This window comes from Trichogramma pretiosum, unplaced genomic scaffold (assembly GCF_000599845.2).
Source record: "Trichogramma pretiosum strain Unisexual culture from Peru unplaced genomic scaffold, Tpre_2.0 scaffold31, whole genome shotgun sequence".
NCBI lineage: Eukaryota > Metazoa > Arthropoda > Insecta > Hymenoptera > Trichogrammatidae > Trichogramma > Trichogramma pretiosum.
In genome coordinates, this window is record NW_019641631.1 from 293,693 (window position 1) to 436,359 (window position 142,667).

The 142,667-nt window shown below is 37.2% G+C and overlaps 13 protein-coding genes across 24 annotated transcripts; 7 read left to right on the forward strand and 6 right to left on the reverse strand.

Moving 5' to 3' along the window:
- The first annotated feature begins 3,056 nt into the window (after window positions 1–3,056).
- Window positions 3,057–4,868, forward strand: LOC106652161 (glutamic acid-rich protein-like). The gene is made up of 4 exons (XM_014370956.1): window positions 3,057–3,111; window positions 3,286–3,630; window positions 3,693–4,062; window positions 4,580–4,868. The coding sequence occupies exons 1-4, from the start codon at window positions 3,057–3,059 to the stop codon at window positions 4,866–4,868; spliced, it is 1,059 nt and encodes a 352-aa protein (XP_014226442.1).
- Window positions 4,869–7,676: 2,808 nt separating this feature from the next.
- On the forward strand, window positions 7,677–53,138 carry LOC106652162. 3 transcript variants are annotated; one of them, XM_023459274.1, is made up of 7 exons: window positions 7,677–7,844; window positions 44,370–44,626; window positions 45,053–45,226; window positions 45,302–45,665; window positions 46,474–46,802; window positions 46,941–47,196; window positions 47,954–53,138. In XM_023459274.1, exons 4-7 carry the CDS (start codon window positions 45,339–45,341, stop codon window positions 50,270–50,272), a joined length of 3,231 nt encoding a protein of 1,076 aa, XP_023315042.1. In that variant the 5' UTR covers window positions 7,677–7,844; window positions 44,370–44,626; window positions 45,053–45,226; window positions 45,302–45,338; the 3' UTR covers window positions 50,273–53,138. The 3 variants fall into 3 exon arrangements, with proteins under 3 accessions (XP_023315042.1, XP_014226443.1, XP_023315043.1); XM_014370957.2 differs by lacking the exons at window positions 7,677–7,844; window positions 44,370–44,626 and having other exon boundaries at window positions 45,050–45,226; XM_023459275.1 differs by lacking the exons at window positions 7,677–7,844; window positions 44,370–44,626; window positions 45,053–45,226 and having other exon boundaries at window positions 45,463–45,541.
- Window positions 53,139–55,156: 2,018 nt separating this feature from the next.
- LOC106652224 (tryptophan--tRNA ligase, cytoplasmic) lies at window positions 55,157–57,584 on the forward strand. The gene is made up of 3 exons (XM_014371049.2): window positions 55,157–55,530; window positions 55,609–56,546; window positions 56,636–57,584. The coding sequence occupies exons 1-3, from the start codon at window positions 55,335–55,337 to the stop codon at window positions 56,801–56,803; spliced, it is 1,302 nt and encodes a 433-aa protein (XP_014226535.1). The 5' UTR covers window positions 55,157–55,334; the 3' UTR covers window positions 56,804–57,584.
- Window positions 57,585–59,394: 1,810 nt separating this feature from the next.
- On the forward strand, window positions 59,395–68,064 carry LOC106652289 (protein phosphatase 1B-like). 6 transcript variants are annotated; one of them, XM_014371153.2, is made up of 6 exons: window positions 59,395–59,803; window positions 62,735–63,204; window positions 63,276–63,719; window positions 63,852–63,969; window positions 66,296–66,407; window positions 66,633–68,064. In XM_014371153.2, exons 2-6 carry the CDS (start codon window positions 62,839–62,841, stop codon window positions 66,721–66,723), a joined length of 1,131 nt encoding a protein of 376 aa, XP_014226639.1. In that variant the 5' UTR covers window positions 59,395–59,803; window positions 62,735–62,838; the 3' UTR covers window positions 66,724–68,064. The 6 variants fall into 6 exon arrangements, with proteins under 6 accessions (XP_014226639.1, XP_014226640.1, XP_014226641.1 ...); XM_014371154.2 differs by having other exon boundaries at window positions 59,395–59,799; XM_014371155.2 differs by having other exon boundaries at window positions 59,395–59,716.
- Window positions 68,065–70,520: 2,456 nt separating this feature from the next.
- LOC106652288 (beclin 1-associated autophagy-related key regulator) lies at window positions 70,521–73,622 on the reverse strand. Its single transcript, XM_014371151.2, has 9 exons — window positions 72,618–73,622; window positions 72,236–72,368; window positions 72,067–72,148; window positions 71,758–71,995; window positions 71,497–71,684; window positions 71,268–71,424; window positions 71,009–71,185; window positions 70,812–70,941; window positions 70,521–70,724 (listed from the first exon to the last, which is right to left on the reverse strand). Exons 1-9 carry the CDS (start codon window positions 72,830–72,832, stop codon window positions 70,560–70,562), a joined length of 1,485 nt encoding a protein of 494 aa, XP_014226637.1. The 5' UTR covers window positions 72,833–73,622; the 3' UTR covers window positions 70,521–70,559.
- Window positions 73,623–74,127: 505 nt separating this feature from the next.
- On the forward strand, window positions 74,128–78,137 carry LOC106652290 (phosphatidylglycerophosphatase and protein-tyrosine phosphatase 1). 3 transcript variants are annotated; one of them, XM_014371158.2, is made up of 6 exons: window positions 74,132–74,385; window positions 74,742–74,849; window positions 76,519–76,661; window positions 76,742–76,822; window positions 77,550–77,765; window positions 77,858–78,137. In XM_014371158.2, exons 2-6 carry the CDS (start codon window positions 74,831–74,833, stop codon window positions 77,987–77,989), a joined length of 591 nt encoding a protein of 196 aa, XP_014226644.1. In that variant the 5' UTR covers window positions 74,132–74,385; window positions 74,742–74,830; the 3' UTR covers window positions 77,990–78,137. The 3 variants fall into 3 exon arrangements, with proteins under 3 accessions (XP_014226646.1, XP_014226644.1, XP_014226645.1); XM_014371160.2 differs by lacking the exon at window positions 74,742–74,849 and having other exon boundaries at window positions 74,128–74,385; XM_014371159.2 differs by lacking the exons at window positions 74,132–74,385; window positions 74,742–74,849 and adding an exon at window positions 76,357–76,457.
- On the forward strand, window positions 74,855–76,023 carry LOC111693740 (mitochondrial GTPase 1; the record flags this gene model as incomplete). The annotated part of the gene is made up of 1 exon (XM_023459283.1): window positions 74,855–76,023. A coding segment is annotated over one exon (957 nt), but the record flags the coding sequence as incomplete, so codon positions are not given.
- A 1-nt stretch (window position 78,138) lies between the features above and the next one.
- LOC106652287 (alanine--tRNA ligase, mitochondrial) lies at window positions 78,139–82,522 on the reverse strand. The gene is made up of 12 exons (XM_014371150.2): window positions 82,048–82,522; window positions 81,800–81,973; window positions 81,400–81,740; window positions 81,049–81,330; window positions 80,822–80,966; window positions 80,577–80,749; window positions 80,164–80,495; window positions 79,599–79,887; window positions 79,144–79,539; window positions 78,709–79,065; window positions 78,446–78,644; window positions 78,139–78,372 (listed from the first exon to the last, which is right to left on the reverse strand). Exons 1-12 carry the CDS (start codon window positions 82,273–82,275, stop codon window positions 78,157–78,159), a joined length of 3,132 nt encoding a protein of 1,043 aa, XP_014226636.1. The 5' UTR covers window positions 82,276–82,522; the 3' UTR covers window positions 78,139–78,156.
- Window positions 82,523–82,736: 214 nt separating this feature from the next.
- Window positions 82,737–84,473, forward strand: LOC106652321 (protein-S-isoprenylcysteine O-methyltransferase). Its single transcript, XM_014371211.2, has 2 exons — window positions 82,737–83,244; window positions 83,324–84,473. Exon 2 carries the CDS (start codon window positions 83,521–83,523, stop codon window positions 84,376–84,378), a length of 858 nt encoding a protein of 285 aa, XP_014226697.1. The 5' UTR covers window positions 82,737–83,244; window positions 83,324–83,520; the 3' UTR covers window positions 84,379–84,473.
- Window positions 84,474–84,570: 97 nt separating this feature from the next.
- LOC106652320 (SAP30-binding protein) lies at window positions 84,571–87,192 on the reverse strand. Its single transcript, XM_023459249.1, has 3 exons — window positions 86,709–87,192; window positions 86,582–86,620; window positions 84,571–85,952 (listed from the first exon to the last, which is right to left on the reverse strand). Exon 3 carries the CDS (start codon window positions 85,939–85,941, stop codon window positions 84,997–84,999), a length of 945 nt encoding a protein of 314 aa, XP_023315017.1. The 5' UTR covers window positions 85,942–85,952; window positions 86,582–86,620; window positions 86,709–87,192; the 3' UTR covers window positions 84,571–84,996.
- Window positions 87,193–87,438: 246 nt separating this feature from the next.
- On the reverse strand, window positions 87,439–92,115 carry LOC106652319 (beta-arrestin-1). 2 transcript variants are annotated; one of them, XM_014371205.2, is made up of 2 exons: window positions 91,364–92,115; window positions 87,439–89,549 (listed from the first exon to the last, which is right to left on the reverse strand). In XM_014371205.2, exon 2 carries the CDS (start codon window positions 89,341–89,343, stop codon window positions 88,105–88,107), a length of 1,239 nt encoding a protein of 412 aa, XP_014226691.1. In that variant the 5' UTR covers window positions 89,344–89,549; window positions 91,364–92,115; the 3' UTR covers window positions 87,439–88,104. The 2 variants fall into 2 exon arrangements, with proteins under 2 accessions (XP_014226691.1, XP_014226692.1); XM_014371206.2 differs by lacking the exon at window positions 91,364–92,115 and adding an exon at window positions 90,732–91,329.
- A 2,160-nt stretch (window positions 92,116–94,275) lies between these two features.
- On the reverse strand, window positions 94,276–95,894 carry LOC106652163. Its single transcript, XM_014370958.2, has 6 exons — window positions 95,615–95,894; window positions 95,390–95,553; window positions 95,126–95,324; window positions 94,899–95,054; window positions 94,627–94,807; window positions 94,276–94,562 (listed from the first exon to the last, which is right to left on the reverse strand). The coding sequence occupies exons 1-6, from the start codon at window positions 95,699–95,701 to the stop codon at window positions 94,282–94,284; spliced, it is 1,068 nt and encodes a 355-aa protein (XP_014226444.1). The 5' UTR covers window positions 95,702–95,894; the 3' UTR covers window positions 94,276–94,281.
- A 979-nt stretch (window positions 95,895–96,873) lies between these two features.
- LOC106652262 (F-box protein SKIP2-like) lies at window positions 96,874–98,710 on the reverse strand. Of its 2 annotated transcripts, none has more exons than XM_014371108.2 (4): window positions 98,338–98,710; window positions 97,771–98,279; window positions 97,505–97,724; window positions 96,874–97,427 (listed from the first exon to the last, which is right to left on the reverse strand). In XM_014371108.2, exons 1-4 carry the CDS (start codon window positions 98,483–98,485, stop codon window positions 97,252–97,254), a joined length of 1,053 nt encoding a protein of 350 aa, XP_014226594.1. In that variant the 5' UTR covers window positions 98,486–98,710; the 3' UTR covers window positions 96,874–97,251. The 2 variants fall into 2 exon arrangements, with proteins under 2 accessions (XP_014226594.1, XP_014226595.1); XM_014371109.2 differs by having other exon boundaries at window positions 96,875–97,427; window positions 97,505–97,706.
- Window positions 98,711–142,667: the final 43,957 nt, after the last annotated feature.

Sequence of the window (142,667 nt, forward strand, 5' to 3'; positions counted from 1 at the left end):
ACGCCGTACTCGTGGGATCGCGTGGCCACGCCGCCGCGCTCGCCCATCTCGGTCTTTCAGAGTCCGACCTGCGACTCGATGGACGAGCTCGAGTACCAGGAGGAGCATCGACGCCACGCGCTCATGGACGAGGACAACAACAGCGCGTCGTCGCCGTCGGTCGTCCTGGGTGAGAAGTCCTACGAGGATCCGACGCTCTTGGCGAAAATCAATCGATACATTCGCGCTGGTATAGCCGAAGGTTCGCTACTAACATTTGCACGTCCGACCGCGCACCGACTCGTATCACTTGCGTGCAAAAATAAAAGAAGAGACACACTCGCGTTATACTCGTAATATGCTAAAAAGGATCGGTCGCTTAATTGCCTCTATCTCGTGGTTATCCTCGATTATCTTTGAAAATCGTTACGTCGGTTGGCTTTAGTGCACGAGTCGGCGAAAATTCGCGGCCGCAAAACTAAAGACTCGCAAGGGCATTATAAATCTTTGCCTCTTTCGAGCTCGCGCTCGTGCGCGCGCGTACAACCTTCCGCGATCATTCGTATATAAATCAAACTATTTTCAAGCGTTGGCAACCTTCGCGCACGAATATCGCCTGGCATTTTTCCCTTTCCTTCGAGTCTCTTTCTCCTTTAACAACTATACATATGCACTGTAGCTCTCTGCAGCCTGTCTCTCTCTCGCTCACGCATTTGCAGGTAAGCGTCGCGCGCAGCGCTACGTCCGCAAAGCCCTGTCCTTCGCCGTCGAGGCGGGCTACCTGCTGCCGGCCGACCGCGACGGCAAACTGCTTCGGGTCTCGGCGTCGCTGCTTCGCAACGAGCCCACCGACGCCCAGAGACGCCGACGCAGACGCAAAACCAGCAGATCGTCCAAGATGAAGACGAGGCGGACCTCGAGGAAACGCAAGACCACGTCCAAGCGCAAGCATCGGCTGCAGTCGTCGCCGAGGAGGCAGACCGTGCCCGACGCCATGAAGACCGACGTCGAGTCTCAGAACCAGCCGGCCCCGCAGGAGAGCTGCGCCGGAGCCGGAGGACTCGAGCCCGTGCCCTCGAGGCAGAGTCGAGAGAGGTCCGTTATACCATCTCGTCTCTCGCTGTAGCTAATTCGCACGGCGTCTGTACGCATATCATCGTGTGGCCTCGCGAGCTCTGCAATTTTAATGCGCGGAAAAGTCAAAATCACGCCGCGAGAAAAATGCACGGGCCAAAGTAGAGTCCATATATAATCCCGTGCACGTGCTGTGGTCTCGTTTTCTCTCTCCCTCACTCACTTTCTCTTAATCCGAGCCGAGGCAAGCCGAGCGTACGTACGGAGCAGCAGCGTATAACCCTGGCACGAAGAACCTAATAATTCACCGTCGGCAAAGGTCCTGGGCCAATTTGTCCGCAGACAGCACGGCGAGCACAGATAAAAGCTCCGCCACCCACCGACTATACACGCGCCGCAGCCTTTTCCCAAGCTCTCTCTCCCTCTCTCACATATCTTTTTCCTCTATAACATGATATGCTTTTCTGATTCTTTTCAACGTCTCTCTTTCCCAGATTATTTACTTTTTTCTCTTGCTTCGACAATTTTTTTCATCTTCCTATGAAAAAAATAGACTCGCGTGTCGTTTGAGGATGATTCTTAATAAAATAGGCAATAAATTAACGTCGCAGAATTTTTTACTCGCGAGAATTGCAGCTAAAAAGTCTCGTCGCGTCTATGAACGTGTATGCGAGTAATATATCTATAAAAAGAGAGAGAAAGAGAGCAAAGTGACGTGAAATATAGCTCATGAACTCGGATATCTCGTTTCTCCGAGAGACAGTTGTAATTATCGGAACTACTCGATCGTGCAAAACATTTTCCTTTGAGGTTCGATTCTACACCCTATATTCCAATTCCATCACTGCAAATAGTGGATAAAAATATAATTTGTAATAATTAATTATAATTTTTCTATCGATACGAATAAAACGAAATGAAAATGACGTTTATGTTTTTCCACGACTCGATATAGATCGACCGTTGGATCGATCAAGAGCTCGAGTGCACGAAGAAGCAGTCGCAGTCGCAGCGTCTCGCGCATGTCGAACAATCAGAAAGATTCGCTCATGAGTCCGAACGACGAGGATAACGACCAAATGTGCGGCAGTGGCGTCGGTGTCCCGGTGGAAATGGGCAACCAAGACCACAGCTCGCTTATATCGAAGCCATACGCGTACGATCAGTGTTAGCGAAATCGACTCGACTGGTTCTGTGCTCTGGACTATGTATACCGAATGATGTTTTTCATGTCTCGATCCTGTTTTTTCGATAAATTCACTAGCGTCATTTCAATTGCCTGAATACTCAATAAACACTATTCGTACAATAGAACATTTATTTATTTTGGAAAACAAAAAATTAATTTTTTTGCTAAAAAAAAACAAGAGAGAACTGTTAACTTTGAAAATTCTAGTTTTCAGGCTTTCAATAAATACTTTAAATTTAAAATTGCTCATAATTTCGATTTGTATGCATCCTCACGAATGGCGTGATATCAAACATCTTTCTCGTGCTATCAAACGTTTACTCTGGAATATTCGAAATGTTGATTCAAGTAATATTCGAATGTCTACAAATCACCATTATGTACTTTTCATGCTCCACATGACCACTATCCGATAAAATCTCCCATCGAATACGTGTTACGAACGAAAAAAAAAAACAAAAAAGCAAAATGAACAAGTATGAACGTGGCTGTGAGAGTCGGCTTTTGGGCGGGACGAATGAGCCTTGAAATAGGCGCGAGTCGGACACGATTGCAGTTGCGCGATTGTTTTTATCGTCATTATAAAAAAAAAAACGTCTAGCAAAATTGTCAGTCGACACGGTTAGAGTTCGTTTTAACGCGAATTATTTATCGTCGCGTGATTTTTACGAAAAAAAAAATTATCTTTGGAATAATGATTCTTTGAAAATCCATCGTCGTTGCAATCGTCACTTTCTCTTCGGGGGGATAAAAAATTCAAGTTGGGTCTTTGGTATCTCGTGAATGCAACGGCGCGAAGGCCCTAGGACGAAAAATGGCTCCAATTAAACGAGGTGGGCTGGACTCGAACAATCGCAGCGACAAATCAAGTAAGACACTCGTAAATTATTAGAAAACGAAGCGCATCTACGGATGACAGTGAATGTCGCGCAATGAAAATCAAAAAGGTTATCGGTCGTGCGAAAATGATCTTTCCATTGCGCGAGCGGCTAAAGCTAACTCTAAATTAATGCGCGAACCAACTGCGGCTTGATCGAAAACAGAGAGACACAGACGAGCCGACGACACGAGCATGCTGTACAAGTGCATCGGACAGCTCTGCGGCGAGGAGTGCGACCGAGAGATAGTGCACGTGAACGAGGGCAGCAGCGGGGGCTCGAATCGTCGCAACCACACGTCGGGCAAACATCAGCGCGGCAACGAGGCCATGGACATGGACGCGATCGACGACGCCATGCTCAGCGACGAGGAGTACGACGAGGACTATCGGGAGCCGGCCCCGAGGCCGTCCAATCAGTCCGCCCAGCAAACGACCAAGCCAGCCGGACGCGTGCAGAAGCCCAAGGCACGCAAGGCGCCCCCAATCGCCGATATGCCCCTGAAAATCGGTACGTGTCTCGAGAGCACGCCGTCCAGAAAACGCGATCGCTGAGCCGGGAAAATTTTACAGGCGTGCAAAAAGCCAAGCGGTACATCTGCGAGGCTCTGGACTTTGGCGTTCAATCGGGCTTCCTCGTGCCCAAGGACAAGGGCCGCATCCTGCAGGTCTCGTCGGACCTGCTGAACAGCTCGGCGGACCCGAACAAGCTGAGGGCCCTCAATAGAATCGGGGGCGAGGCGAGCGGCGCGCTCCAGCGCAAGCGGACCCAGGAGATGCGCGACGACGACGCCGAGGCCGACCGGGTCCAGAGGCGCAAGATGCGCAAGGGCGGCCGCTCGCATCGGAGCCGCTCGCGCAAGCACAGGAGCAAGCGAGGCATGAAGAGCAGCCGCAGCCGCAGCAAACGCCGTCACGGCCGCAAACGCGCCAGCCACAGGAGGTGAGATCGCGTATGTGGCATTTCATTCTCATTCTCTTTCTCGCTACTGCATTACGTATGATAATATACGCGCGCGAGCTTCCTAATTGTGTTTCCTTTTGCTTATCTTGACGCCTGACTCGCGACCGCTAATTTTTTTAGTTGCTTTTTTATCTCATAGCCGCGCGAGCCCGTGCGAATGTTTTCTGAGATTACGAGCTCTGTGCGAGTAATGATTAACCTGCTATTGATCGATGTTTTACTTAACCAATTAAGACAAACGAGTAAAGTAAAGATAATGCTATAAGCGATGATAGTAGTGATGAATAGCAACTGTAACACCAAGCGAAGGCCTATGGTAAACAAATTAAGCAGAGCCAAATGATGCTTGTTTCATGCTTGTGGAATACAGTCATTCTTATTCGGCATCTTATGACAAAAAACGATATTAGTTTGACTCTGCTTCATTTTTTACCCTACACCTCCTTGGTGTATTTATCGATCGATAACTCAATCTTTGTTGCTCGATGCTCAACAGTCGGTCGGCCAACGCCGAGGGAGTAGACCCGATCAGCAAGCGAGGCGAGAAGAGCGTGGAGCAACAGCAGGACGAGATCGACGCCGATAGCAAAGAGAGCAACGCGAACAAGAGCGCGACCAACGAGGACCAAGACAACAGCCAGAACACCAGCTCGACGACGCCGGGCCAGTCTCAGGTGACCAATTACGACAGTCAGACGACCAACGACGAGGATAAAACCAAACAGCCGGACGACGACGAGGACGACGACGACGAGGACGAGGACGAGGACGAGAAGAAAAAATGATGGCAGTTCTTCTTGACTATTGGCGCGGCTCCCCGTAGTCGTTGACCATAGTAACTCGATTACTCGCCTGCTACTCGACTCGAGCTCTCATTCCCCCGTCTTTTTTACATGTTTTCAAGTGACGATTGTGATGACGATGTAGTATTGCCGCGCAAACTCTGTGTAGTTTACCTTTTTATTAATTTTTTTTCGAATTACTGTCCGATGCTTTAATTTGACTTTTCTATTTTTCACTCGCTCGGCTAAAAGTAGCGAGTTGTATTAAGTTAAAATTGCCAGTCTCATTTTCCGTGCATTCAGTTGTGTTCTCATGAATTTATGTCCCAAGACAAAAGACGTATTTGGTTTACGAGTATTATTATTGTATTATTGTACACGAATTTCCGAAATATATACCATGCACAATGTTCAACGCTACGATCGATCCTCGAATGCATAAAATTCCGTATGCAATACATTATCGCACGATCAGCGGAGAAAAAAAAATAAAAATTCCGCTTTTCTCGTCTAAAAGGGGAGATCGGAGCCGGTGATGAATTTTCTCGACGCAAAGACAATGAGTATACAGCGATTTTATTTACTTAAATACGTGCACACTTAGCCGCACACTTCTCAAAGAAGCCATAACAGCAGCAGGCGGCAGTGCGCTAAAGGCTATAAAGTTGCGTTGCGTCAAAGTTGATATACGTAATTGAAAGGCTAGTTTTTACCGGACGAAAAGTTGCATTCTCTCCGCCGCTCGCACTCTCTCGTACGCGATAAACTCAATTTGCACAAAGTTTGCTCTTGTTCTCCTCCGTCTCTGCAGTTGCTCTCCACGCGTACACACGCGCATTGTGCGCAACGTAGCAACGAAATTTCTGTTGAAATGCAGAGGTCAATCGTTCGATGTACCAGTACTTTTGTCAAGAAAACATAAATATAGACGAGTCGAGTGGTATATAGATAAAATATTCTTCGAGAAATCATCTTTCATCCTCAAGAACATGTGTATACGAGCGACCGTGAATCTGCACTTTGCCTAGATAAATCAATTCTCTTCGCTCTCTCTCTCTCTCCCTCTCTCTTCGTCTTCGTGCTTGCTTGTGCTTGCTTGTGCGTCTAGACTAAACTTCTCCCGCGATATTCCATACATCTCTCTCTATGCACGAGACCTTGCAAAAAATGTGTAAGTAGCAGTATTAATAATTCTTCAGTTTTACGAGCTTGTATAGTGGTTGTGCATCGTTTCTAAAAGAAGAACGAGAGAAAGAGAAAGTAGGAAGCAAGACGATGAATATCAGGGTGAAAAAGAAAAATAGATCCTGTTTAAATAAATAGTCATTTTGAATTTATTTTTATAGAGAAAATGCTTGATAAGAAGTGCGCATTATAAGTTGAACGCGTTACTTTTATAACTTTATTTACCTTCGCGAAAAAATGACAGTTTAACTGTGATACTTTGTCATTTGTATCGACTCTCCTGCGAACTGCAATACTGTAAGTATCGCACACTTACTCACTGTTCTGCAATTGAGAGGGCATGATATTGACACACAGGCTCATATACAATAATATCTTCAAAAATTAAAGGTAACGGTGGTTGATACTTTTTTGTGAAGAAGTAAAGGAATCCAAGTTTCATAAACGTTAAGGAGTAATTTTTTTTCAACGATTCTTTGGTAAAAAAACATTAGACTATTTCGATCGTGGAGCGACACGCACGAGCACGAAATACGAGCGGCCAGGAGTTACAAAGTCACGCGGCCAACAATATTTGTACAGCCGCTGACCTCTGGCCACAGTTTCGGATAATGAATTGTCTCGTCCAGCAGGAAAATGAATTATTTCAACTTCGGGCTTACATCTCGTCGCGAGTAAATTAAATTTAATCTGCATGAAATTAATTCTCTCTGGGCGCTTCTTTCTAGTTTCCATAAATAAAATTACCTTTAGATCAAGGCTAGGATAAAATGTATATCAAGCACGGAGAATATCGAATCGATAAATGCCTCGAAAAAAAGTCTCATATTTCTCTTCCATATACAATAACTACAGTCGGCATTCTCATGGAGCGAAAGCAAAACGATGAAAACGAGCTTTTGGCTTTTGTGCGGTGTGCGTGTGTGTGTGTGTGTGTGTGTGGCAGGCATACGAGGTGCAACGCAACGTACGACAACGATGACAATGTCGCGGCATTAGCATGGGTATATAGCGACGCAAATACGTGTGCAGATATATATGTGTATACGAGAGAGTGCAACCACGTGTATCCACGTGCCACTTGTCCAGCAGAGCAGACAATGATATGTACACGCACGCTCTGTGCATAGCCCCATACTCATGCGAGATCCGATGCACACGTTAGAAGCGAAAAAAGCTCCGAGACGTGCAGTGCGGACGCGCACGCGCCTGCACCAGCACACGGATCGCTGTTGCTTTTCGCTGCTGCTGTGTTTTCGCCGGCGAATATCTACAGTGATATAGATAGACGCGCTGGAGTTGCTCGCAGACGCGAATACACGGCGATGGTTGTTCGCGCGCGATGGGTAAGGCAGTCAGTCAGTCTACTCGGGACGATGCGACGCTTACCACGTAGTCGTCGTCATCGTCGTCGTCGTCGGCGGCCACTGCTGTTGCTGCTTAGCAACACGTGAACACGCGACGGCTCGTTTCCTTTCTTTTTTTCGTTGTTGTATCGTACGCGAGCACGAGCTCTGTAGGAGCATAAATAAACTGAAATCGTGCTCCAACTGTCGACGTTCGGTCTGATAGAGCAAAAAAAAACAAATAATAACAAAGTTAAGGCTACTGAAACGAAGGCTTTTTTCGATTGTGTACAGTTGATGAAAATATACAGTTGGCTTTGATCGATTGATGCAATAGCTACACTCGATCATGCTTATAGTACATTCGACAGATTGTGTGCATGTATTTAATTGAAAAAAGAAAATGCAAGAGAAAGTAGTGGGTTAATAGCTAAGCTCTTTCTACGAGGTAAGTTGTGAGGTGATTCAAAGTATACTAATGACAATTTCCAAGTACGTTTTTGTCAGCTTGCTGATGAATGATGATCATTAAAAAAGCTTTTCAGAAACTCATGCTTTCCCAAAATTAATTTAAAATTTATCATACAAGCTTTTGTTTTTTCTCTATTAATAAAAGATGCAAGAAAAGCTATTACTTATTTCAATTTTAATCTAATTAATATACATTTTTTTGTGTTTATTTTTTTTGCGTTAAGAGGGAATTAAAAATTGATGTGCTCTTAATGGAGAATTGATTAATTTTAAAGTATCTGCATCATCTAAGGAAAAAGTTAAATTTTCATTGATAATGCACGATGATACATTATTCACATAATCAATGAAATTGAGCTTCTTTATAATCAATTTAACAGTCTTTCTGCCGAGCTGAATTGAAAAAGAAAGACATTTTTAAGAAAGGTATTTATGTAATTATTTTAAAAATTTGTTTTAACACTGGGCAAAAAATGTCCGAATGAAGTATTATTTATGCGTTCTTAAGTAAAATATTAAAACTTTAATTTTGTTTTGTCGAATAATAAGATAATCGGCCTCATATTCAACAGATGAAATAAATTTTTAGTTTCGTATGTACAGTGCTTTTGAGTGTGTGTATAACTTCGTTCCGCTATAAGATTCAGGCACTTAACAAGTATAGCCAATACGAAATAAAAACAAGAAGTTTTAATTACATTTTTTCTCAGCTTTATAAAAAGAAAATAATTATTATTCAGAATAACTTCCTACGGTCGTCAAACGAAGTGTACTTTACAGTGTCTATTTTCCTATATTTTGTTTTTTTGGCAAATTATTCTTTGTCTCGATTTGTCAAAGAAATGAATTTTTTACATAATAATCGATTGATTTCTCTTGTTTAGTATTTTTAACGCAAAAATTGTGTCTGAGTGCGAATAACTATTTCTTTAAACGTCATTGCCCTACGTATAATACTCTAATCCCTAGATTTTACGTAGGCACCCCATTTACAGACACTCGTAAACTTACTTTATACTTGATTCCAGCCACCGCAAACGCATAATCTATTATTTATACACCGCTCAATCTGACGATCGTAATCTTATTTACAGTTGGTAAGAAACAATCCGTCTGTACGAGGTATCGCGCGCACTTGGACTTAATACTTTGTACGAAACAAAGTGTAATACACATCTTCAAAATCCAATTCAATTAAACTTTATTCTTTAAGAGTAAATCTACTTGCTGCTTGGATGTGCAAGTGTTGATCTTCAGAAGATTTTCTTGATTTCGATGTCATGTGCGTGCTTGCTTAATTGAAAATTGACCTACCTGTAGCTGACACTGTACACTATCACAATACGGTATTTTGAACTGCATAGTGTATAATGTCAGATCCATTATACGAATCGACTAGATTACTATAGTTTTTTACAATCCATGAATTTTTGAAGTACCCATATATATAGGGAAGTAATACAGAAATTTATAAGCCGTTTATTAGAATGTCCCTTCTTTGATAGCTGCATAGAGAAGTTGCTTTCCTGAATCGATTATTTAATACTTCAAGTTGTTATGAATGAATAATATTATTAGTTCTCAGATAAATATTTATTTGATAAAATATTAATAAATTTTATAACGGCACTGCACAACCATAGCGCTACAAATTTATGTTTTATCGAATGGTCTGCAAAAACACTCGCGTTCATTTTTACGGCAAGTTCGAGCCGTTATATTTGAGGCCCAATTGTAACCTTCTACAAAATTCCTTTCTGAATTAATTAATAACTTTTAAAAATTAAAAACAAGATGAAACAAGTGCTAAAAATATCTACCATCATAACCATCTTATCATACTGCGTCTTACCAATTCCAAGATCTCAAAATGGGACTCAGAAACGCCTTTCCTCCTCTCACTTTGCGCCCCACTCTTGGGTTCCCACTCTCTCGCAAAATATAAATGACTTGGCCAACGAACAGAGCGATAACATGCAATGTTAGGCGGAGAATCTGAGCATCGTCTCCCACCAGTTTCTCTTGAAAGTACGGGCTGGATGTACAACATGGGGCCCATGGACAAGAGAATTAAAAAACAAGTCTATTTCTATCGTTTCACGAACAAAAGCAATGAACACCATAAACCAAACTGTATAATTTATTATCACATTTAAACCTCAATCAGATGTTCTTTTTTATATAAAATAAATTCTTCTATAACTATTATTATAAATTATAAGCCAATTCTTTTTTATGCGTTGTATATTTGTTTTATGCTCAAATTATTGACTAGTCTTAACTATAATTACATTAAAGATGAATGATTTTCCAAAACTATAAGTTAGTGCTAATGAAATGGTTCTTTACTGCTGAAATATTCAATTTAAGCATCAATATTGTTTTATAATTATAATGAAGGACAGAATAGATAATTTATCATAAACAGTTTATGCTAAGTATGAGTATACTCAAGGCGTAAATGCTTTGAGAGGTATTATTTTTTTTAAAAAGTTCAAATGGTTAAAAGATTTGATCGTCTGAATTCATGGTTTTATTTTGTTTTCAAAAACCATAAAAGATGAAATGCTTGAAGTAGAAAATCTTAAAACTTCATTGAAAACCTACCTGCACATTAATCACGATATCGCGAAGAATTGATTAAACAAATGATACATGTATAGAAAATTACGAAAGGGTGATTATTGACATTAAATCTCATTCGTTCAAGGGCACAAAAAAGGAGTGAAAATTTCCAATTCGAGTGCTATTTCAAGTTATAAATTCTCGCGTACAGTTAGTGCAAGTATAAAAGGACGTATAAATCGAATATGCCACTCTCGCTGCATTGGTTATTAGGCGGCGACAACTGAAATGAATTTTATACTTTTTTTTCCACGATCGTTCTCTTTCGCGTCCTCAGAATTAAGCGTGGAATTGCATTTAGCAATTGGGAAAGGAAAAGGAGAAAGACGAAAAATCGAATTATATTATTATGCGTTATTACAGTCAAGGTCGTTGATTTGGAAACAGACAGAGAGAGAAAATAAAACTTGACCTTATATGATTTGTCGACGTTTATTTTCGAGATGATTATTATTTCATGGAGCGTCAGTAGTTGCAACGATTGTTACAATTACGTCAGTCGAGTTGGGAATATTCTAGCGTTTCTCGGCACATGTATACAGATTCTAAGGCTGTATACTTCTCGTGTAACTGCCGAGCACTGGTCATTGTTGTTTCTTTTCTTAAGAATCGTCGAGGGTTTATTGTTGCTGGATCGCGGGCAAGTGTTGGCGTATAGCTAGCGGAGAGAGCATACAAATTTTAACTACCCTAAAACGATATTTATCGTCAGTGCTGCTATATGCATTCGCCATCATAAATCATAATTTTTTATCAACGCCATGGCTTGGACGTAGGATAAAATTTAAGAAAGTCTCTTATCAAAATCTTGGCTTTTTGCTCAAACAACAAACAAAAGATTTTTGCGATAAAAAGATCCGTAACGAAGCTGCTATTATAAAGTGCGTCTATAGCAGCAACAGCAGCGAAGCAGAAATAAGTCAATAATTATGTGGACGTAAAAATGCACGTGTATAAACTTTGTGCGTCGACGTCGTCGCTTCATTGTCGTGCATCCACGAGCGAGGCTCTAAAGCTCGCTCGGCTCGAGTTCGTTAATCGATACACGCGCTTACGCTCGCTATACATAAGTGTATCAACAATCGTTAAAATCTACAGAATCTCTCGTACATCAAAAGAACTCGTGCGGCGCGTGTCGTGTGTAAATAAACACGACGCATCTCTCCTCTGACACGTTTTTACGCATGCATAAATAGGAGAGAGTTAAGGCATGCGTAAGCGTCTTGTACAATTACGCACGATGAATGTAATGTTGTTTTAATAATGCCGAGCGCCCGAGAATACGAGCTTATATCGTATATACCGAAAAGCTGAGCTAAGTTTGCCTATATTATATACTTTGGAAACATATGCAAGTGATCATGTTGCTCGCCCGTCAGCTTTCTCTTATACCTACGTGGCCGCACACATCCATGCTTGAAGCGTATTATATATCGCGTACAGAGCAGCATATGGTCAGCTGCAGACTCACGTCAGTCGGTCCGTCCGTCCGTACGCGAGTGCGTGCGATGAAGCTATAGTTGCTACTTGACCAACAATGAATTATGTTTATGCCTCTAAAATAGGTCATTCGTGCTGGAATCGTGCTTTCTTTGAACTTCATATGTTTACTCGCATGTGTGTGTTTGCATTGCAAGTTTCGATGCATTTTTCAAAAAAACAATCACTGCGTAGTGCACGATCGTATGTATATTAGATTTGTACTCTAGGGTGTTTCGTATACCCAATGCTGAAGATTCGCTCGTTTCTCGAGATGAAAAATGGCAAAGATTAAAAATAACAATGAAAAATTTTAACTCATTGGGCAAACAAAATTCAATATTATGCGCATTTTAAAAATTGTGACACGTGTTTTCTATTTTAATTTAATTATATATATACTATTCTCAATAATCTTGCTTTAGTTATAATTGAATATGTTTCTCTTTCTTTTTGAAACCTTTCATAATTTCCTATTTTGGCGTAGTAGTCAGATTTTTAACTTACGAGCAATTCACGGCTTTAGTGGGTGTTGAAGTTAGAGCAAAAGAAGTACTATACACACGCACGTAAGCAGATTCTTGCTTTTTCATTGAGACTTTTTTATCTGCAAAACCGTAACGTAAGTTCTGTCGACAGTAATGGGCTTGGTCGGATGTGGAATTTCAAGATGCTATATGTACTTGTGCTTACATGGGCACACAAACACACACACACACACACGCACACACACGTATACGCACTCGCGCACAGTACGTTTGTATGTAGCAAATCTAAGAGAAAAGTTGCAGTGCACTGCGCAGCTTACTTTACCCATTAGTCTTGTATTGCCGCGAGCATTACAAGGAAATGTACGCGCTATAACGTCTGCGCATATTATGCGAGCTTTTAAAAAGGTATCTTTTTAAAGAGAACTACTCTCGCATGTTCGAGAATTTTTTTTATGAAAAACTCAACTGTGGCTGATGATTTCAAATTAAAACGTTGCATTTCTTTAGATTACAGTTCAGCCTTCTGGAATTAGGTTTACATTAAGAGGCTATTCTACTTTGTCGTGTATATAAAAAAAGGTATTTTTCACTAATTTTTTTTAGCAATCTATGACAGATAACGTTCTCAATCTTTTTGCGATTGATAAAGGTAGTATTGAAGTATACAAAAAAAATTTTTTGTTACTTTTATTGTACATGTATATGCGTATAATGCAGTCATATTTGCAGGCAGGAAGAAAGCAGGTACGCACTGTCCCTGTGATTCAGCAAAAATGAAGCACCTAAAACCCAAAATGAAAATAGCCTTTTATGCAATAGTATGACGAAAAATGTCTTTTTTCGCACATTTTTTAGTGCGCAAAAAGCGTTTTTGGGCACTTGTGTGCAGTAAAATGCCTCATTTTGGACAAGGGTGTGCGGTAAAACGCCTCATTTAAATGAAAGTATTTTTCGTCTCCTATTGCATAAAATTTTGTATGCAACACGTGCCCAGCTTTTTGCGCACAGTGTGCGGAAAAAACACCCACTCGTGCCGGCATAGCCGGCACTCGTGTCTTTTTCCGCACACTCGTGCCCAAAAACGCCTTTTGGGCACTTGTTACATAAATAACTATTATTCTGTGAATGGTTGGCTATGGTTGGGAACAATTTTCATTTTTGGGTCAAAAATAACAAAATGGCGGTCGTTTGAGCGAATGGAATAAAAAAAGGCCCTTTTTTCTCGGTTTTCCCTCATAAAAAAATAGAAAAAATTTGAATTTTGACATAATTTTGGTTCTAACCATATGTATATATATTAGGGTGGTCCACTTTTTCAAAAATTTTTTTAATCTTGGGGGATCCAACGGAATCTGAAAGTTTAAGGTTTAAAATGAATTTTCCCGTAAAGTAGAGCTAAAAAAAATGATTTTAGATGGTGTCGATGGATTTTTGAAGTTTTTTTTTTGACGTAAAAAAATCGCAGCCGACAGGAGGCACTTCGATAGTTTGCCAGATTTTCTATAAAGCCATAATGGGTTTTTTGAATACATTTTCTTTTGTATTTTTTGCCGTAGAATCGAATGCCATCATTAGTTTTGGGCTATAAAAACGATTTCAGTGAAAAAATTGCGATTTTTGAATTTTTTTCTGTTGAAAAATCGAAAAATTCGTCTTTTCACGTCTGGCAAATGAACAAAAAAAATCGTAGAAGCTTTTAATCTACGGATTTAGTTAGGAAATTTCATAACGAATCGAAGCCCGTCGTCGGTTTTTGCCTACAAAATTATTTTAAGTCATAAAATTGCGATTTTCCGTAGCTATGATTACGAAAAAAATCGAAAGATGCGCCTTTTAGCGTGTTAACATACACTGAATGTAGCTGTGAGCATTTTAACATGGTTTTTAATGGGATTTTTGGCGTAGAATCGAATGGCGTTGTTACTTTTACGCTACAAATCCATTTTCAACGAGAAATCGCTCCTTTTTGAATTTTTAAACATGAAAAATGACCATTAGGCGCCAGAAAATCAACTAAATAGTCTAGTAAGTATTCAAACATGTTATTTGTCGGGATTTTTTTCGTGGTATCGAATTTTGTTGTTACTTTTACTCTTTTAATTTATTTTCAGCAACAAATTGCCTTTTTTGTAGTTTTACTAACGCAAAATATCGAAAAATGCTACTTTTGGCAACGTAAAAATTTATAAAATTATCTGATCATATTTCTTTTATAAGTAAAAGAACGTGATCCAAATAAGGCAATTTGTTGCTGAAAATAAATTAAAAGAGTAAAAGTAACAACAAAATTCGATACCACGAAAAAAATCCCGACAAATAACATGTTTGAATACTTACTAGACTATTTAGTTGATTTTCTGGCGCCTAATGGTCATTTTTCATGTTTAAAAATTCAAAAAGGAGCGATTTCTCGTTGAAAATGGATTTGTAGCGTAAAAGTAACAACGCCATTCGATTCTACGCCAAAAATCCCATTAAAAACCATGTTAAAATGCTCACAGCTACATTCAGTGTATGTTAACACGCTAAAAGGCGCATCTTTCGATTTTTTTCGTAATCATAGCTACGGAAAATCGCAATTTTATGACTTAAAATAATTTTGTAGGCAAAAACCGACGACGGGCTTCGATTCGTTATGAAATTTCCTAACTAAATCCGTAGATTAAAAGCTTCTACGATTTTTTTTGTTCATTTGCCAGACGTGAAAAGACGAATTTTTCGATTTTTCAACAGAAAAAAATTCAAAAATCGCAATTTTTTCACTGAAATCGTTTTTATAGCCCAAAACTAATGATGGCATTCGATTCTACGGCAAAAAATACAAAAGAAAATGTATTCACAAAACCCATTATGGCTTTATAGAAAATCTGGCAAACTATCGAAGTGCCTCCTGTCGGCTGCGATTTTTTTACGTCAAAAAAAAAACTTCAAAAATCCATCGACACCATCTAAAATCATTTTTTTTAGCTCTACTTTACGGGAAAATTCATTTTAAACCTTAAACTTTCAGATTCCGTTGGATCCCCCAAGATTAAAAAAATTTTTGAAAAAGTGGACCACCCTAATATATATATACTATGGACATTGAGGTCGAACTAAATTGCAAACGCGCTTTCTCACATGTTATATGCAAACTTACATTAGTCGTACCTTTTCCAATATAAATTCGTTGCTATACAGATGTTTTTTTTACTGTCAACTATATGTATTGAGTGTGGTTTATATCGTCGCTCGGTGAGCAATGACGGATTCGGTTGTCGAACTAGTCGTAGAATGTCTCTCGAAGGACTTCTCTTTTTACTTTCAAGGCGCATACGTACAAGGAGCAGATCTTTGTATAGGTCATACAAAAATTACCATCTTGTTTTCATATAGGTCAATGCTGCAGTGTAGTGAATATGATGCATTTGGATTCAGAAACAGAATGTGTGTGTGTGTATTAGGGCGGAGCGAAAAAACCCTTTTGTCGCCGATCGCTTTCTAATAGCAATAGAACGTTAGTATAAGTCAAAAAAAGAGAAAAGCCGCGAGGCAGGCGCTTACAAATGATATTTTCAGTTAGCGCATGAAGCTCGAAGTTTGAATTTCGTAAAAACAATACAATCTCGCTTCAGAAATGAATCACAGCAAAATCTCTCGGCGTCGAATTGACCGATCGGGCTGAAAGTTTCAGGGCTCGTTTTACACACGAACACGAGTTTCTCTGTAAAATTTTAGCCCTCTTGGTGCCTTAGAAACAAAGATACAGTCATAGGAAGGTTGAAAAGCGACGTTAGATTAATTTTTTTTTGTGCTATTTCTATCTTTGTACACCTGTAGGTTGCGCTATTTTTTACCGTAATTTTTTATTATAGTCTCATATAACAAGATTTAGTTGGTATTTTACTCTTGAAAAAAACGAAAAAATAGTTGCTTAGCATGCATTTGTAATGTAAACAAATTCAGGACTAACTACAAAGTTTTCAAGTCCACCACTTTAAAGTACTTCTTAGAATATACTGAAACCCGCGTAGTCAAATTTTGAATAGCACTTACGACAGATAATCGAAAAATTTGAGCTCAAATGACTGGGCTGTTGCTCACACGTTAAAAAAGAAAGATGGTAACAGATGGCGATGAAAATCTTTGCTAATAGCATTACACGTTTCGCGCTATTTGCGTTGTTAGTTGACACAGCCATCATTCTCGTCATTGAAAAGTGGGACTATAAATATAAAAGTACGGGGAAGAGGAGAGAGGAATAAAATGGATAAATGAAAGAATAAAATCAATATGAAATCGATAATTCCATGAAAAAATAATTTTTATTGACATTATAAAAATTTTATGATATATAATGTGATGGTATCAAATACATAATTCCAATAATACTTGATTTACTGTACAATTATCACAACATTCATCGCAAAAGCTAATTTTTATTAATATTAAAATAAATTAAATAATTTGAAAGTCGTCAAAATCAAGATGGATATACTGATATTTCTGTATGTGCTTCTTGATTGTTTCTGAGTTCTGATGTGCTTTCCGAAATTTCCAATGAAGATATTTACATCGATTTTTAACAAAATATTCATTAAATTTCAGAAAAAGTGTTGTAAAACTGATCAATAAAACTTGTTTTTGGTAATTTTTTCAGAAGTTTATGTTTGCACTAGTTTTTTGTTGACTTATTCGATTGAACATTCATAACAATGACTAACTGCATTATTAAAGCAATGTTTTTACAAAGAAAAGATTTAATATTTACAATGAGCGTTGAGCCTCGATCTTCTGCGATTATGAAAAAAGAATAACAAACAGATTTAGTTCAAATAGTCTATTATCATATCGCGGACTAAAACTGGAAGCTGTGGTTTAATTTGGCTCATCTGATAAATAAAGTACTCTTTTCTGAAAGTCTTTTTTATAACTTTAGCTAAATGCCCTTTTATGTATCCACCGATGCATGGGAATTGTTCAGCAAACTTCGATGGATCTGAAGACTCCAACCAATTTTCTACATCAATCCTGAAAATATTGTACGTATCTATATCGTCCGAGCGACTTTTACAAAAATCGAGTAGAGAATCGTTTTTCGAGACCATTATTTTTTCAGCGAGTTGTAATTCATTATCAATTTTCTGAGTGATATGGTCCTCGATAGATTCGGCAATTCCATCTGTCATTCTCAATCTCACGAATATTTGATCGAGTATTGTTTTAATGTCTTCTAGTGGTTCTGCAAAATCAAAGAGTCCTTTTTTGGCGAGAACCATGTAGTGAAGCATCGTTTTGATCACATCGTCAAGCCAATCGTAGGATTCGATGAAAATTTTTGGTTTAACCGCAGCATCAAAATACATTACAAGGTTTTTTGAAGAACTATACTGCAAAACTTCTTTGGGATCGGCGCTTAGTAGGAATGGATGAGATTCATCAGTAAATTCGGTTACTTTATGAATAACTTCCAATGGTATTTTTTCTTCCGGAAATGATTTGTACAACTCATCCAGAATGTTTTCAAAGTTCTGTAGTATGTGTAAATGGATCAGACTTCTCGAAACACGTATGCCTTCTAAATTTTTCACAGACTCCGGGTTGGCGCCGCATGACAAAAGAGCCTTGACCAAGGGTACATTTAAAGCAGAAGCAGCGTTCTGCAAAACCGACCTTCCTCTTTTGTCGGTTTTCTCAATATCAGCGTTCCAAGCGCAGAGTAACTCCACAAGTTTTGTACTATCACTGTGTGACATCGGAACGTAATGCAACACTGAGCCCTTCGCAAGCGGAAAATTTACGTTCATTAGCGCCCCATTTTTAAGAAGTAATTCGACGGCTTCGTACTGTGCGTACTGAACCGCCGTAATAAGAGGAGTCACCAAATTATTATTCAAACGCACTTGTTCATTCACATCGACTTTATTGTCAATGAACTTCTGAATAAAGTCGAGGCGTCCCACTGCACAAGCAATTTGAAAAAGTGTTGTTTTTTCACGCAACCACTTCAAGTTAAGTCTATGCTCGCAATCATCAAAGAGAATTTGAAGCATATCGAAATTTTCTTTTTTAAATGCCACATGAATTGGAGTTGGATTATCTAGATCAACGTCATCTTCATTGGTGTAGGAAGATAATTGTAATCCACTTTGCCCGACGAATTTAGCGATTCGCTTATTATTTTTGTTCACTGCCTCCATTAATAAATTAGCGAGACTTTCACGATCACTCCAAAACTCGTCGCCGAAGTTGAGAGGTAAGCTTTCTCGTTCATTGACTTTATCACTCATGGACTCCAATATATCATATAAACATTTTGTTCTCTTGCTTCTTCTGGTATCAGGCAAAGTTTTGCGTTTTCTTTCACGTAGCTGAGGCATTTTGATTTTTTAACTGAACTTTTGATATGCTATGAAATGAAACAATTGCAGTACTTCACTGTTATTTAAACAGAAGCACTGAAATTGTCACTGAAGCACACTTGAACTTGACACAGCTAAATTCACAGTCACTGGTCGACTGATGGAAAGATACAGTTTTAATTACAAACACGTGTTAAGACAATTTACTTTGAGCAGCGAAACGTATCGATGTTCGCTAGACGAGGGCAAACAACCAACTAATTTTGATGCCTCCTATTCGGGCCTTACATTGCCTGACGAGAGGTATGGGAGATGAAAAGTTGGAGGGGGAACCAATTAAGAAAGGGTCTATTGAGGACTGAAAAAATTTTAAAATTACGCTAATTTAATATATTTAATGTTAAAAGTTAATTTTTTTCATTTTCGGAAGAAAAATAGATTTTTTTGAAAATCTGAGCACACCATCAGAAAGCTGAGGAAATTCCCTATCGAAATCATAGGTCACATATTTAAAAAACTCATGCTCTCAGCGAGCACGACTCACAGCTTGGCGCCAGTTTTTCCGTGTGTATGACTGGCCGTAGTGAAAGTCTATTGAGGACTGAACGATACCGTCACGCCGCGTAGTGGCGAAATTCTGTACTAGCGCACTGGGACAATTTTGGCTAAATAACATGGGAAATTCGATAAATGTACAAAATAATAAATGTTGCACAATGAATTTTGTACATTTATCATTTTTAATTGAAAGTACATACCTAAATATGAATTTAGAAATTTTAATCCTATTAAAAAGTTGATAAATAAGTGTTGATAAACAACATTTAATGTCAAATATCCGAGTGCCGCACAGCGCGGCATTATTTAGTCGAATCGTTAAATTTGTAACTCGCTGTAAAAGTATCTAAATGCACCTAGAAGAAAAATGTAACGCATCATTTCGATGGGAAATTGCCTCAGCTTTCCGATGATGAGCTCAGATTTTCCGAAATTTTCCGCTTTACCCGGGAAAATCGACGGAAAAACTTTAAACTCAATTTTCCCGGATAAAGCGGAAAATTTCGGAAAATCTGAGCTCATCATCGGAAAGCTGAGGCAATTTCCCATCGAAATGATGCGTTACATTTTTCTTCTAGGTGCATTTAGATACTTTTACAGCGAGTTACAAATTTAACGATTCGACTAAATAATGCCGCGCTGTGCGGCACTCGGATATTTGACATTAAATGTTGTTTATCAACACTTATTTATCAACTTTTTAATAGGATTAAAATTTCTAAATTCATATTTAGGTATGTACTTTCAATTAAAAATGATAAATGTACAAAATTCATTGTGCAACATTTATTATTTTGTACATTTATCGAATTTCCCATGTTATTTCGTCAAAATTGCCCTAGTGCGCTAGTACAGAATTTCGCCACTACGCGGCGTGACGGTATCGTTCAGTCCTCAATAGAAATTCACTACGGCCAGTCATACACACGGAAAAACTGGCGCCAAGCTGTGAGTCGTGCTCGCTGAGAGCATGAGTTTTTTAAATATGTGACCTATGATTTCGATAGGGAATTTCCTCAGCTTTCTGATGGTGTGCTCAGATTTTCAAAAAAATCTATTTTTCTTCCGAAAATGAAAAAAATTAACTTTTAACATTAAATATATTAAATTAGCGTAATTTTAAAATTTTTTCTAATAGCCTAGATCGAAAGCTGAGAAAATTTCCGTCTGAATACACGTTTTCCAGACGATTCATTTTATTTTTACTTGCTGAACTACATCGATAAATGTGTAAAAACGCGTTTTTACACGTTTATCGCTGTGGTTTAATAAGTAATAATTATTTTCACACTATGAAAACTTGCATATCAATGGGAAATTTCTTCAGCTTTCGATCTAGACTATTTTAAAAAATCTTAAAATTACGCTTTTTGATACATTTAATGTTAAAAGTTTATTTTTTTAATTTTCTGGAGAAAAATAGTTTTTTCGGAAAATCTGAGCACACCATCAAAAAGCTAAGAAAATTTTCCATCGATATAGTATGTCACATATTTCTTGTAAGTACGTTTAGGAGGTTTTCCAGCGAGTTAGAAAATAAGTAATTTCGACAATAAGTGCCGTGCTATGCGACCAACGCGCGATCGTCGCTGCGCTTACTCATGCCCGGCTTTTTCCTGTGCATGCACGGCTATTTCATAAGCACGCACGGCTACACGAGGTGCGTGAATATTTTGTACGGCTCACAGCCGTGCGCCAGTTTTTCCGTGAACGGAGAGAAAATATACGCGATTGAGGGAGGACATGTATCAAGCAAGAATCGCCGGAACGCTTGCCCGGCTCAATCGCTGACTGTCCAGCGATGATATCCGGAGACTCTAGCGTCGCTTGGTCGCTCGCACGCTGGAACTTGAGTCAACTTATTTTGTGAGATATTCGACTTTTAAGGTTTCCCGGCGATTTTTTCGGTAAAAAATAAAAATTTCGGAAAATTTGACCATACCATTGAAAAGCTGAGACAATTTCCTATCGGAATGGTGGATTCATTTATTTTTTTAAGTGCATTCAGGCACTTTTTCAGTGAGTTATAAATTTAGCGATTAGACTAAATAATGCCGCGCGGCCGTAGTTCGACTCAAGTCCCAGCGTGGAGTTTCCGGCTATCATCGCCGGACAGCCAGCGATTGAGCCAGGCAAGCGTTCCGGCGATTCTTGCTTGATACATGTCCTCCCTCAATCGCGTATATTTTCTCTCTGTGTAGAAATGGTTAAAACGCGAGTAATGCCCCAGCGCCACGCGCGAGGCAGCGAAAACGGCCGGATTGCCCAGTTTTCAACTCGCTCGTAAAGGGTAAAATAAAATTAAAAAAAATAAACCAACATAGGTTTTTGATAGGTTTTTACCTTAGCTTTCTACTGGTGAGGTCGAAAATGCAAAAATATACCGCCATAATCTCAAAAAATGGACTTGAAGATAAAACACGCTGTAACTTCCAGAGTTCAACTCCGATTGACTTTCTGACTAGCCAGATCGAAAGATCTTGCGATTTTACATAAGAAATTACTCTAAAAAAAAGAACTTTTTCTGATTTTCTCAAGCGGTGAAGAGGGAAAGAGCGCCACGGCCTGTTTTTTCGCTACACTTTACTTTTCTTTACCTTTCACGCGTTATACTTTTGCCATAAAAATAAACAAATAGGGTAAAACACCTATTACTCTGCCTGTCCATATTACTGGATTTTAACATGTAATCAAATGTTCAGTAATAGGGAATTGAAGGTTATGTCTTGGGCACAGTAATAGGTGTTTTACCCTACATGTTTTTTGTGTATTTTTTCCTCATCTTGAAATTTAATCCAAATATATCGAACGATCGCCATTCAATCGATGAAGATGATTTGAATAGCGTCATTCACTTGGCTTTTAATGACTTGGATCTCTCTCTCTCTCTCTCTCTCTCTCTCTCTCTCTCTCTCTCTCTCATACGAGCTAATGCGCTTTGAACAGTTTACGTTTGCGCGAATATTTCCTTCAGCACGCTTGTGCACGAGTATTGGCGAGTCTTGTAGCGTTTCTGGTGCACATTACGCGCGGGCTTATATCAATAGTGCAAAAGCGTGCAGGGTAGCGGCCGCCACGAATATGTGCCGAGGAGCATTCTCGGATGTCACTTAAGCTTCATTATTGCCACAGGATAGGTGTACGTTCTCACCGCCGAGATGATCCTCGGACTGGCATATTATACGCGCGCTCGATCATTCGCGCGTAATTCATCCGCACCCGCGTCACGTATAGTCGCCGTTGAATACCTATTGCCCGGCTAGGCGAGTACTATTCAGACCCCCTCCCCGAGCGCCGCAGCACGTATATATTATTATATACGTATCAATCCTGTCTTTAATTCATGAATATGCGTGTGTCTGTGTGTGCGCGTATTGCGTCACGCAAAATGTCTTTCATTACTCTCAGCTGTTGATGATCTTCATTGTGTAGCAGTGCATACAGAAACATTGCATTGGAAAGAAAAATCCCAACTGTTTGCTCTGGTGACAAATATATCTTGGTTCAGTGAATCGTGTGCGACTCTTTTTTATTTGCATCGAACTGCAACTTGCAATTTTTCCATATTATTGTTTTATCAATCATTCTACAGTATAGAAGCTTTTTATAGTAGCTCGTACTAAACATTTTATTAACTTATTAGTAAATGGTTTGTTTCAAACCGAAACCTTTCGATACACCTCTTTTTTTTTGTATATGATCTTCTTCGTACTTCTATCATGACTGAAGTAACAAATAATAAAAATGAGAATTGCGTCAATAAAAATAATATGTTATTATTTTATTTCAAATTATCTGCTTGTTCACATTCTCAAGAATTTGAAAACTTTTATGCTACCACTGACCCAATCAAGTCATCAATTTTTGAAGATTATAAAAGAGAAGTGATTGCATTAATCACCGGCTTGAATCCTATTAGTTACATATAATTCTCTCATTTTTGTAAGTATGAATCGTGTAAATTTTGATCGATGTACATTATAGAAACCAGAACATTAAATCTACATAACAGGCGAGTCTGTTTTATTACCCTGACATTAAGGGGCTATTCTACTTCATCCATTTCAAAAGTATGGATACTTCATGTCATCTAAAGTATTGTGTTAAAATTTCAGAGAGATCGAAGCCTTTTAAGTATACTTTCTCCGACTGCACGTCGGAGTGCGTGTGTACACTTGTATTATAACAGTATAATACGCCTGGCCGCTCCGGCGTAGGCTCATTATATACATAGATCAGATGTTATAACGTACCGTATAGGCTTACTATAAGTACTGAGAACGTGGATTTAGATTGATTTGATGAGACAACGGATGAGTTGAAGGCGTTCGAAATTTTTAATTATTCCAAAAAAAAACTTTGAATGCGTTTTTCTCGAAATGATGTTTTTAAATATGGTCCCAGTGATTTCTCAAAAACTACTCAATCGATTTGTCTAAAATTTTAACCATTTATTTGTTACAAAAAATTAGAAAGATGGCCATTAAATAATTTTTATTCAAATATTCCTGAACGCCTGAAGTTTTTCAAAATATTTAGAATACTTTTTCGATTTTCGAAATTGCATGTTCTAATCGTCGTTCTGATTTTACAGGATGGCGGTGAAAAATATTTGGATTTTTATTTTTATAATTGAAGCTGCAGAATGTGCTATACTTAATTATGTTGTAGCAGTTTCTCAGAGAAATCCGCAGAGAAATGTTAATCTTTTATGCGTATATTATCAACAGTATTTGTAAAAATAGGTAGCCTAGTTACAGCTTATCAAGTTCATGAACGATTTTTTTTTATATCATTGCATTAATTCAAACAATGATATAAATTTTCGTTATTATAAAGAATGAAAAAGAAGAAAACGTTTAACACAAATTATAAAGAATTGCTCTTATCAATAAATATTTAAAAAATCCAACAACATAAGATTTTGAAAAATAGCTTTAATTTCATTGCAATATTCATTATATTAATTTTAACAAGATAAGGTAAATTTTTACGTAAACAAGAAAATAACTTCGAGAAGATGAATATTTTGCTCGCACACAATTAACATGCTAAACAAAACTTCTTTTTATAAAAATCAATTTCTCGAATCTGTTCAAATCCACTGGTTAGAATCATTATCAAAAATTTTAGACGAATGATACATTATATATTTAATATCGTTCTAAGAATTGCTTCAATTGTCCTTGAATTACTTACATATTTTGCTACTCGCAAGGTCAATTCGTGAGAAAATGAGGAGTTAATTTTCTTGTTTATGAAAGGTGGACAAAATCATTAGCAAAGAAGATAATGAAATAATAATATAATAAGCATTCTAAAATACATTCGTCTTTACTGATTTAAGACAAAGTTTCTACTCTAATTAAGACTAAAATTTGTTTTACTTGAAATAGATTTTCTGAGGGCTCTCAAATACTAAGACACTGATTCATATGGGATACATTATAAAATGCAATTAGAATATTGATGTGAATTTTGATTGGACACTCTGAAAAATATTCAAATATTAGAAAAATGTATTCATTCTCTCAACCTTGATGATTTGGCTGATAACTGTTATGACATCTTAATTAATCAATTTCAACCAAAATTCTCATAAACGTTGTTAATTATATTCATAAAGGCTTTAGCCGTACCATCGAATAAGTAATGCTCGGTGACAAATTTAAATATAGTGTAATTGATCACTTTTTTAAAAATAATTACGAAATTCGTAAAGTGATCAAATTGAACGTATTTATGAATTTTAATATCACCTAATTGATAATAAATTATCAACATTCATCATTACTAATTTAGTTAAGTTGAGTAAGTTAAGATAAATAATAATGAATGCAAATCAAATGAGAAATCAATCAATGCTAAATGATTTGAAGCAAATATTACCATTTCAGAGAGACATATTTTGATAAAATAAAAAAGAAATGTCATACAATATCGCCACTGTGATCTGTACTTGAGTTTATAGTCTCCAGAGTCAGACTTTCCTTCACACATATACGTTAAACTCTGATGTTTTAATTGCAGGTTTGCATGGCTCCAAGCTCTCTGCCAAGCTTGCTTTGATAAATCTTTATGCGAATTAGGGCGGACACGGGGTGTAAATTTTATAAACACATTCATACACACACGCATACACGTACATACACGCTGAAAAAAATTTAGCTATGCAAGATCGCAGAAGCATCTTGTAGCGTGAGATTAATATATTCATTAATTTTACCTGCGAATAATTATCAAAAAGTAAATCCACAAAAATTGTAATTTAAATAACCATGACATTTATGGAACCTAATTTTAGTACGTGGCTTGGAATAAAACCCCGTGTAACTCGTGTGTAACTTGACCTGATGCTTAAATGCTTTTACAAATTTTGCATTTGTAAGACTTTATTTCATTTTAATAAAACTTTACGAATACTAATACGAAACTTGTGGTAACTGGTAAAGGGCACAAAAAAACATAGAGTACTGCTTTTTTTTAAATTACTCGTTGAAAAGAGTACTTGGCGATGGTTTGTGTGTGTGTAAGATTTTGATAAACAAATTATTGTAGTCCAGGTACAAGTTTAACGACCAAATTTTTTCAAAACGAGAATTGGCCGAAGCCTCGCAATCAGAGGTATTCACAAAACAAGTTATCCTTTGCAAAATACAATTAGATTTTTGGGAAGTATATCGAGAGCGATTGACGTGTCTCTCTGGAGGCTCGCTCGACAGTGTACTTATTCGTCGTTTACAACGAATCGTCGACACGTACTTACGAATTCGTCGTTTGAAATAATTTGAATGGTTGACCGATTTTTCTCCTTTTTCCCGACACTTTTCAGAGATTCTGAACCCGGCTTTCTTTTCTTAAAGACTTGAACTTTAAGAATCGCCATGGCGTAAACGCGATTTTAAACATTTTTACAAAAGCGAACCACCCTAGTGTATATGAGCAATTCTCTAAATGAAACGCATTTTTGGAGGTAGAATCGCGTCAATTTTTTTTTCAACCTACGCGGATACGGCCCCCCAGGAAATGTTTTTGGGGGTCCTAGGAACATGTAACCACGTAGGAACCATTGAAATTTCAATAGTGCTTACTTTTATAGCTACTTTTGTGATTTAGAGGACGAAAAATCATGTTTTCTCGTAAATACGGCTAATTACTCAATTTCTAAGTTGCTGAAAAAGTATCAAAACTCAGCTAAAAAAAATAACTGGCTACTCTGTCCGATAGGAAATTTTCTCAGCTTTCCAATGGTGGTATCAGATTTTCCGATAAGTCGCACATTCACCGAGAAAATCGCCATCAAACATGCCAAGCTAAATATCTCGAAAAACTCGGTACGGAAAAAGTGATATTTGAGGTTTAATTTCAATTTTTCCTTGTGAAAATGAAATTTATCAAAAAATCTGACTACACCATGAGAAAGCGGAGGAAATTTCCTATCGAAAGCATATCTTCATTTATTTTTTCAGTGGAATTACGAGCTAGTTTTGATTGTAGCGAGCCGAAAACCTCGCGACCGCGCTGAATCAGCTTGGAAACAGAAAACAGCGAACAACGTAAAAGAAATTCCCATGTATAACATTGTAATTCGACTCAAAAAATAAATGAAGCTTTGCTTTCGATAGGAAATTTCTTTGGCTTTCTCATGGTGTAGTCAGATTTTTCGATAAATTTCATTTTCGCGAGGAAAAATCGAAAATAAACAATAAAGTTTACTTTTCCCGTACGGTGTTTTTCGAGATATTTAGCTTAGCATGTTTGATGGCGATTTTCTCCGTGAATGTGCGACTTATCGGAAAATCTGATACCACCATTGGAAAGCTGAGAAAATTTCCTATCGAACAGAGTAGCCAGTTATTTTTTTTAGCTGAGTTTTGATACTTTTTCAGCAACTTAGAAATTGAGTAATTAGCCGTATTTACGAGAAAACATGATTTTTCGTCCTCTAAATCACAAAAGTAGCTATAAAAGTAAGCACTATTGAAATTTCAATGGTTCCTACGTGGTTACATGTTCCTAGGACCCCCAAAAACATTTCCCGGGGGTGCGTATCCGCGTAGGTTGAAAAAAAAAATTGACGCGATTCTACCTCCAAAAATGCGTTTCATTTAGAGAATTGCTCATATACGTATAGTAAATAGAGCGCACACGTAATAATGTAAGTAATTGCCAAGGTTCAAGAATATTGTTAACGATATTACCATTGCTCTCTCACAATCTTTCGATGATAAATGTTAATTCATCAAAAAATTTGTGTCTATCGATCAAATAGAAATTCCATTTTCAGTAGTGGAAATTCGTTTTCCTCCCACACTTCTAGTTCGAAATGAAAAAACTTTTTTATTATGATTAAAATTAATTCAGAATGGAAAATGATTCAGTCTCGATTTTTTTTGTAATGTAATTTTTATTGCTGGGATAAAAAGTAATGGTATTCTGCAAATCCTACGTTTTTTACCGCTGCATAATGTAAAGTTCTGAAAAATTCAACGTAATTCCCGATCCATTGCAAAAATGAAAACAACACAAGTCATAGAAAGACGTTGGATTTCGACGCTTTTAGTAATTAACGGAAAAAGCAGAAAGAATTGTGAAAAAAAATGTACAACGTAACCGAAAAAAAGTAGTCCATAATAAAATATGCACCTTACTTTCACACTTTCTCTGGAAATTCCGAAAATCATGATAATTCATTTTAAAAGCTATACTAGTAGCATAATATGACTGATTTCTTGCCGCTATACACCGCGTCATCGAACAGCTGGGTGCATCACGCGACACCATGGCATTTCGAGAATAGCCGGCGGCCAGCCTCTGCTGCGATGCCAGTATATAATTCTCCTGCTCCGACAGAGCGCTTCTGTGTACATCTTCGAGTAATTTCTAAAGATCGATGTACGCACTAACTCGAAATCGATATGCAATATTCAAACTCAAAGTATAGTGCCTCCATCAATATAGACGAGAGCGTAACGTTGCGTTACTCCTGCCTCTACACAGCTCGAGTTTCTCATAAGTTTGAGACGAATTTTTTCTCTCGGAAACTGAGAGATGGGAAGAGTTTATGCTCGTATTCTTACACGGTTGAAGTTGTGAACTGAAATATGATACACATCATTTAAATTGTACATAGAACAATCGTATAAATAATAGTATACAAATTGTTTTTTAAAAGCTGCTAAAAATAAAAAAACATCATCTTGGCAGGAATTTTTATCCAGTTTGACCGAGTTTTTTTCCTTCTTTGGCCGACGGATATTTTTGTGTTAATTAATCAAGTAAAAAAACAATATCTATGTTGGCGAGAGTGAGTTGGCTTTTAATTAAAATTCATACGTTTAACCCTTGGCCATTCTCACGCGTCAAGCTTAACAGTTTGATGCGCATGTATACGTGTGTGCGTCGAGTGTGTGTAGAAGTAATACACCTATCGTAAATCGTGCATATATTACGGATACGAGATGTAGCCGCACCCGGAAATACACAGTACTGGCTTTCACCGAAATGATGTGCGTAAGCGTCAATGCACTAATTTATCATAAAATGAAACTGACAGAGTTTATTGAAATGACAATCTGCGATTTTACGTATGCTACTATTAAAGTTAAATTTCATCGTTTAAAACTTAACTTAAGTCAATTCAATTATGAAGATTATAAAGTAAACATTTAGCCTGTATAGAAGGAAAAAATTTAACTTTGAGGGATTATAAAATGTTCAAATTGTTTTGAAAACAAACTGTGCTCAGAAGCTATCAATGTAGAATTCTTCGTACCGAGTTGTGCGGCCAACGTGTAGTTCGAATGTAGACTTGAAATACTACTGCTAAAATTCCCAATGGTCCAATATCGAGGCTATAAGCCCATATGTGAGAAATTTGAATATCTAAGCGTTCGTAATATATGGTGCGCTCAATTTTACGACAAAATATAAAAGTTTATTTATATTTATGATTGCCAAGTTGAATTTCGTAATTATACCTATTCAACAATAAAGTATACACTGAGAAAAAAAATTCATTGATTCAGTGAAATCTAATTTAATATTTTATTTACTATTAATTTAATCAAATGATTGATTGAAGCAAAGAAACTTTGGTAAAAACAATTAAATATTTTGTTGGATAAAATAAAAGAAGATTATTTCAATAAAATCATTTCATAGATTGTATTTAATTAAATATTTCAATGAATTTTTTTTCTCAGTGTACATGCCATTGATACTGACATCTGAAATTCTGAATGTCTGACAGGCATTAAGGAGGTTCGATAGTAAACTTCATGTCTTTAGAAACGCCTGAAACTTTTTTATTTCAATCTTTGATAAGAACTGAATGCACTGTTAAAATCTTAGATTGATCTACAATCTAGTTTTCGAGAAAAAAAAAATCAAAAACGACGTCTTATACATGGGTCTTATGGGGAAAGTTACAACAATGTCACAAAAAAAGCATTATGCAAACGAATTAGACTTAAGAAATGAAAAAAAAACTATCTTGTAGAAAGCCAAGAAGGTATTGATCATTTTGAAAAAAAAAACGACTCGTTTTACAACACCGAATGCTCAATAAACAAGTCTAAAAACGTGAGATTCTGAGCCACGCGAGCCGAAATGTCGCGTTTTTACACGTTCATCGCTGTATTTCAGCTAGTAAAAATAAAATGTACTCAATGAAAAATATGTATTTCGATGGGAAATTTCCTCAGCTTTCGATTGAGACTACTTTAAAAAATCTTAAAAATGCGCTTTTTGAGATATTTAATGTTAAAAGTTTATTTTTACAATTTTCCGTGGAAAATGGAAAATTTTTGAAAATCTGACTTCATCATCGGAAAGCTGAGGAAATTTCCAATCGAAATCATAAGTCACATATTTTTTTTAAGTGCGTTTAGGGGCTTTTTCAGCGAGATAGAAGTTAAGCAGTTTCGCCTATAAGTGCCGTGCGGCCGCTGCATGCTGTTTTGCTAATAATATTTTGTTCCCATGAGTTGGTATCACTACTTCGTGCCCGTGTATAAGCATAGGCGACCCCCTCGCCCCGCCTGCCCCTTGAAAGTGCTATCGAACCTCCTTAAACAATTGGAAAAACATAAGTATACTTATATTTTTACTATCACTTTTTCTTTCAAATCCTAAGCAAGAAAAAGTTGAACACGCCATGTACCAAACGTACATCGCATGGCTCAGCATTTATTCAAATGCACCAGAATTTTTATTTTCCCTTTTTTCTAAGAATTTAAGAAGCGGTTTTCTCCTATTGTACTCCAAGCTTATATTACATCATTATTTTTAATTGTTTCGGTAGGCGCAGCATTGGAATATTCATGTTTCATCTTGAAATCTCACCAGATGTAGTCTAATTGATTCAAGCTACCGTCCATATAACAAGAATGAAAGTCTGTTTCATGCTTCTGTGTTTATTACATATGCATACATGCATTCTATAGGATTTATCTGATCCATCTTTACAGAGAGAAAGAGGTGATTATTACGAGTCGTTGGGAAGTAATTCATCTTGAGTATTGTATAGTGCCACATCAATGCGAGCCAATGCTTCCAAGTTTATCGTATGGTCACGCACAGAACCCAAAAATTAAGGAGGCTCGGTCTCTACAGCGAGGCATCTGTCTGTCTCTTTCTCGCATTAGGCAGACAACCGCTCGCACTATTCGAAATCAATGATTTTGTTTAATTACTCATTAGTTAGTTCGTTAAGGGGTAGTTTTTAACATAACAGTTTACAACGCGTGAACGTAATTTTTAGGCTCTGTGCGCTATAATACGAACGGCCAACATGCATTCGAAACAGCAATTTTTGGAACCATTTTTGGATTTTTGGAAAAATGGTCGTATCTAAAAATCCAAAAATCGCTCCGAAAATTCTGAAAACAAATTCACACGTATTCTTTGATCAATTCTAAACACTTTTTGTTCTATAAAATTTTTTCCTCAAGTCCTTCATTTTCGAGTTAAAAATTCTAGAAGTTTTTTTTTCATTTTTTCGCGTTCCGACCGCCATTTTGTTTATTTAAACATTAATTTTTCGAATCGGAACCCCTCTAACTTTTAGTTTAGACATTGAGGACGCGATACTTGTACAAAAACCATGAGATTTTAAATGCTTTCCATTTGGAAAATCAAAAAATAAAAAAATTTTTTTTTTCAAAATCACGTTTTTTTAGGATAAAATCAATCATAACTTTTGACCTGATTATATTTTCGAAAATCTGAGCTCAGATTCTAGAAGGGCATTTAATTTTACATAAGAACAGGCTACTCGCATATTTTTTTTACCCCTTTTTCATCAAAAATACAGCGACCGAAATAAGTGTCAAATATACGTCCTCTTGAGTCTTAATGGGTTAATATCGAAATCGCAACTAATGTATAACCGTAATAAATTTTTAGATCGACTGAAGATGTGATAGTTTCAATAGATAAATTGTAATTTTTCATCCATTACATCTGTGTGTTTTTACCGGTGACTTAATTCATGTATTTTGATAATTTAAGACGCTTGGACGCTTTAATGCGCCAATTAAACCATGGTAAAAGACAATACGTTGAAATATATTTTGTCTGCGTACACTCCAAATGCAATGCCATCTAATTTGACAAATCAAAATTTATCTTTGAAGCGTAATTTTTTCCGTTGCGATTTAATTCGCTACACATTGTACGACGGGTTGGGGACAAGTTTAACTGATAGAAGCGTCGTTTTTCACATTAGATTAGAGCGCACAGGATATCGATGCCGGAAGTTGCCTCGGGCACTGCAATAGGTAGTAGCAGCAGTAGTACATCTCATTTTGTCTCTTATCGCACAGAACGAGCAAAAAAGTTCAATCATGATCTTTGCATCTATCGATTGATTCTTTCTTTCATAAACCAAGAACGATGTTGAACTTCACTCAAGCAACATATTTCAGAAACAAAGAGTGGCTTCGCTAGCAATACTTTTCTACATCAATCTTTTTAAATTTTCAAAGAAAAATTTTACCACTGAGCACAATTGTTTTTATAAATAGCGCGAAAACTTGCCCAAAATGGTTCAAAAAATTTTTCAGAAACGATTTCGTGAAATTCAAATATTTCTAATTCGATGTACCTTCAATAATACTTAATGATTATTGTTAATAAAAAAATGTAATTATTGAATCACCAAAATCTAACGATTTCCTTGCCAGCGTCAGCCATTATTGTGTTTTTTCGAACTTTAAATGTTATATATCTCTAAGAACATCAGTTTTAACGAAAAAAACTCACATAATCAATATTTAGAATTTTTCAATTGCCAAAAAAAGTGTTTCCTGAAGGAAAAATTTCAACTTCTCAAAATTGTTTGAAATTTTTTTTAAACAATTTTGAGCACAATTTGTCTGTCTGGCGAAATTTAGCTAGTGCGATCGCAACTCGTGTCAAGATTAACATACTTTGCTCGCTTTTTTCGCCGACAGCACGCGTCGGTTGTCGAATGAGAGAATTATTGACATTCATACGGGCTATCTCAGATTTGAAATTATGAAAAGAGAATCTATTCATTCGTTAAGTTATAACTGATCAATAATTGATTCTAAACACGATTCAAATGCGCTATTTGCTGCAAAAGGCTATCGACGAGCCGTTAAAAAGAGTCCAATCAATTTAGTCTAACTTTCGCGAACTATAACGTCGACATAATTGCTCAGTTTGTGCCCTACACTACAGAAGTGGTATGCATGAGTGGCTCAACTTGGAATAAAGGCTCCGTATCAGCTGCCGCCCACTATCAACGGGCCGTGCGACGGCGCGAAAGACAGAAGAGAGAGAGAGAGAGAGACTCGGGAAAATTTATCCGAGAGATTATTTTCCAACTATTTTGCGCACGCACGGACTCGAGCGAGCGAGATCGCGGGCGTACGTCACTAAGCGCTCGGCTTGTATAATACACATTTACTTAGGATGCATATAGCTCGAGACTGTACAAGCGAGCATCGAAGCATATAATGAGTCGAGATGACACTATCCGTCTGAATATTCATGCTTTTTCTTCAATCAATATGGGATTCTCGCTCGTAGCCCGCCCGCGGGGTTTAATCATTCAATCAGCAATTTTTATTCACGCGTGCATCGTATAAGTGCATCGCTAAACAATTTTTTTTATCGCTCATTCGGAGCTGAGTCAATTTGATTTCCATTGTGTATCGGTTCTAGAATTTCAAACTGAGAGGTAATCACCTAGCTTTTAAAACTTGAATATCAAATAGCCTCGTATGTGAATAATAAAGTATCTTTAAAAATGTTTTATCGTGATAGATTTGATTAAATATCGTAAAGAAGAACTTCAAACAAACTACGCTCGAGAATAGATACTAGTCATAAATCCAATGTGAGTTTATACATTTTTACTTTTAATATTACATGGCAGCTTTTTATTTTGAAATCTATAATCTTAACTTTCTCATTTGCCTGGAAAAAATGTTCGTCGCAATTGTACGCTCACTTTACTTTATAAAGCATATTTTATGAAAATTCATTTCAAAAATAAACTCGATAAATAAAGTAAATATTTTTTAGCATCTCGGAAGCAGCTTAAAAATCCGCGCATCCGAGAAATAGATATTAATCTTACACCTTTTGGATTGATTTTATATATCGAGCAATGAAAGCGAATCAATAACGATCAATTATTCATGGGTGTTACGGATTATCGGCTGTCTGCGAGCATACTGCGAAAAAAGATGCATAAAAAGCTGTTATACGTGCTTTAGGAGCACATATTCTCTTCTCTCAATAATGCATGCACGCCTCTCGAGCTTTTGGCGCGGAAGTCCGTCCGAAACGTACTTTTATAACCATACACGTATGTTAGATATACAGTATACACCCCAATGTATATCCTGCAAGAGGAAACAGCCTATATACCTGCGTTTAAGCGTACAGTCAAGCTATATGGATGGCTGAATTAAAAATGAAGATATCTCGTGAGCCTGAAACGTCTTGCAGACCTAATCCTCTTGTGTATAGAAAAATAATTTTCTTACAATTCAACTGCCATGACGAAACGACTATAAATTTTTCAGAGATGTTCAGAGATAAAATAATTGAAACACTTATTACTTTTTTGTTTATACGTAAATTAACAGTAGCAAACAGCATTTTTTGTTTGTGAATTTCGCATTTTATGTCAAAAATCTAGTAGAAAACGATGAAGCTGGTTTATTTCACAACGCGCTCAAATTCTTGATCCTTGACAAAAAAGATATTAGTAATTTATGTTAAATTTTCTGTTTCGTATAAGTGTAGCATTCGATTGAGTCAAGAAAAACTCCGATGAAATGGCTGATCGAATGTTTACATATGTAGCATTAACATTTACCAAGGCATTTGAAAAATAAATACGACAGTGAAAAAGGCTATTTCACGAATATCCGCTCTTGACGTAAGCGCGTTTGCACGCGAAAATTGGTGTTTGGACGCGCAGAGGTCAAGTCTGGAGTTACAAGGACTGCATGTATGTATTTATTAGGCAAAAGCGTGTATGGCAAGGCCAGTTGCAGCATGAGTAACAAATTATAGGCTCATGTCCGCTGTCACCTGGCTAATTGACGAATTAGCTCGAACATCAGCTGATTTATTCGTATATCTATGTAGATATGTGTGCACAGTATATGCGCCTTAACTTCCAACCCCGTGCACATAGAATGCAGATGCAGCTTGAGCATATATACGATGCGTACTCCTTTGCAAAGTATTCAAAACGCTTATAATAAACGCTTATAAAGATCGATTATTATTTAATTATTATTCCTTGTATCTTAAGGCTATCATTCAATTGACGTTTGAGCCATTGAGTTAAAAAAGTTAGGCTCGTTATTTTTTGTTTCAATTTTTAATCATATTTAAATAAAAAATGGACAAAAAACTTATTAACAGTTGATCATCAATTTTGAAATACTGTTCGTAAATGGAACGTAAAAATGGACGCATCCACAACAATTCGCCAAAAAACGAGAGAGAGAGAGAGAGAGAGAGAGAGTAAGTGAAAGAGAGAAAGACCGTGCATAATATAAAAAATTGAATTGTTTCATCAAATTCCTTTGTGATTATTCTCATTTATTTTACTTTTCACAAGAGATACGATTGCCATACTTTCCAAAGGTGGAAAATGAGTTCGAGCACGTTTGTTAAATTATCCGCATTATCACTAATGCATGAAACAGCTATTAAATGCGTTCAGATATATTTTTATTCGCTTCCGTTTGTGACGCGCACATTTTAGCCCCGAAAAATTCATATTCATTATCGACAGACGAAATAATAACAATTAAATTTAAACTGCACTCACAATCGATGATTGTTCAGTAAAATCTAAAAATTCATTTATTAACTCTCGTTATCGACGTGGCTATTATAGCTATTTTGTGCGTAGATTTCACAGACCCTATCAACACAACAATGCCTTTGATGAGTCTTTAATTCGCAATCAATTCAGCCGTGTTGGATTCCAAAGCAAAAATAGCTATTGCTGATGCGGCTTGAAACAACCAGTTATCGTTAGTGTACCTGAGTGTAGGTAGAGCATCGATTGTGCTAGTCGCATTCATGATGAAATCCAATAAACTTGGAATATTTAAAAAAGTTTTTCAATTTTTGTTTTTTGTAAAGAAATTATAGCCCAATGTATTTTCAGTATCTTGGTACTTCGAAAAAATATTTTTTATGGGCGTAATTTGTATGTGGAATATAGTACATACGTATATTCACACCCTGCATATAAGAAGTTGAAAAAAGGAGTAACCATACATCATACATCATACATCGTATCATTTCATAAAAACGTTTAGAAAATAACAGACACCCTAACATGTATATTATTTTATAATATTTAATGATCGCAGGCGTATTGTTAAATAAAAGTAAAGTATCTTGAGTAAATTTAACAATTACAGTTATTTTCAAATACTATAAAATAATTGTTATAATCATTAAAATAATTAATCATTCATTCGGCAACCCATCCATCTTTTGGCTTGATGATACTTTTTTAAATAAACAATAAATGGAGGAATGAATAGTTTATATAGTCTAAAAAAACTTGCACAAAAAATAGAGTAGTGGAAAAAATAGTGAACAAAAGTTTGCACAACAGTTTTGTATGAGTATATATATCACCGTCTACTGCATTTGCACTGCTATTCGTATTAAATATTGAAGCTTTCAGACGTTGCTAATAGTGTATACGCAACCTTCAATTTTCGCATCAAATTCTAGCCTCAACACTTTTACTTATTCTATTTTTGTAACTTCTATAGTACTTCATTGCACGAGTATATGGCCGGGGTATATTTTATTTAATTTTTGTATCCGTATAAAGCTTTGTGAACACAGAGCCAGGATTTTATTTGAGCAACTGCTACTTTTTATGCAACATCGTAGATCATCTTTGCTATCTCACTATTTTCTTCTTTGGATACATATAAAGAGCACAGGGTAACTTCATATCGAGTACGTATGTGTGCGCGGCAAGAAGTCGAAAAAAAGTAAAGTCAAAGAAGCAATGATGTAGCCGCATACGAAGAAAAAGGCCAATAGGGTGGTAATTTAACTGAGGCGCTGAAGCTTCAGGCTGTACGCAGTCGCAAATAACTGAACTTAAAAAAATACACTTTTGGCTACTGTTATTTTATTTTAGATACGTAAAAAATGTGTATAAGCACGAAAAAATTAGGAGCTGACTTTTCTCGGTAACTTTAGAAAATGTTTTTTGCCATTATGAAAGCCAACGAAAGCCAACGAGAGCATAGTCGTGAATGAACTATACGCTTTTGAGTCCTGGGCTTGCAAACTGCTAGAAAGGATCCTTTTTATAAAAAGCAACCAGTAGTCGAAATCCGTCGTCCATACAGCTGGTGACTGTAACATCCCATCGGTAAATTCTATATCGTACCTCGGCGTACACATCGACGCCAAGCTAAGATTCGATAAACACCTGAGAATCGCTTGCGATAAAGCCAATAAAGTTGCGGCCACCCAGCTGGTTTTTATGCCCAACATCGGAGATCCAAGAAGCAGTGGACGCCAACTGCGTTGTCGACATAATTATCTTTTACGGTAAGGTAAACTGCCCAGTTTCTGACCACTAGATGAATAATTACTTATAAATTGGATATACGAATTTTAATTTAATTAATGTTTATCCAACATTGAGCAATATTATACCTATAGTTTTATCCAACTTTCGACCCATATAAATTATATTAACTATAAATAAACAAGTATTGAAAAATTTTTTGCGGTCATTAACTGGATAAGGCGTCGATTGGCATACAGCTAATTAATGACCACTTCTTTGCACATACAATAGTGTATACAGATGAGTATTGCCATTAATTTATTTAGTCTGATTTTTTAATAAAATCAATTTAATGGTAGTGATTCGACTAGCACTGAAAAAGTAACAAGGGTCTATGATTAGATTTGATTATCTAAACAAAGGGTAGTGTTTAATTTTGATAAAAACTTATAAGAGAGTATATCGGTCATTTACTAGATGTCAGAGATGATGGAGCAGAGCTTCGAAGAAGAAGAATTATATTCTATATTGTGCAGTCTATTTCCTTCATTCTCCAACGCATAAAAACTTTCACCACTATTAGAAGGCGGACTCGTGGACTCGTCCATAGTGAAAGTCTATCGTCCCCGACTTAAATGGTTCCCCCTCCAACTTTTCATCTCCCATACCGCTCGTCAGGCAATGTAAGGCCCGAATAGGAGGCATCAAAATTAGTTGGTCGTTTGCCCTCGTCTAGCGAACATCGATACGTTCCGCTGCTCAAAGTAAATTGTCTTAACACGTGTTTGTACTTAAAACTGTATCTTTCCATCAGTCGACCAGTGACTGTGAATTTAGCTGTGTCAAGTTCAAGTGTGCTTCAGTGACGATTTCAGTGCTTCTGTTTAAATAACGGTGAAGTACTGCAATTGTTTAATTTCATAGCATATCAAAAGTTCAGTTAAAAAATCAAAATGCCTCAGCTACGTGAAAGAAAACGCAAAGCTTTGCCCGATACCAGAAGAAGCAAGAGAACAAAATGTTTATATGGTATATTGGAGTCCATGAGTGATAAAGTCAATGAGCGAGAAAGCTTACCGCTCAACTTCGGCGACGAGTTTTGGAGTGATCGCGAAAGTCTCGCTAATTTATTAATGGAGGCAGTGAACAAAAATAATAAGCGAATCGCTAAATTCATCGGGCAGAGTGGATTAAAATTATCTTCCAACACCATTGAAGATGACGTTGATTTAGTTAATCCAACTCCAATTCATGTGGCATTTAAAAAAGAAAATTTCGATATGCTTCAAATTCTCTTTGATGATTGCGAGCATAGACTTAACTTGAAGTGGTTGCGTGAAAAAACAACACTTTTTCAAATTGCTTGTGCAGTGGGACGCCTCGACTTTATTCAGAAGTTCATTGACAATAAAGTCGATGTGAATGAACAAGTGCGTTTGAAAAATAATTGGGTGACTCCTCTCATTACGGCGGTTCAGTACGCACAATACGAAGCCGTCGAATTAATTCTTAAAAATGGGGCGCTAATGAACGTCGATTTTCCGCTTGCGAAGGGCTCAGTGTTGCATTACGTTCCGATGTCACACAGTGATAGTCCAAAACTTGTGGAGTTACTCTGCGCTTGGAACGCTGATATTGAAAAAACCGACAAAAGAGGAAGGTCGATTTTGCAGAACGCTGCTTCTGCTTTAAATTTACCTTTGGTCAAGGCTCTTTTGTCATGCGGCGCCAAACCGGAGTCTGTGAAAAATTTAGAAGGCATACGTGGTTCGAGAAGTCTCATCCATTTACACATACTACAGAACTTTGAAAACATTCTGGATGAGTTGTACAAATCATTTCCGGAAGAAAAAATACCATTGGAAGTTATTCATAAAGTAACCGAATTTACTGATGAATCTCATCCAATCCTACGAAGCGCCGATCCCAAAGAAGTTTTGCAGTATAGTTCTCCAAAAAACCTTGTGAAGTATTTTAATGCTGCGGTTAAACCAAAAATTTTCATCGAATCCTACGATTGGCTTGTCGATATGATCAATACGATGCTTCACTACATGGTTCTTGCCGAAAAAAGACTATTTGATTTTGCAAACCCACTAGAAGACATTAAAACAATACTCGTTCAAATATTCGTGAGATTGGGAATGACAGATGAAATTGCCAAATCCATCCAGGACCATATCACTCAGAAAATTGATAATGAGTTACAACTCGCTGAAAAAATAATGGTCTCGAAAAACGATTCTCTACTCGATTTTTGTAAAAGTCGCTCGGACGATATAGATACGTACAATATTTTCAGGATTGATGTAGAAAATTGGTTGGAGTCTTCAGATCCATCGAAGTTTGCTGAACAATTCCCATGCATCGGTGGATACATAAAAGGGCATTTAGCTAAAGTTATAAAAAGGACTTTCAGAAAAGAGTACTTTATTTATCAGATGAGCCAAATGTCACCACAATTTTCACAGCTTCCAATTTTAGTCCGCGATATGATAATAGACTATTTGAACTAAATCTGTTTGTTATTCTTTTTTCATAATCGCAGAAGATCGAGGCTCAACGCTCATTGTAAATATTAAATTTTATCTTTGTAAAAACATTGCTTTAATAATGCAGTTAGTCATTGTTATAAAAGTTCAATCGAATATGTCAACGAAAAACTAGTGCAAACATAAACTTCTGAAAAAATTACCAAAAACAAGCTTTATTGATCAGTTGTACAACACTTTTTTTGAATTTTAATGAATTTTGTTATAAATCGAAGTAAATATCTTCATTGGAATTTTCGGAAAGCACATAGAAATATCAGTATATCCATCTTGATTTTGACGACTTTATTTTTGACGAATTTATTTTAATAAAAAGTAGCTTTTGCGATGGTTTTGTGATGAATGTTGTGATAATTGTATAAGTAAATTAAGTATTATAGGAATTATGTATTTTATACCATCACATTATGTATCATAAATTTTTTATAATATCCATCTTGATTTTGACGACTTACAAATTATTTAATTTATTTGAATAAAAAATAGCTTTTGCGATGGTTTTGTGATGAATGTTGTGATAATTGTATAAGTAAATTAAGTATTATAGGAATTATGTATTTTATACCATCACATTATGTATCATAAATTTTTTATAATGTCAATAAAAATTATTTTTTCATGGAATTATCGATTTCATATTGATCTTATTCTTTCTTTTATTCATATATTATCCAAAAATCTCACTGTGAAAAGCAATTGAAATTACTTACCTGATCAGGAAAAGTAGTAAGTTATACTAAGAAATAAACATTAAAGATGGAATTAAAGACAGTATTTTAAATCGGCAAAAAATTATTAAAAACTTTTACTCTATTAAACTTGCTGGCTTCTGCTCTTTTAGCAAATATTCAGTTTGATGTTGGGACCTATAGTAACACCTATCCATTTTATTCCTCTCTCCTCTTCCCCGTACTTTCATATTTATAGTCCCACTTTTCTATGACAAGAATGACGGCTATGTCAACTTACAACGCAAATAGCGCGAAACATGTAATGCTATAAGCAAAGATTTTCATCGCCATCTGCTACTATCTTTCTTTTTTAACGTGTGAGCAACAGCCCAGTCATTTGAGCTCAAATTTTTTTGATTATCTGTCGTAAGTGCTATTCAAAATCTTACTACGCAGGTTTTAGTATATTCTAAGAAGTACTTTAAAGTGGTGGACTTGTAAACTTTGTAGTTAGTCCTGAATTTGTTTACATTACAAATGCATGCTAAGCAACTATTTTTTCGTTTTTTTCAAGAGTAAAATACCAACTAAATCTTGTTATATGAGACTATAATAAAAAATTACGGTAAAAAATTTTCAAGTGCTGAATCTTTGAAATTATTTATCTGACAAAATTCAGTTTTTGCTTATGCTTTTTAAAGAAAATTGACAAACTTTCTCCAAAATTGGAAGGCTCAAGTCAAAAATGAAATAAATCACTACAACTTTCCCATTGAATTCAAAAATATTTAAGGGTATATATCTCTATTCAAAAGAGAAAAAACGAAAAAAACAGTTTTTTTGACATTAAGTTGTTGTTCAATCAAATTCTGGATTAACTACTAGTACAAAATTTGTGGAACTTTCTATGATCAAAATGTTGTAATTGTTTCAACGCTGTCAAGGAAGAGTAGCACGTTTCTATACATTTTTAAATGTAAACGTGCTAGTTTTCCTCAACAGCATCGATTTGTAGTTAAGATAATAGTTTACCAAAAAGTTTTTCTGTGTGACTGGCGTTGAAGAATGCCACGAATAAAATTTGTTTTTCTTTAAAAAAACAAATGTGGAAGAGATCAAGATCACGAATGCACCAAGTGGTAGGCTTTTTCTCAAAAATGCTCTCCAAGTATACAAAATACGCAACTACTGAGATGTGGGTAGTCGAAATAGTTTTAATTTCTGACAAATGATAGAGGTCTATACATTCGCTTACTACAGTTCAAAATTTAAATTAAAAGCGGTAAAATAGAGAGAGAGAGAGAGAAAGAGAGAAACAAAAGTATAGATCGACACCGGACAATCATCTTCCTTTTTTCTCCAGTGTAATTAACTTTGTCGCGCTGGATCGCGATAAGGACTTTTTGGCACTCAGTCGCTTTGGTGGACACTACTCGTTTTAATTTTCTTCAAATCAGTTGCAGGAGCGAGCAAAGTCCATACATATATCTATAGACGATTTCCAATTTGTTCGAATTCCGGTTATCTCTCTTTGCACTCGAGCTAGAAGCTCACCCGCTCGCTTTGTACGTTTTCAAATGCTGCCCTTCCACGTTAGGATGCTTGCGCTTGTTTATGTATAATACTAACACCTCTCACACCGACGAACGCATGTTACACTTTCGATCGTTTCCAATTGTCATGAAATTGATCGGCCATACATTGAATTGAGTGTATTGATTTCTTATTTTCTTCATTACCCCGTTACTGTGCAAAAGTGCAATTTTGTGCATGATTTTTCCATTATGAAAAATAATAGACAAAGTTAGAATCTTTTCTAGAATATCCATATCCGGGAGTTTTTGGGTATGCTCTTTCAGAATCGGGTGTTATTTTTACGATAGATAAACATTATCATTGTTTATTTCGCAATTAAAAAAAAACGTGATTTTTTACTTAAAATTTTTTTTCAAAGTCGATTTTCTACCGTGCCTAACATCGGAGGGTTCCCACAATACCAGCAATCGTGCACTTTTTCTCTGAACCTTCAAAAAACGCGCTGCCGCGATTTTTATCTAACCGCTATATTTCTAAAACGGCTATAATTTATACTGAGCCGTGACATAAAAATTCCCTCATTTTTTACTCGGAAACTATTTCACATGCGCTAAATATGAACTAAAAAGTACGATTTGGAGTGTAAAAATGTATTTGAAATCGTTCAGAGAATACGTGTGAATTTTTTCAAAATTTTTCAGACCACTTGGAAAATTTTGCAAAATACGACCAATTCCCCGCCCGTCGAAAAATCCAAAATGTTCCAAAAAAATTCTGAAAAAATTCACATGTATTCTTTGAACAAATTTGAACACTTTTTACTCTATGACTTTTTTTTAAAGTTAATAATATCCGAGTAAAAAATAAGGAAATTTGTATATCGCTGCTCGGTATGAATTCACCATTTTAGAAATATAGGAGCTAGATAGGTTATGGATTTTCAAGAAAATATTTTAACTTTATTTATAATTTTTTTACAATGGAAAATTCATGCACAAAATTGCACTTTGGAGCGTTAATGGGGGAATTAAAATTTGGAAACCAATAAGTTCCTTTTATTATAATTTTTTTTTTTTTTTCATATTCCCTACATTTTTGGATGATTTGTATTCCTTTGTTATTATTTTATTCAACATCTTAATGCTTTATTTGAAGCTAGTAAAATGAAATTTTTCAAATTTTTACGAAATTACGGAGAAGTTTTGTACCATTTGGAAGTATCCTTAATTTCTTCATATATCTTTTTATCGCAATTGAGCACGTTGAATGAACATACCACACAGGAGTGCATGGATACAGCTTTCAAAATTAGCCCCAGTGCAGCTGCAATTGTACACACATTCAGCTCAATTAGTTTATTCATGCAGACATACGCCTCATCCACTCGCAAGCGTTTAGGAATCTCAGCGATTACGGCTAGTGACGACGGTGCTCAAGTTGCTGCTCAACTGCGAAGTTGCCTGAACAGTACTTGCTATACAAGAGTACCCATATAAATGTCATCGCTTTAAAACTCTTTTTCATACCACCGGCCCGAAAGTGACTACTTCCCTGCCGCTGCGCAAAGCGGGAAGAGCGATTTTCGAGCCACTGTGTATGAAAAATAGTATACAGGCCTATGCCGCGAAAAAAGAAAGCCCCAGAGCACGTGTTTATCAGCCTCGGCTTCGCCTCGGCCACTAATTACACGTACTCTGGGACTTTTCTGTTTTTCGCGGCCTAGGGCAGTAATATACTATTCCAATATTAGCTCAAATTCCATGTTTCATTTTTAGCATAACCAAATTGGTTATAAACGTCCCTGAATTGGCCAATCGTATTTCTTTTAAAAACTTAAATGTTACTATAGTGTACCTCTTATATGAGATGCTGCATTTTTTATTTTAGATGTTAAGGGTGTAATCAATAATCGCTTTCATGCATAAGCGATATTATTTCCCTTCTCTAGAATGAGTCAGTTTGTCTACGATCTGATTACTCTTGATGCCGATATGGTCCGGAAAACAGAATATAAGGATTTTATTTTTCACCTAAGATAGGGTTTCTTTTCATTCTTAAACTTGATTTCCGATCATTATCGGGATATTACACATCTAGAATAAAAATTCTATTCTTTTAATTTTACAAATTTCTGAATTTTTCTGAAAATCAAAAACTCAAAGTGCGCAGAAATAACAGTTTTAATTTTTTTCAGGTGCCAATTTAATATTGCTATATCTTCTCACTGGGCGCAAACCATGGCTACATTATTTATTGCCTGGAGCATGACTCATATAATGATTGAAACAATTCAAGAATCATTCAAGACATTCGCAATGAAACTATACTTTTAAGAGTTGATTGGATTTATTTTGCGTGTTAACTTATTTTCACATATTGATAAAGAGTAAAGGTGTACAATTTGGATTGACTTTGAAGATGCACAGTAAGGCTCATGTGCACCTCAAACTTGTGAGTAAAGCATATTGTGTATACTAATTTACTTATAAATCACTGTAAATTTAAAAAACTTTTAAATCTCGTAAATAATTCTAATTATTTTAATATTTTTATTTTATTCGAGTATTTAATAATTATAATTTAAGTACCAAGAAAGAAATTTTTATTCTCAATACAAACATAAACAATAAATTTTTCTCACCTCAATTCGGTTATTTTCAAATTACTTATATTGGTGCGTTTTTGCAAATTATTAATTGCATAAAAAATTTACTCATACCAGCAGCCCGAGAGTGAACCCAAAAGAGTAATTTTCGAACCTCTTTTAAAAAGAGTAAATGACGCAGTTTACTCTTTTGAGGTTCGAAAATTACTCTTTTGGGTTTAGAGTGTATCATTCAACCATTGTACATAGTTTAATTTTTCTCTTTTTTATAGGCCAGAATAAACTCTCATTACATTATTGCCTCCCATTCAAGGCTACACGCTATGAATTGGCAAATTTTAATCTTTCAATGAGCAGTCAACTAACACCTAGTTGCAATAAATTAATTGATTCAATTCGGCTCAAACAACGGAATTCGATTAAATGTAAAAATTTCCAAAAACATAGTAAGTATAAAAAAAGTTCAAATAATTTTGGAGTTGGTCGTATTTGATCATTTCTCAAATCGTTAAACTTGACAGATCTATCAAAGTTGGCCATAATTACGGTGATGGAAGGATGTCGTCACTTTTGAATTTGGCTGGTCCAACTTTCAGCAGTATTAGTAATAGCGAAGGCAAGAATATTGGAAACGACACGAATTCCGACACTATCAGCAAAATAATATCGGATATCGGGGTGGGGACGCACCCTGACACATCAGCAGCAGAGGAGGTCATCCAACCAGGATTGGTTTCGATCATTATTGCCATTTTCTTGGTGTTCGTTCTGTCATTGAACACACTGGCCTGTAATTCTATAATTTTGGCGGCGTTTTATCGATACAAACGCCTGAGGACGGCTTCCAACTGCCTTTTAATGTCTCTCGCGGTTAGCGACTTTGGGGTACGAGCAATAACTAAATTTTGACAACAGTGTCTAAGTTTCACCTTCTGAGTTTAAATTTCAATTTTTTATTAATTTTCGGAGATAAACTCGTCGTTAGACCATTAAATTGTATTGCTATTTTTTGTAGTCAGCCTTGCGATAGGTATGCCACATTTCATCCTACGTACACACACGAATAATATGTAACCAAAACTTTTCACTCCCGCGGGACTTTTCCACTTATACACATTTACTCGACGCCTGCTTGCGTACATAGATACAGTTTGTACTTGGTAAAAAAATAATGAAGAGAGTACCACAAGCAACTAAAATTCTTCATACATATACTAAAGCCGCACTTAATCGCGGGTTAGAATAAAACTCTACTTTTATTAAGCTAGAAAAAGCAAAGTCTCTTACTTTTAAATTAGCTAATTTTTTCATTTACGATCTCACTTCTTGTGAGTAAATAATGATATGATCAATTTCAATAAAAATTCAACATTAAACTTCTATTTGCTAAACGCAAGTTTTCTAATTTAGTTGACCCTATTTCAATTGAATTTTACTGAATTTTAATAATTTCCATAATTTTAGTTAGATCTATTTAAAGAAATCTAAAAATGTTAGACTGCTGTAATACCGTCGATCGGCATCCGATTTTTTCACTCATACACATGTATTTGTCGTTTTACTCACAGACAGCATCATTGTAAATCTTGGACAAGTTTTTGATTTATTAAATCCGTCATAAGTTTAGCAATTACATCAAAACCATTAGACGGTGGGGAATGAACAATTAAATAATTATCAATTGGATCAACAGGTTGGCTTGTTCATGCCATTTGGAGCGTACCTCGAACTATCAAATTTGACTTCAACTGTAGAACCGACATCACCCTCACTGCCATCTCGTTCGAGCCTGTGCGTCATCTATTACTGCATTCCAGTTGCTCTGTGCAGTGTCAGTGTCCTGATGACAGTTGCAATTGCGATCGACCGATTGACATCATTGGCCCAACCTCTCCGCTATAAAAACATCATTACTCACAGCAGCATCGAGAGGTACATCGCAGTGTTCTGGATATACGCGATGGCTGTTGGTGGCTCACCGATCGTTTATGTGGAATTTTCTGAAAACAGCGCTGCCTACAGGTACGTATATATTATGCGCTCATTCAAAAATACCCTAAAAAATCAAAAATAAAATATTCACTTAGTGAATATTTAGATATTTAGATTCAGATATAGTGCCAAAAATAGTTCATATCGATTATTTATTTTGTTTTACAGTAGCAACTGTCGATTCAACGGCGTCATACTACCACCTGTACGAGTTTTCCTTTTTTTGGCCGTCTGGGCTCCGAGTGCACTTATACTTCTCGGCTGCTACATGTACGTGTACCTTGTGGCGCGTGCCCATGCCCGAGCCATATACACGGTCGAACTTTCCTTCAGGAATCAAACGCAGACCCTGGCATTTCCTCGTTACGGACAAACGCTAGCGGTCACTGTAGGCGCCTTCTTCGTCTTTTGGCTACCTTTTCAGGTAACGACCGATGCACAAAGTGCGCGTGTATCTGTAATTATTTAAAATGAACTCCGAACAAAATTATAATTCTAAATGTGACTCTGAAAAAGGGGGAGATATTGTAAACATTTTTTGGAGGCGTTTTTCTTTCAACGTTCAAAAATTTAAAATTACGCTTTGCAGCCATAATTAAAATTTAAAAAAATTAGACTTACTTCATCTTATCATATTGTTTTCCGTCACAGAAAAATGTATGATGTGTAATTTATCTATAGTTTGAGACTCTAGCTACAATCTGTAAAACCTCTGCAAAATTTGCGATCAAATATTCGTTCAGCAATACATTCACCCTGGTACAAAACACATTAGCTTCTGTCAACAAATATTTTCTCAATCTTTATTTTCAAAATATTAAAGAAATTTTGACAAATATTCATTCGCAGTTAGTAATAATAAAAATTTAAACAAGGATAAACTAAAAAAAAATTAATAAAATTAAAACATCAAAGTAAAAGCTTAGCTATCTAATTTTTGTGACAAAATACTAGGAAACTGTTGTTTTAGTAAATTTCAAATAATGAGATAACTTGAAATTTTTTTTGTTGATTCATTGATACCATACCAACTCACTTTATACCATTAATGAACATTAAAAAAAACCATTCGTACTTTTTACGATCAAGCTATAAGCAATGTGTAACTCAAGAAAATCTATAGTTAAGTGCAAAATTGTTACAGTTGTAGAATGTATTATCAAATAAACTTATTTTTACAGACTTGTATGTTACTGGACATTTTCTGCGGAACCAACATACTGTCGAGTAGCATCGTATGGCTAAGTTTGCCAATCCTCGCTCACAGCGGCACAAATCCGTGGCTCTACGCTTTTCATCACGGTGAAATGCGAATAGCCGCTGGAAAAATCGCCGAAGATCTCGTCTCGATGTTCGGCTTAATGCCGAGTCGCTACGGCTGTTCACCCGCTCGTCGCGGCTCCAACACGCATTTGGAGCTCGCCGAGGTAGCCAACAGTCAAGACGAGCGGCGGCCACCGATCGAGGATTGTTTCGCTGCGGCCAAACAACAACACCATCACAATCTTTTGTATGCGCTGACGCAGCCAGCAACGACCGATCGATATCCGAATGCCGTAATCGTCAACGATATATCTCCGGAAAGTCGACGCAACGGCGATTCAACGTCCTCGGACGAGAGCGGCCTCGAATGTTGCCACCAACAGCGAGACATCGTCGAAAAGGATATACACGATCTCGCGAAAATGCTCGAGCCAAAGTATGTGATCGATCGCAATCAACATATCATAGACTCCAATCACAATATAGACAAGATCAAGAGCCTCAAGTATCTGCTCGATCCGACTTTTAACAAGATTCGACATTTGCGCAAGCTCAATCACAAGCCTTTTAATGCCAAGAGTATAACCTGTTTTCGCGAGTCTGGTTTCGTGTCGTATCAAAATCTCAAATACGACAGAAACGAAGACAAAAGCTACGAGAGGAAAAAATCTTTGCGATCGAGCGCCGTTTCCGAGCCGATGCTCAGTTACGAGGATGCCGCCATCGAGGCTTGCTTCAATTTTCCGGCGAGCCGAGCCTCGAGTCGCACGAATAGAAGGAAAGCTTCGAATCTCTCGTCCGTTTCGGATTCGAACCTAAAAGATACCGAGCAGAGCAGCAGCTCGGACTTTGCATTGAGACAAACTCTCGAGCACGTTGTCTTGAAAAAGCCGAACAGTTGGTGGTCGAGTACCGCCGAGCAGCGCCAGTCGCGCAGGTCGTTCACATGGTCGCGAGCACGAAAACGATTCAGTCGTGCGCGAGGATCGCCTCAGCCCGTAAGCTCTCCCGATTCCAGTTTGGATTTGAAATTCAAGAATACGAGTTACGCTTCGTTGCCGATGAGCGACGCTTGCTCGCGGAGTAAAGCTCTCCCGCGAAACTTTGCTTACCGCACCAAAATCCAATCCAACGCAAAGAGCTTGGACTTTAGGACGCAAACTGCAGAGAACGTCGGACCGGCCAAATTACTCCAACCTTACAAGTTTGACTCTTTGAAAGTGCCAACGATTCACTCGGAACCACCCAGTCCTATCGAGCCAATTCCACTGGATTCTCTTAAAGAGGAGCAACTGCCTCAAACACTCGTTCACAGTCAGCAACCTCTTAAACCAGATTCGAATAACCAAATTAGACATTCGGATCCCGTCATAATGCCGTCGGTCTTGTTGAACGTCGAAGACTGCAGCAGCGACGAAGCAACGAGAAAATTAGACCCGGACGAGCTGTCGGAGCTTTTGCTCGAGCGATACGACGAGGAGCGGCGTTTCGACACGATATTTCCGGAGCACGACTGCAGTACCCGCTTCGGTTCTCGGCGACCTTCGGACTCCAGATGGTCGGAATCGTCGCGCAGTCAAGAGATACTGTCGAGCAGCAATGCTCAATCGAGCGAGCGTCAACATTTTCCGTCGTCCTATTCCGTGAATAATTTTCAAAGTTGCGCCAAAATGGCCAACGAGAGCGGCAGCGATCTCAACGACCTCACTAGCTGTTCTTGTCTGGTCGAGCCTTTCATATGCTCGGAGGCGTTGAGCTCGTCGCTGCGCGAGTCTTTCTTCAGTGCACCGTCGGTGCCCGACGATTCCGAGGACTTGTTCACGTCGTTCGAAACGGACGATCCAACGCCCACGCCGGAGGCTTTGCCTGCCCCTGCGAGAGGACAGTCGGCGATAGCCGGTGCAATCGGAACGATGCGCTGCTCTCTGTCGAATCTTCTTGCCATTAAGCAGCAGCAACTTCGCCAATACGATTTGATACAGCAGAGCAAATCTACGGAGACGATGTTCCACGAGAGCGATAAAAGCGAACGTTTGCGTGGCGCGTTTTTGCGCCTCGAGCCGAGTGTTGGTCATGGCAGGCCAATGGTACGGCCCGTCGTGTTGGCACAGCGCAAGGATTTGAGGCTCGCTCCATTGGCCAGTCCCACTCCGAGCGAAGTGTGTACGCCTACCTTCGACATGACCGTCGTCGCTGACATCAAAGCCGAAGCCACGGGCTTGGGAGTTCGAGTTTGAGCTGGGCTGCTTGAGAAAAAAAACAACCTCCATTGATCGATGACTTGTTCGCTCCGAAGCTTTATGATCAATTACGCGCGTTTCGTGCACTGGTTGAAAAATTGAGTATGTTACCAAGCAAATATAAACTTGATTTTGTTCTTACCTCCGATTTCATATTTAAAGAAAAATGAATGGTAACCAATGCGCAGATGTTTTCTGCTGTGCGCTGTCGTAACTCTAACTGTCAATACCTCAAATATCGAGTATCAATACGTAGTCTTTTTGATAATTACTATCAAGTAGCGTCAAGAAAGATCCAAATTTTTCGGTCAACTCAAGCAAATTCTTGGTAATTAGCTTCTTTTTCAATCAGTGCCCACAAATTTATGGCACTTGTACATCTGGTACGATATGTATTATAATGTGTAAATAGTATTCATTAGACTGTTCGCAATTGCCCAAGTTGCATGGAAACTTGCTCTCAAATGTTTAAAATTTTTTTTGAACTAAAAATAAAAAAACCCACATTTATGACTACAGTAACAGTGAAATAACTATATGAAAGAGTTGTATCACGAGTTTATTTGTTTTTAGTTTTAGACAAACTTTAAAACGGAAGCGAGTTTCCATTTACTTGAGAAGTTGCAGGTAGCCTACTAGTATTCATCTTCCATGTCAGGAATGCGATTTTATCAGATCTATGGTAATATATTATAAGAATACTTTTTTACAATGTAAATTTATGTATTTTCACTCGCTTCCATAACTGTGAAAATAATGTGATTGTATATCTTTCTAATTGTAATGACAGATGCACGTGATTTTATTAAAGGGCATAAAATCTCATACTGTAGGAGTATAATTAAATTTTTTTTGTACGACCGATTTATTACATTAAATTTATGAAATTTGAAAATTAAAATTCATGGTTAAAGATACTTATAATTTATGCACAATATAATAATGCATTATGAATATCATTCATATCAAACAAATGAACGAATCAAAGAAGATTGTAAAATTATAAAAATTCCAAAGAGTATATCTCAAAAATGTATTTCTTATATAATTAATTTAAAAAATTGGATAAGGTATTTCTAACGCAAGGTAGACGTCCCTCTAATTGACCAGCACACATTGAATGGCCGTCTTGGAAAATACGTTATTAAGGGATTGCATAGCTTTGTGAGACGAATATTATTTTTTAAAAAAAAATGTATTTCAAAAAACAAGAGTTCAATCAATTTGAAATTTGCGTACAATGAAGTTCAACTGTTAAAGATGTGAAAAAAATTCAAATAAAAATATTGAAAATTTTCGATTTTCTAACAATTTTCCTTGGTCTTTCTGTTATCTTGCGCAGGATATTTCTTGACACGGTCATCGGAGATCAAACATTCGATATATTTTTCAAAGTTTATACTCTTGACTAGTGTTTAAGGAGGTTCCCTCGGGTAACACGCTAGTCAATTGAGAGTTCGCGCAGCAACATGGGTTAAGTTAAAAAACGGCAGGCTACCTCTACTTTGAGACACGGTTTTTGAAAGATAAGAACTTTCTCTACAATTTGTATATAATCATTCCTCTGCGAACTTTGATTTGATTGATTTCTTTTCATAAATTGTAAATGTAGCTCAAATTTTCATAAATTCCTATGTTGCCCATGTTAATTTTTGATCGCGTTTTTCTCGAGATTTTGCCTGGCTTGGGCATATGAGAGTTATATCATTGGATTCGGGAGGTCAAAATCTATCAATATTGATGTATGTACTTCTTGCGAACTTTGCAAGGGAACCTCCTTAAACGAAGAAAAGAAATTGAAATTGGATAATTTGGCTCGAGTTTGAATGATTTGTTTTTGTCCATATTAAGCAAAGATACATATATATTGGGTTTTTAGACTTTTAGTTTTGAAGTATCATCTTTCAAAAAACAAAAAAAAATTAATTTCCATCTCACAAAACCATACGATTCCTTAAAAACAAATAAAAATAAATTTGCATGGGTTTTATTCAAGTTTTTAAATACCGGTGCATCTACCTCATTAACACACGGACATAGTATATTTATTGCATATCCAAAACTGGTCATTCACTGATTGAAAACGGTCAATCACTAAACAAAGTACCTTATTTTGAAATAATATTTTATGAAATAAAGACTAAAGGGTGGTTGGACTTGAGCATGTTTAAGGTTTTCAGAATAGTACCTAAAAAGTACTCTCCAAGATCCCATTAAAGTAAATTATTCTTCATTACCCTATGAAAATGTATAATTATGCCTTATTTTTGTAATATAAGTTGCTCACTATGAGCACATCATATAACGATATATTCCACAAGTTACCTACAAGAAAAACGTGACATACTGTTTTACCACTTTCAAAATAATGAATTATGCTAACGTATGACGCATTCACCTATCAATTTAAAACTGTTAACTAAATAGTAGAATAATGTTTTTTTACTTGATGTGGGAGAAACATGTTCGTGTATTTTTTTAAAAAATTAAAATTGGAACCTATCATAATTATTGTGAGGCTTATCATTATTTTTGTAACAATTATACTATTAGGTTATTATTTAAAAATAGAATTAAACTGTTGATCATTAAAACAGAAAATTTATCTGTAAGGCAAAAATAATTCTTAAATGCTTGCTGGTCAACAATTAGAAAGAACTCATTTTTCAGATACAAAATGCAATTTATGAAATTTTTAAAAATATTAAAACTCAGAGTTTTAAGATAAGCAGTTAAAATTTTTTTAAATATTTATTTATTACATTAGATTGAAACTATATCTTCGCATCTATAAGTAACTATACTTCGGAACGAGCGGCTAAAAGTACCTATTACATACTAATCATATATTTTCTCGAATCAAAATGTACAAATGTGTGATGATAGATGAAAAATTAAACTGTGATGAAGAAAAAAATTATAATTTCAAAGAATTATATTCTGTTATAAATAAAATTGGGAACAAACCTTAAATATAAACATTGTATGATTTTATCAACCATAAAGTTGTAAGATATAGAATATTTATTTGATATAATGCACAAAAATGCACCTATTCATGATAAACATATTACTATTTATTAAAAAATTATTATCTGTTTAACTAAGCTTGATTAAAAAAGTAAACCTAAATGAAATTATTTAATATGAATAATAAAAATATGAAATTTTTCTATAACCATATCTGATGATCGGTAGATTACAGGACGAAAAACATGAAAAAGTAATGTCTTAGACCCCTAAGTAAGTTTTCAACCTTGACGAAACCAACATTCATAAATGTGCGATCTGAAACATTATTTTTTACTCCCGTAAACTACTTTTCTTGGACTCTCAATTAAAAATGTCATTTACGTATTGGTCGCAGGGACGAATATATTACTTTCAATTCGGGTCAATATTTATTTAAGTTTAAATGTAACAATGAAAAAATATGAAAACGAGAACCAACAGATTTATAATTCAAAATAAATGATTTTATGCGACTCTCGAGAGCAGTTAAACGAATTATTAAATTGAATGATTACATAATAAAATGAATCAATGAAAATAAAGAGCTTTATCCGGTGAACAATTATTACATTTTCGATATTTATATCATGTTGGTTAAACTTCTCTATTGTTTGACGATCTCACTAAAAAATTTAATAGATTTAATTATTTAATAGCGGGTCTGAGCTGTTTGGGAGCTTATTATTATGGAAAAAAATATATGAATATCTAATCGCGTTCGATGCAGACTTTCATCGCCAAAAATCTTAGAGTTCCCTTACAATGTCTACTATAATAGATATAAATTTTTGTAATTATCATTCTAAACCAAAGACCACGAAATATTCGAGAGCATCGAAAAACAATCAAAAATATGAAAATCAAAAGGTAAAAAAAGGATAATAGCAAAAAGTAATCGTCCTATCGCGGCTTAAAAGTGACTACTTTCTTCCCGCTGCCGAATGCAGAGAAAGTTATTTCCGGATCACTGTTCAAGCCTAAATCTAGAAAAAGATAGCACTATAATTAGTGGCTCAGGCTTTTTTCGGCCTAATCCAGTAATATACTAAATTTCTTAACAGTAAAGTTCCAAAGCATGTAACGTAGGCCTTTTTTCTCGTTTCGGTATGTATTATTGTATACGATTTTTCATACCCAGTGACCCGAAAATTGCGATGCCATTTATGTCTCCAAATTTTTTTGAGCAAAAAAGAGCTGGAGATTTTGTTCTCGAAATTATTTAAACTTTCAGAAAAAAATATTGCAAACATTGAACATTGGGAAAAGTCACTAATATAATGAACCTTATTAAATTTCAAGTTCCTTGATCTGACATCTTTGTTAGAATACAGGTATTAACAGATGTTAAAAAGTTGTAGGTAAGTGTTATTCCTGCCGTTGGTGGCGCTTAAATGTTACGGGAATAGAAAAGCTTTTACTGCTCTAACTTTTTTTGGCTGCCTCAAAAAAACTCAAATTTTTTGCAAAAATGATCATGATGAAATCATGTTTATGAGTACTGGTTAATAATTTTAATAGTAGCGAATAAAACGAAAAACTTACAGTTTCGGTGAAATAAAAAGGTCATAGTTCATATTTTTAATTTGAAAAAACAAATGTAATAGTAATATTTTAACTCACGTTTGTTACATGATTTATAATCATGAAAAGATTTATTATGCTCAAACCCTGAATAAGTGTTGTTTAGTAATTAAAATCAAGCTGCAACGGAGAAATGTATGCAGACCGCCGGTTCGGACATGAAGCTAGTGTAGGTGTATAGGACATTCCGCAAATTTCACCTCTCTATAATCTTATACACATTTTGCCGTGCGAGACGAATATAGGCTCACAGCAGCGTGTGAGTGAAGCGTTTATATATATGATATGTGGTCTGAACGAGCTGAAGCAAAGTGAATTTAGTTCACGCGCACGCAGCTTATGCGAAACAACAACGATTGCGTGAGCCAGTACTTACTCATTTACGTTTGCAATTTATATGTATTTACGCACATTACTACACTCGGCCTATTGACAGTGTTTAACGGTACTTTGACTCCGTACAAGTATGGCAGAACGAAATCAACAGCTGCAGAGTACACCGGGAGACTGCAAAGTCGCCGAAAAGATTGCCGAAATGAGTGTTGTTGATAAAGTACCCAGTGAAATGGCCAATGGAGGTGTTGAAGACAACAACGACGTTGTCACCCCGTGGAATGTGGAAAGTAATAGCGAAACTGGCATCGATTATGACAAACTGATACGTAAGTCATTCATGAATGCGAACGTTTTACTATGGACCACGCGTAAAACATCCTAACCCTTCTTTCATCTTCTTGCAGAGAGATTTGGTTGCTCGAAAATCGATGATGAATTATTAAACAGATTTGAAAAAATTACAGGGCATAAACCGCATCATTTTCTGCGGAGGGGAATTTTTTTCTCTCACAGAGACATGCATACTATTCTCAATATGTATGAACAGGGTAAACCATTTTATTTGTACACTGGAAGAGGGCCTAGTTCAGAATCCATGCATTTAGGGCATCTTATTCCATTTATGTTCTGTAAATGGTTACAAGATGTATTTGATGTTCCTCTAGTGATTCAACTCTCTGACGATGAAAAAGCCATATGGAAAAATTTAAAAATTGAAGATGCTATTAAACTGTCATATGAAAATGCAAAGGATATAATTGCCTGTGGTTTCAAAGTGGAAAAAACATTTATATTTTCAAATTTAGAACACATAGGAAACAACGCTGCTTATTATCAAAATATGATCAGGATTCAAAAATGTGTAACATTTAATCAAGTGAAGGGTATTTTTGGTTTTGGTGACAGTGATCCAATTGCTAAAATCAGTTTTCCTCCCACTCAAGCTGCACCAGCTTTAAGTAGCACATTTCCATTTATTTTCAAAAATTGGAAAGTTCCTTGTTTGATTCCTTGTGCAATAGATCAAGATCCTTATTTTAGAATGACTAGAGATGTTGCACCTAGATTAAACCACCCTAAGCCAGCTTTGATTCATTCTTCCTTCTTTCCTGCTCTGCAAGGATCCAAAACTAAAATGTCTGCAAGTGATACAAATACTGCTATTTTTCTTACTGACACTGCCAAGCAGATTAAAAACAAAATAAACAAGCATGCATTTTCTGGAGGTCGTGCAACTGTGGAAGAACATAGACAATTTGGGGGAAATTGTGGAATTGATGTATCGTATCAATGGTTACGATTTTACTTAGAAGATGATGAAAGACTTGAGGAAATTAGAAAAGTAAGTTTTTTTCATTTGATAAAGTATACTACTAAATTCTTTAACTGAAAACATTTTTTGATTTTATATTTTTTCAAATAAATTTTTAGGGTTATACTAGTGGAGAAATATTAACCGGTGAACTTAAAAAAGAATTAATTGAAATATTGCAAAAGCTGGTTGCTGATCATCAAGAAAGAAAAAACAAAATTACTAGTGAAGTTATAAAACAATACATGTTGCCTCGGGATTTGGGATTTGTTGTGAAGAGTAAATGAATTGTCATGTAACAAGGTCAACCCCCTTTGGTTTACGATAGATAATTTACTCATTTTACATTCATTTTAGGTTTGCTTATTTACATTAGTACAAATGTAGTCTGACACTTGAAAAAATTTGTTAAGAAAGCTTGTTTTTTCCAATATCTTACATGAATGAAATTTTTATAGTCACAAAAATATAAAAATGAATGTAAATTATTGTACATAGGTCTATTTAGTTGTACTTCAAGTATTGGACAAGGGTTCTGAATGTTACAAATTGATGTAACCAATAGAACTATTGTTGCTGCTGTTGTTTCAAATCAACTTTCTAAAATGTTTTGTAAGATATTGAAATAAGCTCTCTATATTTTGATTACAATCTCAAACTATCAATAATGTACATAATAATCAAGTTATGTATAATGTACTATGGGAATGAAAATGACCAGTATTGTTTGCTGCACCAAACTACGTATGTTATTAAAAACTTATATTCTATGGTGAATTCTTAGATGAATGATTAAACAAAAATTGGACATTGAATGTCCATTTTAAAATAAAGTAAAGACTTCTCCTATTAAAAAGCAGAAATTTTGTGCAAACTAAAATGTGCTAAACATTCTCTAAAGAGAATGTTAATTTGCTCCACTATTAAAAAGTTAAATGTTTTACTATGTTGAATATAAAAAGTTGAAAATGAAGTATATTAAACACAAGTTTTTGACTTGTTTAAAATATTTTTCAAAGTGAAAAAAAGTATGTAAAATAGCCAATTGTGTAAAAAAAGATTGATTAAATGCACCAAAATTTTTTCACGAAAAATACAATTTAAAAAAAAAAAAATTGTCAGTTCTATTTTATAAATTGTAGTTTTTTGAAAAACTACAAATCCTCACAACGCTATCCGATAAGAAAGACTTTGAAGTTTTCTGATGATCAAGCTTGAAATGAAACCTTTTCAGAACTGCTTCCGCTACCGCTTGTGTACAGTGACACGTATATACCTTGAATTGCGTGTTAGAAGGGTTCGCAAAAAGCAGATCGTTTCATCAGCATTCGGCATGTAACAATAATAATAGATCGAGCCAACGCGAGGGTCTTCCTGAAGAGAGCAAATATTTTTACATTCGAACGATGACGTATGTCACAATTTGCTCGTCTTTTACACGGAAGTTGTGTCGGAAATTCGAAAAACGTGTCTATACTGATGGGAGTTAAAATATCGATACGATCAACATTCTTTGCATGTTTGCTTTATCAAAAATCGAAGTTAATCTTTATACGTAGAGCTGTAAAAATGTTTAATGTTTAACGTATGAATGGATTGCTACCTAAAATTTGCATCATTTATCGATGACGATTGTATATAATAGGTAACTTACAGACAGATAGGGGAAATTACAAGTCAAATTCATGACGACTGTAGATGACTAAGGTGTTGGTATTTTTCTTACGTTGAGCTTGTACGTACACGCATAAAGCCGCGCTATTGCGTCAGAAAATAGAAATGTAGTTGATTGCAAGGCAGGTTTCGGTATTCAACCCTTGGATAAGTTTTGTCCTGTTGAGTTGTATGAATACCGTATAATAATAGTACGTCGATTTAATTGCCTCGATCGTTAAGATGCCTGATCGAGTAAAAATAATATTGAATTATTCTTACGGGATTCACGTAACTGAGAAATAGTTTTATTTTAATCTCGTGAATCATGGCTAAAAATGAAAATGAGCTCGTAGATAGCCAGCAGGCTTGAAACTCATTACTATCGATGTTTGTTTTGTTATTTCGTTTAACAAGTAAAAAAGATAAGGCATTTTGATATCAAAAATAAAACACGATCGATAAAGCGCATAATTTTCACTTCAAACCGGCATAAACACGGCAATCGTTGATCGAGATTGAAAACAATGAGCTAAGTACTCATGTCGTGCGAGTTGCACGAAAACAGAAAACGTGAAGAAGGCTTTTTTCGACTCGAAGGTCGCACGACGTAGCTGCGGCCGGTAGCAACGGCGGCGCATCGTTGTTTAAGCCGCTTGGGGTGTATCATCTACGCGATAAATCGTATTAATCGATTTTTGAATTTATACGCTAGATTGCCTAATTTAATCACTTGTGACGGTCGTTCGCGCAGCAAGTATTGAAACGGCGGCGGTGTCGTTTTATTTCAAAGAGCCAAGGCCGTTTGGAAAGTTGAAAATTTACAACTTTTTGATTGTGTAAACAATTAAAGTCTAGTCAAAGAAACGTATCCTATGCACGACCAAAAAATCGTACTGTCGTTTGTTCATGTAAATGAAGATGAATTCGAGATTAGATCGTAATCATAATAAAAATCTGAACTGCAGTCCGCTCACAAAAATTAGTCATAATAATAGACCCTGGTTCCGGATAAAATTCGGAAGACGATCACACGCATATAAGTTATAACTTATATTCCGCGCTGACGATGTGGCACTCGTACAGGTACATAAAGTCGACTCAACAGTGTATAGGTAAGGTGGCAGACTCCCGCATGCGAATCGCGCGCCGTTGCGACTATACAGCAATTATTTTGCCGACTTCTGCCCACTCCGGAATACTCGGGGGCCAAAACTCTCCGCGGAGCGCAAGCGCCAGTCCGCAATTCCCGCGGATCCTTGTTACGCATAACCCACAAATGTGTACAAGCCTGCCGTAGCTGCTATTCGCATTGAGTCGCGATCGCAGCGTGCGTAAGTTTGCGTCTGTTTCTCTCGTCGACGAGTTCGGTTGAGTTGCAGTCGTTATTATTTTTTTGTTTCGTTCTCTTCTTCATTGGAGAAAGCGTGTGTGCAGATCATAGCCAGATCGAGCAAGAGGACACGAAGAGAGACAACGACGACGACGGGCTCGTCCCGACTCCCGACTCCGGAGCGGTTCGCAGGAAGCCAAAGTTTCGCCTGTCGGTTAGCAGTTGTGTATTTTCTTCGCTCGTGTGTTGTCCGACATCGTTCACGATACACTTCGATAGCATAAACTCTTGCGCTACGTAGGTACATACATATAGGTTCATTAAAGTATTCTTGCTTGTATACGCGTTGATTATATCTTACGACTCATAAACAACGGTGGTGTTTTTCATAAACAGAGAGGTGTGACCAGAAGTGTGCGCGTATACTCGCGAGAGAATATCAAACGGAGAGCAAAAAGAAGAGACACGGATAGAGAGATATATAGATAGGGAAAGTGGCCCGAGTTCATCGTCGCATCCGTGAGGTAAATACTACCTGACTCGTGAAATGTATTCCTCTCTCGTTGGCTCTCTGGGTTTTGTTACGTATTTGCTTCTTGGCAAAGCGACAATGTAGATATTGTATAGAGCTATAGAGGCCCCGGATAATATATATATATATATATATATATATACGTGCGTACATACACAAGAGCATGCGGAGCCGAGGCTCTCCAAGCTCAACGAAAAAGAAAGTGCACACGATCGCGAGAGCAGAAATTGGCAAGCGACTACGAAATTGTTCCCTCTATATATTGGCTGCTGCTGCTGCCGTCGCTGCTTGTATGCATGATCGCGCGCGTGTATATGCAGATAGCTGTTAGTTGTTACTGTCAAGGCCGCGCCGCATATTCATCGTGCCATTGAAAAACCACATCTTCCGTGTTTGGGTGTGTGTGTGTTTATATTAATTGTATAATGAGCCACAGGCGGGAGGAACTCCGAGCTCCTCTCTATGGCCTGCCACTGCGTGTCAATAAATGCAATCTCACGAGGAGTTTAAAGTTTAAAAAAAGAGGATAAAGAAAATTCGTTTATGTTTATTCGTCTTTTCTATTGGCGATCTCGCTGCAAATCCCAAATAATTAAACGCATTCAATGCAGTCGCTTGTATTTTTCTGTTTCGAGATCGTCGAGTCGACCGTCTTTTCCTCGTCTCTCAATAATCTCGTTTCTGTCGCGCGCAGGCGCTCCAACGCTACCGGGACATCGCTTGCCTGCTTGCTTACTGCTCGGCTCGCAGCCTGGTGAATGCGAATCTATAGTAGCAGTATCTCGCGCGTGCCACGAAATGCCACTAAAGAGCTCCTTTCTCGCCAAAGAAAAAGAGCGAGAGAGCAGCGACGTCTGGGCTTTTCATTGACAGAGACTTTCGACTGCAGCGAGAGTCGCGCAATTTTCTCGCTCCTTTTCTTTCCCGCTTCGATAAGTGCCCCGCGTTCCAACTCTGATTGTCTGTCAGAGAACGCCACTGTGTACGTGACGCGATAGCGCGAGTGAACTTTTGACTTCTATGCGTGAACTTTCCAGTGGAAATTATGGAAAGGTTCGCCCGCGTCAACGAGTGCAATCATTAGTTGCAGATGATTACTCGAGACCCTTTCCAAATCTGAGTACGTATACTCGTAAATTTATCGAAAAATACATTATGACGATCGCCGATAGTTTCTTTATTGTGATCAATTATACTCGAAGCGGAATAATAGTGAAGAGTTTTGTGTACTTGAGAAAAAAAAACGAACAAACAAGCGATAATCCCCCGAGTGAGGATAGAGAATGGCGTTGTTCAATATTGAGATAGCTGACTTTTGCATTGCTAGGACAGTGACTAATATCTACACCCTCCATACGTGTCCCCTTTGTAAATCGTTATCCCTCTCTCATATACGTCATAGATAGATAGGGCGAGAGCGAGAAAGAGAGAGAGAGGAAGAAAGAAAAAAATAGTCCCTCTTGAGTGCTTCCCTATTAGATTATCAGCAAACGCTTTACGTAGAGTTACACCTCGTATAGCCTTTTACTAACGTATACGAATGTTGGTGCGATGCATGTATAGCATACTGCAACACCATAATCGCCTTCGGCTGCTAGCGAGTTTTCGCGCGCGCCGAGACACAATAATCAACAACCGCGAGTTTATCTCTCTTTCCATGTGTCTGTCTCGCGCAAACGTCGCGATCAACACAGACGAGTCTATAATGCGCTTGACCATGTGCGTTATGTTGGACAGGAAAAAAGAGCGCGAATCCCATCGACGTGTGTGTACAAACACAGAAGCTATGAGTCTCGGCTCTTTTGCGCTTGCATCGCTGCTTATATACGTTATGCACGTATACACATATGCGTACAGGCATAAGGTCGCACATATCGCGTGCGTTCATTCAAGCGCGCTATCGTCCCGTCTTTGTTACTCCGCGCGCGCGTTGCTCTAGCGAGCAATAGCACGGCACGCGCACCAGCTCTTTTTTTCGCACTCCGTTTTCCATCACATGATCGATACGCACGCATCCCAAAAAACTTGCACGTTGACTGCTTCTGCTGTTGCTGCTCCTGGTCAACGCGTATTACCTCATAGGTATATATAAACGTGTACTCGCTTTATATTCTTTACCGTTGTTGAAATTAGCGTCGTTTCCTCATAATCTTGATAAAAAGTGTCGAATATGTCTCGCCTATATTTTATAAGTGAGTTTCGATGCAAAAGAGTTGATCGATGTCTTCTGAGTTGTGCAACTTTTCGCATCTTAAAAGCGTGAAAAATTGCTCTCACGGAAGGTCGTCGTGCAGATAAATTTGCGTATATGAGCTGTTTGTTGCCTACACACTCGTATATTGCTCTAGCAATGCAGGGTTATTGATTTTTCCTTCGCTTTATCGAATTTGGAAGATAACGCGCGAGTTCGGTGCTTTACCGAAAACTCGAGTGCGCGCGTAATGGGGTAAAAATAGATTTTTCGCTTGAGAGCTTGATGAATTGCTTCAACTTTTTCAAGGTGTTAGAAGAGCAGGAAATTAAAGTGTTAGCCAGAAAGTCGTATAGAACACACTTAGTATGAACTCTTTTACGAATTTAATTATTTTCTTATACATAAAATAATGTTCAGCTTCGTGATATTCAACCTCTTCAACATTTGAGCTTTAAATTTTTATGTCAACTTCATTAGATAAAATTTATCTCATTGTTATTTTTCAGGAAAAATATGCAAGTTGTTGCTGCATTTGATCGATGGAAGAGATTGTTCAAATAATACACAGTGAAAATAAAATTGTCTACTGCAGCTAATACATTGTGCAGTTATGGGGGCATTCTTAGATACACCTAAGACTGAAAAGTATAACGAGTCTGGAGAAGGCAATGGACTCAAGTATGGAGTTGCTAGCATGCAAGGATGGAGAACCGAGATGGAAGATGCTCACAGAGCACTCACTGGATTAGATGGCAGTTTAAGTGACTGGAGCTACTTTGCTGTTTTTGATGGGCATGCAGGGGCTTCGGTATCTGCACATGGTGCAGAAAATTTATTAGAATGTATCATGCAAACAGAAGAATTCAAAGCTGAAGATGTGATAAAGGGAATACATTCTGGATTTTTAAATCTTGATAAAAAAATGCGAGGTCTTCCACAAATGACTAATGGAAAAGACAAGTCAGGATCTACAGCTGTAAGTATTTTATGTATTTTTAAAAAAAAATTGAAAACATCATTTTAACAGTAATATATATTTTACTACAGGTATGCGCATTTATTTCGCCAAAAAACATCTTCATTGCTAATTGTGGTGATTCTCGAGCAGTTCTATGCAGAGGGGGTAGTCCAGTTTTTGCTACGCGTGATCATAAGCCAGTTCTGCCAGCTGAGAAAGAAAGAATTCAAAAAGCTGGTGGCAGTGTCTTGATTCAACGAGTAAATGGCTTACTGGCTGTTTCTCGAGCGCTCGGCGATTTCGAATACAAAAATGTCGAAGGCATGGGACCTTGCGAGCAGCTTGTTTCACCCGAACCTGAAATTTTTGCACGAGACCGTTCCGAAGATGATGAATTCTTAGTTCTTGCTTGTGATGGTATTTGGGATGTTATGACCAATGAAAACTTGTGCGAATTCATACATTCCAGACTACTCCTCACTGATGATCTACAGGAAGTTACCAATCAAGTCATTGACACTTGTCTGTACAAGGTATTTCAAATATTTGTACTAATTTTTGTATTTTGGACCTGTGATAGTTCTAAACTTTCTTTATAAATATTTACTCATATATATTTGAAAAATAAATTTGTTTACAACATAAAAATGTACAAAATGTTACAGGGTAGCAGAGATAATATGAGTATAGTGTTGATCACATTTCCTGGAGCTCCAAAACCTAATCCAGAGGCAAAAAAGAGAGAAGCAGAACTTGATATGTTCATTGAAAGGACAATTAAAGGTTCATTGTCATATCCATATTTATTTTCAATTCTTTCTCTATGCTGCTGCATTAATAGACGATCACGCTCGCGTAAACGTGAACGTACTTGATGCACAAATATTTACGTGGATAGTTAAAAAATGGTGCTATCGTGTGTAAGAAATAAAACTAAGTTTATGGACACTTGGCTGTGCGTACTAGTAGACCAAAGATCTTGCCAAACTAAAAAATTTCTATCCTTAAACAATAATGCTATACACTTAAACAAGAGTATATTGATATATTTATATTGAAAGCAGAGAATATATTTGTTATTTGACGTTCTTGACAGAAGTGACAGAGCTCTAAGTTTGGAACTTGAGATTTTGCATATTTTGATGAAAATACGCGAGATAATGTATTATTTTTTCAAAAAATAGTGCAAATTAACACCAGACAGTAACGCTATAATTACTGTTAATGTTGTTTTTGTAGTAAAAAAGTTAATGTGTTATATATTTAAAAAAACTGCCTTCGGTTAGTGAATTTTATTAAGAGGTTGTCGGAGATATTAGCATGTTTCGTAATTACTGAAGTTTTTAGATAAAGTAGTTGTGAGTAGTGTTTATTTCTAAACAATTTGATAATTCACCATTTAGATGGAAATCAAAAATGAATTTCAGTTAAAAAATTAATGTACCTGCATACATAAGTATTTTAAGCATATTCTAATCGGACTTGAATTAATCATTTATGTAATTTTGGTATATTTAGCTCCGATCTCCTCTTAATTTTTCCTTAACACAAGTATGTATAGTAAATACAGTCAATTAATAGAATACTCCAATTTCCCCTCTTAATATGGTGAAGGTTTTAACTCACATATGTTATTACACTAATTTTTCATTCTTCAATCAATGTTAAAAAGATATAATTGTTTTTTGAGTATAAATCTTAACACCAAGCAATATAGTGATTCAAGCTGTTTAATTGACACATAAATAGACAAACTTTCAAGTTTTTCTCCTTGCAATAAATATGATAATGAAATAATTTACTGAAAACTGATAGATACTTTTAGTCTTACAGTGAAAATTAAATGCCATAAAATGTTTTATAATCATCATTGTTATATTCTTGAATGGTATCAATTAATATTGACATTCTATTCTTGATTGAATAGTTGATAATTGTTATTGGACTGGCTTCATTGGGAACTAAGCTGTGTATAAAACTGTATGGGTAATTTGTGAGCTAAAGCCTCTAAAACAATCATGTTTTGCAACATAAAAATTAGAAGGTGAAAATAGAATTTTCACAAAATTCTAAGGAAAAGTTGACAAATACAAATGTAGCAGTATGATGTATAGATGCCATAATATTTTTAAAATCCTTTAAAAAAAATGTGTACAACAAACATATCATTGCTTACCAACACTTACTAAGTGCTCGCTATTTGTGCCATTTAAAGTATAGGTGAAAAGCAATAAAAATTATTATGAACTGTTTAAGTTCTTTGAAATAATTTTTACCACATCTAAAATTATTTAAAAATTTTTTAAAATTTCTGCCGTTACTGAAAAATTATAAAAATTATAATTCCACCTTTGGATTTGTTCGATTTAATTTAACTCAGATTGGCAGATTTTTTTCACTAAAAATTTCGGTATTTCGAATTATTCATTCATGACCTTATTAATTACAGGTAGGTAAACTTAAATAATTTGTTTTGTTTTAGATTTTGCAAACGTTTTAATCTTGTTAGCATGCATTTCTTATGGCCAAGCAATTATCACATGATAATGAAAAAAAAATCGAGTATAATTCACGTTTCTAAAGATTTGAAGAACAGTTGTTAAAACAATTCCATTGGTGGAAACTATAAATAAAAAAAAACTAACTAGTATTTAAACACGTTATGTACCTACTTAGGACCGGAATTTTGTGCCTAAAATGATATTAACCATAAGAAATGTATTGTGAAGACATATATTTCCAGTCTTAAGTAGCTGCATGTTCTTTTAAAATTTATATTTAATTCTGCTATTTGGTGTGATTCTATATGATTGGCATTTAATACATTTATTCATTCATCATCATATGCAATTTCTTCAGACATTAATTGTCATCCAACATCAAATTAATTTATTCAGTGTTAATTATTTAATGCACATACATTTTATATACTATGAAAAATGTGATGGTTCATACAAAAATGCTTTGCATATTCCGTATGCCTGTTATGTATTCAAATTTTTATAATAAATTATATACATATATATTTTCTGCGATTTCAAAGCACTATTTGATATTGTCATTATGAATGAATTTTGGTGACTTATAATTATGTTTTTTTTCTCTACAGATATGATAGAATCTAATCAACAAAATAAAGATTTCCAATATGTGTCAGTACTTCATGCTCTCATGGATATGTGCATCCCAAATTTGCCCCCAGGAGGTGGTCTTGCTGCTAAGTAAGTTGAAGTTTTATTAAAGCATGATTCATTTTTTATGAAAATTTGTATAATTATTTATTTTATTATTAATATTCACAAAAATAATCATTCAACTAAGTTTCCTATTGTTTAGTTATCACTTTCGAGTGTAAAATAGTTTTTTGTATTGGATGAAATTCAATAATCGTTTAACTTACAATAATTTGTATATTTTTAAATCAAATTATCATTTTTTTTTTCTAGGCAAAAATTAATTGAAACCGTGTTCCGTAAAGAGTGCCCTGGTATGGAAGACTCTATCAATCTTGCATACAATGATGTCCAAAATAATTAATGGCAAGTTTAAATTAAACTGCTTAAAGTGTACAAAAACCTCGAGGATTTGACTGTAAAACAAAATTTTTAGATCATTCATCGTCGTCGTGGCTGAATATTTATTTTAAAAAAATTTCCGTTGAGAGTGAAACAGTTCAAGTTGACGAGTTCTTTTTATTAACTTTTAATCACAAAATAATTGAAAAATTTAATTTATTAACTCTTAGACACCAAACTAGACAAAGATACCAGGAGCTTTTACTATACAGCAGACTTGAACATTTTGTACAATACCATTTTTCGATTTAAAAATAATGCAAATGTGATTGCTTGAATCTGATAATTTTGGTCAATCAGCTCAAAAGCGATTGATGAGTATTTTAAAAGTTTTTATTTGCATTATTAATTAGTTTTAAAAAAAGAAAAATGCTTGAAACCTACAAAAGTAGAGCATGCATTTTGAAAAAAATTGTGAAATCACTTTTTTTTATTATTGTTTAAACTAAACATGTATACTTTTGGAAACTATTTATTAATTTAGGAAGTGATTTTAGTTGATGATTTGTTATATGTTTCAATCTTTTTATTAAAAAAATTTCTTATGACATACTAACAATTTCATACACTTTATCAACCTTGAATCATGCATAATATTTTCAGCGATAATTGAATAATTTATTCACTTGTTTACCTATATTCATAATAATTCTGAATCGATATAGCGAGTTGAATGAAAATAAAAACTAAAGATCTATACATCAACAATCAAGAAACCTAAATCGAGATTACATGAAAACGTATTTTACTTTAAAAATGTCAAGAAGGTATCTGATAAATGGTGTGTCGATGCTGATTCCAATGTGTTATAGCCTCTTGATTTCAATAAATTTTATTCGTTATTTAAAAATAAAATTTTACGTGCAGGACACTCAAATAATAACAGAAATGCAAAAGTACGAATGAAGTGTAATCTAGATTTTAAACGAACAATCGAAATCATACTTGAATGGATCCCTCCATAGGATTGAATGAAATTTCTGAAATGATAAAAAATATCGCGCTGTTAAATACAGACATATATTTTTATAGTTCTAGATATTGAGAGCTCAAAATAACAAGTCGCAAGTTGTAGTTTTCTGCATTATGCCACACGGTCGCAATACTATCCATAGTTTCACGTAATGCATATGTGTTGTACCATACAATTTATAAATTAAATATTGAATGTTTATGCAAATGCACATGAAGCTAAGGCACATCAATTGTGTGTAGAGCATGGAAAAAACAACGTAATAATAACAATAGATCAAACTCTGTACATAATAATATACATGGATAAATTTATCAGAAAATAACATAAGATCTACTCTTTTTAGTATTATGAAATCAACTTGGCTAAAGTAGTTTGTGGGTTGTTTGCATTTTTTGATGATATTTATCAAGTTTTCTCATTATTATGTTCCAAATTTTTTCAAATATAGTCAGATATTCCCTTGAATTTTGCGTTTTAAGCATTTATTGCTTTTTAATTAAAATTAAATTAACTTTTGTATGAAATTATAGTGTCACTGATCATTCTGTAAAATTCCATACATTCTAAAATACTTTGATATTCACATTTTATACTATATATTCTATACAAACAAAAATACAAAGAAAATAATTTTATTACATAATCCTAGTACACAACAATGAGTTGGAAAATAATTTTTTGTCAATAATCTTTCTATTCAAATGATCAAAATAACATTTATTAATGAATGAAGTTACCTTTTATTATCTAAAAATGACTAACGAAAAGCATTTTATCCTATGAAATCAAATTTGAACATGGAAATGAAAACAAGATATTAATTTCGTAAAATAGTCTCGAATGAAAATACATACAAAAGTTATTAACTATAAGTTAATAAATAAAACGTTGACTTTACAGATAATGAGCTCAAATAGCGTGACTCATTAGTGAAGAATTGTAAAAGTAAAAGTAAAAAATTTAACTTGAGCAGAGTTTTTTATGGGTTTTATTACTATTGCGTCTGATGTATTTGATCTACAAAAATTTAAACTTGAACCATGGATTTTTCCTCTAAGAAGTACAAGAGAATATCTAATTTCAACAAACTTATTCACGTACTTACAAATACGAATGTTGAAAAATTGTTTGTTAAAAAAATGATTTACGATAAAAAAAAAATTGTTGTAACATTTGTAAAGCCAATGTGTTTCAAGTATCAAGAAAGAGTGTGAACAATAAATTTACATTTGTAGTTCGAAAAAAAAACTTGAATGTTTATTTTACAATAACTACGTCACAAACATCCTCTATCCTTTAATTATGGAATTGATAAAAAAAATTATAGCTCATTATTTTAGAACTGTGAAATTAGTTTTTATTCAAACATAATACACAATAATCTAATGAGTAATCTAATTTTACATATATATCACATTGAATGTTTGCTGAAATAAAACTTCAACGATTTTTTTCTATCGCCCGTTCTGAATTTTTTTCAATTCTAGAGTGACTAGAAAATTGTTGCCACCCTATTAAACTCATATTACATATTTACAATTGCCATTTACTTTCGAAAATTATTATCAAGCTTTTGATATTTATCAATCAAGATTTCCATTAAGATTTACATAATTAAATAAAATTTATTTTTCTTTAGAATGAGAAACAACTTTTATAACAAGAAAAAAAAGGTTTACGAAAAATTCGCATTAACTTAATTTTTATCATTGTTATGCTTGATAACGTTTACTATTGTAGTGCCTATTACTTAATATCTTATATTAATATTGTACTTTATGATATAAATACTACACGATTTAATAATCAAAGGTATTCAGGCAGCAGTTTATCAAGCTATTCAACTTTTTTGTAGCAAATATAAACGTAACTATTAATCTTTTATAAAAATAGTTTTTTTCATATTTTTATCTAAATTAAATGAATATAATTGAACTAACATGAAAACACTGCAGTGTAAGTTCCAAGTGTAGGGTTACATGTCTCACAGATAATTTTCAAATTCAACAAAAATTGAATGAAATTTTAATTTAAAATAACACTAACTTATGAGCACAGTTTAGTCATAAATTGAAAAAATGATTTTCCCATTCATTCGAAAATATTAAACTGTACAAAAATAACATCAATAATCCATTTTTTTTCACGCATACCACATGTACACACATTTATTATTTTACCTATCTAGATTTTATTGTGTAACATTATTCAATTTGAGCCGATATAAACTGCATAGAATATTCGTACGTTGGTATTCTATACTACTATAAATAGCACTTATTTCACACATGTTTCATTCATCACATTCTCAGGCTAAACCTTAAAATTATTCAAAATATAAAAATGACATTACAAATTACTCTTCATAATCATTCAATTAATTTTATATTTATTAACTAATGAGACCAATTGATTTGTATTTATAACCAATATTTTTACATTAATATCATTTGTCTATGTAGCTATGTAATATAAACTTTATACTGATGAAAAATTGCAAATTTTTACACATAAAATTATTAGAAACAAAATTTTATGGACTTAATTTATTACTACAGTTCTTACATAAAAAAAATATGAAGATGAACATAAAAAATGTCAAAAAATTATTCGTTAGTTAAGATGAATTTCAGTACAAAACTTGTCTAACAGGTACATAATACCTTCGTGGTTTTATTAAAAAAAAATTCATTAACAATTAACATATTTATATATCCTATATATATAATTAAATAGAAATATATAGATTATATATATATAGATTATATATATATATATTTCTGACTGCACTTAAAACGCAAAGTAAAAAAATTGAATTCATGCTATTTGTTGGTAGTCCAACCTCTCCATATAGATGCAATACTTGCAGCTGCACTTGTCACTAAACCACCTGCTACACTTTGATTAACTTGCATACTTGCAGACTGTTGGCTAGTCATGCCTCCTGGAATAGGAACTACCATTTCAGGACAAGCAACATTTGGAACCTGGAAAATTTTCAATTGTTTGTTATCAGGTCATAATTTTTTAGCTTGTAAATGAATAGTGATTAAAAAAAGATTTGATTTTCTTACAGCTTCCCATTCCCAGTTGAAAGCATCTTCTTCTTCATCAGATGCAGAGTCATCACTGTTTTCTAAATCTTGAGCTAGTTGACTATTGAATTGTGCCATTAAATTTGGGTCAACTTCAATAGGTCCAATTCTGAAAAAAATTTTAACAATAATGAAATTTTAAAAAATAAATAAAAACCTTTTTTGTCATTTATTACCTTCCCAGGTCACTTATGTCGGTATTCAGTAGATGAATCAAGTTTTGTAAAGTATGCATTGGATGTAAAACAGATGTTTCAGTATTTTGTGAAAAGCAAAGGTGTAATATATTGCTATTTAATCTAGCTACTTTGCGAGCAAATTTTTGATCAGACATTTCACTGCCATAAAATTCTCTGCAAATTGAATTATTATTATTATTTTATATTTTTTAATTTAGTTCTCAAAAAGACTCGAAATACACTTTTAGATTCTCACCCATAAGCAAGTTTATATGGAAGTCTGACATTTAAGTAGTGAGCTAGAACATTAACAAGTTGTGCAGCATATGCTAGTGCTGATGTGATGTTGTAAGCAGGATTGTGCATGGCATTTTCTTTATTCCCACCTGGAACACTGTCTTTGTTTTGAGCAACTGGAAAAATTGAGACATTAGTTAATATAAGGTTCACATAATTCTATAAAATTATAAAATATATTATCATACCCCACAGACTGTAAGCACTGTAATCTCCAGATCCAGGCAAAGTAGGAGCCACAATACGATGATGTAGTTCCAAGCTATTTTCTGTGTCATTGATCCATTTACCCCTAACATATGAAGTTCCAGATGCATCAGCTAGAGCAAAAGCAATCATGTCTGTACATGATCCTTCATCTTCACTTTTATTCAAGCTATCAGAGAAAAAAATTGGTAAAAATTTGCTTCAACTAATGGTAATGTTTTATGGGAAATTTAAGATTATACCATTCACTTGGGTCAACTTGACTAAGGGGAAATATGTACTCAATTAATTGCTTTGCAGCTATTCTAATGGCTTTCTTTAACTGCAACCTCTTTTTCTCCACAGATTCTTTTTGCCTCTCTTGCTTGACTTTTAATTCAGTGACGCGTTTCCGTAATTTTTCGATTTGTTCTTCGTGCTTAGGCATTTTTAAATCTAATTGCGAGTTATTTTCCTTCAAAACGCTGAGACGCTGGTTTCCTATAAAAAATAATGATTAATTGTAAGATTTATGACAGACAGCGTTCACGCAGAAACAAGACGATGATTACCTCGATTTATATTTTGTTTTGTTTCTTTTTGAATGTTTTGAAGCTGCCTTAATCTTTCTTTACAAGCACTTATATCGCAAATCTAGAAGAAAAGCACGAATTATGGTAATCATATGACACGAAAATGGTATACGTGAAAATACGTGGAAATTAAATCATTTAGGCTCACCAGTTCGTCGCGTTGTTTACGTTTTTCCATCGCTCTCGTGCATCTTTCTTCCAGCTGATTTCGGGCGGTTTTTAATCGTGCCAAGCGCTGCTGCTTATCACAGAACCTGGAGCTGTGATACAAATAATTCGATCTTCTCGAATTTGCAGATGGTAAGAACATGCATTAAAAAAAAAGTAGTAATAAAAAACACTCATAAAAAGCGGGCATTGTGCACTGACAGTAGTCGGTCGAACTATAATTACGTGCGTAATCAGTAAATGAACATCGTAAACAGTGTCTGCACTGCGCGAGCAAAGGGGAGCAAAAAAAAAACAAAGAAAGCCACACAGAGAAGCTCGGACAAGTATAGCAATTGTCAAAGTAAAGTCTTAGTACTCACTTCTCGCAAAAGAGCGATATCGTGTGCAAGAACTCGCCGTTCTGCACGCACTGCCTGCAGTAAAAGTTCTTACGGCCATTGCGACAGAGCGGGCACTTGAGCAGATTGGCCGGGCGCTCGTGGGCCTCGTCGTCGAGCTCCGCGGACAGGGTGAAGTCGGCCGGCGCGTGACACGACGAGCCCTCGGAGCAGCAGCTGCTCGTGGTGGTCGCCATCCTGACAGTCTCGAGGCCCGACGAGGCTCCGAGTGCTGCTGTCTCGTCCTCCTCCTCGCTGCGAGCGCTAGAACGCGGCTATCGCTCGCGCTGGCTCCTTCCGCACAACGACGAGCAGCTCCTACTTGCTGCAGCAGTACAACGTCGGCAACGCGCACAACTCGTCTGCTGTCACTCATCGGCTGATACCCTCTATTTACAACGAGATCAACAGCTAAATCTTCGTCCTCTTCGTCGTCGTCGTCGTCGTCGTTTGCGACTACCTTTTCTTCCTCCAGCCGCATCAAAGGCTGACGAAATGTGCCAAACGATTGTCGAGGTGCTATGATTATTTCTCCTTGAGCGCCGAGCACACGCTCCGCTACGTGGTGCGCTGGGCTCAACGATCCACTGAACAAACTATACGAAGGCTCTTCGTAGACGTGTAGTGTCTAGTCTCGAGCGCGCGCTGCTCTCGCGGTTATCCGCTCGTTATAATGTATAACGCGCACCATTCACTTCTCCACCAGCACTGACAATTAGGTCGTCAATGACGATAACGCAGCCAGTATCCGAGCCATTGCATCCACGCGTGTATCCTTTGTATCGGCCCGATACTTTGTATTCGCGATCTAATGTGTGCCAATGTATACACTGACAACGACACTCGTTGAGCTATTGTTATGTGGCCAAGAACTCGCGAGATCGAGGCTCTCTGCGTAGACTGCTTATACCTGCACCTATATATGTATATAAATATACCTACATACGCAACACAACACAGCACAGCTCTCGCGCAGTCTGAGAGAGCAGCAGCTGCTGCTGTTTTTCTGTCACTGGCCCGAGTCGTCACATACAGAGCCACGGTAGTAGAGACTATAATCTCGCGCACGCATTGACGTACTTATTCATATGCATGTGTGTGCGCGCGTGTGTAATCCTATAGCAAAAACAGCTCTTTGCGCGATACGTACACACACATACACTACTTCATACGTATATAGGTATAAAACACTCAGCAGCTGCCAAACTGATACATGCGCCGCTACTGACTCTATGTACTGCGTGCAAACGTGCGATGTGCAAACTTTGCGTGGGAGTATGAAAATTGAAAGCGAAAAACTTTCTTGCCATCTGAATTCATTGCCGAACATGACTCGCTCGCTCCCTTGATATGTTTCCATGTTAATTTTTTGAGTTTCTCATAAAAAACGTTTCATAATCTAACTAAAAAGTTGTTTAAACCGAGCAAATCGCTTAATTACTTCCAATTCAATGAATTATAACGTTATTGTACGAACAGATAATTTTTTAAATAACATTTTTAGTTTTTGTATATAGTTATAGTTTTTTAGTTAATTTCGATGTTAGATGTCAATTACGCTTTATTTGATTTTTGAGCGCATTTCCACATGTGCGTGTAGGCGAAGTGAGACAAATTCTGAGCTAGCAGATAGGCACTTGAATTGGTACAACTTGATACACTCTACTTTTTTTACGTCTGCCAAGCCGGTTGAAGAACTAAGATTATAAAACAGTCCAGAAAAAAATCTTTAGAAAAATTTAATTAAAAAGTAAGTAATAATGCAGCTTAACAATTCCTGAATACTTTTTTTTGTTTATGTTTTACAGTAAAATTAAACTCTTTTTTCTTATTTACCTCACCTTGCAACAGCGGGACGTATAATTTAATCGGAAACATTTTAAGTACCAAATGCAATTAGTTGTGGAATCGAAACAAATATTTAGCCCTATTTATCATTTCTTGTAAATTTCTCAGCTTTGTGAAATATTGACTTCTCTAATTTGTTATTTTCTAATTTAGGTTAAGTTAATGTTAGTTCCATTCTAAATTGATACTAGTTGCTTATGTACTCTGCTGCATGCGTTGCATTATTGGTGTTAATTATACCATTTGTTTAATTTGTAGAATGTCAAATTTTCACCGACGTTGAAGAAAATCTCAAAGTTTGCAAAAGTTGAAATTACGTGATCTGTCAATCTTTTCAAGAGAAAAAAATGGCTAATGTTTTTGGAGGTAAAGTAGCAAGTTTTCGAGAAGTATTTAAAGTTTCTAACAAAGATGTGCTTAGATGGTTTCCTGGCCACATGGGAAAAGGAGTGAAACAAATGGAAAAACAATTAAAAAATGTTGACTGTATAATTGAAGTGCATGACTCACGAATACCAATATCAGGTCGTTATGCAGATTTTAAAAAAACCTTATTGGGATTAAAACCACACATTTTTGTCCTTAATAAAATTGATTTAGCTGATAAAACCTACATGGCCCCAGCCTTAAATATATTACGCAAAGAAGGCATACAAAATATTCTTCAAACTAATTTAAAAGATGAATCATGCAAAGAGTCAAAAAAAATTCTACCTTTAATGCAAAATTTGATTGCTAATTCTGATCGATTCAATCGTTCTGAAGAAAAAGATTATAGTGTTATGGTTATAGGAGTTCCTAATGTAGGTAAATCCTCATTGATTAATAGATTACGAAGTACACACTTACGAAAATCTAAAGCAGCTGCAGTTGGAGGAGTAGCAGGTATCACTAGATCTGTGATGACTAAAATTAAAATATCTGAAGATCCTCTAGTATATTTATTAGACACACCAGGAATTTTACCACCAAATGTTAAAGATGCTATCACTGGCTTTAAACTTGCACTAGTAGGTTGCTCTCAAGATCATCTAGTTGGTCCTGAAGTAATTGCTGATTATTTATTGTTTTGGTTAAATAAAAACAAAAGATTTGAATACGTGGAAAAATTACAATTGAAAGAACCAACTGATGATATTATGGAAGTTCTGATACAACTAGCTGTTAAAGAAAAGAAAGTTCTGAAGAGAAAAGATGTTACTTTAGGGCGAATTGTTGCAAGACCAGATTTTAATTCTGCTGCTCTTTCTTTTATCAGAGCTTTTAGAAGTGGTGAATTAGGTCTATACTGCTTGGACAGAGATATTTTAACATCGGATGATGATTAAATTTTTGAATACGTTACTGAAAAATAATAAATCTTGAGGCCATTATGATATACTTCTTAAAAAAATTGTAGACTTTATATCTATGATAAGAATATATGATATCTATGATAAACTGTCTATGATTGATGTCTATGATAAACCATGTCTCACACAAACAGATCTCCATGTAATATATGTAAATAAATTCAAAATTTAACTAGAAAAAATTTTTCATTTATTACTAGCATTAAAGGTAAAGTAATCTCTAACTAAAACAGTTTTTTATGTCATACTAAAAAAGATTTTGACGTTGACAATATGAATAATTCTCTTCATACTCAAATGCTGCAAAATGAAGGTCGTGTCAAATATTGACATCATTAATATTAAATTCCATTGATATTAAAATTTGAAAAGTGTGCATGATTAATAGGCATATAATTGTTTGCCCCCACTTCTTTCACAGAAGAGTCCCACTTTAAACTTCCCCCTCCTTCAAATAAAGAGACTTTAACTTTAGCTTACTTTTCTGAACTTTCACTGTACTCAGTTTTACTTCTTCTTTGATTGTCAGAGCATGTAATATTTTTTGGAGAGCTATACATTTTTATTTGTGCAAAATAATTTAACACAATCATACGATTTTCTCCAGGAAATTAAATTAATTGTAAATCCAAAAACAAATTTCACGCGAATTCAATAAACCTGATGTAAAAATAATTTTGCAGGTACAATGTTTGCCAGAGTTACTTTTTATCCCACATTGCTGTACAATATTTTTATGGAAAAAGTGTCTACCCGACGATGGTACGATCGCATTGATGAAACTGTCATTTTGGGAGCTCTCCCATTTAGAACCATGACCAAACAGGTATGATTCATTTTAAATTTCTTTGCAAATACTTTTTTCTCGTGTTAATTAAAACAATTATTTAATTAATGAATAAATAGTTAGTCCAAGAAGAAAACGTCAAAGGAGTCGTCTCAATGAATGAAGATTACGAATTATGGTGGCTTTCAAACTCGGGAGAGGTAGGTCTTTAAATATTATGAATATAATTTTGAAGTTTATATACACATTTTTTCGAAAAAAATTTACGTGATCAGGTATAACATTTGATAAAAAACACGTTTTTCATTGTGAAAAAAATAACTCTTATCAATTTTTCGTACGATAAATCGGTCACGAGTTATAAACAATTCGTAAAATAAAATTACGCAAAAGCATCTGTTTTCATTGTTTATTCAATAATAATCAAATGTTCACTCTTCAAAAATGAAGTATCAGATTGAAAAATTTTGAATTGAATTGAGTTTGCTTTGAATATTTATTCAACTTCATAATATTCCGCGATGTACTGATCTGCCGTTTCTCGGCTTACCCATTTTGAATTACTTATTATTGAAGAATAGTGAGTTTTGGGAGAAAAAGATGAGAAATTTATTCAAATTAAAAGAATTTTAATTTGAATAGTTAAAAATACTTCAAATAGTAGTCTAGATGTTGCGCCATGATACCGGTTTCTGGAGTTATTTAATTTTTGAAATAGATGTACAATTCAATGAATTCGCACGGTACATTATAATTACTACATTTTCGCGAAATAACGGTTTTTTCTTGCCTTAATTATTGGCCGCTCTGTACACATGTGATAAATTCATCGTCAACTAACACGAAATGTATCTTTACAATTTTAAATTTTCGATTAACTTTTTCGATAAATAAATATAAAATTAGTTTTGAAAAATCTGTCAACAGGAATGGAAAAAACACAACGTAAAATTTTTGCAACTATCAACGACCGATATATTTGAAACACCTTGCCCAGAAAAATTAGTTAGAGGCGTAAATTTCATCAATGAATTTAGAAATATGAAAACAAATCAAGTTAATGAAAAAAATCCTACAGTTTACGTCCATTGTAAAGCAGGTAGAACTCGAAGTGCTACACTTGTTGGATGTTACTTAATGATGGTAGGTTCCTCATTGATACACAATTCGTTTTTTGTAATTTTATGCATTATTAACAATTATATTTATTTATTATCATTGTTACTTTCTTTCAGAAAAATGGTTGGACTCCTGAAGAGGCAGTTGACTTTATGCGCGAAAAACGACAACATATTCTGCTTCACAAAGCTCAGTGGCAGGCTTTGAGGATATTTTATAACAATCAAATTTCTTCGAAAAAATCGTAGTACATAAGATTATGCACAGTTATGTACAGAATTATCAGTCTACCTATGTACAGTATCCAATTAATTTGTTGCTCTGCATATATTATGTTTTTAGAACAAATATTTGTAACATATATTAAACAAAGTCTATTAACAGTTTTTAACAAAATCTGCATTATTCTTTTGGTTTATTTTTCGGATTTTATATACATTGATGCAAATTTAGTTGCACTAGATATTGCTTTATCGATTAGTGACTTGAAGTTATCATTTGATATATGTGTAGGTGACATATTGTATGCATACTGGGGATCATCGTCTCTGAACGTGCTACCCTTGGTTTGAAAGATTCGCAAAACTTCTTCCATCCAAATTTTGGCATTAAATTCATTTGATTGCAGATGCTATACAATAACAGAGAAATTAATATGAAATTAATTAAAATTTAAAAATTATAAAATGAAGGTTCATATTTACCGGCGGTACAACGCATCGAGCCTTTATTTTATTGTCGCAATGAATGATTACAAAAACTGGAGTTGTTGGAGGACAAAGTTTAATAATATTTTTCAACGATACATTCTCTAAAGTTGCGTTATTTGGTTGCAAAAAATGCACAACAAAGGGTAAAGATGAAGAATCAAGTAATTTTTTAATTTCTTCTTCAATACTACTCCTAAAAATTGAAAATTTAAGAATCTTTTCAAAATATCGGTTTTTCCATATTCAACATTACCCACCTCCTTATGCCTTTAGCTTCACTTTTTATTATTTTTAACAAATTTTCTAATTGTATCAAACTCTGCTGTACTATTACGTAAGGAAGTTTCACTCTTTTGTTTTTGTCTAGTAGTTTTTGCCTCTCACTGAGTATTTTTAATTCCAAATCTTTTAAATCAACTTTGTTGGATTTAAGTATATTTTCATACTTAAAAATTCTATCTTTTAAGTTTTCACCAGATAATTTAGCTAAAGTAGCTGCAGGTCCAGTTAAAGCTTTCAAATAAATGCTAGATGCTCCTTGAGATTTTAAATTTACGATGCAAAAGTCCTCCAAAGTTCCAGTTTTATGAAGGTGAGTTCCACAACAAGCTTCTCTGTAATTAAATTTAAATCATATATAAAATGAAAGTTTTTAATATAATTGAAATTGTTTTATCATTTAAAAATCTTACTTTGAATTCAAAATTTCGCTGTTTATCTCTACTATTCTAATTCCATTTTCAGGATAAACTTCTCCAGGAATAACTGTGAGATTATTTTCTTTGAGCATTTGTAACAGATTAACCGTTTTCGTTTTTACAGTGACGTTTGCTTTGATAGTTTCATTAATATAATTTTCAATTTCAATAACTTCCTTAAGTGTTAATTTTTTCCCAAAGGTACTGCACTCAAAATCTAACCCATTATCACTTACACAACTTCCTCTTTGACCTACAACCGGAAGTATTTTTTTTAAAGATGCGTTTAGTAAATGTGCAGCTGTATGATGTCTCATCGCCCCTAAACGTCTTTCTTCATTAATTGATATTAAACAATCATCACCAACCCTTAACTCTTGATCAGGATCTCTAAAATAGAAATAATGTTCACAAAACTTCCAGTTCAAATTTTTTTTCTAATTACTTACACTCCTTCCCAATCAACAAAGTGTCCAACATGAATCAGATAGCCACGTATTTTCTTTACATAGTCAAATTTAAAAAGGAGATTTTTTATTTGTATGTGGCCTTTATCTGATATTTGACCACCAGCTGATGAATATGCTGAGGTTCGATCCAATATAACACCAACTTCAGTATCAGCATTCACAACTGAACTTTTCTCAACAATATTACCACTGCTAGTAACAGTGGCTTCAACAACTGCTTGACTTTCATCCACTTTTAGAGAAGGTTCAGGTTGAGAAATTAAATTACCTACAATAAAAATTAATTTTCACCTGTGAGAAAGAGTATATTACTACCATAGGCCAGGGAAAACAGATAAGTCCCAGAGCAAGCGCATTGGCCAATACTCAGCAGCGCAATTTACCAATAAGCATGAGCTCCGGGGTTTGCTTTGTTCCCAGTTTAAGCCTGTGTACCATATTTCATACCCAGTGGCCCAAAAATCACTTATCTTGTTTTACACAGGGAGAGGGAAATAGTAACTTTTGGGCCACTTGTATGAAAAATAATAAATAATATGTATACCATTGATTATTATTCCCATGAGTTTGCTCTTGATAATTGGAAATTGGTATTCTTTTCCATTGTAAGAATAATCGTATTTAAATGAATCATCAGTTTTTGATATATTTCCTGATTCCAATAAATCTAAAGAATATTCTGAAATAATTTCATCATCTGTTTTATGTGTATCAAGCCGAGATTGTTTTTTAGCTTTTTCTAAAGCCATTTTAAAATTATTTGGGTCAAAAGGAATTGATTCAATTTCAGCTAGTTTAGAAATTGTTTCTACATTCAATCCATATGTGTCATACAATTTAAAAGCAAATTCACCAGTTATGCCATTTACTTGGGCTCTGTAAAAAACGTTTTAATTTTAATCTAATTTAAATCATGATCTGTACAAAAAATTTTTCCTAGTGATCAAATAAACTTACTTTGATTTTAATAAGTTTTGAAGTTCATAATAACCAGCGCTCAAACCAGGTAGAGTAGCATCAGGTACTTCAGAAAGTTCAGGTCTATTATTAACAACTTTTTTCCAATTTTTCAAAGCAGCCTGCCTTGCAGATTTCATAACTTGTTCTTCATATTTTATGATATACTGAATCTAAACAAATGAATTACAAAATAAGAACACATTTAGTGATGAAGTTTAATTTATGGTAATAGTTTTCAAAACCTTGTTCAAATTTTGATGAATTTCTGGATAAAAATCACCAAGATTATCAGCTACATGATTTGTCAGTTCAGATAAAAGTGAGCTGTTTTTAAAAACATCTTCACTAATGTCTATTGCTTTCCTTAAAATTCTTCTAAGCTTATGACTGCAAATAATGACACAATATTATCAGTAAAATTTTGATTTTGCCCTCTTATTATTGATTTGTAGTAAAGATCATTACAAACTTCTTATCTGGTAACACTCCATCTGCCAGGGCAACTGTGACCATTCTTGCATGATCAGCTAATATTCTATACGCAGTATCAATTTTGTCTTTATCAGCATTTCCAAAGCATCCTTGATATTTTGGAGCATGAGAAATATTTGAAATTACATCAAAATAAGGTTCAAAAAGATCTGTATCATAATTTGAACGTTTTTCTTGCAATACAGTAACTAGTCTCTCAAAACCCATTCCTGTATCAACATGCTTTTTGTGTAAAGGAATAATTTGTCCATTAGTAAGCCTGAGAATATCATCAAAAATATTTTTAACATAAGATCAAGAGAAATGAAAATTATAAGATGCTGTCTACCTTTGGTATTGAATGAATACAATATTCCATAATTCAGTAACATCATCATGACCTTTATTGACCCTAGAAGCTTGATTTTTTCCTTGCATTGCTTGATCAATATGGATTTCTGTGCAAGGACCACAAGGACCAGTTGGCCCCATTTCCCAAAAATTTTCTGTCATACTGAAAGGTATTATTTTATCTTCTGGTACACCAATGTTTAGCCAAATTTCTTTACATTCCAAATCAGGTTTTAGATTAAATTTTTCATTGCCACCAAAATAAGTAACATATAAAAATTCTTTTTTTATTCCATAAACATTGACCAATAAATCCCATGCATATCTACAAGCATCTTCCTAAAATTTTTCAATGAATTTATTTTAAAGAAAAAATTAATTAATGATTGGAAAATTACCTTGAAGTAGTCTCCAAATGACCAGTTACCAAGCATTTCAAAAAATGTATGATGATAAGAGTCAAGACCAACAGTTTCATAATCATTATGTTTGCCACCAACTCTTATACATTTTTGAGAATTAGCCACTCTAAATGCAGGTGCATCATGATGACCCAACAAAACACCTTTGAACTGTAAAGTTTTGTTAATTTTTTGAATTACTTATAAAAAAAATGATTTAATTGTTAAAAAAACAATTCTTTTACCTGATTCATGCCTGCATTTACAAAAGGAATTGTTGGATCATTCAGAGGCATTACTGGGCTTGACCGAACAAAGGCATGATTATTTTGTTTAATAAAATAATTTAAAAATTCTTGTCTAATAACTTTTGAACTTTTGACTGATTTTTTTTCAGTACTCAAGGCACGAAATAGTACAAGATTGTTCACATATTTTAAACGATAAGCAAACATTTTACAATGAAGTTTCATTTTGTATTGACATTTAAATAGGTTACAACATTAACCTGAATAATGAATAAATTAAATTTTATTCAAGAAGTCTAAATAAATAATTTCAAAATAGTTTTCAAGTTTAATTTAATAGTAAACCCGCTAATTTTATGACCATAGTGTCGTTAACTGAAATTTAAATGATTGTCAGAATATTGGATTTGGTGTCTAAAGATGTTAGCATGCTGTGGGCACAAAAATATAACATGTTATATGACTGCAAATACTCAGTTTAGCCTGACAGACGAATATATAGTCATTCTGTATAATGTTTTACGATATTGGAATATCGATATAGGAAATATCGATACAAATAAGATGTGCCATCGTAAAATATTTTAAGTTGTATAAAATGGTATTTAGCCGCGTATACTAAAACATTGGTGTTTAAAAAAATTATATTAACATTTTTTGGACTACAAGATTGTTTCATTAATTTATATAGCACAAAACAAAAGTATCGAACATTTTGAAAAGTCGCTGTGGTTCGATATCAACTGCGTATCGATTGTCAGTAGAATAGAGTCACCATCTATACGATTTCGCGCGATATGTCACAAAACTGCAAAAGCTCACAAGTTGCAGCAATACAATACACAAGCTGAGCTACCTATACTCATATTATATCTGCATATGGGTTGTTTTGCTTATACATGGCTGACGGCTAACACCTTATTATATTCAGCTTTGAGAGGATTATTACAAATGTATCGTGATATTAGTTTATTTATTGTTTTTTTATAAATTAATTACTGTATAGAATGCGGAAAACTTATCGAGTTCATGAATATATAAATCATACTCATTCTGCAAAGTATTCTAAAAAGTAATATACAGTAAATGTGCTCAGTGTTTGTAAACATAAAAAACTAACGTTCGGAGATGCATTGGCCGTTAATTTGTCATTTTTTCTTCAGTAATTTATGAAGTTTTATTAAAACTTATTTGGTGAGAAATAATACTCATTGCAGAGATAAAAATAAATAAGAAAATTCATCATTTTAATTCATCAATCGTAATGTTTCAGATGGTAAACAAAGGTTATAAAGCATCTTGACCATATTATGTATCGTTTTACTTCTTATTGAACTAAGACGAATTTTTAATGTGCAACAAATACGAATATCACCTATGAAGATTTACAATTTTGTTCTTATGTATTTGATATAATTTTAATTACTATATATATTTTATAAAAGTGAATTTATAAATAATCAATCTACCATGAAGTATGAAAGTGGTCGGATAGCATTAACATCATTTGTTGCTGCACTAGTTACTTTTGCATTTTGTGAATACTTAATTGTTCCATACTTGAATAGCTTACAGTACAGTAATACTCAATGGCTACACTTATTAAACTATGGGATATCGTATTTGTTTATTAGAGGAATTTACAATGTCTCACATCAACAAATATCACACCGTGCTGTCTTCCTTGGATACACTTTCAGTTCTGGACTCTTGATGTACAACACAGCAATGCCATCATGGAAAAATTTTGGAATGTATGTTTCAATATTATCGACATTTCATTTGACAGAATACTTAGGAATCGCTTTCACAAATCCAGCAGCTGTAAATATCAAAAGTTTCTTCATAAACCATAGTCCGGCATATGTAGGGGCAGCAATAATGAGTTGGTTAGAATTTTTTATAGAAAGGTATTATTTTGTACAAATGAAACAAAACCATCTTATTGTGTTAATTGGACTTATACTATGTTTTTGCGGAGAAATGATGAGAAAATTAGCCATTTACACGGCTGAGCGCAATTTTAATCATATAGTACAACATAAAAAAGCAAAAAATCATACTCTAGTCACACACGGAGTTTATGCCATTTGCAGGCACCCCAGTTATGCTGGATGGTTTTATTGGTCAATAGGAACTCAACTGATATTGCAAAACCCAGTATGTTTATTGGCTTATGCAATCATGTCATGGAGATTTTTTAATGAAAGAATTATGGCTGAAGAAGTTTATTTACTAAGATTTTTTGGACAAGATTATGTAGAGTATCAAAAAAAAGTTAAAGCTGGGTTACCTTTCATAAAAGGATACACTGAATTTGTAAATTAAATTGATAACGCCATGATTCATATTTTAATACTCATATAAGTAAAATTTATATGGTTGAAAAAAACTTTTAAGATTATCTCAGTGTCTTCAAATTAAAGAATGAAATATCAAATATAGTGTAATTTTAATAGCATAATTTTAATTCATTAAGGTAGATAGTAGTAGGTGTGATTGAATAAGTAAACAGTGTAATTAATATTTACAAAATATATTTACAGAACAGATATTTATAATCTGATATAATATCTCACAATAATCTTATAAAAGAAATATACAGATTTAAAAAAAACTTAATTTTAAACAATTTTTGTCATTGGTTGTATTTTTATACTGCTGAAGTAACACTTTTAATTAAAACTTTCAATTATTATAATACAATCAATGAAATTAACTTGTTTTGATCTTTGCATAAGACAATGATGACTTAAAATCTGTGATTAACTTGTCAAAAAAAAAAAAAAAAATTATAAGAGTTGTTTAAAGAACTTAAAAGCTGTATTTCTTATGTAATAAATGGATTTTAAAATTAAAATATACACTTGTCTATCAATATTTAATAATAACTTACTCCAAAACATTGAACTATTTTATAAAACTAATTTTAGGTACAAGACGTTTTTAAAGCCTTTTCTTTGGCAAAGAACCAAAAGCTGATATAACTGTAGTTTTAGTACCGGATGAAGTTAAAGAGAGAGTAGGTTGAGATATACTGGACAATTTGGATACAGGTCCTGCTCCAGCTGCATTTGAAGATACTTGATCCCATTTACTTTTTCTCTTCTTAGCTTCATCATCTAGTACTGTGATAGGAGTAGGATTTGGTCTTTTTGCTGTACCAGATACAATTTCAATTTTGGTTTTTTCTTTTCTTGCTTTTTCTAATTTTTCCATTTCTATTTTTTGTTGTTTTGTAAGCTCTTCATAAAATGATTCTTTACCCCATTTGAAAGGATCAAATCTATCTGATGAAAAATTTGTACCAAGTTCATTGATACTACAAAATTGTATCAATTTTTCATATATCGATGGATTCCTGAAATCTTTTCTGTGTTGAATAATTTTATTCATGTCTGAACGACCTGATTCCATTCTCTTGTAGAGATTTAAAATTTTATCTTGTAATTCAGATGGACATTTCACAGCAGGCTCAGGTGGAATTACCACTCCATAAGCATCTGCTTCGTTATCAGAAATAACTTCTTCTTGAATATGAGGAGATTGTGGATCAGCTAATTCATTAGGCTGTTTTCCATTTAATAAAACTCCATCAGAATTTGATGAAGGATTTTCATCATCATCTGAAACAACAGTATCATCAAAATATGATACTAATCTTTGTCCTTTTGATGGAAAACTATTATTACTTTTGTTAGGAAAGCTATTATTTGGACTATTTGTGTTAGATGAGTCAGATTTAGAACTGTTGGATATTTGATAATCTTCATTTTGTGGTGCAGATTCTTTAGGAGTATTTGAATTATTCTCAAAAGTTTCTTCTTCTTCACCTTCTGAATCTGTATAGGTAGCGGTCAAAGAAGCCAATGCTTTACTCGTGACAGACATGATGAAAATACCTGTAAAAATGAAAATAAAAAAACTATTAATTAAAAAATAACAAATATCAAATATTAAAATACTATTACTTAATGGAATAAAACTAAAATATTTTCATAACTTTCTGTGCAAAAAACATTGAATATTACCATGTGCCATATGCACCATATCCATTGTGCACAATGTGCCATGTACTTATATTATATTAATATCGTTTTTTATTTGATTTAATTAAAACCTAGGTTTAAATAATCTTTTTGCTGCATTTAATGCTTAAATGTTTTAACTTATTTTTATAAAAAGTATCAATCTCATAATTATTACGAGACAATTGTAATCCTACTCAAAACATGTTTTTACTAAGAGTTTGAATTACAACACTTGCACAATTGTGCACATTGTGCTTGGACAATATCACTAATCTTTCTTTTACTCCATTACAAATTATAACCTCACTTAAAACTTAATTCTAACTAATTGCCCAATGGCTTACATATTATTTAATGTATATAATATTTACGTTCTATTAATTTTATTTTCGACTTTGTTTGATTACTAATTATAACCTCACTTTAAACATGTGTCATAACATTCTAAATATATCATCATTCAAACCATTTTAATTATTTAGAAGTAATCGTTAGTGTACCTTATTATCCTTGACGGGAAGAAAAACTTGATCACAAGCCTAAATGCAGAAATTCGATTTTTGTAACACTGGTAATACTTGTAACTTAACTATTTAGCAACTCAGAAGTCAACTTCGAATACAATACTGTAAATTCGTTCCAAAAGTATGTACTCCACTATTTGTACGAGTACTGTGTACGGTGAAAGAGAAGTGTAAGCTGTTGAGCCTAGCTCGCTACAGACTTCACTGAGAATATGGATGTACTGATGTTATGACTAGGTACGGTATATCACGATGTATAAACTTACAGCTGTCTACAGTCTAACAGTGCCCACTTGCCCAATGCCCAGTCGCCACTTAGTAGTACTGAAATTGGAGTACAGATGTCGTTCATGTCCTTACAGCTCTTGAAATTATTAGCGGTTATCATATTTTTCCTAAATGGTTTTACTTGTCAAACGAGAAGATCGAAATGTTCAAGTTTCATTTATGATAAAAGCTGCGAATAATTTATTACGACAAGTATAAATTATGATTAATAACAAGTTGGTAAAATAACAATTATATAGACAGAAGTTCAGCAGTCAAAACCCATGGATATTGCTGGATTATCAAAGGTCCAAGGTGTATCCTTATTAAAATTAATACAATTTTCTCAATAAAAATGAAAATAGATAACCATTGTTTTAAATCAGAATGTGTAACAAAGTATTGATCACTTCAAAGCTATTAAAAAAGTTATTTCTAAAAAAAATGTTTTCTAGATATTTGCCAAGTATTTAGTCTTTGTAAGACAACACATTAATTCATAAGAATTAAATAAAAAATGTATTTAAAATCGAAAGGAAATTATTAGGATGGAATAAAAATGGACATTTAAGCTTTAATAAATTGGAATTTTAATGTCATTAAACAAGTTCTTTTGTTTTAGTCAAGTACATTAATTTTGTGAAGATGTTTGGGCACACAATAATTATTCTTGTGTGATACTCGCGTATCAATTTGAAAAACTATAGTTTTTTCATCAGCTTAGAACTTTGTTTCGATAAAAACTCTAAAAAAAATTACAATGTTGTCAAAAATCAGCAAAGTTGTGCTTGATTTCATCTGCTTGTCTTTTGACAATGAAAAATTAATTATTAGTAGTAAAAAAGCCATACATGTATAATAAATAATTTAGCTACTGCACAATGTATGAGTATAAAAATCATTGTTTTTTCTTTAATTACTTGAAAGATAAAACCTAATGGAATTTTATACAGATATCAATAATGATCCTTAAATAATATCTTTGAGCCATTTTAGAGACAGTTTTCAAGCTCGAAAGAACACATTTAAAAACTGAACTTGTTGAACGTCCCTTTCACACTAGAAAATAATTTACAAAGCATCGAGAGCGTTCATCAGTCGCGTCGTACATCTTTTATTGTAGAATATCAATCTTTTGTTGGACGTAGAATGATAAAATTGACGAATAATGAAATTAATCAACAAGTCGTTGCACCAGCCTAAATAGAAAAATCTTGATTATCCTCGAGCGGTCAAGGATCCTCGCCTTTGAGCCTGAGTCTTGCAAAGTCTTCAAAAATAATATCGTCGCCGTCGGCCTCCTCTTCGAGCTGTATAAGATTCGCGTCCTCGTTCGCCGTGCTCTCGTCGGGCTTGGGCGTCGGACTGGTCCGCGATGTGTTTTGACTCATAGCGGCCTCCTCTTCGTCGGGCTTGGGATGCATAAGAACAAAAGGCAGTTCGGCCACGAGCTCACCGGCTAATGCGCCTAAACAGAGCTTGACTTTGACGCGATACCTCACGATAATTCCAAGGTTCTCGCGCTGCGACGGATCGGCGACGATCGTGCTCGATGCCAGATTCGTGTCCTCGTGTTTGAGCTGCCCATCGAGCGCCAAGCCTCGCTTATCTTTGTTGTCGGCTAAAGTTGGCCTCAGTGAAAATACCTTGCTCAGTGTAAAACCCGGTGCCACGCCGATCTCGCTCTCTGCCTCGGCCACGGTGCACTTGTACTGGGCCGTAGAGAAGAGGCAAATGTCGGCGAACTGCCTGACGGATACTTTGATTCGTTTGACAGTACGGTTACTGTTATTGGCTACGTGCACGTTCACGGCTATATTTTCCCCGTGATGATACAGTTCTTTGTCGAGGCTGGCTTCCAGGTGTAGCTTACCAGGAGACATGACGAAGTCTTTGCTTCGCTCGGTCGAGGGTTGCTCCCCTTGCTTCGACGGAGCATAAACGATCTTGCGAATCGCCAGTCTTACGCTGTTTCTTTTGTGTGGCTTGTCCTCTTGTCGCTCGCCAACGAAAGCTTTCAGCTCGTAATCGACTCCGCAGGGCTTGCCTGTGTCGCCGGGCGCCGGCTGTAGCGTCACCGAGGCGGGACAGTGCGCTGGCAGTTCAAAATTGAACGGATAGGCATTACTGCCGAGTTTCTTCATAAGACGCTCTTGCAGTCGAGTGAGTTCGCGCGGTGTCGAGTCCTCTTGCACTGGGTAAATTTGTTTTGCGGCCAGATAAAGGTCCTTACGGAATGTGAGCCCAAGGACGTCGAGGTCCTCTCTGCCATATTTAAATGCGGCCAGAACGTGTCCGAAGACCTTCCTGTCCTTCACATAATCCGGATCAATGAGCACCACACCGTCAATGGGATCAACATGACCTATGTGGTCGACAAAGTCGCGTTTACCTAAATATACACTAATTTTGCCATTTGGACTGGATTTTTTGAAAACCCTTGTTGCTTGACGTTTATTTGAGTTATCCATTGCCGTAGCACTGTACAATCAAGTGATTTTCTATGAGCTGACAGTTTGAATTCTCTGGTAGAGTTAATGCTTGTTTGCACTTTACTTCTGCTTGATAATTTTCTGAATGTCAGGTTTCAGCCTTCATTATCAAAGAGACTCAAAACAAGGACCATCTTTTAATCCACGCTCATAGATGCATACACCCAATTTAAGCACTGTAAACACTGTAAAAAAGCAAATGTAAGTTTTAGCTAAAAAAATTCTAAGATAAAGTGCTAAGTTCTCTTTTACAATCTAGCAAATAGAGAAAGTAAAGTTTTAGAAAATTAAGCTATAAATATATAGTTACTCTAACTAGGAAATATAGCAATAAATTCAATTATTTTCTTTATTCCATTCATATTTGTTACTGTTTAATCCATTTTAGAATTGTATCAAAATAAATTATATTACAAAAGAAATATGATTGATGGATGCTACAACTAAAGGAGAAACATAAAGTTCTTATTTATTAAGCTGCTCATACTGAGACTAAAATATTACATTTACTTTGTTACAGTGCAAGTTACTCAAGCTTGTTACTAATCATGCATTGTGTTAATAGCTCTAAAATTTTTAGAATATACATTTTCAAAAATAATAAAACAAAAAACAAAAATAGCACGTAATTTCACTGCTGCAAACAAAATTAAAAATAAATAAAGGCAAAATAGGCTTTAAACAACTTGTTTATTTCAAGAATGTACACTAGAGAAACAATGAAAATAAATTGCACAGTCAAGTTGAAACTACTAGAAGCAGAACTAGTTAAATAATATGCAATTGTCTGCGCGTTGCAGTATTAGATTCATTAAGTTTAATAGAAAAGCTAACTCCTGTGGTTAGTAGTGAAGTACCATGGGTATTACCAACAAACTTATTATTTTTAATATATTTCTCTTGCATATTCATTTAATATAGCATTTGCTTAATGCAAAAAAGCCAGGAAACATTGTAAAATAATTTTTGAAATAACATTTACTTCCACCCCGTCAGTGCACAGCAAGGCATATCAGCAAGACCCACACCCCTTAGTTCTGCAGAAAATTTAATTATTCCTTCTACGCAACAACGCAAATGTGTCACCGCAGCTCGAGCGCACACACGCTAATATTATATATCGATCTTTTTAATCACAAAACATCGTTGAAGGTATAAATGGCACGCATACTGCATACGATACGAGAGCGCACATGCTGAAGAGACACAGGACAGTATGTATGTATAGATGCATTCATAATCAACAGCGTAGTACATAGCGAAGACAAATGTGCCGCTTGTGAGTTTCGACTCGTCGAAGACTCCGATTTAATGCATTCATACTTGGTGCGTATTTGAACATGAGCATGAGAAGCGTGCATACATACCATACATAATTCCAATTTATCAATATACGCACTTCTAAACCAACACAGATCTTGGACACACGAGACGTTAGAGTTCACGCATCGCGAAGGCATGGGCGGGAGAAAAAAAGTATCATTAACGTAAACACGACTAATGCATGTAATTCGTTGTCGATGTGCGAATGGACAAATGCTGAAGCAGAGCGATGCAAGCATCAGTGCTCCGTACGTGTGCGTTACGAGCGGCGATTGATATGACAATAATACGAGTCGGTATATTAAGGCACAGATGTTTGACATTGAATCGAGAGGGGCACATTACAATACGCCGATTAAACGATGCCATCGCTGCATATACGAACGGAGTCGCGAAAATTGCAGCAATGATAAGTTCGAAGCGAAAAACATCGAGCGGGAAATCGAACGAGCGAGCGAGAGAGAGAGACAGAGAGGAAAAATAGCAACCTGATGCATGTGGAAGCGCGCTGATAGCGATACTACGTGTAATATACGTTACAAAATGAGAAAGAGAGACGCAGACAGCACTGTTAAGACACCATAAAGTTAACACACACTTACATGCTGTAAATGTAAAAGTAGGCGGAAGGACTGTGTGTACATATATAGCAACATATATACGCATATATACCAACCTCAAAGGTAATCGTTCTAGGACGACAGTTTTGGATGTTTCCGTGTCCACGCGCGATACATTCGCACGCACCGATGAAAGTATAGACTATTCAAGTGATATATATACGTATACGCCAAAACTCGCCTCAGGGGGGATGAATCTTTCGTTGTTGTCGTCGTCGTCGTCGTCGTCGTCGTCGTCGTCCCCCGAGGCTCACTTTCCAGCGGTGCGTATTCAATAACAACAATATTTGCAGATTCGTTGCGGACTCAAGACGACGCGTCGTCGCAGATAATCAGTCGGACGAAATTGTTTTTCATATCGCAGAAAAGAAAGAGAGAGAGAGAGAGAGAGAGAGCGAGAGAACGGAGTGAGAGACCGTCTCAGGGAGTATGCCTCGCCGACACTGCACTAAGTATACCGAGGCAGCAGGAGCATGCGGCACATAGCAGCCAGAGTCGCACTAATGTGTACAGCACATACACACAGAGTCGTGCGGAGCACACGCACGCACGCACTCTCACTCACACAATTTCTGCGGATTATAAAATAGCGCGGAGAGATGGTATGTAGACGACGACGACGACGACGACTCGCGAACGGCGGTGGTGGGCAGAGTGTGTGTGTGCTGCTGTGCGATCACTGCGTGCGGCGAAACGACGAGCAACAGTCCTACACGTTTTATCCACAATATACGCACCGAATAAATGTATAGGTATATATTCTTGTGAATATACGCGAGACGTTTGGCCGAGGCGACTATTGACGCACGATGACGCACCGCGCGCGAGGAATACTAAAACGCCCTGGTCTGTTTCTCTCTCTCTCTCTCTCGCGCGCTCTCGGGTCTATATAGAACACACTCTACTGTATATATGCGTATGTGCCTCGTATGTACAACACTTGCAGCGCACAATTGGCCGCGGCGCGCGCGATATCTTTGCCCGCCGGGGCCGCGAGCAGCTTTTATAACTAACTGTACCATGAGCCGAATCTCGGGGACTTTAACTAATTCTATTGGAGTTGCATATTTATTCGAATAGGTCGGGGTTAGTGAAGTATTAGTCTCGCCGCGATGCGTGACTTTTGCTCTGGCAGCTCGTGCGCGCCGAATAATATACACTGAGAGCAGCGCGGAACTGCAGCAGTTGCGCGTTTACCTATGCACAAGGTAACTGTATACCAATGCTCGGCTACTTTTATACGCACGCTGCTTTTTATCTGAGAAGATGTTTTTTGATCAAAAACAGTTTAGGGCTCTCCCAGTGATTAACGAGTTGATTTTTTTGATTGAAAAAATTTTAGGGCTTTCCCAGTGATAGACGAGTTGGTTTTTTTTTCAGAATCATGAATCGAACTTATTTCAACTTGATGTTTAATTTTTTATTGTGAAACCTCTTCTGGAAGCTTTGATGAAGATTGCCAATTTTTTATTTGTAAAGTTTACCATAAAATGAAACACCAAGTCTCACTTGGCCGGTTATTGGTACAGTAAACCTGAAACATTTTTAAGCATACCCTGCGACAGTCCGAGTTCCGTGTACCTCTGCACATAGGTATACCTGCATTTTATACTATAAGCAGATGCTCGTATCAAGAGTGAATGTGTAAAGCAAAAACTGCATATTGCGAAAAAGGAGGAAGTTTCATTGGTCCACTTATGTAATCGCGTGATTCTCGCGGCAAATTCAACGTGCCGATTGCCAAATGTCGATGAAATCAGACGAATTAATTCCAATCCAAAAATTCTTGCGTAGCTCATCAGTCTTACCGACTAGGCATACATTTTAGGATGGCAATTTCATGGATTTTAAGAGAATAATCTGTTTTTCTGGTTTTTCGACATTTCAAATTTCGTCATTGACAATTCACTCACACAATTACAGGCCGCAAGGGATATATTTTCAAGAACAATTAAAGTATCATATAAAAGCCCTCAAACTCCACAATTTTAAACGCTTATGTATATGAAAAATGAATCGAATGAAGGCACAACGATTTCTTCGGTGAATTGATTTGCGTCCCAAATGTATAGAGATCGATCAAATAATCACGATTGCTAATGTGAATCGACAAATATCTTGGTGTGTCCGATAAGGTCACACGTTCGTTGGCTATACGCCCAGTCAAATAATGATTAAGTAGAATAATTCTTGTAACATACGTCTAATACGTATGCACTGGTGCATCCAGCGATTAACACACTATTTCCCTAACACTAATCACGATATTTGATGAAAATTATTATCTGCGTTTATCGGGAGCAGTGGATGTCTCCATAAAACTACAATATTAACTAAATTCGTTTGTGTTAGTCCAGTTCAATAGATTATAATTTAAGCGCTTTTTTGGCGTCTCATTAGAAAAAATTACTAGAGCGATTTCTAACATAATCATTAGTTCACGATAATTTCACGTATTCAAATTGGCAATTGAAGAAGTGGGCAAACATCGATAACCATGTACATTAACGACTCTGCTATTTTTAAAGATTTAAAGATTCATATTATACCGTTATATGTCGAGTTTAAAATCGCCTTTTTCAAGGAAATGTCGATGTAATAAAAACGCATATTCGATAGATCTCGAAATAGATCAAGTTGAAATAGCTTATTTTGGCTCATGAAATATCAACATTCTATTTCCATTGGTGAATTTCACAAATAATTACTCATTTCATCGCGCTATTCGCTTATGTAAAATTTAAAAAAAATTAGTTGAATGTTCTGGTACAATAATTTTCAAATGCTTTTCATTCAACAGATCCTTAAAAAAAAAATTGTTTTTCGACATTTAATTTTATAATTACATTAATGTGACTTTATTTACAGAAATATAGTACAATATTACACATGTATTTGATACACAAAAATATTCAATTTACATTTAGTTGTAATGAAGATGTAAAAAGAATAGTACAGAAGAATAGAAGTTAATTTAAAGGCTTCTTGCTAAAATTTCTGTTTCCAAAAATGTCAGTGCTATCAGTAGTGATTTATTTAGATCTTCTTGCTTAAAATTATCTAATCGCGAGTGGAAATCCAATAATTCATCTGATAACGTAACAAATGATACATATTTTAGCCCAACATCTTCTTGAGAAAACAAAGATTGAACTATGTCATTTGATGATACACTTTCATTTCCAAACATTAATTTAAAGAGTTGAGAAGATGCCAGTGGACGTAAAGAATATAAAGAACCATGATCTTGTGTTTCTAAAAATGTTATAGAAATTTAATAACTAAATAACTAACTAAATGTAAAGTAATTTTTTAATACCTTGTTGTAAATTATCATTCATTTGCCTACATAACAATGAAGTTAAAATAGTTGAAGATATTAATTGCTGTCGCACTAGGGTCCTATGTGCAGGAACGGTTATTTTAGATTGAGATCTAGTTTGCTCTTTTTCAATGATGTATGCATCAGCATATGGAATACTTTGAGCAATATTCATTGCCTGTATAAAGTAAAGTAATATAATTAGTGAATATCAATTTTTTTAAATTTTCTTTATATTTAATACACTTTGTTATAATTCTTGAAATTACCATTTTTATTGCATCTACATTAGAATTTGCTTGAAAAATTTCTGAAATGCTATTTAATTTCCACAAAGCTATATCACAAGATGATCCCATTGAATGAACTTGACAGAATGTGAAGTATTTATTACCAATGTGAAGACCAACAACATTTTGAATTTTCTGTGATGTTAAATTAATATTAATTAACAATTGTTCCAAATAAATAATCATTTTAAAACTTAATTTATTACGTGTATATCATCTTTAGATATGGGAGGCGTAACAGCTGATTTCCTTGGCCTGTATTCATTTTTAGATATTATTGTTGAACAGATATTTTCTAACTCATTTACTTCAATTGTATTTAGTAAAATGAAATCTTCTAATGATTGATGGTCTTTTTCCTTATTAGATTTCAAAAGTTTAATTTGATCTTCCGAAAGTCCACATCTGTCAAAAAAACAATCGAATGTAAATATTTTGAGTGGGATTGAATCATGAATTAATAGAAATACCTTTTCATCTGTTTTGTATTACATGTATCTAATGTTTCATAAACAAGTTGCAGCTGTTTATTTGAATAATTAGATTTTATTTGTTCCCATTGACTCATTTGGTCATTGCAAGATGTAGAACATTTTCTCGTGACATATTTATGACATATAGGTGCAATAACATTCTGTAAAACACAATTTTAGCAATTTCTGCAGATAAATTATTCAATCAAGACTTCAACTTGCCTTGATTTTTTTGTTTTGATTTATAAGTTCCTTTATGAAACTCGTGGATACTATGGTTGTTTTAATGAAACGTTCCAAGTTAAACATTTTAGAGAAGTAGTTGTGTGCAAATAAACAATGTTTGATACTGATAGATCTTTGTAAAATTTTTCAATCAATTTGCCATTTACGATTTGTGAAAATTCTGTATATTCGTAGTGAAAATGATTAAGTTAAAATAAAGCAGACAATTCATTATTATCAGTTCTTGCTGATTATGATTCAATGCGATGCGATACAAATTCACGTGTTCTCCCACCATCTATGAGTACTGATTCTTAAAAGTGTTCTGCTATCGGCTTCCATGAGTTGTGAAAAGACCTGCATGTTTGTTCGTATATACCGAAAAAATATTTGTGCTTTTTTGGCGCAAAGACGGTAAAATAATTCGTTAATTTTTCATAATTCAATATTTTAAAAAATAGATTGAGTCTGAGTAAAATTTTTTAAAACATCTGCAATCTAGAATTTTTGAAAACTTATAAATTTAGTTATCAACTTAAGGTAAACTGGGTATTTTCCAATATCATTTATCAATATATCGGTCAAGTATCGCCCTTATCAATAAATCGATGCATCTTTTTAAAACTTTCGACTAGAGATTGCGCTACCTAGCCGATTATGTGAATCAAAAATTTTTCCCTCCTTCCTCCTTGAATAAGGCTTGAATGAGGAAACAATATTTATTAATTCTCTTGTATGGCTATTTAACAATATTCGTTACACTCTAGAACCCCTCAGTTTTTTTCAATATTCATACAAACATATGCAAGAAATAATATTTTTATAAATTTTTATCATTGAATAAGTAAATAACTAGGAATGATTGAAATATTAACAATAGATCATTGACTTATGAATTTTTCTTGTGCTGTAAGGAAGTGGAATAGATCAAAATTATGCTAAATGTGATGCATTTTTACAGGTCTTTTTGGGATTCTCCAATATGCATCACATAATAAAAATTGAAAGACCATTATAAAGTCAAGAACCATCCCCAACTGTCAAGACTGAATGTTAACATTAATATAGTTATATTACGTTAAACAAAACTTTTCAAAAAAATTTTGCACGCTTGTGAAAAATGTTAGTTACTTAAAAAGCATTTGCAACCAAGCACTTCAAAAATGTACACAAATAATACTATATAATTGAGTCAAATTTATTTTGAGAAATCACTTTCTCCAATTAATGAAATAATGAATTCTGGTAACTAGTTTTCATCATTCAAATCATCATTTCTCATATATATTTTATGCAGGTCAAGCAAAGAAATACAATTTTAATTTACATTTATGAAACATGCAAATTTTGATATGTAATTTTGAATTATTCATTTATGATCATTTGTAAGTATCAGTCAGTACTCAGTTATCAATCAGTAAGTATTAATTATCATAATTTAATTAAGATGGCTTTAAGTTACCATGTACTTTTCTAACAAATCACAATGATCTACCAATTAAGCACATTCAATTTACTTACATTTAAATAAAAAAATTTTAATAAACTTTTTAACACTTTTAGAAAAATATAAAATCAATCTCACATTAATATAGTTCATATTAATTCACTTAGCCTATAAGTAATTATGAATTTTATTTTTTGATGATTTTTTTTGTTCCACTTATAGAGAACCATTCAAATTTGTTTTGCCGGCAAATATGTGAGATACCTTTTTCAGTTACTAGAGGTAATGCCTGCATTGTTACACATTCAAGAGAAGGCATTTGTGTCAAAGCTGATATCCCATGATCAGTAATTTTGTTTGAATCTGCAAATTTTTTTAAAATGATTAAAATTAATACAAACGTCATTACTTTATATTGAATATGTTAAAGTTATACGTACGCATTATTGAAATATTCTTCAATTTACCGCATTTGTTACTTAATTCAATTAAAAAAGAATCTGTGATACCATCATTATTACTTAAATGTAACTGTTCCAATGGAATTTTTTCTAAACAGCTTATAATCCAACCAGACATTCCATTATTACAAATGCAAGTTGTTAAGCTCAAGCTATTTAGATTTTTATATTTACTAAATACCTGTAAGAAATATGATTGCTACTTCAAATAATTTATAAATTTAAAATGAAATCATAAATATTACCTCAGGCAATTTGTTCCATGATATTCTAGTACATTTATTTAAATTAATTTTTTGAATCGTATCGCATGGCAACGCTTCAAATATTTCTACGCTAAATTTTATATTTGAATTTTTAAAACGAAACTCTTGTAATTTCTTACAATTACTAAGTGCATCACTTAAATCGGTGTCTTTGAATGTTTTAACAATATTCCTTATAGAGAGTTGGGTAATATTTTCACAATTAATCAACAAAGACTTGAGTACTTTTGGTGATAAGTTGTAATCTCTCAGATCTAATATTTCCAAGTTTGGAAGAAATTTGGCTACTGATTGTAAATTTTTAATTTCTGATATTCGTTGCCAAGGACGTACTTCTAAATGTTTAATATATTGTCCACAACGCTTGGCAACTTTTTTCAAATCATTACAATCTATGAACTTGTATGAACCCCAACTATCTATATTGAAGTCGATGAATTTTTGATATCTCCATGATTCTTTAGCCAAAATTCTCCATCGTTTACAGACTGTAATGAAAATCAATAATGTAAATTTAGATCTCATAATTTCATGTAGTTGTCGTACCTCTTTCAATCGAAATTCTGTCGCATATAGGAAGTAATTCGAATATTAAAATTAAGCAATCATCGTTTAAAGTATTTATGTAATCGCGTGCATGACGAGCATTATTTTGGTTATCTTCATTAGTTTTCAATCTCTTGGTTCTTCTCATTGTTGCCTGACGGTTTTGAAAGATTGAAAGCCGAGAAAACCGATGGATTAAACCAAATCTTGGGTTTGGTTAATTTTTTTCGATGTGTACACGATTGATGGATCACTTTATTCGCGCTACATTCTTTGAAACAAATAACGTCCTGCATTCGTAATAAATAATAACTTTTATTATTAGACAACAAATCTTGAAATATTTTCGCGAATCGCTTAGCGGTTTGCTGGATCACCTAACACATCAGTTAGCTAAAACGATATTAGCCACCTAGCGTCAATTATGACAACTGCAGAACTTATACAGCACGAACAAAAATTAATCACATCACGATGACGGTAGATCAGAAATTAGTTGTTTGTAGCGACCCGTTACAGTGTTGAATGCATTATTAATATAAATAGTACGAAAATCTATTAGAGAGCTTGTGAACTCTGAGTTGAATATCGAATAAACATTCAATACGTATCATCTTATTAACTAGTGACTTTTTTCCGTGGCGCTTCAAATGTTGCAGACTTGCAGCTCTGCACGACGAACACTTTACACTGAAGTTCACGGATCGCCATTTTTTTCAATATAAGTGTTCATGTCGATGGTCAATTACTGTATACTTGATCGAAACAACGTTTATATGAAGCAAAGTGTTATTTTTACGAGTACAATAGAAAAGCTTAGCTTTCCTCAGCAAGATTAATAATTCTTGTAATCGAGAGTCCTTTGATTTGAACATTAGTTTTTGTCTCAAATTATGCTGAAGAATCTGAAGATATTCAGATATTATTTACAAGCAGTATTAATTAACACCTTCTTTCAGAAATAAAAACCCTGGCATGTATTTGTGGTTAGTTACAAAAGTATCTTATGGATAAAGTGCGGACGCGTGTGTTCGAGGTCAACGGTATGGAATATCGTAAGTGTCCAAATTTTCGTTAATGCATGATTGTAATATATGTTCTTTATCACTGCGAGAGGGAAAGTTTTAAAATCGATTTCCCGCAAGTTGCGATAAAAATAAACTGAAGCAGTTGTCAATCTTGCACTTATGTCAATACGATAACAACATGCAAGATGGACAATAATCATTCTCCTGCATTATATGCACGTCTGAGGTTTAAAAATTTTCTTTTAAATTGAAGTTTTATTATATGTGCTCGGACGTTAACGTTTACAATTTGAAAATATTGCGTAAACTAGGCCTTATTTGGCCAAATCTCTCAATTTCTAACCTCCGTAAAATTACCTGAAATCAATAATTTACTAATTTAATGAGTTCAGTGGAAAATTTCCTCATCTTATCCTTAACGCATAGCCGAATGGTCAAGCGCTAAATTAAGCCTTCTACATTTTCCAAGCTTTTCATGAAAAATACACTCTAAAAGTACCATACTCGATGCAAAATATCTCATTCTTTGTTTGGGAACAATGAAAAAAGCCGGAAAAGTAGCGTTTTTCGAGATAAGTATTAAACTTTGAATGTTTCGATGGAAATGTTTCGAGTGTAGATGAACAATTCTGGAAAATCTGATGCCACTAATTTCAATTTGTGAAATCAAATATTGTTATATATAATAAAAAATGACTACGAGTTCATGCTGGCAAGCTCAAAATTTGTTTTAGCGATACGAAAAACATTAAAAAATGCTCAAGTACCAGCATCGCCCGGACCAAGTGTAATCGTTTCCGATAAAATTGACACGGAAGTCTTGAGGCGCGTGCTTACAACCGAATAAAAACGCATAGTAACACTTATGCAGCGAGAGCGAGACGAACTTATGCGTCGAATATACATTTTCTGAATTATTCTACAAATTTTTGTTACACACTTACATCTTTTTTCTCTCTTGCTCTAGTACATAGGAATATACGTACACAAAATGTATAGAGGTATGGTCGTTTTTTACGATCACTTGGCGCGGCGCTTATACGTTATGTATACGCCATACCTTTATCGCTTCCAGTAAATTATTTTCTATTCAATTTCACGTATTGTTCCTTCTTTTTTTTTTATATTCCTCGCGCGCGTTGCGTTACCGACACATAGGGCACTGCGCTACTGTATACCTGCCTATATGTACGCATATCTCGTGCAGTCGTGCCACTGAATTTCACGTTGAACCACGATATAATTACACGGCCGCCACAGCTATACATATGTAGGTGCGTATAGTCGTGTACGTGTATGCGACTTTCGCATTTGCACTTTGAATCCATTAAGTTAGGGGTCATTAATTTTCGTATCAACCAAAGTCTATATGCACGCGCGCGTGCATAGGTGTACGAATGTACGCACGTGCACAGGCGCTACGTATATCTCGTTCATTCGCCGAGCCTTATTATATCAAGCAGAGATGATCTGTGAGACTGCGTTACAGGTTTAGTAATAACTCCAGTTGAATCGTTCATAGCTTTTTTTATTTTTCAATTGTCTCGTGTCTACCAGAAGCAACAGCGACTGACATTAACACACATGCGTATTATATACGCACACGCACACGTATGGAGCTATTTCACAAACGAGACTCGCGCAATGCGCCTTTTCTCGACACAATCACCATTCGCTCGCTCGCATTGCGTTCTTTTATTATCGCCACTCTTTTATTCTTTTTTGCTCGTTCTTTTTTTTTTGTGTCTCTTCCGAAACCCGCGTATAGGTAAATACAAGTATAAAAACTTTACGCGCCGAATCGAGATTGGCGTCCGGAAAAGCACGTAATTATTATGCAAATTGCAAAGAGTGATCGCGGCCACGAGAGCACACAATTATATATGGGTTATATCGCGTGAACTGTCGTGTTCTTCATTCACCGAGTGCCACCTAATTGTGTCTATTGGTTTTCCCATTATGCTACTTGGTAAAAAGTTGTACTTTGATCCTCGAATATGTAGGTTCATTCGAAAGAGACAAACGATTTACCTTTTCGAGTTCATATTTTTAATTTTTTAAAAGTTTTAAAAATATGACAGCGATTTTATACATCCAATATGAATCCTTCATCAATTTTTACATGAAAAATTATTATTCAAATACTATTTCATAGTTATCCCATGTAAGCAGAATAAAATAAAAATCAAGTTCCGAGCCTACGTAGATCCGCGAGGAATGGACCAAGAGGACTTAAATTTTAAAAGTATTCAATCTTCGATGTTATTTTTACGAGCTCCTACCTTGTTTAGATTTCGTTCTTCGGCGTTGACGCGATATTGCCCATATGTAGCGAGACGAACTGCGTGGCAGGTGTAGCAACGCGTACTTATTATCCTCGATCTGTCTAGGTGCGATAGCGTACAGCGCATATAATGCCCAGCGCGGTAGCAAAAGATCGGCTGATATTTTAATTAGCCGAAGCTTTGCGCTCGAACGAGTACGGGCGCGCGCTACTCGCTGCCGCAATAGTATATAATATACACACAGTGTGTGGCTATTCTCTCGCAATGAGCTTCGCTGCGTGTATATTTAAATGTTATACAGTACTTTGCGTTGCATTTAATTGAATTATGTACGTAGTGCTTTCGGTTGCCTACAAATGCATGTGTATACATCTGTACGTATACGATACGCACACACGCGTACATATGTAACGCAGCAGGCGAGTAAAATATACTTCAAAGCCCTGCAGCGGCGCGCACTGCAGTTTATATAAAATAAACATTATTTACATTACGCACATGCGGACACAATGTGATTTGTCCGGCCATGATATATGCGGCTATGATATAGTAATAAAGTGCGGAGAGTTATGAAATTTAATAAGTTTCGAGTACTCTCTTGATTTCGTTTGCTTTGGTAATTAAGCGTGAGATGTGTGCTACGTTATACGTGTGTAAAAAGCAGCGCATACAATGCCAGGTTCGAACCCATTCGGTGTGCACGCGCATAGGAAACGCTTGTAAAACTTGCCATTAAAAAAATCATCATCGCGCGACTGCGAGAGACATTTCGATGCACGAGGACATTTAAAGAGTGAGTCGGACCCAAACACCTTTTTCTCGCTCCTCGTGCTTTCTCTATTGCCGTCATAAAAAACCCTTTTCTTAATGTTACGTGTAATGTGTGTTTGCTCATGGACACATGTGCCTGTGAGTACAAGTTATTAAGCATTCAAATGCTCGCGCGCATATACTCGTCATCTTCATTTTTCTCTTGCGCGTCTTTTTTTGCTAAAAACGGGTGGCCGTGTGTGCATGAATATAAGCTCTCGGCGCAGCCCATATCAGATAAGCACCAGCCAGTCTGGGACGCGCAAACAATGTAAAAAAGAGCGAGAGCCGGGCCAACTAAACCGCGACGCTGACGTGCCAGAAAGCAGCCGAGGTGCACAGCGAAACATCTGAAAAACGCATATGTAATATTTTTATACATAATGCGAAAGGTTGAGAAAAAAAAAATAATTTGGCAAAATTGCTATTGCATCAATGATCTTTTATGGTTCATACGACTATTTCTCAGAAGCCCAGACTATATGAGTAGTATACGAGGCGAGATTTAGTGTTATGCGCTAATGATTTCAAAGGTCGGCTTCGACTGCGTGTGTGTGTTTCTTACATTTTTTCTCCGACTATCGCATCGAAAAAAATATATATATTGCAGCGTGCATAAGACAGTTAAAAAACAGCGCCCATAAATTGACTTCCGCTGGCAAATTTTGGGGCCGGATGTGAAAATTCACAGAGTGCAATGACAGTAACTGGCGCGCTTGTCTCGGTCGACAAACAAAAACACGCGAGATTTCACCTGTGCTGCATCTACATGCTAACGGTGCACCTTCTTCGCGTACAATACCTATAGGTACGAACGCACATTACTCAATACAGTAACCAAAAATAAAAAATCCATCATTTTTTGATCGAATTATTAATCTATCTACGCATCTATTATACATTGAAATCTTTTTCATACTACGAAGTGTGAAAATCTGAAATAACAACTCAAATATTTCTCAACATCACATTTGTCAATTTTTCATAGATTGTACTTCTGCAAAAATATATTTGGGTTTGATTAAAACCAAGCCGTATCAATAAATTAGCATCAAACTGATTTTGAAAGTGTAATAAGTTATTTTATTTATGAAAAATAGCTAATTAATATAATATCATTTTATAAAAGAGCTGTTTAACGAGAATTAGAAATGCTTTTTATTTTTCATTATTCTTACAAAAATTCGAAGATAATTGAGCTTAAACTTGAGCTTTTATATCTCTATACTTTGTAATACAGTTACACTAGAGTATATGTTTGTGCTTGAAAGGATGGGGTGCACACATAAGATCGAGATTCGCTAGTAAGTAGGATAGACGCGCTAAACTTGATGTAGAACTAATTTTCAACTTATTCCAGTCGATAAGTTTCGAGTTTGCAACTTGGTAAACATGCTGGTTAATAAGATAAACCAAGAGTTTCTAAACTTCTTAAGCATGTAAATTATGAATATGCTTGAAATATTGAATATTAGCAAAAAATTGTATCTTATTAATTATTCATTAAATACGTGAGATTAAAAATTCAAGCCATTTGGGCGAACGAAATTTGTTCGAATCGACTACGACTAATTTCAAGTAGTTTAAAAAGAAAAAGAAAGTCGTGAAAAAACCAAGATCGACATTAATCTTTACGAACTCGTGAGAGTAAAAAGTAAATTTTGATTTTCGCTCCATGATTGTTTTCTCTAACCGTTTAACCTAGAATCAAACTTATACTAAAAAAGTATCTCGAGAATTAATTTTTGTAAATAATAAAAAATACTGATCGATTGGCAGATCAACGATCTGTCCTCGCTTTGATAGCGAGTTGTAGTCTCTACAAACCGAGAATCTTTGTGAGTATTGTTTTTTCCACGCGTTTTCTTTCTAAATTAAATTCATTTACTATTTATTTATTATATTATATTTATATGTAAAATTATGAGTTTTTATCAAAATTAAATGTTGGGTTTTTTATGCCTTTGAGCTTTTTCCCAATTAAAAAAATTGTTATTTTTGTTTATAATATTTACATGTATATACCGTAAACTTTATTATCATGTCATCTCAGACATGATAAAGTATTAGACGTCAGTTCAAATTTTCCTTTGACAAACTTGCGACCAATTCTAGGGTAAACAATCGAGTTGATGAAGAATTTCCAATCTTGAAATAAATGGCTGGCATTTATATTTATTAATTTTTTTCTATGTTATTAACCAATCTGTTTTAACGAAAAAGCACAAGAGATCGATTAAATCTTTTTTTTTAAATCTTTCAATTCTCTATTTATAATGAGTTGAATATCCTTCGGTTTTATGAAAACTAATAAACTCAGGACTTTTTCTCATACAGATACTCATTTGTCAGCAATGCTTATGAAACCCTGCAGGCATCTCTTTTCAGATTTTGCTGGAGCATTTGTGCTTATATAGCCATTTTATTTGTGTGTATGTTAAATACAACGCATAAATACAATTCGGTATTTGTATCATTCACAGAGATTAATATTTTTGCTTAAATGAATTCTCGATGCGTATCTCTCATTTCCGTAAATTGATCTATATTCTATTTACATCCATGTCACCGAAGTGTATACGTATAACTTTACTAATGTATCGGAAATGATTTACCGATTGAAATGTACAATTTTAATTTACTACATTGAATGTTCGAGTTTCGTGCTTTTACTTTGTAAAAAACGACATTCGTTTGCAAAAGTTCACAATATTATTAAAAGATGTCTGAACAATAGTATTATATTTTGAACAGCATTGATTATTAATAAATTACTAGCGATATTCCTCGTTCGAGCTCACGCTTGGGTAAAAATATTCTTACAGATTAATATTAAATTCGCAGTTAAAAAATACTTTCCTCTTTTAATTTTTATACTATACTGTCAAAATTGCATCGATTATAAAAAAATTTCACATGGATCTTCAAAAAACTTCTTAACATAAAAAATGAGATATTAGAAGGGCTTCTCGAATTATGCAACAAAAATAACACTTGTATAAAGACGGTAGGTACGCTGATAAAAATAGTTTGCACGCACAATTGTCAAAAAATCAATTGTAAAAATTAAAAAATGTTTTAGTTACCATAATAACAATGTACTAACGAGAGCAAGGGTAGATTCGGTGTTGGAATAGTCGATGCGCTCTGTAGTCGCATCGATCACAGTTTATACTTACATAGAAGAAACCTCGCATTGCAACTTCTCTCAGATACTCAGATCTCTGTTTTTCTCGTGCTTTGTGTTTCCGTAAGGATTCGAGTTGCTACTTTCTGAGTTATCAACAAACGACCACAGGTTTGAATACACGTCTGGATCGAAGCAACGCCGTTACAGTCATGAGATTGTTCGTTAAACGCGGATTGTTCGAGATGTGTCTTGACAAATATTGTTATGACGACGAGAAGTTCACAAACAGAGCAAAAAAGACTATGCTACATGCAAGTCTGTCGATGTACATCCTCATCCGATTGAGACTAGGTGGAGCGGTAAAATTACTCATGTGGACGGACTACTTCGAGTTGTGGTGTTCACGTAAATTATGCAAGCTCTCCTTCGAGTCTAGAGTGACTTGTATTGACCAACTGTGCGAGATAATAACGGAAAGATTTTTTCGGCGATGGGCCGTGGATTCTCTCTTGCTTAACGGCCACAGGCCAAAGTTCGTAATTGCTAAATATTTTCCTGATAATTTAAAAAAATTAATTTAATTTAAAAAATAATCATAAAAACCAGATCGATTCTTATTTTTCCTTCTTTGTTCCAAAAACACATTTCGTTGTGGCTAAAACTCAAGGTTTGATTTTTTCGTAATAAAGAGATTTGTGATTTTTAAAAGACTATTTTTACGTTTATCCGTTAAAAATCATTTTTAAGATACACTTTAATGTTGATAAGATATGAAGGATTGAAACACATGCTCATCAACTTGTCGAATCAATGTCAATTTATGAGATGTTGCCATAACTAACGAAGACCATTAAATTGAGTTTGCAGTGAGAACGTATAGATACTTATCAAGTATCAATCAAAGGCACACTTCCACCTTGTCATCATAACGTTTGTAATAGAGATGTATGAGAAATCCAAACGTGTGCGTAATGAGCAGTGTCTTTTTGGATATATCCTTCAATTCTTATCTGATTGACAGTATGGTCATGCAGAGAAATTCAAAAGTAATGTCGAGAGAAAAGGATAAGTACATCTAAGCGTCTTCTTTATAATAGACGAAAATTGATGAAAAGATATTAGATTTTCCATGTAAAAGATATCTGGGAACTTTATAGTTAATTATATTTTTTCATTTTCATTGTATACACGCAGTGAAAAATGTTGTGTTATTTTTGGCATTGCAATGAAGACCAAGACACAGTTTTACAGCTAATCCTTGTGATACAAAGCAAAGAAAAAGTGGCGTGAAGTTTGTTGCACACCAAAGACCGCAAAATATCAAGGGTAGGCTTATATATTCAGTAAATATCCAGTGGAGCTAATTACCTATAACCGAGTACAAAAAAGGGTGTCATTACTCTTATGTGTATGTGCGTAAAATGTAGCACTGCTTTGTCTAGTCGTAATTTGTAGGCAGCGTTATTGGAAAAATGGGGTAAACAATACCAATGAAAAGCTCTAATCGATTTTATTCAAGCGATTGTGCGCATCGCACAACCAGGGTTTGTTTAGCGAGTAAACTTTAGCGACACATCAAGAAATCATTCATATCGTAAAGCTCGAATGCGTCAAAGATGAAGCAAACGCGTCCTGCGAGCCTCGCTCTCGGCCCCGTGTTACTCCAGGATCATCCATAATGTTTGTTTCGGAAAGTTTGATGGCAGCCAGTGGGAGCGCAGCGTGCATAATGTATATATTATGGCCCCCGACTCGTTTTGCATATTAATTTGACATGTTTATGGAGTCGCGCTTGCACTATGTGTGCGCCATGTACGCACGGGTGCCGGCGCGCGACTACTCGTCTTTGACGACGACGACGACGACGACGACGCAGACACGGTGCTGGCATCCGCACGAAATTCTGCCATGATCACGGCCAATTTCAATTATCACGATAGGTGCTGTTATCATTGTAAGGCTAGTCAGTCGAATTGCAATTGATTAACTCGGGCCTGTAAACGCATCATGCATCGCAATACTTTCGGTTGCGTGCAAGTGAAACGAGGCTTTGCTCGCGTTATATAATATTCGACGTTAATGAATCGCTGAAATATACATGATATCTCTGGCGTATCTCTGGCATCGTTGAAAAGTTCGAACGATTTGTCAAGAGTCGATTGTTGAAGCCTTCGGGGCTAAGGCGAAACACGATTCGATTATACATAAAGCAACGCGCCGCAACTCGTGCAAGATAATGCGAATTTTGCGTGGGCGCGCAAATTGTATATTTATACACAGACAAACAGCGCAGCAAAGAGAAAGAGACGGATAAAACATTAGCGAGAACTGCGTATGCCAGTGTAATTGAGCAGGTGCAGCAGCAGCAGCAACAGCAGTACGGCTAAAAAAAGGATTTATGCAGACTGCGCAACCTGATTTCCATAATAGCGATTCGCGAGAGAGTCTCGCTTGGCCGATCCGACGTGGCAGTGGCGGCGGCGGCGGCTAGCTGACAAGTGCATGATAACTGCAGTAGTATTCACACACACACACACAGACATACAGCACGCAGACGCGCAGGCCAACTCTTTCGATCGCCAGTCCGGTATAATATAAATACCGCTGCAGCGCGCGTATATCCCGGAAATGCCGAAATTTCACGTTCAAACTGTGAAAATCGCTGCACAGCAGCAGTAGCAGTATATATGTATGAGATTTGATCGTGCTCTGATTCTGCCACACACACACGCGCGCGCGCGCGAATACTCGAACATACACGTGCATGCGTGTAGCTACCCGTTTATAATACACATAATATACTCTTTTTCGCACTTTTGTATACGCTTTGCAAAAAGCTACCGAGATAGCAATCGGATAATTATATTCCGATTCTGGACGCGCTGCGTTGTTCTACTTGTTACATTATTCTCGCGCCGGCACGGCTCTCGCGAGCTACGTAGTTTTATCCCCCCTTTTTTTAATGCGATACTTTGATAATGCTCTACATTACACGCGATGACAAGTTATTTGTAGTTTTATATGCGCGTGTAATGCTGATGCTTCGTATAGTTTGGATTTATTGGGATAGGATATATTTAGCATTATAACTTGAAAATGTATGATCTTTTGACAAACCAGATTTACAACCCGGAAAATGCTATAAGCTGGACAATGTGTCAATCGGAAACGAAGCGTTTGCGACAACGTTAACAAACTGCGAGAGAAAGAAGAAGAGAAAGAAGAAGAAAATCAATTTTAGCGGTGCATTCGCACTCGGAACGTGCGTGACTGCACCGTGACTCAAGCGGCTGCACGTGTGAATCACCTATGCGCACTTGTTATCACACGTGCTTTCTAGAAGGTGTTTTCTCTATCCCTCTCTTTGTCGTGCATTCGTTTTTTCCTCTGACTCGTCGAGTGCACGAGCGAGCATAGTGACGTTATTTTACGTATATACAACGCCGCGAGGATCATCGATCCGCGACGCTGCTCTGTCTGCCGTCGTCATGCGCATAATAGATAATTATTGCGCTCGGGATGACTAATTTACTATGTTTACGTATAGGCGTTATATTTATACGTCGCTGTCCGAGCCGCGATATGTGCGATTTTATTCAATCGGCGCGTCCACGCGCTCTTCCTTTTTTCTTTCTTGGCTCTTTTTTACGTTGGCCGCTATCGGTCGGCCGATAAGAGCCCGTGTGAGACTCGCTTGTTCTCATGGCTTAGCTCGTCGCGCGCGTTATCCGATACCCTCGCGTCGCGACCGTCTTTCATTTCTTTTATTATGTCCGTGCATCTGCGACTTCACTCAGTACTTTGATTTGTCAGCAATGTTTACGTTAAATACGAGCGCGCTCGCAGCACATCGATATACGAATGTGTATGCAAGTGCGCAGTTTGGACACGTGATCGGACTCGATCGGATTATCGGACGACTGTTTACACAATTATTTATGCTCGTTACTTAATTAAATTTTACTGCGTCGCAGTACCAAAAGATGGCAGTAAATATGTGTACGGCCGCGAGGAGCGATCGAAGCCGCGGGCCCCGAGAGAGAGAGAGAGAGAGAGCGTGTAAAAAGTACTTAAGCGACGATAAAAACTATTAAGGCGCTGAATTCGCCCTTTAATGCACTGCGAACAATATATCAGCATATACAGTCGCATAATAATCGAATATTATAAATCATGCCGAGGTAGACAGTGTTAATTAGAGGCAGCTCGAGAGAGCTTTTAGCCGATCGCGCGATTGCGCCAACTTATCCGAGACTATGCTATGCGCCACGTATATAGCATATATATGAATTCGTCATTCGAAAATAAAAAGTAAGAAAAAGGAATAAAGGTATCCGCGCGATTGTAAGTATGTGAGTGTGTAGTTTGCGCGCCCCGCAGATGATAATCTCACGAATATGCATATCACGATCGTTTTATTAAGCATACACACACACACACACGTACTCGTATACGTATGTATAGAGCGAGAGACGGGTTGGCTCGAATAAGATATGCGCTTCAATAGCCTCGTAAACTTAAATGTTTGCGCGCAGTCACACGGCAGAAAGAGTAAGAGAGAGATTTCTTAGTTCTCTCATTTCAAAATTACCGTCATCATTACTCTTCTCGTGCGGAGCTGCAGTCCAAGTCGATCCGAGCGCAGCTTTATACACATGCACACATATACAGGTTTATATGTATAAATGCAGCGTATTTCTGTGTCTTTATCTTCACACTCGAGTTGTGCAGTGACGATCGCGTACGTATGGCGTATACACCCACAAGCTCGACTCTACCTGTATAGGCTTGCATTTTAAATGCGCGCGCGCCCAAGTGGCCGCATAAGTATATATTCGTGATAGATTGAAATTATGATAAAATGGCTAGGATTATAACAAGTGAAAAATACCTTTCCCCTCCCTCTCTCTCTCTCTCTCTCCCTTATGTCTCTTTCTTTTTGGCAGTTGCGAGTGCGGCACGACGCCGCCGCCTTATCGTCGCTACTATATATAACTTGCGCCTTATCCTCGAAACAGGAAAGCACTGAGAATTTGCCGTATATGTTTCTTTTATCGCGCGAAAGCTCGATGAAAAGCTCAAGTACTTATTCGCGCATATTTATGCGCAGCTTCGGTTACTCTACGGCTCAATCGTGCGTGTCCAAGGCTTTTCGCATATACGTGCACATTAAAGCGACGTTTACGTGCTGCGGCTATATGTATATTCGTGTGCAGATCGCTTCTTTGCGAAGGCTCGAGTGTACCGCGAGTATCATCGGGGCACCCGCATTCCGCCTTTCGCGCGCTCGACGATCGTCATCGCGTAGGCCTAAATAGCGGCTTACGAGATCGTAAGAGCCGTAATCGCATACAACTGATTTCTCGCCTGGGCTGCGTATTAGCTAATGCAAAATACGGGTATCTATAACTAAAAATTTCGGTGCGCTGCGCTAAAATTTTATTGTGATTTTAACAACTGGGTCAAGATCCGTGACTCGCTCAACTCGCGATTTCGATTACACGGAAAATTATAAAATTATCCGATCGCGTCACGTACGTGTGTATTTTTGACATGGGTTATATCGATCTTCAAAACGTTGGCATGCGCCAAACTCGAAGACTCGATGACACGTTTTTCCGAGATCGTATCGCATATACGCGCATGCAGCTGGTCAGTGAATACGTTTCTTATTCTGGCGAAAGAAATGCGCACACGCATCGAGCGTGAAACGCTGCAAAACTAACGTCGAACGCGAGCGAGAAAAACATTTAATGCGAATCAATAAGTTGCGATTGGTTTATTGGCTACGTAGGTACACGTGCGCGCGTCACTGCTGCCGTTGAATAACTTTATAAAGCAGAAGCAGCAGCAGCAAGCAGAGCGTGCGTAATCCTACGCAGTCATGAATTACGAATTTAATGCCAGCGAGTATTGTAAATTTAATTAAAACACTGTGCGTTCGGTTGTATAAATCTTTCTCTTAAAGCCCCCGGAATGGGCGGTGTACAAGTGCACGAGTAATTCCGCATGCGCATATATTCGTACATATACGCCAAGAGGGAAAAAAATTTCGTTCAACGCGAGCCCAGCTACGCACGCCTTATCGCGACAGCTACGGCGATGGCATCATCGCGATGTAATTTCGCGTATGTATACATATTTACTCGGTAACGAATTTTTCGGGAGAAAAGTCAACCCGATACAACAGTGCACGAGGCAGAGTCATTCTCGCGTATCGTTACGAAATTCGATATATCTCGCGCGTTACTAGACTCGCCCGAAAGATCTTATTCAAACAAAGTCGGCATTTGGTGTATCGAATCGATTTTTGCTATATTGATATATTAAAAAAAAAAATTAACGCATAAAAAATATTGCATATACGAAAACTGAAAATTCAAGTCACAAGCAGTGCTCTTTCACGAATCGGCCAACTGATTTTTTCCACTACAGCTATCTTATATATATACGCGAGCGCTCAGAGCGATCGCGGTGATGCGCATGAACCATAAAATGCAGAATTTATCGTGGCATCGTAAAAATCCTGGCCGCGAGGGAGGGGAAGCGAGAGCAGCTTTCAAAAGTATGATATAGTGGAAAAAAATTAACGATAAGGATGAAGGGCCCTCGCTGCACGTAAATATATATTTTATTCGCCCCGTGATATTTTCGATTTCGTAGTGCAAATTTATCCAAGCTCTCGCGTACGCACACACACACACACACACATAGATCGAAGCAGGCAGAGGCGAGCGATAATTCGTCGTAAACATCGGCCTAGTTAGAGACGCGCTCGAGGGCTGGGATGATATTCACTTTTAGCGCGCGCGCTCGGGCTGCACTGGGCAAGAATTATGATAAGTGGCGATGGGCATATTTATGCATCGAAAATTAGTCGCACGCGAGCGCGTGAAGATATATTATTCATTCCTAAAACGCGTTGCGAGTCGCTGTGGCAAGTGCGCGAGAGAGAGAGAGAGAGAGAGAAAATTAATCGTCAACCGCAAAATATATAGACGCGCGTGTACAAACAGCACCAAGGCATGTAAATTGCAAACACACGAGCTGCTCCGCGTTTATATATAATGTATAAATCTCGGTGCGGAGCTGCGTTAATAACCGATGAGTTATTATTTGTATTTATTTAACGTTTGGACAAGACACGCGGACACAGGCTGCGCGGACCGAGCTGTGCGTATTAACTGCCGGCAGAAACCACGCAATAAACGCTTAAACTGTCGCGACCATATGCATATAGCTACCCAGTACGTAGGACGAAAAAAAAATCTAATCAGCTTCAAACTCGATACATAAAAATGTGGAAGGAAAGAAAAGAAAGGAAGCGAACTCGAGCTCGCAGTATATCTCTATCGCGCGTATAAATATTGAATCCGAAGGGTGAACGCGTATTTTTACGGATACAAGATGAATTCAGGCGCTCGAGGCGATTTGTACGCGCTGCTCCTATAAGTCGATGCACGCGTGTATGATCTATAGCGGGAGGACTGTATTATATATCCCGCACTTCTTGGCTCGTCGTAATTTCGATAAAGATTTGCACGCATGCACGTGTGTATACGCATGCGCGCCGAGCCAGCGCAGCGCGATCGGACTCGGATCGGAGCCCCATCAATTTTGTTCATTCGAGTTTTTCCGTGTCTGTATATACTACGACATAGCTCAGCTGCGCCGAAGACACGATTAATTTTCTTCGCGCTTACACGCTCGGCATACGGACTACCAGCCAGTTTTATACGCTCGCGGAAATTCTCGTTTACAGCGCGAGCGATCGTCGTCGGCTAATTGAAGAAAAAGACCTTATGAAGCGCCAACTTTAGTGAAAACGTCGCTTCGAAATTACGTAAAACGTACGACGCTTTTCGAATTATCATGCGCACGTGTGGCGCATTTTCTCGCACGGGGTGAAATTATTGTCCGCGCTATCTTTTCTTATTCATGGCTCATCTATGGACTCCGCTGCACTTGCGAACAGCACGCGGCACCAAAATGTTTACGCTCACGCGTATACTTGCCTGTATTTATTACCCCAGTTACAATTCAGCTGCAAGAGTAAATTACAAGCTATTACAACAACGGATGAGCCGCATATAAGTATTATATACACACACAGAGATACCTACGCAGGTATATATCGACGAGTTTATGTACGCTAATAATGCATTCAGAGCTAATAACAATTTGACGAAACAATTCCGATCGATATTTCGATATAATAACGCGCGGAGAGCGCCCCGATACGTACTGTATCTATACGGTAAATGCCGCGTTGATACGTAATTCACGTGGATACGTACAAAGCGCCTCGTTAAGGCGATAAAAATGTCATCGACCGCATCGCAGCTAACTCTCGTGTCCATGCGATACAATACGCGCGCGCGCGCGTGTGTGTGTGTGTGTGTGTGCGTGCATAATAACACTGGACTCGACGCAAGATCATTTGTAAGCGACACACACAGCTCTTATCTCTGCTCTAACGCTTTTATGCGCAAAACCATATACAGATATAGTGTAAACAGGTACGGCGGAGATCCTAGACAGGGACTTAATGACCAGCATCCCTGTCTTTTAGAGATCCCTGTGTTTAGCTCTCTTGTAGATATATGTATTATGCTCGCACACGCACTTACACAGACTCGCGCATGTCTCTCTCGCTCTTCGGTTACATAATTAACGGGTTTAACGGCACAGGGCACACGCTGCGTCGCTGCTAGTGTATTCTAGTAGTGGTGGTGCTGGTGGTGGCGGCAGCGGCGGCGGTGGTAGTATCAAAGCTCGGAGCTGGGCGCGCTGTAACATAGGTCCGAGGATCAAAAGCTGCCTGTGCGGATCGAGCCTCGCTACACGGAACTTTACGCTGAATTACTCTCTGTGCCTGGGCCGGTGTGTATCGCGCGCGCGAGTCCTTCAATTCCCGGCAGCTCGCTATTTTGCGGCTAAATTGCAAACTGATGTGATTTACCTTGACATTATGTCTCGTGTATAAACGCGCGCGCGCCCTGGACGCTGTGCGCTGCGATAGTATACGGCACATGAGTCTATCTAAACGCCATCTCCGAAACTAAAATCTGATCTAACGTCGTTATTGTAATCTGCTGCTAAGTTACGAAAAGCTTGCCAGCTTTTTTCTCCCATCGGGGATTAATTGGGAAACTGTCCGCTGCAAATGGCTCGTGATACTCGTTCGGTTATGAGCTGATATACTCGAAAGGGCCAAAAACGGCCCTTAATTTCGAAACTTATTGTATTATTATCCCTGGCCGCGCGTAGATGCAATGAACGTGTTTTTTTCATGCCGCGGCAATTACGATAATAAGCGAGTGTTTAGGCCACGATCGGATATTTCCGATTAGGAGAAAAACGCGAGCCGAGTCAGCGAATATAATATCCGCGTGCGCCTCCGACGTGCACCATAAAAATTAGGTCAACTAATGTGTGCTCTCTCTCTCTCTCTCTTTCTCTCTCGCATGCTGTGTGGGAACTCGACGAGTTCCCTAAAGTGTGCGCGCGGTGGCGCATTGCGTCGATGCAATTATTCGCGCGATTAGAGGTGAGCGCATATGTGCTTTTAACGACTCGACTCGTCGAATTCTCTATAATAGCCATTAGTTGGCTCGTTTTATAGCGCGCGCGACTCGCATGATATAGCACAAGTTCGAGGACCCGTCCGGAGGCCCGCCTGTTCGCCTGCCTGCCCGCCTGCATAAATCGAGTCGAAAAATTCGCGCTCTCGAGCTGCAGGTGCCTTGTATACAATCCTAATATAAGCAAGCACCTGTCCGCACGCGCTGCCTTCTTCTTTACGTGTACGGGTTTTACGCGATTCTCTCGCACTTGTATATTCTTTTTCGACCACGGGCCCATCGTAATAATCCGCAGACCGGAAGTTTTTTCGATGCAGCTCCGCAGAAACAGCTCTCGTATTTCGTGCAAATTTCTCTCTCGCTCTCTCTCTCTCTCTCCAAAGCTGTGTGTATATAGGCTCACATATATACACAAACCAGCACTTACACAGGTACTCGTGAATGTTTCATGAGTCCGAGCGCCAGTTTGACGCTCGAGATTCGCCGAGAGAGCAGCAGCAGCAGCTGATGAACCAAATGTATATGGGAATTCGCGCTGAGGTTTCGGCTCATGTATGTGATGCTCCCGTGTGTGTACAGATTGTTTTTTCTTTATTTATAACTGCGGCCGAGTGTACTCTCAGCTTTCGAGGTCGATTGTTTGCACGAAATTTTCGGCCTAGCCCAAAAAGCCAAACGAATTTTGGTGCGCGCGCGAGAGAAGCGAACATTTAATTAATCATACAAATGAGCGGTTGGGAAGCCAATATTTGCACTCTCCGGATCGAAACAGCCCGTCCATCTATCGTATGTCATTCGGCTCACATATTAACTGGATACGTATCGTTTTCCAAAGCTGCCGCACGCGTCTGCATAAGTAATGTAAATTTTGCCTTGGGGCGTATCATGTCTGTATGTGTGTGTGTCTATACGTGTAACCAAAATTTACCAAATTTCAAGGAAATCCCGACTGAATTATATCGTTTTTAAAGGATATGCACTGGGTTTAATCAGCTTTCTTTCGTATATGTATATACTTTTATTCAAATAGTCCTTTTATGACTATGAAAATTTTTTCTTGTTCAAAAAGTTCAAAATTACTACCAGGGTTAGAGCTTAGCAAAAATAATACTTTTTGAAATACGTAAAAAGTAAGGAGGATTCATTCATTCGTATTACACGTTTATAAAATCATTATTATTAAATGCTGCTATTATTGTTGCTTGAAAAGAAAAATAAGTTCAACGAGTTCTATACATATCATTCTTACCAGCTATCATGACTACAAATATAGAAGTACGTACAACTATGAGTTGCAGCCCTTCTCTGCACGCACTCATCGATATCCCTTTTTTTCGCATCCAACTTTTTTACGCGTATTATTACGAAGCTGAATGTATATCATGCATACACACGTACATATTCGAGTGCGCCACACTTGACATATGTTTGAGCCCGTTGCATTACACGCACACACACACACACATACTGCACCGTGAGAACTACCGTGCACTCTCGAGGCTGACCAGTTTCATATAATATATACATGAGTTTTTAAAAAAAGAGAGAGAGAGAGAGGAAAAAATTAAAAACCAACCACGCGGCTATGTATATGTACGTCTGTTGCGATCCGTACGTGCGGTTTGATAATTTTATATAATTGATTTCCCACAAACTACATAGATATCGCCGCTAGCCTTTTTAATTCTAATTATTGTACTCTATCTGCCAGTCGCGTAATAATACGCGCGAGGCTTGTTTAAATTTAATGAAAAAAACCCTTTAGAGCGAGTTCGTACGCGTATGTGTGCAACTGTGCACGTTGCGCAATTTTTTTGAGCCGCTCCGAGGCTCTCCGAGTCAACCGCTCCCGCTATTAATTGCACACATAATACATATTAATTGTAAATATATATGTATTTATATTCAATTTAATACATATCGCAAGACATCATATTTTATAACGGATTTCGTTAGCAGATCGATTAAGGATAACGATTCGGTGAATTTGCGCCGTATCTGGAACGTTTAATTGCGCGATCGCCTACGTGAAATTCATCGGTGTTGCTGCACGAGTATTGGAATTGTTTGCCTCGAAAAAACGAAATATTTGCAGATCAGCCGCAGTTTCTCGAGTGTGCTATAATATTTTATAACTCCACGAACTTTTTTTAAATCGAATAGAACAGACAGGATGTGCGCCGCGAATTATACAGTGGCAAATAATAAAGAAAATACGTCAACGAGTTTGACACCTTGCTCAAATGAAGTTGCATCGTAGGGCTCTGTGCCATCATCGATCCAGACCGCATCATTATTAGCTGGCTTTTACGGCTGCCACTGCTGCTGCTGCTGCTGCTGCTGAAGCTATAAGCGAGCACATTTGTTAGCCTACACTTTGAAGCTACTAGGCCTATTCTTAAATGTCTATTCAGCTACGATTAATTTTTTTTGCCCTCTATTGTCTGCGGCAGGTGCTCGCTAATTCAGACGATGTATGGCGCGCGCATTTTTATCAACGGTCGTTCGGCGGTCGGACTCGCGTGCATCTCTCCGGCGCTCGGCACGAATTAGCATTATAACGTATTTTTCGTTGTACGCGCGGCTCGCGTTAAATTCGCCAAAGCTCGATACCTTCGACGTAACTGCAGCGAGTGACACGTGCGCGCGCGAAAGACGACTCATGCGCTGTACACACGCGTATCGGAGCATATGCTCGTGATATATTTGGCAATTCCCTTCCTCGAGGCTTTTGTTCGTCGATTAAAATGATCCTCGGCGCAACGTATCAGTCGCAGCTACTATTTATAATATACCTTTGCTCGAGCGGGGCTCTATTCTATCTTTTCGAAAGTTACGCGGAGTAAGAGCCGTGTAGAAAAAGCGAGAGAGACTCGATGAGTCACGGGGCCAAGCAAGACGGGAGACACCGCGCAGTGACCTCGAAAAATTTCTCTCCCGCTCTCTGCGTTAAGCTGCTTTTTTGTCCTTTATTTATACACTGCCGTATGCCGCTTCTTGCATACATATATATGTGTATACGCACACAAGCACGCGGGCACACACTCTTAGATACTTCCTTATCTGCGTCAGAAACAGAACCAATAATTAGACTCGCAGCCTGTAATTTTCGAGCGATATATTATAAGGATCCTTGCAGTGAGTTACTGTGTACATTTTTTTGGGGTCGCTCCTTTGCGTGCGCGCGAGTGGTTCTTTTTTTTACTTTTCTCTCTCTCTCTCTCTCTCTCTGTTATACCTTGTGTGATAAGCGCGCGGCTAACTCGTGGATGCCTAAAATATACGTCTCTGAATTTTTTTCCTTCGCCAAAGAGAGACAGAGGAAGAGAGTTAATAAATTATACGCTAAATTGCAATTGTGACTGTATTAAATACGTGCACGTGAACGTATGTATATAAAAAATAAATTACCCAGCCCTGGCGTTCATAATAAAAGCTATTAGGTAATTAGATAGAAAGAGAGACAGGGAGAAAAGTGAAGGAAGACGGCGAGAGCTTTTTAAATTTTGTCGGAGTAATCTAAGCAGCTCTAGCCGGCGCGGCGCAAGAAGCCGGCAAAGGCGAACGAAGCAACTTGTAAAATCGAGAAAACCTAATTAATTAAGAAAAGACGCAGGTCTCGGACCACAAAGCGAAGCCCCAAGGAGGATACAGCCCTATGATGTACAATGTCCGCGTGCATGTATGTACTGCAGCGCATATTACACGCGCAGACTCCGGGCTCGAGACACTTTTTCTGCTTGAGCACGTACGTGTTTTGTGCAAACTCTCTCTCTCTCTCTCTCTCTTGCTCGTCTCGTGCGCCCGGGTGTATGTATAGCGAGCGTCTTAAAAAAAGGTTTAAAAGAAAAAAAAAGCAAACGCCAACGGGGAGAGGGGAGCAAAAAGAAAAGAGCGTAATCCTCCTCTGATGCAAGGCACACATGCCTTATAAATATGTTGTTATATATATAAAATTGACGCGGACACGCGCGCGCCTGTGCCCATATTAACTTGATCTAAGGTCGATGCGCAGTCACGAAGTAGCGCGCACAGCCTGCACCAGCTACTCTACATCTTTTTGCAAGCTGCAGCTCCTGCGCACAGAAAGAGAGAGAGAGAGAGAGAGAGAGAGAGAGAGAGAGAGAGAGGCTCTTATCTCGGTAAATGTGTGCGCTTATACATGTACGCCACACATATGTACGTATATATATACACATTCGATCAGCCATCTCGATTTTTATACTTTGAAAGAGCTGCCTCTAAGCTACGGCTTTTACTGCTTGGCAAGGCCCATTGAATTTATCCGTATATAGACGACTCGGCGCGTGCGACTGCGAGTAAAACTTGATCCTCTTCGCTTTGATATGTATTATGGCGTATGTAGCATGGATATGTATGTATGTGAATGTGTGTGTATACATAGCGCTAGGCATACGCCACACCCGCACTTATCAGTGCGCGCAATCAGCGTTTAGGGAAAAAGTAAGCACATAATGCGCACATACATAGCAACATTATCCGGACCTATATACACACATACACAGTGTAGCCGTGGCTATATTATGATTATCGACGTTTGCGCGCGCGCGCAAGTCCTCGGATTTCCAAAGGCTTTTCTTTTATTGCTTCCGCGTCTCGGCCAGACCATCGTTGGCGTGATGCTGCTGCTGCGCTGTTGCTGCTATTGCCTCCTGCATATATACTTATATTACTCGACGTGGACTATACATTGCGGTTGATTTTCATTCGTATGAATTTTTGATAAGGCCTGATCGCGGACGACCGTTGCGAATTGAAACTTTTGTGTACGTATACACGCGAGAGCTTGTGTGCAAACTTTTCGTTTTCAGCGAGTGCTTTACACATGCGCCAACGCTAACCATACGTATTACTTTTGAAATTATAATTTTTTAACCGCGCGCATCGTACGCGGTGCAACGGCGGCGGCGGCAGCACGAGCGCAGAGAGCGTAAGTTTCAGAGCGCAAGCGAGTTGCGCCTTCTCGTTTTCTTATTATTTGTACCGTGAAAAACTAAGACGACCAACTGAAAGAGAGAAAGAAATAGTTTTTTAATAGCAGCATGAAACTTTGCCGATACTGGCGCGCATACAATATGTGCGTTGCGTCCGAGTGTGCACGTGCTTTCCGAGTACAGAAACATGACTACCGATGCAAACTTTCGAGACTCGACGCAATGCTATACATTATAGTTCGATTCGTACCTATAGAATCTAATATCAAAGTTGCGTCAAGTGTGCGTGTGTACGTGTGTGTTTATGGGTGTGAGTGTGTTTTTGTCGGACGTGAAGAAGATTTAACTAGTGGCCCTATGAATTCAGGCATCCCACCGGAACCATTGCTAAACATTACTTCGGTGGGTATCTACAAGCACTTGGCTTACATCAACTTCAGTACTTACGTTCCTCTGCATCAGTCCAAGAGTGTTTGGTCAAATATCAGAATTCAGAGCTTATTTCTTAATTTTTTGCGAAATTGGTGCGCCAGACGCTAAGCAAGTCAAACTGCCGTGAACTTTAACCAGCATGCCTGGCTTTTTCTTCGAGCCTCAACTGTTTCATTACAGTTAAAGGGAAAGAAAATTTTTTCGATTTGAAGCCCTCCGTAAGTGCTTAACGATTAATCATTTACTCGTAAGAACCCAGATTGTTAATTCGGTGTGACTCGGTGTCGACCGAATATATAGAAAAACAAAATTTTGCAGCAAACGTCTTGAGCGACTACGACGTTGATATACTCCAAAAAATAAGTTCCTTCGAGCAGTCGCCCAATGTAGTGGCTCGGCACAAAAATAGAGCATGCGTAAGTAGCGGCGCCGATATCGCTCGCTCTGGCCGCTTGCACGCCGTGTATATAGTCCACCATACACAGCAGAAGAGCAAGAGAAAAAGAAGTAGTCCCCGACCCTTTGAGAAGTCGACTTTTCTGCTATTACCGCCGTCGCCAGTGCCGTCGCCAGTGTGCTGCTCTGCTGCTGTTGCCGCTGCACTCACTTCTTTTTTTGCCTTTGGCTTCCTCCTCCTCCTCCTCCCACGCGTTTATATATCTTGTGTATGTTTTTTTCAAACGTTAATCTAGCGAGATTCCCGTCGTCGTCGTCGTCGTCGTCGTATAGTCGACAAAGATGACTATCTGTCTCGCATATGTTGAACCACACTCACGAAACTCAAGTATACACACCCACACCGACTTGCACGAAACGTATATACACCAAATTATACACGAATCGTGAGCCCGACGCGCGGCCCTGTATATATCACTGAAAAACACAGTCGCCGACCGCCGCCCGCGTACCCTACACATATACACGAAAAAAAAGCACGATTCTGCCACCGCTGCTCTCTCGGCTCTCGTTAATGCGTGTGTGTGTATGTATGAATATACGCGACGATCAAACGAAGCGTGTTTACATTTTGTTATAATACACCCAAACTTGAACTGCGAGTCCGTACAGAAGTGTATAAAAAAAAAACTCCATAAAAAATGATTATTTATTCTCACTTTCTTTATAACCGTGATGAATTTGACTACTGCGAGTGTAATGTATGCTTGAGTTGTGTAAACCCTTTGGCAAAACGTTTGATAATTTTGAGCATTAGTTCGCGCTTTAATGGCTCGTTATTCTGACAGTTGACAAAGTTGAGAAATAATCTCTGCGTAAAATTTAACATCTGTACGCAGCTTTTCAGCATTCTAAATCTTTCTAACATGACGGCGGAGTACAATTTTTATTCATCATGCGACTTTGGTTTGTCAGGGCATTATCGATTAAAAATTTTCACATTTGCCTGAGCCAATTCATCACTCGGCTTGAAGTTAGTTTACATATTCGTTCTGAGTCTTCGTTTGTCTGAAAAAACATGATTGCTCACTTCGAACGTGCGTCGCTCTGTATTCTGGCTATACGTGACACAATTTTGACCATATAGTCTCGACTAAAATATCAATCGATAGGAAGCTGATATAATAAAAGAGATTCAATTGCTGTCATTGACTTCAAAATTCAGCCATTATTTTGAGCAATAAATTGGACACTTTATTTTTTATAGACAATTCTAGCATTCATTTTAAGTATGCTAGACGTCTGAAGGGAAGCTGTAATATCTTTTTCCGATAGCTATTTAAACTATATTTGCTTTTCATAAGTGAAATTATTATTAGACGTATGAAGCACGAAGCGAAGTAAGAAAACATGTATGAGTAGGCAGAGATACTGTAGGTATAAGGCTTTCGTATCATATCAAAAGTTGTTTATGAACATTTTTAACCTATTTCAGTTTTTCAATAAAAAAAACCCTTGGATTCCTTTGATATGACATTCCTGGATAAATATTACCCATTCGGAAACGTCAAGCATCTACGACATAAATCTTATCCAACAACTTTTCGTTTATACTATGTAAACTTGCTTTATTGTTTCTTTTCGGGCACATAATATACAACAGGTGATAAAAAAACTCGGTATTCCTCTAATAATATGCAATTCAAGCTCAACGCCACGAGGAGACCTAGAATTTTGCGTGCATGAAATTTGATCGTTGTGACCACTTCTTTATATTCTTTTTATTTCTTGATAGAGCTTATATTTCGTCATTCGAGCTTCTTTCTTTTACGAAAGGCTTAGATTTTTTGTCCCAAAACGGACCAAAAAAGTACAAAAATATCTTTATATTGCCATGTAGATAGGTTTTTGTAGTTTTTTAACGACACTCGTACTTTTCCGACTCAGGCTTGCCTAATTTTTTTCAATACTGTTCACAACAATTTCTTATGTTTGTTTAGTTGTTTATCGCAAAAGAAGAGACAAAGTCACAAAACCAGCTCTTATCGTGTAATGCAATCGTTAAAAAAAGATTTCCAGAAATTGCTGAGAGAAAAATGTGGGAAAGAAAGATGAAAAAAGAAATGAAATAAAAAATAGATAGACAGCTAGATAGAACGACAAAGACAGATAGTACACGAGTAAAGAGTAAGAATCAGTTTGAGTTCAATCTAGAATGAAGAAAATAAAAATAAATGAATACGCCATTTGTTGGCTCTATTTTGGCATGGAAGATGCAGTGGCTCTAAGCTCCTCGGAACGTCCGTTTAATTGAATCGATCGACATTTCGAGTTCATTACCTCACTCGAGAGCTGATAGTTTTAAAAAAGATTAATGCCTCGAAGGAGGACGGTAATTAAATTCGCGAAAGAGCAGATCGCGAGTACAGTTCTATGCGCCCGGAGATTTCCCGAGCATAATGCGAGCTATATATACGCTCTCGGTGTAGGCAGCAAAGCCGCGAGCAATTATCTCAGATATAGCTTCATATAAGTATATATACACGCATTATTACGCACGAAACGGAGTAAACTAGAGGAGTTTTATATTTTCTCCACTCGTACACTTTCTTTCTTTAACGCAGGCTAAAGACTCTTTTATGCTTCGCCCCGTGGTCTTACGGCTTATGTAGCTTTTATGCCCTCGCGCAGACTTTAAGCTCGTTACTTCGAGGCCGTAAAACAATGTGTAGGCAAAAGTGCTGTGATTCCTTCCTTCTTCTTCGTCTCCTGCCCCTTCCTTCTTTTTTTTCACTATTTACCAGGACGAAAAAAAAAATTATTCAAATCTCAGTATTCTTCCTACCAGCTCAAGTCGTATTAAAGTGGCGATTTAGAATTCTGTTTTCGAAAATTTCACCATGAGAATAACTTTGTACGTGTGCCCTCTATCTCTTTCTCTCTAGAAAAACGGTAAAATCCAACGGATTTTAACGCCCTGATGTAGGAATATTTTTACTCACATTGCAGAGAGAGAGAAAGAGAGAGAGGGGAACAGAATGCAAAAAAGAAAAGCGACCAAAAAATCTGAATACGTCCTGTAAATAAATACACACGAAGAGCATCGGTTTGGATTACAATTCGCGCGTGTGTATGTGTGTAAGGAGACAGAGAGCAGCGCATTATATTAGCAACACTGACCAACGTGACACAGGCGAACGATAGAGCGAAAATATAGCCAAGAGAGAAATAAAAGAAAGAAAGAGAGAGAGAGAGAGAGAGTGTGTGTGTGAGGGAGAGGGAAGCGCAGGACTCGATCAGGCCAACCAGCTGTCTTTTGCACACACTGAATCTCGATATTTTCTTTTTGCCTTTTCTCTTACGTGTGCCTATACTGTTTACACATACAGGTATACACTACAGAGATCGCCTCTTTCTTTCTTTTTTTTTATCTATTTTTCCTTGCAGCGCACACGTGTGCGCACAGGTATTATACGCACACACTCGGCGTCCGCTCGGGCCCTTCGAAGGATAAATTCTCTCTCTCTCTCTCTCTCTCTCTCTATCTCGGGTGGCCTTTAAACTGGTTTTTACCGAATACGCGCGTGTGCGATTGATCGTGCGCATCATGGACGAGCTCGTTTTTAGAACTGTTTTTTTCCGATCGCGTTAACTCTGCACCGAGGCTTTAATCACAGTACAGCAGCTCGTGGTGTGTTTTCCGACCCTATGCACAAAGCCATGTACACACGAAATGTCGTGTTCGGTCGCGTTTTAACGAGCCCGTACTCGTTTGTACGCCTATGTACACGATGTAATCCACGAAATCTTCTTTAGGCGCGCTTTGATTTTCTCTTCAAAGCCTCAGTGGCGATTTACCTCCGAGATAATTTAAATGTAAAATTATTACGTCGAATTTCTCGAGTAATACCCGGCGAAATTGGTATTGTTAGTTCCGAATAAGAATATAACTGAAATTCAAGAATCCCACGGTGTATGTATAGAAAAACCCTATTCAAACGATCGTATAATAGCATCAGCGAGAGACTACCTGTCGTGAAGCTCGGCACAGCTTGATTCGTTGCGTATATTCTCCTCGTGTGGCGATGTTCGCGTGTATATGCGAGTCAGTTAATAAATCTCGAATGGCTGCCATCGCGCATGTGTGCATGTGCATTTTTGACCTACTTTTCACGCTCGTTTCCCATTGAAAAGCTCATTTGCGAGCGTGTTTTTGTTCAAAGATTTTTTTGTACTCCGAATCCTTCGCACAATGAAATTTTTGCTTCGGCGTGTACCCGATATAACCCGATGAAATGTACGTCGATCAGTAAAGGGCCCATGAGCTTATGCAACGATCTTGAGTCGATATGCAAAATTATCCAAGAAACGAGAAAAAATACAAGTGTAAAGTCGTTTTTTCTTTTGTAAACGCCGATTTTCAACTCGAAAAAAAGTTAACCAATGGACATTGATAGGCTATTGCATTTTGTATTGCGTTACGAGATAAAAAAAGTTTATTTTCGCCACGACTGACACTGAGCTTCGAATATGGGATTGTTCGTGGACTTTTTAATACCCAAGGCCTTGCACATTCTTTTGTCACTTATACTCTGCAGGGATATAAATCGAAACTGCGAGCCGAGACAATAATGTCTCCGAACCATGACACCTTAAAAAATTGCCAAATCACCAACTAACCATATTTAACTTTTCAGACTCTGCCGAGCCGGATTCAAAGATGAAGTTCTCGCGATAACGATTGACACTTTGGAGCAGTCGAAAAAAAAACATCATTACGATTTAGGCGCGTGACAAGCCGCAGTCCCATGTGGCATTATTAGTCGAGTCGCGCAGTGGCTATGAGGAAACAGTACCATAAAATAGTATCTAATTTGTCCGAAAAAATCGCAACCACACGAGCATCGCTTTCCTAACCAAAATATTATCTCAGGGCAAGCGAGGCATTTTGTAAAAAGAGAAGCTTATACGAGGCTCGTAAAACAAACAAAAAATGACGGATGGCACGGCATATATGACAGCACGCGCGTCAAAAAAGAAAAAAAAACACGATCGCTCGATCTTTATACAGATCAGTTATAGTCTTAGACCTCTTGATGCTCTAATGGACCGAAAAAAGGCAGACACCCTGGCAATATACACGAGCTTGCGACAAGCGTCTACGCGAACGCGTGCGCATGTTTACCTGTGGTATTGTGTTGTGGTGCTGTGTATAATTTTACACGCCTCTCACGGCGAAACAATGACGAGGAGCGAAGAAAAAACATTACGACCTCCTCACAATAAGAGGATTAAAAGTTTTAACATCTCGCGATCGTTTGAAAGAGAGAGAGAGAGAGAGAGAGAGAGACAGAGACAGAAAAAAAGAAACAAAATTCTGCCTACTCGGTTTTCGTTTTCATCCATCGTCTAGGAGATAGGTGCCTTTTAATAATAACAATCGACGATGCGAAGCGTCGAGATCGAATCGTCATTATATAGGCGTCCCATAGACAAGCCGTTCAATTTCGTAAATGCCTCGTTATCGAGCGCTCTAGCCTCGCACACGCGCCGAGTATTATTATTATATATAGAGCCACCTGACAGGCCCGCGCGCGCGCACTACAATGGCATTATGCTCGCTCGCACACACGTGTAATATATAATATATGACTGTAGCGAAACGATTTATCATATTGCCGGTGCAGTTTGCGCTCGAGAAAATCAGGGTCCGAATTTTCGTCGAGATACGACATGCGGCAGCATATATATAATGCGCACAGAGATCCATACGTGATACATGTACACAATCTGCGTGTCTATGGAAAATCCAAGCGAATGAATGACGCACTCATAAATCCTGACCGAACGAACGACTCGATGCCAAATCGTCCGAAAATCGCTTTTTCTTTTCTGTGCTACTCTGCGCGCGCAACGAACGTATTCCAGCGTACATACATTCGATCTGACTCATCGCGTCAAGTAGTCGCTATCACGGGCTGCTGCGAGATTCAATATTACCGAGGGATGATTTTCAAATCTAATAACAATCAATTCGAGAGGAGTGAGTCGTGTACACGAGGATAATCATCGCCGACCGCGCGCATTAGAAACTGCAATTTCACTAAGCGCCTCGTGCTGCTGCTAGCCCCGTGGCCCCGTATAGACAAAGTCGTTTCAGGGATTCGCCAGTCGAGAAATCCCAACAAATCGATGTGTAGTCAGTCGCGGCTCCTATTATATAGGTACTGTATGGCGCGCGCACTAATATACACGGACGCGCAGACATGGTCGATGGACTGTATATATGTAGGTGTACGTGTGCAGCAGGAAACTATACGTCCGAGGTCCATATTCGGCTCGAAGCTGCGAACATTGGAAATAACAGGCGAGTGAATATCTTGCCCGGCGTATAACAAGCAGCTCTCTCTCTTGCGCGCGCGAGCTTCGGCTCCATTATTTAAGTCAACCACAAGCTCTTCTCTTGCTACTGTTACTGTTACTGCTGCTGCAAGTGCATAGTCTATATATCGCGCCCGGGCATGAATTCGCTACAGTTGGCTTTTACTCCTCTATATGCCATGCATACATACACACAGACACCAGCTGGCATAGGTGTGTATATCAATCTTGCATTGTTGAACTTGAGGCACGCGATATATCACGCACGCAGTGTGCCCATACACACTTGAGCACACACACAAACGTGCATATTATATAGGCAGTAGCGCAGTACGACGTACACACACGGACACTCTGAGCTGCATGCGAACGCGAACACGAGCGAACACAGCGTCGCGAGAGCACAATTGCGCGTCTGTGTGCACGACATTCGCATAATACCAATACTCGGCCGTAATATCGCCCGTGTCTGTGTGTGTGTCTGTGTGTGTACTTGGAGTGAGCGAGGCTGCTGAAATACCGGCAGTAGCAATGTTTGCGCAACTGTTGCCGCCTTCTGTCGTTGGCGCGCCAATCCATTCCTTCGCGAACATATTGTATTTGCCTACATAGACGCGATCGTTTACACGCGCTTTAATGCTCTCTCGACGTTTTTCTTCGAGTTGCGATCTTTCTTTTTTTTCCTTATTTCTCGCTTCTTTACGTTTTCAGTCAACGGTTTTTTCGCTCCACGGCAAAGACACACACGGCGTCAAAAAGCTCGCTGCGACTGCGAGCTTTCGACTGTTTTGGCTTCGCAATGCGCGCACGAGTGACGAGAGTTTATACGGTGCGACGTGCTATGTGTGTAGCGCGACAACACGTGGTGCGACGATCGTTATAATACAAAGTGACGCGACGATTGACACGAAAAGTACTCGCACGCGCCCAGTGTAGAGATCGCCGCGCGCATTTTCATCGAGATTTCGTGTTTTTCTTTCTACCAACGCGCCTGCCTATTTATTACTCGTCTTCTTCTTTTCGTCTATGAAATATTTTCTTAACTTATCAACGCGTGTCCCGAAATGTTTATACTAATCCCGCACGCAGAGTGGAAATCTCTCTAGTCACTATGAGATCGGCCGAAAAAGCTTCGAGCATCCACTGATTAAACACGCTTCGCAAGAGAGAAAAAGAGAATTTCGCAACACGCGCACATATTCATATTAATAGCTTGTAATTATTTCGTGCGAGCTCAAAGCTTCGGGAGCTGAAAGATGTAGACCATATGTATTATGCTTATGTACACGCACGTTACGAAGAAGAAACGAAATTCAAAAGCTCCCACTCGACGTGTGCGTGTTATGAATGTATTTAAAGCTCTCTTGCGACTACGCGATCGGTGGTATACGGTATAGTAATGCCCCTCGTATACAGCGGCAGTGGCATATTCATCATTTGAAATTTTTTTAAAATAATTTTTTATTTACGGCTGGTTTAGGAAAAAGTTGTGTGTGTGTACGCCTCGCAACAGCTCGAAATTAAAACCACATGTCAGCCAAGCGCGACGCGCGGCGGTGTAATGTGCACACGTATAGCACAAAGACCGAAGCCTGGGCTGCATCGTGTGTGCAGGAAGCTCGTGTCGTACTCCATATACGTGCTTTACACGTGAGTATATGTGTGTGTGTGTCATTTGGAAACGGTATTTTTTAGCTCGTGCCTCGTATATATACGCGTACGTATACAGCACGTAAAGGTATTATAGGTATATCAACGTGTAATCGCGGTAATCGAGAATGAACGAACGAGAGTAGAGAGAGAAATGCGAACGCACGCGCGCCAGCCTGTACGTAGCTATATACGATATATATATATATACGCAAAATGCGAACAAAAGTGAGAATCCCCGGTTGGCCATTAGCCGAGTTGTCGGACCAAAACGTGAAACCTATCACCCTGGCAATGATGCACTCCGAAGCTCTGTACTCTCCGCGTATAAGCTTGAAAAAATAAAACAAAACAAAAAGAACCGAAAGGCGCTAGCGATGCCAGTAAAAATAGAAAAACGAGTCGAATCCGTGTGTATGTGTGTATCGTAATACATGGGTTTGTGCGCGATACCGATAGGGATAATATGTATATGACGAACAGTCTGCACTGTATATAATAGGTGTGTCGACGAAAGCCACTGCCGCCTTGACTTGTGCGGTAATTAATTAGGGAGCTGCCGCGCGAGATGAGGAAAAAAACATTACTGCCACGATCAAAACGATCGGCCGACAGCCTACAATGCCAGCCTATATGTGTATATGTGGAAATGCTATACTTGCGCCGCCGCTGCTTCTGCTGCTGCTACTGCTACTGCTTTCATATGGATACATATAGATATATAATGTATAAGAGAGTCAGCTTATAATTATCCGGAAGAAAAATAGGAGCCACGATGCATTTTTCATAGCATATTCGCGGAAAACTCGCTGCTTAATGAGCACGTGCGTAATATAAAAGCACACCGCGCTCGCGCACATTACAATATAATGCAGCCCACGAAACATTGCTCGCACGCCCGCCTCTCGTCCTTTTTTTTACTTCTCTCTTCTTTTTTTTTTACCTTTTTATTACGTTTATGATGGCCCGACTCTCTGTGCTCGCGATCGTAAAGATGCACGACGCCTCTGTCTGCGCGCGCGCTTATACGATATATATATACCCTTCTACTGCGCAGTCTGCAGTGCAGTAAGTTCAGGCGCGTTTACCAGCCAACGAGAACACGTGAAAAAGAGACAACGAATTCTTCGAAAATTCATTTCCGCTTTTTTACCGATTTCCCTTCGTTCTGTATACGTTGCACGCGTACATAACGTTGCGAGCGCAGCTCGACTCTGCCATGCGACTGAGAGCTCGCTTTTGCGTAAACACTTTATGTACTTAATAACGCTATGAAATGGCCTCGTACTCGCAATGCAATTTTATACATCAAAAGTCCTAAATACGTGGCTACGATCGACCACTTGGTCATTAGTCATTCGATTCTACACTGATAGAAATATGGTTCGTCTGGCAGAAACGGAGCCGTTTCTACGGGCGAAACGGATCCGTTTCGACAGACGAAACGGATCATTACATCATACCGCACTGCCAACACACACTCATGCGCGCACATACTGTAACAACTGTTGGAAAATGTATACAAACAGAAACATAACCAACACCGTAGAGCGTGCCAAAATTCGAAGTTCGGCTGCTACCGCAGGTAGTAGGTAGCATATCTTCTGTCTCTCTCCGTTTCGTGTGCCGTGACTCGTGCCATGAGTCTGCTACTGTTTACAAGTCACATGTACTCGTCACAACAGTTTGGTACTGTTGTACGTAAAGTGTTTCAATAGTTGGACCAGCAGTTGGACATCTCCAGGAAAAGGTGAAAATCAACAAATGAAGCTGCATTTGATAAGTATTTTACACTTCCTTGTACATATACGCTTTTGATGTAACAGTAGCAGACTCATGGCACGAGTCACAGCACACGAAACGGAGAGAGACAGAAGATATGCTACCGACTTCGTCTTTTTTTGGCCTTGCGAGTTGCGAGCGCTGTACAGCGCCCCCGAACTGCCACATATGCTACCGACTACCTGCCGTAGCAGTCGAACTTCGAGTTTTGGCACGCTCTACGGTGTTGGTTATGTTTTTGTTTGTATACATTTTCCAACAGTTGTTACAGTATGTGCGCGCATGAGTGTGTTTCGGCAGTGCGGTATGATGTAATGATCCGTTTCGCCCGTAGAAACGACTCCGTTTCGCCCGCAGAAACGGCTCCGTTTTGCCCGTAGAAACGGCTCCGTTTCTGCCAGGCGAACCATATTTCTATCAGTGTATACATTGAGCTACGAATTAATAATATCACAACATGAAATTGGAGAAATTCATCAGTGAATCATCTTTATTTCAATAGTTAACTCGTGTTTCTCTACGTCTATACCGTACGACAAACAAAATACACCCAAGTACCTGCAGTTCGAGATTTGTCCCTGCGCATATGCACGTTGCGAGGGAGAAACTATAAAATTTACATTCAACTCGACGCGTGTATGTATACAATACACAGAAGACCCGTGTATTGCTGCTGCTGATGCTTTGCCCTATTCGTACTGTCATCCGCTTATAATATTATATACTCAGTCGAGTCAAAGCCACAAACTCGCAAATTAATTGCGACAAGCCGCATAGACGTGCGCGACGCGTGTACGTGCATTTGTGTTCGTGTGTGTGCGAGCGTACTGAGACGTGTGTGGTTGGCGTCCAACATTTGTGTATATCTATTATATACTTGTGTTGAGAAAATGGAAATGCGAGCAGCGACCAAAAGTGGTCAAATTTACAAAACGAGAAATTCCAATTTAGCTACGCGTTCCCTGTGCTTTAGCGCCGGCCAACATCATAGATTGGACGCAGCTTTGAGACTCGCGCGGCCAACCAGCTCTCGTTCTATTTTACCCGCTGCCTTGACTCCCGTGTACATGTAATATCGTACTGGGTGTGTAAATACATAAATCTCTTGCCTTCGATATTTGCAAGGACACAGTTTTCATGAACTTGGATGTATCGAGAATTCCCTCTCCATGTGTCAAGGATAGCACAAAGTTGTGAGAGCCTACGCTTCTCATAAACATCGTAAATGGAATTTTCATGAAATTTTATTTAGTTTCAGTGCTCTTTTACCATGCCTACTTAAACTTATAACTTCATTTTCAGTGATTGTATAAATTATAATATTCGTATGATGAATTATGGAATCATAAAATAACCACCAGTAAATGAATGACTAGTACATTAAATTAATTAAATAATGAATATTGTGATAGTATTTTTTGTAACAACCATTCATCTTTTTTTGCGTGACAGCACTTTTAACATCAACAGTTTTATTTTCATTAAAACCATTTATTTTATTAGTAAATCTATTTATATTACATGCTAGTGCATAAAATCATCCAATCATTGGGTAAAATAGGCATAATCAATGTTTTACCCAGTGATTAAATAGACATTCTAAGATATCTTCGTTGCAGAGGTTATGAATTCATCGAGTCTCATCGTCAAGAATCTATTACTCCTGGAAGATTTTTACAATCATTAATGAGTTAAACTACTCAAAGTAAACTACTTAATATAAATTCTTCAATGTGACCTGGTTATTTTATGGATAGTTACATAATATTCAATTATAAAATTGACAATATCACACGTTCATTTGCTGGTTCAGTAGCATTTATTTACTGGTAAAATACGTTTTCAAATAATATTAATTAAATAATAGATTGCACTTTAACAATTATTATTTAATTAATATGTAAATTTGTGAAATAAGAGCATTAAAGTCTGAAAATCATCTACTTCATAAATAAAAATATTGTGGTTTTTATAATGTGATTTATGTCGCATTTTTTAAAACCATTCATTCACTGGATAATTGACCCTACCATCATTTAGCAATGATTTTTTTAGTAAATTGCTTAATAACTTATAGATATTAAAGATATAAAATAATTAGTTTCAAGAATTGAAATGGAAATTTCAAAGTTATAGACACTCGAACTATATTATATATTACGTACATAGACAGTAGGCAGGTTCATATCCGAAATGTCCCCTTCGGACGAAAGTCAACTCTAGGCAAAGGGGGAATGCAAGCACAGCGAGGGACGTGAGAAGGGGGGGGACAAATTTCCCTGGGAAAGCGTATTTCAGTGGCGATTGATGAGGACGTTTCGACAAAAGTGGGCCATCGAAATTAATGGCCACAATCGCCTGGCGCGCTCACAAGAGCAGACTTTACGAGGTGGCACGCGTGAGCGCCGGCTTCTGTAAAACCAATCCTGCTTAATTAAGAAAATTTATAACACATTGTCTTTTCCAAATTTATTCGAAACTCGAGAGGTGCATTTTAAAGGTCAGCGGCGTCGCGCTTACCAAAAGTATTATGTGTATATTTACTTGTGGAATACTATGTAGCTTCTTTGCCCATGAAGTGAGACTGAAACATTGTGAAGTAGTGAACATTAATTTCTTAGATCAAGTTTCAAAATAACCAAAGGAACAAAAAAAGCTTTAAGCACGCATTACAGTTTTCATACGATAGACTGGTAAAAAAAGTGCTATTTCAACATTCAGTGAACATACGCGAGAAAGGAAATCTGATGTGTTGAACTTTTTAGTGATCACGAAAAATTAGCAAGAAAAATCTTTTTATGACATAAAATCGTTTTTTTCTGCGGCGTTTTCTACTATGCGCGTTGCATTTTATGCGGAGAAATTTTAATCCCAAACAATAGGTAATTTAACGAAAGTCCTCTTGCACGTGTACTATCGTTGGAGCTACCTGTGCTCACGCGAGGGCCTTTATTTATGGACACATATACGCATATAATACATTTTTCTTTCTGTAACTATACGGGCTTTGGAGAAGGCAGCTCACGTGACTTTTTCATTTAAGCGTTATTAGCCGCGCGTGCGCAGCTCTGTTTTCGTGGGCTTTCTTTCAAGTTCGAAAAAAACTTTGTAAAAAGTAAAAATAGTTCTTCTATTTTTATACAAGGTGTGACATTACAATGTTAGATTGAAATTTTTCATTTGTACCACATATTTTCTATAGATGATCAAAAACAAAAGAATATCGGTCAAACATTATAATACCATACTATCTATGTGCTCGTGTGTGTGCATTGAACAGTTGAACTCGATGTATCGGGCTGCGGTGGCGGCGGCGGCGGCAGCGCCGACTCGCGTCCGTGAAAATAATACCATCTAATTATCCGACGTGTACTTTTGACAGTCGGCGTACAGGATAATTATCGAGTCTCGGCGCAGGAAATAGCTTTCGAGCGATCGCTGGCATCGGAAGTGCACAAAAGAATCTCATTTGAGGAAAAGGTCGTTTCGTCGCAGATCGACAAGCTCAGATAAAAAAAAGGGTTCTATACGCTGATTTCGATTTAAAATTCGTACACGATATCAGCTCTACGTATGCACATTTAGCCCATTTATATACGACCGCTTTATTGCTGCATTAAAGGCCTCACAATGGCGTGTAGTAGAAAATTAGCCGGATTTCGTGCGAAGAATGTCGCGCGCGCGAAACTGTGTGTGCATGGCCTATGGGTAAGCTGTATATTCATACATGCAGTCGATAATAATCTAATGTGTGACCCCAGAGAGCTTCATGGCAAAATGTAAAGTCGACTTTGACCAGCTCTTCACACACCAGCTCGAACTTCCGCTCCAAATGCGATTACCATCGAACTATTATTCCGCGCGCTCTCGAAATTAATCGAAATGTATCGGGCGGCATTTGTGTTGCGCGTGGATTTCGACGCGCACCCGCAGACAATTGGTTGGAAGATCGCCTCTTCGAACTAATTTCGACGGCATGTGAACGTCGAAAAAAAGCACAGAGACGCGCCTGAGTTATTGGTCAATTATCATGTACACGATTACGATAGGGTAAAAATATGAAGTTTGCTATTTGTATTATTCGTGCGAACGAGTGCATTCGAAGTCTCGCGCGGAAGCACTTGAGATCGATCCAAGTGCGAGAGTGTATATAATATTGCGCAGCTGGCTGCGGGACGCTGCTCCGATGTGTCTACACGACGACGACGACGAATCATCGCGCCGCATAGCGAGATGAGCTCTTGAGCGCTGACTGTGAGAAAGTCAAGCACCTTCCTATAAATCAGACGGCTCAATAATAATGTGTCTGTCTCGCGATTTCACGATTTACCAGACGTGTGAAACGGTATTAGTCTTGTTTTTCCGGGGGCAATTAGTCGTTTATGCGGAAAAATACGTAGCGCTCGTCGTTGAATTTGCGTTTGGGCTTTACCGAATTATATGTGCCCCGTGTGGCTGGGAATAACAATGTCGAATTAATGGTCGGAACTAGTTTATAGGAGCGTCGCACAGCCACACACGCACGTGGTCACCGAATCACACATTTGCTCTTGTAAAAGCAATCGAATTTGTGCCGAAAAATCAGCGGCACGGGTGACTTGACACCCCACGTTCGCCACCGACCGCGTCGAGCATTCATTCTTAAATTTCCTTTTCGTATTATTTTGCAAATATATCGCCGATCATTTAGATTTTTACGCGGGTGGCATCGCGCCATGCAGGTACAATAAACAGTACAAGTTAAAAACACAAGCATGAAGATATTACAGACGCCGTGTCGCGTGTATCACTGGTATATAGAGTCTGTTTTAATGCGTCGCGTCGGGTATAGTCGTCGCGAGTCGCAACAACGCGAGCAGCGGCGACAAGTGTTTTTATGGAAGTCGGATGTTTGGCAAACTTCTATGTTATACGCTTGCACACAGGCCGCAGACGGCACACACAGCGCACGTATGTAATAATACGCGCATTACTCGTTTTCAAAACGACCGACGGATATATATAAAATCGCTAATCATCCTTGATGAAAGACGACGAAAAATACGCTTCTAATAGTCGCCCTGACACTTTTTGCGATTATTTAAGGAATCCTGCGGCGAGTAAAGTTGTGTCGGTATACATGTGCGAGATCGAGTTGGAAATCAAAACTGCGTATACATATGCGAGGGAGGAGTGCGTGCAGGATCGTGGATGAAAAAAGAGCCCGAAGCGCTACTGCGTCGCGTCGTCGTTCTTTTCGGGACGCGCACGTATTTTCGTCTCCCTCTCTCTCTCTCCTTCTTCCTTCTCTCTCTCTCCGAGGCACTGCACTTTTGCCCGCGCGTACCGCAGCTGCAGCTCGCTCGCTCGCGCCGAGTGTGCATTATCACCTAATCGGCAACTTAATATGTATATATGTATAAATGCGGCTCAACGCGCTGGCCTGCGTGCGATGTGTAATTAATGAGCCGTGGCTCGGAGCTATATTATATACACTCGCGAGTATCGTTCGCGTGTGCGCGCATGTGTGTGTGTGTGTGTGTGTTCGCAAACGCAACGTTTCGACGGCAAGAAGCGCCGATGCAGCTTGGCTTTCTTCATTAGTACGTACAGACATTTAGACGCGATTTCAGGCAGTATATTATAAAGTGAGGCGAGGTAAGAAACGACACTCGAGGAGTTGCGCTCGTTAACAAATCAATATGCAGCCTGGGGGCGTCCTTTTCATTAGCATTTTTATGATTACTGCTCGCGTTGTGCTTGATGATTTTCTGCTATATGTTATAACGCACACACACACACGTGTACTTCTGGCTCATATGTGTATATATGTAATTGACCTTTCTTCGCGCAAAACGTGAAAACGACTTTATGCACGACAGGAACGACGCTACTCGAGTCTCGAGGAAAAATATAAATAATCATAACGTAACGTTACCAAGCAAAGTTTGCAGCTATGCAGCGCGCGTGAACTCTCTCGCCATTGTGGCGCAGCTAGTGCGAGTTCACGATTTTCCGAAAAATCGATAGAAGCCCGCGCGACACGATGCAGCAGCAGCATCAGCAGTTACTCCTGTACTGAATTTCAGGAGAAAAATAATAAAAATTTACGATCTCAAAAAACATCGCCAGATATACACACACGCGCTGTGTGCGCGAATCGATAAATTCTCCGCGACGACCGCGCGAGAGCTAGTTTTGCTACTGTAAGGCAGCTACTGTGCTGTGTTGCGAGTGTGTATATATATATCGTAAGAGGAGCGAGAAAAATCGCGCGCAGAGCTTACACACACTCGCACACGGTTGTACAATTGACAAGGATCTCGCTGCATTTTTTTCCTGCCTCGCTCCTTCTCGAATTTTGCTAACTTAACTATAAATAATGTGTCGTGGCTCCGTTGCTGTGTATCTACACGATATATACATATAATATATATGCGCAAGTATAGCATAGTCAAATGTATATAAATGATAAAGCAAAAGCGCGCGTATATTATGCAGCATATAGGTATATATATAGCTGCAGCACAGTAGCCTACGAGCCCACGATATTTCGTCGATATCGATCGATCTTGCGCGAGTTCCATCTAGCGCGACGATGTATCCCCTCGCGCGCGCCTTCCGCGTTTGAAATTCCTCCAAGGGGTAATACACTGCTTCGGCGACGCGTATTATACATACGCATATATAACGTGTACGTATGTGCGTGCATATGTGCAAACAGATATCCAGAGCATGCGAGCGGCATCACTCGCATCGGTTCGACGACACTCTTACTCTCGACGCGCTCGACTGCTCGTCTTCTCGCCCCTTTTTTTTTTTATTATCCGATGCTCCGACGCTGCTGCTCTATACATATGCTGATACTTTTGAGAACGATGATTGATTTGTGTGCAACTCGTTAAAGAATCTACACTTCCGCGTTGTAAAAACTTCACGGCCTTCGTAGAGCCAACCGAGTTAGTTAAATGGATATTCCGCGCCGTATCATCGTAGAAACTTCGCCTCGAGGAAGTTACAACATTTCGTAGGCAATTGTAAAAAAGAAGTTTATGTGCATTATTAAAAAAAATATATCTATATATAGAATATATAATCGCGTACACCGCTTGAGTCTATTTCCAGTCGTCGGGTAATTTACGTAGGTCATCTGGAAGTTCGAAGTACATGTGTCCGCGTTTGTACGTTATAAGCACAACTTGACATAGATTTCGGCATCCACTGCGAAGACTTAAATTTAACTTCCGAAGCCATACGCTAACGCGAGCGATATCGTTCAATACACGTACAGGCCTCTGTGATTGAGCCGCCTTGCGAGTTTTATAAATGTTTCGCGCGGCGTGAATAACGAATGATTAGTTAGCGCACACGCGGGTTCGCTATTGGACTCAATTTTTCTTTGTGGTACTTATTTATGCGCGTTTAGCTGTGATAGCAGATGTGCGATGTTTGTATATGGTCCGATTCTCTGCCAAATCGAATGATTCAAAAAATATGTTTTTGGGCATCATGATAAAACACGTTGTTTATCATGTCATAAATAATCCTGAATTTGATTTTAATTTTCGGGTCCTATTAAAACTCTCTTTCCATCTCTACAAACTTGAAAAATTTTCAAAAAAAGTCTCAAATAAAAGCCATTTAATAAGCTCTTATGCACTACACTTATGTAAAAGAAACATAAGGTTCAGAATCCAGTTTGATCCAGATTTTCATCTCTAAATAATTCGGAAGGCTTCATCATATGTCAAGAAGTACTATTGAATTTTCGTGGAGCACACAACTTCGTAATTCTTGTATATTGGAACATTATATTTAACTATAATGAATTTAAGTCATGGTGTGCCGTAGAGAGGCTTCTAAAAATACCAATATATTGAGCGGGTGGTTATTCATTTTTCTAAAGACATCTAAGGATAAGTTAGAAATTTTGTAATTGTTGCAAAAATTCAGGATCCATTCAATTGCATGATAATTGGCTTCTAACAAAGTACGTTCTAAGGACTCGAGAATTGGAAAAATTTAAGGGTCTTGCTGTTTTTTCAAACAACACGTTCACTATATCATTTTGAAAATTATTTTAGTCATTAGGTTTGATAGAGAATCGACCATATATTGCGAGTCCAGACGCACGCTATGGTAATTGGTCAGTCGAAATTTTTCGTCCATACACTCGAGATAAGCTACTCAGTCGGATTGCGCGAAGAAGCTTGTAAGCTCCGACCACGTGAACGGTCTCGTTTAAAAATTGCCCCGAAGAAAAAGATGGCTCGAAAATGTCGATATGGTCAGTGAATGGGATGGAAAAAAAAGGGAGAGAAGGAGAAAAAGGATCGTTCAGACTTTCTGGCTAGGCTGTGCTGTGGCGCGCGTGCAACGTGCTGCAGGAGCTCTTGTACATTCACGAGTGCTACTTGAAAAAGTCTATATCGACTTTAGCTGGCCTATACTCGCTCTCGGGCGCGCTCTGCGAAGCTCGAAGAAAAACGTGCAGTGTATACGGCCGCCTCGCTCGCTCGTGCGCCCTCGTGTCGTATGCACCAAGTATTTTATATAAATTTTTCTTTTGCCCGAGCCGCATGCATATGAGGCGCGTAAGATCGTTACATTCGTGGGACGTATTATATGAGCGCTCGCCTATATATACCGCGCGTATACGTCGTCGACGACGACGACGACGAGGAGGCTTGCTCCGTGGGTTCTTAAAAAAGAAATGCTGCTTTATACTTAGGAGAAAAGTTTTTCTGATGTGTTCACATCGCACAGATGCTCTTGCCATTATGTTACACGTTGGACACCACTTGTTCTAAAAATATTATAATGGATCCTCTCTCGCGAGCGAGCACTGCACACAACGACGCATATAGTTGTGCGTGTGCGCGAGTGAGAACGAGAACAACTTTGAGCGTTGTTAATTTTATTATATTTTTCACGAGTGCTTGTATCGCCCGACTCGTGCGCGCGTACGTGCGTGCGTGGAGAAAATTTTTTTCTCTCGCTCCTGCGTTCTCTTAAAAACTTAACCTTCTCCCCTAAAAGTATCAATTAAATTTAATAGTTTAAGCGCGCATTTAACGCTCGCGAGCAAATTGCATGCGTGTATATTTTTGAAAAAGGCGGAATATCGCGCGAGTATAGGCGCGCGAGCTGTAGACCTGTTCGTCGTCGACACAGCTGTCCGCGGAGCAACGACTCTTCGTCAATTAGCATTATAATACCTGCCACGCGACTCGCTCGCGTCGATCCGAAAAAATGAAAAAGTGTTGCGTTTAAGGCTTCGCACGCATCTCGACGTACTTGAACGAATTTGTATATGGATATATAAGCGCGGCCATTTCGCAATCAGCGTATTTATCGAGGCACACGACTCGGAGATGACGATCGCTTGGCGCAGGTGAAGCTCGCATCTGCCGAGACACGGGCACGAGCACACGTACGCCACGCGCGACCGAGAGGATTGATACGTTACAAGGAGGGACAGCTGGACCCGATCTCTGGCCTCGTGACAAGTAATACGGTCCGATAACGCAGCTTGTACGTAACGGTGCAATGTAGATATACACGAGTCGATGACGCGTCGTGCGTGCGCATAATACAGTCGTAATTCAGGTATTGTCCCGAGTGCGGGATGCGGGAGGCCGCAAAGATGCTTTTCTTCTCCGCACAAGGAGAATCGTATCTCCCAGACCATCCAGCCGTCGTCGTTGTCTTGCGCTCGTCGCAGCGAGGGTGTTGATATGCGGGTGGTTTTTCCCTCGCGAATTACTGCGCCGGAGCTTCTGCTGGTACACTCACTCGCTAGTCAAATATTTTTATATTTACTTACGTGTTGCCTGTACATATTGTGTATACGTAGTGTGTTTTTCAACTCGCGCGCAGTACTTCGACCGCGCGCGCCGTAATGTCATTCAAATGTATGCACACAATAAACGACAAGTGCGCTGCGCCGCTCGGCGCGACGACACACGCTTCAAGAATTTTTTTCGTTACACACACACACACACACACACACACACACACACAAGTGTATTTAATACGTGTACGTCTATGTACGCATGATTAATGCGCCGATATAGCCGGGTGGTAAATTTGTTTTCATTATTCCAGAGCATGGCACGCGAGAAAACGAAAAAAGCATGTACGATGTGTGCAAAACATATATTAAATTTGCCGTGTGTGTATGACGATCGGCCGGGCACAGCGAAATATTTTTATCTTTCCCAACTTCTCGATGAAATTACGCCGATGTTTACAAGTATGTATACGGTGCGCCGTTTACGCTCCAACTCGGAGCCATCTATTCGCTCATTCATAATGCATAATGCGTCGTCGTTCGGATATCGAGTCTCGAGCTTCTTTACAGCCCAAGTGTAACTATAAATAATGTAAGCGTATTGACGATTCAATTACATATGATGCTTCATTTTATTGTTTCGCTATGTACTGCGACGCGCACATACGCTTACGATTTGTGGCCATTATACCTATACCGGCTATATACGTATGTATAGGTAAAATAAAAATTGACCTGACCCGCGCGCAAGTGTATACACGTGTGTTCCTTATAATAAACACTTGCTCGCGCGCAGCTTTTCGGATTCATAGTCCGTATGGCGCACGCGAGCTTGCGAATAGTCGATTATTTCAAGCCGCCGCGAAACGCATCGTGTCCCGCCGTCTCTTATTATGTACGCGAGTCTTTGATCTATCGACTCGGCGCGGATCGTGCACCGTGCGCGAGAATTTAAATTTCAGATTATACCCGGCTCGATGCTAGCATTGTAATGGCAGCGTACCGTACAACATTATCTTCATTTTTTTTGTAATGGCTTCCTCATACGTAGTTACGCAAACATCAAAGTTTAAATTTCCGCTTTGTAAAATCAATTGTACGCGAAAGCAGTCTTGTGTGAAGTTATAAAAAAAAATATATATACTTCATTTTTGCGCGCTCCCTTTTTTTGCTCGAGAAGCTCTCGGGCTCTCCCATCTTCCGCGCACAACAATAAGTACGTCCTATACTACGCTGACACGTATTAATCATATCGACGCATAAATATTACGCTTGTCTACAAGTAGCAGGTAAATATAAAATGATTCACCGTTGTGGCTGCGTTATCAGGATGACCCCCTGCAGCTCACGCGGATATACCAATCGGCCGTACAGGTGCAGGCTGACTGCATCGACTCAAAGAGCAATAAAATTTTCACGCTGACCTTGTCTAGGCTGCGTAAGTTACGCTCGCATTCGAGTCATAATATAAGCTCGATTCGTACATTGTGCGACTCTTGCGATGTTCAATAAGGCCGCGTACCACGATGGACGACGCATGTGTATACCAAGTATCGAGTAATAGGCATAATAATGTGTAGCTTCGGCCCGTTGTCACGCGAATGTACATGTGTTTGTCTGTGTACAATAATGAAAGGTTTCGCTCGGGCTCCGTTGCAGTTGTATATTTACATATATTCATGCGAGTATGGAATAGGTATTAGGACGTACATATGTACGCGCACGACAGGTATATCGACGCGGACTCGAGCGATCGTTTCCCATATCGAAGTTGTGTGCCCGCCGATCGAGTCATTACTTAGCTGTATGTGTACCTATATATACATACGCTATACGCATTGGCACGTCGTTGAAGAGGCTGACGGCAAAAAGTGGTGTACGCGCCAGGCCACAACCACATCCTTTGCAACACGCGAATACGCACAAGTTCGAGTGCTATAATGCAGTAGTGCGCAGATAGGCAACTATGTTGTTATTAGCAACTTGCGCGCGCGTTTATGCTTGCGGCGCGAGTGTCGTCCTTGTCTTCGCTGTGCGCATCTTCGGCTGCAGGCACTCGCACACATACACGAGCTCGACGTCGAAAATTCAACTCGATGTGCACGGTGGTACATATACAGTATAT

What these genes read in the sequence shown, in the direction of transcription:
- LOC106652161 (XM_014370956.1), top strand. Translation starts at nt 3,057, where the DNA reads ATGGCTCCAATTAAACGAGGTGGGCTGGACTCGAACAATCGCAGCGAC. An exon ending in CAATCGCAGCGACAAATCAA is followed by an intron (nt 3,112 to 3,285) that starts GTAAGACACTCG and finishes GATCGAAAACAG; the next exon opens with AGAGACACAGACGAGCCGAC. An exon ending in AAACGCGCCAGCCACAGGAG is followed by an intron (nt 4,063 to 4,579) that starts GTGAGATCGCGT and finishes GATGCTCAACAG; the next exon opens with TCGGTCGGCCAACGCCGAGG.
- LOC106652162 (XM_023459274.1), top strand. Translation starts at nt 45,339, where the DNA reads ATGTCGTCACTTTTGAATTTGGCTGGTCCAACTTTCAGCAGTATTAGT. An exon ending in GAAAACAGCGCTGCCTACAG is followed by an intron (nt 46,803 to 46,940) that starts GTACGTATATAT and finishes TTTGTTTTACAG; the next exon opens with TAGCAACTGTCGATTCAACG. An exon ending in TCTTTTGGCTACCTTTTCAG is followed by an intron (nt 47,197 to 47,953) that starts GTAACGACCGAT and finishes TTATTTTTACAG; the next exon opens with ACTTGTATGTTACTGGACAT.
- LOC106652224 (XM_014371049.2), top strand. Translation starts at nt 55,335, where the DNA reads ATGGCAGAACGAAATCAACAGCTGCAGAGTACACCGGGAGACTGCAAA. An exon ending in CGATTATGACAAACTGATAC is followed by an intron (nt 55,531 to 55,608) that starts GTAAGTCATTCA and finishes ATCTTCTTGCAG; the next exon opens with AGAGATTTGGTTGCTCGAAA. An exon ending in GACTTGAGGAAATTAGAAAA is followed by an intron (nt 56,547 to 56,635) that starts GTAAGTTTTTTT and finishes ATAAATTTTTAG; the next exon opens with GGTTATACTAGTGGAGAAAT.
- LOC106652289 (XM_014371153.2), top strand. Translation starts at nt 62,839, where the DNA reads ATGGGGGCATTCTTAGATACACCTAAGACTGAAAAGTATAACGAGTCT. An exon ending in ACAAGTCAGGATCTACAGCT is followed by an intron (nt 63,205 to 63,275) that starts GTAAGTATTTTA and finishes ATTTTACTACAG; the next exon opens with GTATGCGCATTTATTTCGCC. An exon ending in GGAGGTGGTCTTGCTGCTAA is followed by an intron (nt 66,408 to 66,632) that starts GTAAGTTGAAGT and finishes TTTTTTTTCTAG; the next exon opens with GCAAAAATTAATTGAAACCG.
- LOC106652288 (XM_014371151.2), bottom strand. Translation starts at nt 72,832, where the DNA reads ATGGCGACCACCACGAGCAGCTGCTGCTCCGAGGGCTCGTCGTGTCAC. An exon ending in AAAACAAAATATAAATCGAG is followed by an intron (nt 71,996 to 72,066) that starts GTAATCATCGTC and finishes TATTTTTTATAG; the next exon opens with GAAACCAGCGTCTCAGCGTT. An exon ending in TCAACTGGGAATGGGAAGCT is followed by an intron (nt 70,725 to 70,811) that starts GTAAGAAAATCA and finishes AAAATTTTCCAG; the next exon opens with GTTCCAAATGTTGCTTGTCC.
- LOC106652290 (XM_014371158.2), top strand. An exon ending in TTAGAACCATGACCAAACAG is followed by an intron (nt 76,662 to 76,741) that starts GTATGATTCATT and finishes ATGAATAAATAG; the next exon opens with TTAGTCCAAGAAGAAAACGT. An exon ending in GGCTTTCAAACTCGGGAGAG is followed by an intron (nt 76,823 to 77,549) that starts GTAGGTCTTTAA and finishes ATCTGTCAACAG; the next exon opens with GAATGGAAAAAACACAACGT.
- LOC106652287 (XM_014371150.2), bottom strand. Translation starts at nt 82,275, where the DNA reads ATGAAACTTCATTGTAAAATGTTTGCTTATCGTTTAAAATATGTGAAC. An exon ending in TAAATGCAGGCATGAATCAG is followed by an intron (nt 81,974 to 82,047) that starts GTAAAAGAATTG and finishes AAAACTTTACAG; the next exon opens with TTCAAAGGTGTTTTGTTGGG. An exon ending in GTATTCATTCAATACCAAAG is followed by an intron (nt 81,331 to 81,399) that starts GTAGACAGCATC and finishes TGATATTCTCAG; the next exon opens with GCTTACTAATGGACAAATTA.
- LOC106652321 (XM_014371211.2), top strand. Translation starts at nt 83,521, where the DNA reads ATGAAGTATGAAAGTGGTCGGATAGCATTAACATCATTTGTTGCTGCA.
- LOC106652320 (XM_023459249.1), bottom strand. Translation starts at nt 85,941, where the DNA reads ATGTCTGTCACGAGTAAAGCATTGGCTTCTTTGACCGCTACCTATACA.
- LOC106652319 (XM_014371205.2), bottom strand. Translation starts at nt 89,343, where the DNA reads ATGGATAACTCAAATAAACGTCAAGCAACAAGGGTTTTCAAAAAATCC.
- LOC106652163 (XM_014370958.2), bottom strand. Translation starts at nt 95,701, where the DNA reads ATGTTTAACTTGGAACGTTTCATTAAAACAACCATAGTATCCACGAGT. An exon ending in ATCAAAACAAAAAAATCAAG is followed by an intron (nt 95,554 to 95,614) that starts GCAAGTTGAAGT and finishes TGTGTTTTACAG; the next exon opens with AATGTTATTGCACCTATATG. An exon ending in ATGTAGATGCAATAAAAATG is followed by an intron (nt 94,808 to 94,898) that starts GTAATTTCAAGA and finishes TACTTTATACAG; the next exon opens with GCAATGAATATTGCTCAAAG.
- LOC106652262 (XM_014371108.2), bottom strand. Translation starts at nt 98,485, where the DNA reads ATGAGAAGAACCAAGAGATTGAAAACTAATGAAGATAACCAAAATAAT. An exon ending in CAGAATTTCGATTGAAAGAG is followed by an intron (nt 98,280 to 98,337) that starts GTACGACAACTA and finishes TTTTCATTACAG; the next exon opens with TCTGTAAACGATGGAGAATT. An exon ending in GAAGAATATTTCAATAATGC is followed by an intron (nt 97,428 to 97,504) that starts GTACGTATAACT and finishes AAAAATTTGCAG; the next exon opens with ATTCAAACAAAATTACTGAT.